The sequence below is a fragment of the Phacochoerus africanus genome, chromosome 1 (assembly GCF_016906955.1).
Source record: "Phacochoerus africanus isolate WHEZ1 chromosome 1, ROS_Pafr_v1, whole genome shotgun sequence".
In the NCBI taxonomy this organism is placed as follows: Eukaryota; Metazoa; Chordata; class Mammalia; order Artiodactyla; family Suidae; genus Phacochoerus; species Phacochoerus africanus.
The window spans coordinates 162478701-162622879 of record NC_062544.1 but is presented as its reverse complement, the minus strand read 5'-3'; the positions used below and the strand labels follow the sequence as shown (position 1 = coordinate 162622879).

Sequence of the window (144179 nt, the reverse complement as noted above, 5' to 3'; positions counted from 1 at the left end):
AATAAAACTCTTTTTTATTTCTCTTATAGATTGTTTATTGATTATTTTTACCAAAATTAGTTGGCATCATAGGTGGGTATCAGAAAAAACCTACCTGAGGTCACCTGGAATCTACCTTGGGCAGGTACTTATGACCAACCTGGGCCCTCAGAGCCCCTCTGGCTTCAAAGCAGCTCTGGTGCTTTGATGAATTCTTCCTCTCATCTGGATCTCTGTATTAAGTAAGAGTTCATGACTTTTATTTGAGTTGTTATCTTAAGACTTGGAGATTTAAGGGGGTACTGGTACATTTCCTAGGTGAAGAGGTTCTGGGGGGAAGGTCCCAGACAGAGAAACTGATATATTTCTAGTTGAGGGACCTAGGGGGAATTTCTAAGCAGGTAGGCATGGAAGAAAATTGGAGTGAACTGGGAAATAGTGCTTTTTTATAGTCTACCACCTCCTGGAGAGGCAGTCACCCACCAGAAATCCTGGTGACTTCTGCAACTGGTATGGAGCTGATATTTGCAAATACTTATCTAACTTCAAAATGGCCAGGATGAAACTCTTTTAACATTGCAAAACTGATACTTGCATGCATAATTAAAGAAATCTGGGAGTTTCTGTTGTGGCTCAGTGGTTAACGAATCTGACTAGGAACCATGAGGTTGAGGGTTCGATCCCTGGCCTCGCTCAGTGGGTTAAGGATCCGGCGTTGCCATGAGCTGTGGTGTAGTTCGCAGATGGCTCAGATCCTGCATTGCTGTGGCTGTGGTGTAGGCCAGCAGCTGTAGCTCCGGTTAGAGCCCTAGCCTGGGAACCTCCATATGCTGTGGGAGCGGCCCTAGAAAAGGCAAAAAGACAAAAAAAAAAAAAAGAAAAGAAAGAAAAAAAGAAAGAAATCTGGCTTGATAAACATCTTATCAAAATTCTGACCCTGTGAGAATAAAAGTACTCCTAGGAGAAAACTTGAAGTTATAACTTCATGTCCTTGAAATGCAGAGATAGCCCACATTACCTGAGACTATATATAGCCTTGGCTCAGTTAGTAGAATGAACAACCGAAGGGAATAAAAAGTTCTTTTAAAACTCACTTGGGAAAACACTGAGATCTCTGTGTCTGTCTGACGTGTGTGTCCGTGTGTATGTCATATAAGTATATGTTTCCACTTCCAGGTGATAGAATCAAAAGGAATTTGTAGAAGAGCTGTATTTAATTGGCTTTAAAATAAGCATGTACAAAGCAAATATTTCTCAATGTCACATAAAGCTAACCCAAATTTTTAGAGCTACATATGATCTAGGATTAATCTTCAGCAAATGAGACAAGTTTAAGTTGTTGGTTTGATCAATATGAACATGTCTTTAGAGTCATCAACATTCAGTGTAATACCTTTATTTGGTACCTAAGTTTACTAAAGTCTTTAAATTCATGTTATCTCTGTTACAAAATTTGTCAAGAAAATTAACTTAATATGATGGTATTTTCAAAAGTGATGAGGTTAAGATAAATAGGATGAGAGCTTATAGATGAACTCTCTAAAAATGATTATGGTGGAGTTCCCGTCTTGGTGCAGTGGAAACAAAGCTGACTAGGAACCATGAGGTTGCAAGTTCAATCCCTGGCCTCGCTCAGTGAGTTAAGGATCTGGTGTTGCCATGAGCTGTGGTGTAGGTCACAGACGTGGCTTGGATCTGGTGTTGCTATGCCTCTGGTGTAGGCCGGCAGCAACAGCTCTGATTCACGCCCTAGCCTGGGAACCTCCATATGCTGCAGGTGTGGCCCTAAAAAGACAAAAGACCCCCCAAAAAATTTTTAATTAAAAAAATAAAAATTATTTATATTTTATGGTATGTTTGCCTAAAAAGTGTTCCTCTGGATTTGGGGTCACTTGAAACTTCAGAGTTTTGCTAAATTAATTGATGGGAATTCACTGCCTATCCATTTCCAATTAAGATAGAAATACTGGAGTTCCCATTGTGGCTCAGAAGGTTAAGAACCTGACATAGTGTCCGTGAAGATGCGGGTTCAATCCCTGCCCTCACTGTGTGTTAAGGATCCGGCATTGCTGCAAGCTGCAGTGTAGGTTGCAGATGCAGCTCGCATCCAGCATTGCTGTGGCTGTGGCATAGGCTGGCAGCTGCAGCCCTGATTTGACCCCTAGCCTGGGAACTTCTGTATGCTGCCAGTGCACCCCCGAGAAAAAAGAAAAAAGGAAAAGAAAGATAAAAATACAGAAACATTCATTGCTAAGCATGTCTTAATTGGCCTATTTTGACTTTTCATTAGAGAAAAACTAAAGATGTTTGGATTTATTGGACACATGTCTTGTACCACCATTGAGAAAAGAAATCATGCTGTGATAAAATGAATGTTTCAAAAGGTTGTGGAATATGTTCATAAGCTTGCCAATGAGGATGTGCTGACATGACAAACAGTTCACAATGGATTGTTTCTAGGTTTTTTGTTAGGGCTTAAAGTTTTCAAGAGTTAGGAGTTCCTGCTGTGGCTCAGCTGGTTAAGGACTTGATGTTGTCTCTGAGAGGATGTGGGTTTGATCCCTGGCCCCGCTCAGGGGGTTAAGGATCCAGCATTGCTGCAAGCTGTGACACAGGTTGCAGATGTGGCTCAGATCTGGTGTTGCTGTGACTGTGGTGTAGGCCTGAGAACATCTATATGCCGCAGGTATAGCCATGAAAATAAAAGAAAGAGTCTGACCTACAATTTCTGATAATAGGGAAAAAAAGCAAAAATCCATGACAATAAATAAAAATTCTATCACTTGGAACTATAAGAAAATCTTTCTAAAAATGATGGTTTTTAAGTAATATTTAAATTTGAACTAAAATTTTTTTCTGGGCCACTAAAAAAGCTATATAGGCTTATCAATTTACTCATAATTCTTCTCACTATTTTGCCATAGATGAGCATTTGTTCTGGTAAACTGTCCATAAGTTGCTTATCTGATTTTAGATTATTTAACTCAAGTTCTCTTGTGTTTAAGTTTTCTAGTTAAATCATTATGCAAAAGGTAAGATAGATAAGTTTTGGTATTTTGTACTTTTAATGCTTCTATCCTCATTCCCATACAGTATTGTATCAAGAGCACCAAATTTAAATTTCTATCTCCTATGCTTTCAATGCTGAGTGAAAGTTTAATTTACTTATTTTTTTGTTTTGTTTTGCTTTTTGCCATTTCTAGGGCCACTCCCACAGCATATGGAGGTTCCCACACTAGGGGCCTAATCGGAGCTGTAGCTGCCGACCTAAGCCACAGCCACAGCAATGCAGGATTTGAGCTGCATCTGTGACCTACACCACAGATCATGGCAACGCTGGATCCTTAACCCACTGAGCAAGGCCAGGGATCAAACCTGCAACCTCATGGTTCCTAGTCGGATTCGTTAACCACTGAGCCACGACAGGAACTCCAAATTTAATTACTTATGATAGTTAAATTTGGTGGGAAGTTTGGGCTAGTTTTAATACAGTATTCATGCAGCATGAAATCTCCTGGGTGCAAACAGCATATTTTTTATCAATCTATACATTGATTCCTTTAAGCACCCTTTCCAGTATGCTCACCTCATTACAACTTATCTCCTCTTATATGTTTGGAACTTATTACTGGAAGATGAAGTTATTGATATTGGGGGGGGTGTGACCATCAGTGTGTGTGTGTGTGTGTGCATGCACACCTGCACAGGTGTGTATGTGTATGTGCACACACTTCATGGCCTGATTCAATTAAGCACTCTATTCTTAACTTACTACTAAATCCTCCTTTGGCTTTTTATTTCATACACACTTTCGTATAAATTATGTTATGCTCCTGAGGCACAAAATGTGGCACATTTCTTCTCCTCGTAAGTTACAACTTGACCTAACATTTTAATGTCTGATACTTATATTTATTTTATTGTTCTTTACCAAGGGTATCCTGAGGATGGCGATATTTAGGGCTGGTAAGGTTTATCAGAGTTTGAATTAAGAGAATAGTTTTCACTAGAGGAGTTTGCTGTGAATCACTGCCAAGTCCTTTGCTTTTTTTTTTTTTTTTTTTTTTGCCAAGATGTGCAGTGGCTTTGATGTAGGATCTCAGTTCCCAAACCAGGGATTGAACCTGGGCCACAGTGGTGAAAGCACTGAGCCCTAACCATTAGGTCACCAGGGAACTCCCTCCTTTTTTTTTTTTTTTTTTCAACTAGGCGTGTGGCATGTGGAAGTTCCCCAGGTCACGGATTGAACCCGTACCACAGCAGTGACCAGAGCCACTGCAGTGACAATGTCAGATCCTATATAATTGTATGCTTTGACTTGTTTGGGGGGTTTGGCAGGGTGATAATTATATATAAATTATGAGGATTAGCAGGGGCAGGGGTTTTGATTAAGCAAGCTGTTTACCTGATATGAGTGTGCATGTGAATGTAAGTAGGTAATTGCTCAATATCCTGTGACTATTGACTCCGTAATATATGATGGTAGGTGATGTTAGAAAGGAATATTCAATTCAAGCTCAGTTACAAGTTTTTTGACTGTGGGAAGGCCTCTGATGACTGTAACTGAGTCACAGCACCCCTCCCCAATTAAAAAATACCAAAATCATGAAGCCAGTGATGTGTGAGCATAAGTGGTTTAGTCATTAGTCCATCAAGGTGTATTAATGAAAGGGAAAGAGTGGGTGATTTTAGGTAAAAATCCTCATGCTCCGTGGGCCTAGAACAAGGAGAGAGGCACATTTGTGGGCAGGTTGATGGTTTACTGTAAAGCTCTGGTTGTTGGTTATAATAAGTGTGTTGACTGGAAATGATTTGATTTGATGTGGTATGTATGACTCATAAATATATGTCTTATGTGATATCAATCACCTCAGTTACCCCTGTGAATATCTGTGGGGACTGGAACCTTATGTGAATTGAAGTGTCTCATATGTTACGTAATATCCATAGGCTGATGTACGTGCTTATACACACACAGCAGATAATTAATTCATGGTTATACGTATGTGTTGTGTATGAGAAAGCATATGTACTTATATATGTGGAAGGGCGCATAATACGCAAAGTAAGTACATAGTAATGTTGTTTTTAAGATGTCTTTTTTTTTTCTTTTTAGGCTGTACCTGCAGCGTATGGAGGGTTCCAGGCTAGAGGGTGAATCGGTGCTGCAGCTGCTGGCCTACACCACAGCCACGGCAACACCAGATCCGAGCCGCATCTGCAACCTACACCACAGCTCACAGCAATGCCAGGTCCTTAACCCAATGATCGAGGCCAAGGATCGAACCTGCGTCCTCATACATACTAGTCAGGTTCTTAACCCACTAAACCACAATGGGAACTCCCATGATGTCATTTTAAAATACTTACACAGGAGTTCCCGTCATGGTGCAGTGGTTAACGAATCTGACTAGGAACCATGAAGTTGTGGGTCCAATCCCTGGCCTTGCCTGGATCCTGCATTGCTGTGGCTGTGGCATAGGCCGGCAGCTACAGCTCTGATTAGACCCCTAGCCTTGGAACCTCCATATGCCACAGGATTGGCCCTAGAAAAGGCAAAAAACAAAAAATAAATTAAAGAAAATACTTACACAGTACTTAGAGATAGTGTTACTGTCTCCTAAGCAGTTGTTCAGGGAATTACTTGGTTTGGATGCTGATGATGGAGCTGGGGCTTCTTCCTTGAGTCTTAGTTATGATGTTCTCCTTTTCTGGTTTAGAAGAGCAAACTGATACATATATTATAAAGACTCTTCATTTTAGGAGTTTATTGTCAATAATGCCTATTAGTGGTATAAGGACTAGAATTTGAAGAGAGTATAAAGAAATCCCATTTGTCCAATGCTAAATGGGTGATCAACAGTTTGCCTTCCAATTCATGTCAATGTTAATAGGCACCCTACAAATACTCAGAATAAACATTGGCTAAGAGGTATAACATTATACCTCATAATTTTTTTTTTCTTTTTATGGCTGCAACTGAAGCATGTGGAAGTTCCCATACTAGGGTTGAATCCCAGCTGCAGCTGCCCAGCCTACACCACAGGCACAGCAATGCTGGATCTGAGCCTCATCTGTACACTGCAGTTTGCAGCAATGCCAGATCCTTAACCTACAGGGCAAGGCCAGGTACTGACCTGCATCCTCACAGAGACTATGTTAGGTTCTTAAACCACTGAACCACATTGGGAACTCCTGTTGTTTGTCGTATGAAGTTCTGAGATAACTAATAAATTGAGGAATGAGATGGTCAATGCTAGTACATCTATTTGCTGTGAGTGGATCAAGAATTGTATATAAAATAAGAACTCTCATTCTCATTTGATGTGAGAGGGAGTATTGAGGAGGTGAAGGGTGTTGAGGTTAGGTGGAATATAACTAGGTCGCTTAGAAGGTCAGGTGAGAATAGTTGTAATATTAGTAAGATTAAAAGTAGAAACAATTCACCCAAGATATCTTTGATTGTCTAGTATGGATGAAGTGGGGTTTTGTCCATTTTGGATAAGATCCCTGTTGGACTATTAGAGTCTGCCTCATGCAACAGTAATAGATGAAGAACTGTTAAAGCAACAATAATGAATGGCAGGATAAAGTGGAAGGTGACGAATAGGGGAAGGGTGGCTTTATCCATTGAGAATCCAGATTCATTGGCTAGGTTAATGCCAATATAAGGAATTGCTGAAGGGAGATTTTTAATGACCACTGCTTCTCAAAGGATATTTAGCCTCATAGTAAGACATAACCTATAACTGCTGTGGCTGTTACATTAAATAGTGGGGAAATTCCAATTTTATTTCTATTTTATATATATATATATTTTAAAATTATAGTGATTTACAATGCTCTGTCAATTTCTGCTGTATAGCAAAGTGATACAAATATATATATTCCTTTTTCTCACATATCTTCCATCATGTTCCATTGCAAGTGATTAGATATAGTTTCCTGTGCTATATATATATCAGGATCTCATTACTTATCCACTCCAAATGCAACAGTTTGCATCTGCTAACCCCAAACTCCCAGTGCATCCAGCTCCCTCCCCCTTGAAAACCACAAGTCTGTTCTCCAAGTCCGTGCATTTCTTTTCTGTGGAAATGTTCATTTGCGCCGTATATTAGATTCCAGATATAAGTGAAATCATATGGTATTTATCTTTCTCTTTCTAACTTACTGCACTTAGCATGAGAATCTCTAGTTCCATCCATGTTGCTGCAAATGGCATTATTTTGTTCTTTTTTATGGCTGAGTAGCATTCCATTGTGTATATATACCACATCTTCTTAATCCATTCATCTGTTGATGGACATTAAGGTTGTTTCCATGTCTTGGCTATTTAGAATTGTGCTGCAATGAACATACAGGTGCATGTGTCTTTTTGAAGGAAAATTTCATCCAGATATATGCCCAGGAGTGGGATTGCTGGGTCATATGGTAGTTCTATATTTAGTTTTTTGAGGTACCTCCACACTGTTTTCCATAGTGGTTGTACCAATTTACATTCCCACCAACAGTGCAGAAGGGTTCCCTTTCCGCCACACCCTCTACAGCGTTTATTATTTGTGGACTTATTAATGATGGCCCTTCTGACTGGTGTGAGGTGGTACCTCAAGGTAGTTTTGATTTGCATTTCTCTAATAATCAGTGATGTTGAGCATTTTTTCCTGTGCTTTTTGGCCATCTGTATATCTTCTTTGGAGAAATGTCTATTCAGGTCTTTTGCCAATTTTTCAGTTGGGTTGTTGTTGTTTTCTGTTGATTTGTATAAGTTGTTTGTATATTTTAGAGATTAGGCCCTTGTCAGTTGCAATATTTGAAACTATTTTCTCCCATTCCATAGTATGTCTTTTTTTTATATGGTTTCCTTTGCTATGCAAAAACTTTTAAGTTTGATTAGGTCCCATCGGTTTATTTTTGCTTTTATTTTCTGCTGCCTTGGCAGACTGACCTGAGAAAACATTTGTAAGGCTGATGTCAGAGAATGTTTTGCCTATGTTCTCTTCTAGGAGTTTGATGGTGTCTTGTCTTACGTTTAAGGTCTTTTAAGTCATTTTGAGTTTATTTTCGTGCATGGTGTGAGGGTATGTTCCAGTTTCATTGATTTACCTGCAGCTGTCTAGTTTTCCCAGCACCATTTGCTGAAAAGACTGTCTTTTTCCCATTTTATATTCTTGCCTCCTTTGTCAAAGATGAATTGGCCATAGGTGTCCGGGTTTCTTTCTGGGTTCTCTATTCTGTTCCATTGGTCTGTATTTCTGTTTTGGTACCAGTACCACACTGTCTTGATGACTGTGGCCTTAAAGTATTGCCTAAAGTCTGGGAGAGTCATGCCTCCTGCTTGGTTTTTGTTTCTCAGGATTGCTTTGGAATTCTGGGTCTTTTATGGTTCCATATGAATTTTTGGATTGTTTGTTCCAGTTCTGTGAAAAATGTCATGGGTCATTTGATGGGGATTGCATTGAATCTGTAGAATGCTTTGGGTAGTATGGCCATTTTTACAATATTAATTTTTCCAACCCAGGAGCATGGACTATCTTTCCATTTCTTTGAATCCTCTTTAATTTCTTCGATTAACATTTTATAGATCTCAGCATGTAAGTCTTTCACCTCCTTGGTCAGGTTTATTTCCAGGTATTTAATTTTGGGGGTGTGATTTTAAAAGGTGTTGTATTTTTATATTCCTTTTGTAATATTTTATTGTTAGTATACAGACATACAACCGATTTCTGAATGTTAATCTTATATCCTGCTACCTTGCTGAATTCAATGATCAGTTTGAGTAGTTTTTTTTTCTTTTTCACGTTCCTTTTGTGTGGAGTCCTCAGGGTTTTCTATATATAGTATCATGTCATCTGCATACAGTGACAATTTTACTTCTCTTCCAATTTGGATATATTTTATTTCTTTTGTTTGTCTGATAGCTGTTGCTAAAACTTCTAATACTCTGTTGAATAAAAGTGGTGAGAGTGGGCATCCTTGTCTTGTTCCAGACTTTAGCTGGAAGGCTTTCAGCTTTTATGCATTAAGTGTTATATTGGTTTTGGGTTTGTCATAAATGGATTTTATTATGTTCCCTCTATACTAACTTTGGTAAGGGTTTTTATTGTGATGGATGTTGGACTTTGTCAAATGCTTTTTTCTGCATCTGTTGAGATGATCATGTGGTTTTTTACTTTGCTTTTGTTAATGTGGTGTATGACGTTGATTGATTTGCATATGTTGAACCATCTTTGTGAACCTGGGATTAATCCCACTTGGTCGTGGTGTGTGATCTTTTTTATATGTTGTTGGATTCGGTTGGCTAAAGTTTTGTTGAGCATTTTTGTGTCTATATTCATCAAAGATATTGGCCTACACTTTTCTTCTTTGGTGGTATCTTTGTCTGGTTTTGGAATGAGGGTGATGGCGGTGTCATAGAATGTCATTGGGAGTGTTCCTTCTTCCTCAACCTTTTGGAAAAGTTTAAGAAGGATGGGTTACAACTTCCTATTTGTATGTTTTTTTTAGAATTCAGCTGTGAAGCCATCTGGTCCTGGACTTTTATTTTAGGGAGTGTTTTTATTATATATTCAATTTCATTTCTACTTATCGGTCTGTTCAGTTGATCTATTTCTTCCTAGTTCAGTTTTGGCAGGCTGTTAAGTCTCTAGAAAGTTGTCCATTTCTTCTAGTTTGTCAAATTTGTTGGCATATAGTTGTTCATAGTGTTCCCTTATGGTTTTTTGTATTCTTGCAGTATCTGTTGATATTTCTCCTTTTGCATTTCTTAAATTGTTTATTTGGGTTTTTTCTCTCCTTTTCTTGGTGAGTTTGGCCAGAGGTTTGTCAATTTTGTTTACCCTTTCAAAGAACCAGCTCTTGGTTATATTGATTTTTTTTCTGTTGTTTTTTGAATCTTTACTTTATTGACTTCCTCTCTGATCTTTATGATTTCCTTTCTTCTGCTGACTTTAGGTTTTGTTTGTTCTCCTTTTTCTAATTCATTTAGGTGGTGGATTAAGTTGTCAATTTGAGATTTTTCCTCTTTTTTGAGGAAGGCCTATATCATTATGAACTTCCTTCTAAGGACAGCTTTTGCAGCTTCCCATAGATTTTGAATGGTTGTGTCTTCCTTATCATTTGTCTTGATGTATTATTTAATTTCTTTTTTAATTTCCTCACTGACCCATTGGCTTTTTAGTAGCGTGTTGTTTATTCTCCATGTAGTTGGTTTTTTCTCATCTCTTTTCCTGTGTTAGATTTCTAGGTTCATGCCATCATGGTCAGAGAAGTTATTTGAAATAATTTCTTTACTCTTAAATTTGTTGATGTTAGTTTTGTGCCCCAGTATGTGGTCAATCCTTGAGAATGTTCCAGGTGTACTTGAAAAGAATGTATATTCTGATTTTTTTCAATGTAATGTCCTGAAAATGTTAACTAAGTCCAACTTTTCTATTGTGTCCTTTAGGATCTCTGTTGCCTCATTGATTTTCTGTCCAGAGGATCTGTCCATTGATGTGAATGGGGTGTCAAAGTCTCATACTATGATTGTATTCCCATCAGTTTCTCCTTTTATGTCTGTTAGTATTTGCTGTATATAACTGGGTGCTCCTGTATTAGGAAGGAGCATATATGTTGAACATTGTAATATCCTCTTTTTGAATGGATCCTTTTATCATTAAATAGTGTTCTTCTTTGTCTTTCTTTATGGCCTTCCTTTTAAAGTCCAGTTGGTATTGCAACTCCTGCTTTCCTGTCTTTTCCATTGGCATGAAATATCTTTTTCCATCCCCGCACTTTCAATTTATATGTGTCCTTTGTCCTAAGGTAAGTTTCTTGAGGACAGAATATTGTAGGCTCCAATATTGTAGGAATATTGCAGACTTTTTTTTTTAATCCAGTCTGCCACTCTATGTCTTTTGATTGGAGCATTCAGTCTATTGACATTTAATGTAATTACTGATAAATACATATTCATTGCCATTTTAAACCTTGTTTTGCAGTTGATTTTATGTTTCTTCTTTGTTTCTTTTTTTTTGGTTGGATGGCTTCCTTTATTTTATGCTTGTGTCCTCTTCTTTCTAGTTTTTGTGAATGAGTTGTTTGGTTTTGATTTGTGGTTGCCCTGTTTTTCAAGTATGATAACCCCTTCCTATATCTGTTTGCTTAACTTGATAGTCATATAAGCTCAAACACATTTTTTAAAAAAGAGTCTAGATTTTCCTACTTTCCTTCCCCACATTTTTTTATTTTGATACTGTTCCTTTCTTTATCACTGCTTTATAATAGGGTTCCCCCCCCCCTTTTAGGTTTGTATACAGTCTTATTTAAGTGATTACTTTCCAGTTGTGATTTCCTCCATCTATTTCTTTTTACTTCGTTTTTTTTTAGAGGAGCCCTTTCAGTATTTCTTTTAGAATGTGTTTACTATTGCTATACTCCTTTAGTTTTTGTTTGTTGGAAAAATTGTTTATTTCTCTTTCTATTTTAAATGATATTCTTGCTGGGTAGAGTATTCTAGGCTACAAATTTTTCCCTTTTAGAATTTTGAATATATCTTGCCACTCTCTTCTGGCCTGTATCATTTCTTTAGAGAAATCAGCTGATAGCCTATGGGGGTTTCCTTATAATTAACTCCTTGTTTTTCTCTTGCTGCCTTTAGAATCCTCTCCTTACCTTTAAATTTTGCCATTTTTATTATAATATGTCTTGGTGTGAGCCTTTTGGGGTTCCACTTCTTTGGGGCCCTCTGTGCTTCCTGTATCTTGATATATGTTTCCTTTAGATTTGCAAAGTTTTCAGACATAATTTATTCAAATATATTTCAACCCCCTTTTATTTTTCTTCTTTTTCTGGAATCTCTATTATGTGTAGATTGGCCAGCTTTAGTTTTTCCCACAGATCTCTTATATTGCTTTCATGTTTATTCGTTTAGTTTTTCTGCCTGCTGTCCTGATTGGGTAATTTGCATTATTCTCTCTCCCATGTCACTAATTCATTCCTCTGCATTGTTCATTCTGCTCTTCAGTGCATTTAACTCAGCTCGCATCTCTGCAGATTAATTTTCTCATTTTTCTTTGTTCCTCCTTATATTTTCCAATTCCCTTTCTAAAGTAATCTGTGTTACTATTCATAGCCACTCTTAATTCCTTCATATTTGCTCTTATTCTCTTCAGTATTTTCACTATCTCCATTTTGAACTTGGTGTCTCTTAGACTTCGGAGGTCTGTTTCATTTTTTGCTCCTTAAAGGGAATTCTCCTATTCTTTTAACTGGGAATGGTTCCTGAGCTTCTTCACTTTATGTTTTTCTTATTGTGTGAGTTTAGGAAAAATAACAACTGTAGTCTTGGAGAGCTGTTTATATGTGAGAGCCCCCCTGGGTATTTTGTGAGGGCTTACTATTTATTTTTGGCATGGTGGCTACTTTTGTTTTGAATGCTTCCTGTCTCTTTCTCCAGTGTGTGCAGGCTGTTTATTGTCTTGATAGTGTGTTGCATGTGCTTCCAGGGAGATGGAGGCAATGGGCAGGGATAGTAGCCAGTGCCTGTTTGCTGGGCCCTTGACTGTGGCAATGACCCATAGGAAGATGGTGCAGGCTGCTCCTAGTTGCAGGTCCCTGGGAAGTGGTAGTGGCCCTCAGGCAGGTGTAGGCAGCACCCAGAGCACTTGACAGTGACAGTAGCAGGGTGTGTGCATTTCCAGAGGAGTAAGAGCAATAATGGGTGGTGCTCGGTTTCAGTGCCCTTCTCTCTGACAACCTCTGAGTGACTGGGGCCACAGGTGGTGCCTGCTCATGGACCCCTAGTGGTGATGGGCCACACCCCCTCTGGAGTCAGAGATAACTGTGTTGGTTTTCCCCCACCACCTGTAGACTGTTGACCATGCAAGAAGCTCCCCGTCATTCTTAGCTTGTGTAGGGGACACTACCACCTGTAGCCAGCACAAGAGGTCCATCACCCCTAGTTCCACCCTCTGAGAGTGTGCATGCACAGAGAAAAATATTCTATGGCAGTCCACCCCTCCTACTATTGCCCTTCCCAACAATGGCACCTTGCTACTCCTGTGGGCCCAGACCTCCTCCCGGGTTCCCTCGACTATGGCTCTCCACTCCCCAGCCCTTGGTGCACCACTGCCGAGATCCTTCAGGCTGTCTCCACACAGCCCCCTCGTCCGCTCCCTGGAACTGACCTCTGGAGCCTGAGTCTCAATACCCAGCCCCTGCCCAAGTGTCTCACGCTGTGGTGTCCAGGGGTGGTGGTACAGATGGTCTTTATGGCTCTCTCTCTGCTTTGCCCTCCTCAGTCCAGCTGCTGTACTTTTCTCTGCAGCTATGACATCACTCCTTCTTGGCCGAGCTCTGTCAGTTAGGTGGCTTCCCAGGATGTAGGTTCCTTTCTTCTTTCACAGCTCCCTCTCAGGTGTGCTAGTCCCATCCTCATTCCTTTCTCTCTCTCTCTCTCTTTTTATTTTGTTTTACCTAGTTATGTGGAGGGTTTCTTGCCCTCTTTGGAGGTTTAAGTTTCTGCCAGCATTCAGTAGATGTTCTGTGTGAATCATTCTACATGTAGATGTTTTGTGTGTGTGTGTGTTTGTGGGAGAAGGTGAGCACCACGTCTCACTTCTCTATCATATTTTTTTTTTTCTTTTAGGGCCACACCTGTGGCATATGGAAGTTCCTAGGCTATGGGTCAAATTGCAGCTGCAGCTGCTGGCCTACACCACAGCCACAGCAATGTGTCATCCGAGCCTTGTCTGTGACCTGCATCACAACTCATGACAGCAGTGGATTTCTGAACCACTGAGCAAGGCCAGGGATCAAACCCACATCCCCATGGATACTAGTTGGATTCATTTCCACTGAGCCACAACAGAAACTCTTACTCTTCCACCATCTTGATCTCACCCCCTCCTTTTCTTTTCTTTTCTTTCTTTTTTTTTTTCCTTTTTTTTTTTTGGCCATCCCACAGCATGTGGAATTCCTGGGCCAGGGATCAGACCCAAATTTTAATTGTGACCTAAGCCACATCTGCGGCAACACCAGATCCTTAACCCACTGTGCTGGGCCAGGGATCAAACCAGTGTCCCAATGCTCCCATTATGCTGCTGATCTCCTTGTGCCTTAACAGGAACTCCAATGTTACTTATATGTAGGTGTAAGGCCCCTCTTTACATGGATACAAAAGCAAAAAAAAAAAAAAAAAAGAAAAGGTCTCTTTGCATATAAAGATCAGAGATTCATCTGCAGTTTTTGCTTCAGTAGATATGCTTAACTGATGACAAGGCAGTTATTGTATCTGATATATGATGTATTGCTACAAATGACCCCTTTAAGATTTGTAAAATTAAAAAATTATCAAGCAGGGAATGAAACTTTCATCATGATGAGATTTGATGGGGCTGGTAGATCAATAAATGCATGGTTAATTTTGAGTAATGGGTGTGATTTCTTTCTTTTTGCTTGGGGGGGAGGAGAAAAAAATAGCTTTATTGCTTTGCCAGGCAAAGGGGTCCACAGCAGGCTAATGCTTTAAAGACTGTGCCCCCGCAATGGGTTTTGATTTTTAAATGTTGGTCATGAGTGTTCTTATAGTTGAAATACAGTGATGATTTTTAAAATCATTGGCCGTGGTTATATTCTGTGTAAGTATAATGATAACATAGTTGTATTTATTTTAAATACTATTTTGGTAGTTTCATTTTTTCCTTCAAATCTTCACAAATTTTTATGGGTTAATTGTGAGTGGCTGTGGTATCATAATGAATCTTGGTGGATTTAAAAAAATTATTATTATTGCTCAATGAATTTTATTGCATTTATAGTTATACAATGATTATCGCAACTCAGTTTTATAGCATTTCCATCCCAAACCCCCAGCGGATCCTCCTACCCCCCAACCTGTCTCATTTGGAAACAATAAGTTTTTCGAAGTCTGTGAGTCAGTATCTGTTCTCCAAAAAACTTCATTGTGTCCTTTTTTTAGATTCTACATGTAAGTTATAGCATATGATGTTGGTGTCTCACTGTCAGACTAACTTCACTTAGCATGATAATTTATAGGTCCGTTGGTGGATTGTTTTTGTGCTTAATGGTTTTTAAAATTTATTTAAGGAGAATATTAGTAGTTTTTGGTTACACAACAGCTGGGTCTATGAGCAGTATCCTGAGGTTTGAGATTCTAATAATATCCTCTTAGGTATATTTCTTTCATGATGGAAATGCAAATTAAAATCACAATGTGACATCTAGTCACAATACACAATAAATATATTCCATCCACAATACATAATGATCCCTTCACAATATGCAATAAATAGTTATAATCTAGAATAAACACATAAAAATGCTGGCAACAATGTAAAGAAATTGGAATCCACTGCTTGAGGAAATGTAAAATGGTGCAGACAATAGGTCCAATAGTTTGGCATTTCCTCCAAAAGATAAAAATATAATCAGAGCTCTGTTCAGGAACTCCACTCTAGATATATGCCTCAAAGTGTTGACGGCAGGTATTCAAATAAAACCTTGTACATGAATATTCATAGCGGCATTGCTGACATTGGCCCAATGCTAGAAACGATTCAAATATCCACTAGTGGATGAGTGGATAAGCAAAACAGGTAGACCTATAAACCCCCCTATCATTCTACCATATACAGAAATGGAGCGAAATGGTACAGTTGCTGTGGGTCATCCAAAACTTAAGCATAGATTAATACATGGTCATGTTTAAAATCCAACACAGAGGCCCACGTCAGCTCTCACCAGCAGTTTCAAATCTAGGGAAACGTGTTTCTTCATTATGGTCTTGTTATCTTCTTCCGGAACCATGACTGATATATTTTAGCAACTTCAAAACCTTAATGGGTTGAAAGTGCCCGGGACGAGTGTGGAGTGGGTGGCCTTTTCTTCATGGTAACATGGATCAGTACCTTCTTCTTTTTTAAATTGTAAGTAAAGTACATGCCATATCCAATTTAACCATTTTAAGCACACAGTTCTATGGCATTAACCACATTCGCGTTGTACAAATATCCTCACTACCCATGTTTAGAACTTTTCCATTTTTACTGGTGAATTTTTGTAGTCATTAGACACTAAATCCTCTCAGCCCCTGGCAACTACATTTTAACTACTTCCCTTGAGTTTGATTTCTCTGGATGCCTTGTATAAGTGGAATTATATCATTTTTGTCCTTTTGTGACAGGGCTTTTTCACCTCTGATGGCTTCAAGTTTCATGTATGTTGTCACATGTATCAGAGTGTCCCTAGTTTTTAAGGCTGGGTTTGTATGTATACCACATTCTCTGTATATCCATTCACCCATCAATGGACACTTGAGTCCCTTCTGCCTTTTGCTGTTGTGGTTAATGCTGCTGTGACTGTGGGTGTACCCTTATCTGTTCCAGTCTTTGCTTTCAATACTCTGGTGTAGAACTGATGGATTAAATGTTAATTTTCTGTTGAAGTTTTTGAGGAATTGCCATACTGTCTTCCACAGAGGCTGCACCATTTCTCTTGATTCCTTTTATGGCAAAATTACAATGCAGTTTGTGGATCAACTGCATTTTGTTTCTCCACTTACCCATTGGTGTCCATTTGCATTTTTCTTCCTTTTGACTACTTTGAATATTATTGCTATCAGTAGATGTGTAAACCTGTGTTCAATTCTTTGTTATACATCTAGGAGTGGAGTTGTTTTTCCATATAGTAATTGTATATTCATATTAAAAACATAGTTTGCACCCTTTTCCATGTCCACAATAATGATTAAAAGTTCCCGTATCTCCACATTTTTGTCAGTATTTTCTATTGTTAATTTTCTCAAATATAACCATTTTAGAATCTATGAAGGAGTTATTGCATTGTGAATATAATTTGCAGTTCCATCCTATCTTTCCATCTGCTTGTTGACCATCTGCATCTTCTGTGTGGATATGGGTCTACATAAATTTTTTTTAAAATATATTTAAAATAATTTATTTGTCTTTGTTGATGAATTATAAAAGTTCTTGCTATACACTGGATAAAGACTCATCAGATATATAATGTGAAATTATTTTCTTTCATTCTGTGAGCTGTCTTCATTTTACGGATTGCATTTTTTTCATGCACAGATGTTTTTCATTTTGAGAAAATCCAATCTTTTATTGTTGCTGTTGCTTGTCCTTTGCTGACAGATCTAAGAAATCTTTGATATATCCAAGTATATGAAGGTTATTCTCATGTTTTCTTGGAGATTTTACACGGTCTTCCCTTGGTATCTGTAGGGCATTAGTTCCAAATCACCCAGTGGTTACCGACATCCATGGAGGTGCATGCCCTTTATATAAAATGGTATAGTATTTGTAAATAACCTGTGTACTTTAAATCATCCCTAGATTACTTGTAAGAACTAATACAATATAAATGCTATATGAATATTGTAAATGCAATGTAAATGCTTTGTAAATAATTGCAGGCATGTGAGAAATTCAAGTTTTTCTTTTTAAAAATGTTTGGAGTTGGAATTTTTTCCCCTCATATTTCTGATCTGGAGTAGGTTGAATCCACGGATGTGGAACACATGGATATATGGGGCTGAGTGAAATTTTACGTTTTAACATTTAAGCCTCTTATGTATTTTGAAATATGTTTCATATGTGCTATGAGGTAAGGGTCCAGCTTCCTTCCTCTGTGTGTGGTTAGCCAATTGCCTAGCACCACAGGTTGAAAACATCATTTGCCCCCAATTCCATGCTTTGACTCTTGTCTAAAATCAGTTCATCCTAGATGGAGCGCTTTATTTCTGGGATCTCCATTCAATTCCATTCATCTCTATGGATAACTCATGCCCGTGTCACAGTGTGTTCTTTCCTGTTGCTGTAGACCAATGTTTGAAATTGGGACATATGAGCCTTCCACTCTGATTTTCTTTGTCAAAACTGTTTTAGTTGTTTCAGGGCTCTTGAAATTCCCTACTTTGGGGTGTCTTCTTCTGCTCCCTTTCACATGAATGTACCCCCATTTGATTACGCACTTGTCTTCTGAAGACACCCTGATTCCTGGAAGGTTTGGGCATTATGAGTAGAGCTTCTGTGCAGAATGGCATCCTTGTTTTCATTTGGATATAGCTTTTCAAAGCCGTTCCGTGAATACTGGAGGCATGATGGATGGATCTCAAGGTGTGAGACTCGTTTGGCTTTGGGAAATAGTGCCACACTGTTATCTCAAGCTGCCGAATGTGCATTCCGTCAGCAATGAGGCAGAGGTGCTGCTCTTCCCTGTTCTCCAGTAATGGGTACTGTCATTTGGGGAGGAGGTTAGCAGTTCTGATGTCTTTCTGCCTTATTGTTTTCATGTGTAACTCCTAATGGTATGCGATGTGGATCATATTTTTGTCCCCTTATCCTCTGAATATCCTCTTTGGCCAGGTGTCTGTTCAGATGTTTACCCATTTTAATGCAGCTGTTTGTTTTATAGTTCTTTGTATAAAGGGAGTACCAATTCTTTATAAGATATGTGTTTAGGAAATATTTTTCTTTCAGTTTGATGCTTGTCTTTTGGTTTTCTGAATAAAGACTTTCACCAGGTAGAGATTTTAATTCTATAGAAAACGTGCTATTAATATTTCCCCCTTTTGTGTGTGGGCTTTTTTGTGTTGTGTATGAAAAGTCAAAGCTCATGATCTATGTGGCCAAATGCATGGCCATGTTGATTTCCTTCTATAATGTTTAGAGTTTTATATTGTAAATGTGTCTGTGGACGTTTCTGAGTAGCTTTGGGTGTAAGTCATAAAGTTTATGTCTACATTCATTTTATTGTGTATGGTTTCTAACTGTTCTGTAACTCTTTTTCAAGAAGTTGTGAGATATTGGCCTCCATCCCTTTGAATTTCTAAAATATGATTAGTTCAACAGACCTGCCAGCAGGGGTCTTGGCCTCTGCTGAACTGAGTGGCTGCAGCCTGCATTTCACAGTTTGCCGGCAGAGGGCACCAAGCCTAGCTCTTTCACCAGTGCAGTGCCTGCCTGACCTGCCCACAGACTTGGCTCTGTGCACAGTTGACAAGAGCTAGGTCTCCTCAGGACATGCCAGGGATTTGGGTTCGGGCAATGCAGGGCTGCATCCACATTGTGTGGATTTCAGTTTCTTCAGAACCTGCTGCAAGGTGCCTTCATGGGAGGAAAAAGTGATGAAAAATTGGGGAGGATCTTTTGTGTGTGGCTGACTCCTGGGGGCCTATCATCAGAGGACCCAGCATGATGTACATAACTGTGACCTTTAGTGAGTTTTGTATGCAGAGCAGATGATGTCCTGTGTCCTTTGACTTGTGATCTATTTTCCAAGCAATTGAGGGACGTCCTTGGCTACTGTATGTCCTTGACAACTTTGTCATAAACTGACCACATATTTGTGGCTTTGTTCTTGGGCTATTCCTCTGACTTGTGTGCCTCTTTTTGTGCTCTTTCTACACTGTTTGGGTCACTGTAGCTTTGTAATATGGTTTGATGCCATGGGCCAAATTTCCTCCAGATGGTGCTCTCCTTTCTCAGCCTTGGCTGTTCAGAGTCCTCCAAGGGTCTCTACAAATGTCAGGACTGTTTAGTTTCTGTTAAAAATGCCATTGGGGTTTTGTTAGAAATTGCATTGGATGTGTACTCTTTGGGCCACAGGTGAGGATGCCTATGATGAATGAAAACCAAGGTCTCTGGACACAGGTCAGTTATTCTGAAGCATGTCATGTCTACTCAAGGCAGGCATTCTCTGAAAGGCCATATTGGCCTGGCCACTGATGTGGAGAAGTAGAGAAATGTACACCATTGACTGGAACATTGAAGACTCTGCTTGGCCTCAGGTGTCTCCCCATTTTGGAATCATGCGATATGAAAAGGCAAATCCAACAAAAGTACTGCTCCCTCTCTCTTTAAAGAATTGGCTTGTTACATCATAGAATAGAACCTTTATAGAACCCTTTGATGTTTCTCTTCTAAGGGCTACTCTAATACATGGGCTGGTATGAGTGGGATTCTGGTGTTTCAAAACAAGTAAGATGCTTAGAGATGCCGAACCCTATTCCTTCCTCTTTACTGACCTTCAATTCCTCTGGAATTGCAGGGACTAAATTTTATGGAGGTTTATTGAGGGATACTAGAAGGCTGCTGAGGCACTAATGGGGAAGATTTTGTTTTCTCATTGGGGTGCAACTTAGTGACCAGCCTGGTCTTTGGTGCTATCACTTCATATTCTCTAGACAGGTTAGCCAAATAGCACAGCATAGTCAAATCCTAACATCCCATAGAATGCACTAAAAGTCAAGCCACAAGGTAGATAACCTGCAGGACCTGAATGCATCAGAGGCTCTGATGTCAACATTCTTGAAAATAGTAGAATGTGGGATTCTTCAAAAAGCCCAACGTAGACTGAAAAACTCATCTCTAAACTATATACCCAGACAAGAGTAGAACATAGTCCCACACACCAGACGTGTGAGGCTCTGGGAATGACAGGACTCTTCATGGCACCTGCATGCTGTAGGTCTGCAGAACAAGTCTGCTGAATGAATAAGGACCACAGTCCATCACAAGTCAGCCTAGATAAATGCAAGAGAAGGCCACTGGATCCTTTCCAGACCCTCTGCTCTTCCCTGTTATCCTCACTTCTGCTATTCCTCTCCTAAAGGGGAGGTGTAATAATTTTAAATTAGGAGAAATTCTTACATCAGTGAGAAAGTAAGGTCACACAAAGAATGGACAGGATTCTTGTAATTTATTTGAGTTATTTCCAAGCGACAGTTACAAAAGTTTTTAATTTTTATAATACTCTTGATAAGAAAATAAAATTTAAATAAAAATACATTCTCAACAATACAACATGGTTACACAAATTCACTACATTAAGTTTTGATAACTTACATTTTCAAACTGGACACTGTAAAAACCAATATTTACTAACAACATATTAATTTCCTAGATAATAAAAATGAAAGCAGATAGTATCAATCAAGACTGGTAATTTAACTCTAGAATGAGTCTTGTATTTTTCACATACTGTAAAGGCTTTGTAGCATTTTGTCTTTACAGGATGTACCGTTAGGACAAATTAAAGGTGCTTTTACTTAAAAAAAAAAAATCTGCTTTCTAAAACCTTGCATGAATGAGCCTTTCTGATAAATGAATGAAATTAGGCTTCAGAAACAAACAAAAGCCATATCATTCATCACCTTTTTTTTTTGTAGAATAAGGAAAGCCGTGTTTTGACACTTAACAATTACCCGTGATATTATAAACAAATTTCTTTGGCAAATAAAATAGTTCAATTTGATAAATTATATTCCTGGGAGTAAAAAATGTTGCTATTGCCCATTATCTTATTAAATGAATGTTAAAAAAAAAGCGAAACAAAAAACGAAAAAAACAAACAGTAACAACAAAACAAGCCACAGATCATAATTTCAACTGATGGAAAAAGCTAAACTAAGAGCCAGAACTGGCATTTATGGCAAGAGTTTCTCCATATCATCCTTTTCTTTCCTTCTTGGGGTTTTCGGGGTTTTAAGGTGAAGTGAGCTGCCATGTATTTTTTCAAGTGTGGAAAAGGCAGAGAAAGCAGATTCAGTGGTAAAAATCAAAGTACTCATAAGTAACAGCAGAGGAATGAGGCCCTTGGAGGCAAGTACGTACCTAGACTACCTTGGGGGTCCCACTGACATGGTCTCTCATCTCAGAAGACTTTGAAAGAAAATTTCATTTCATATTACTTGTTTTTAGGCTGTGCCAAGATGGTTAATTCCAGTCAAACTGGCTGCTTAAAAGTGTCACGTGAAGAGAAGAATTAGTAACTGAACTCCTTTTCAAATTCTGAGTCACATATTCACACAGCCTTGGTCCCTTTGAGAATGCTGTGAACTTTAGAAATAATCCTAACTGAGGACTTGATATTAGAACTATTAGAAGAACATAACTAAAGAAGCCACTCCAGAGTAATGAGTGGTACCTGGAAATGTTTACATTCCTTTGCAGGCAGACATTCAGAGACTTAAAAGGGAATTTCCATCTGAATGAGATTCAACAATGAGAGATTTGTTAAATGGTAAAATTCTTCCACACTGATAAATCGGTATAGTTAATGGAATCTACAAGCTCCTAAAATTCAAAGGATTTTTTCAAACTTGTCTTTAAAAATGGGCCAGGAATAGCCTACCATAATGCACACTAGGATTAATTCTTAAACAAAACCAACCGATTTTTACAAGTCTTTTAGATAAATACATTGTTCAGTTGTAATCATTTATGGAACAACTCTGAGTGCCAATGGCCTTTAAAAATAATTACCTTAGTAACATTATAATTTAAAAACAGCAACTCGCCAATAACATAATTGGCAGAGTGTATCTTGAAATATAGCTTATGCTCAGGGAAACAAAAAAAGCACTACTAGCTAGACTTACATGAATAAGTCACAGTTTTAAACAGAAACATGTAAAATACTCCAAGGTTCAAAGTACCACATTTAGAAAATGTCTTGAATTTTAAAAGACAAAATAAGAGTACCATCGTTTTTAATACTGATGAAGCAAAGTGTATCCCTCTTCAAGGTGGCAACTCGCTTCGATTACTTATTTACAGTGATGATTGTTTGGGTAAAAGGAAATTACTAGGGAAAAAAACAAGATTCAAACAGTTGCTGGCCCAAATTCCATTTGGCTAGCAGGCAATAAGGAAACAGTAATGAAATATAAACATTTTTCAGGAAAGCACTATTTCTAGACTTAAACACTGATCATTCAACTGATCATAAAGATTAGATACCGCGGAGTATCTAGAGTGTAATCTGGGGTGGCCCGGATTACTAAAGTGCGCCAAGTGACTGTTGTTGAGTTAGCTCTCGCCTCACAGAGCAACAGGTGAAGTCAAGTGATTTTACTGCCACCTTTCCCCACTGTTGACTGTCTCTTCTTTTTCAGAAGAGAAGTCCTTAGAAGTCATGTTAACCTCAACTCTCAAATCAAGAAAATGAGTACCTGATGTTTAAAACAATGAAAAAAATTTAGTGGTCTCATTTTATTTCCTTTGCCAATCACTCATCCCAAATGTAAACAAGATGCACACAACAGTACCTGTTCCCTGATTCCTCCTTTCTGAGTTCTGTTTACATCTCTAAATAGGCAAAAGGATGCTCTGGCAGTTTTTGAACGTTTCTGTCACTGTCCGTAATGGAAACTGTAATGACCGTTGGACCAAAGGAAATCTTTTTTTTTTTTTTTTTTTCTTTTTTGAAGAGAGAGAGTCTAGATGAACTAAATGGAAAGCTCTGAATAGTCATGGATTAGGATTTCCTAGTAAAACACAATGTTGGCAGTACAGAGCAGGCACTAATGGTAGTGAAAAGTCCACAGAACACCGAGTGTTACAAGAAGAGATGGTTTCTTGCTATGGAGGGGCTTCTCCTTTTGTTACAAAGCTTCTTTTCTTTAGGAAGACTCTATTAAAAAGAAGTTGCAGAAACATGGCTTTCAACACATAAGATATGAAGGGAATCTTGGGTTTTAAATTCTCTAGGAATACATCAATACCAGGATTCCCAAGCAGTTAATTTCGATTATTAAATATTAAATACAACGTGGATGCAGGTGACATTGAAGTCAATGTTCATTCTTAAATACTTTGAACAAAGTATAAGATGAATTGAAAAACTCTGACAAAAATAATATTTTCCAGTTCTTCTGAATCAATTGGTCAAACACTTAAGTTGTTTTCCCACCAATTGGATTTTCCCTAGAAAATAATACAAAAAAAAATCAAAAGTTGAAAAACATAGCATTTTAAAAAGTGACAACTATCTCATAGTACCCAGTAAATGTTTGTAATTTTCCCTTGATGATCTCTCAGGCCAAGTCTTATTTCATTCAAGTTTTTACTGACCATCTATTAAATGTCAGGCACTATTTTAGAAACTATGGACACAGTAGTGAACAGAACAGATAAAACTTGTGTCCCCATGGAGCTTATATTCTGGAATAAAGAAAATAAGATAAACAAAATATTTAGAAAAAGAAAGACTGGTATTTAATAGAGAAAAATATACCTAGGAAGGGGTACGGTGTGTATGGGTATGAGGAGAAAAAAACTATTTAAGAAGGATGAGCAAGCACTGGCTAGGACCTCATTAGAAACTTGCTGGAGCTCCAAGAAAACTGGATTACCCCCACTGGAAAAGAACAAGTTATGCTAGTGTAGAAAAGACAGTATTAGGATGCTTATACAACCTTCCTAATACGCTGAGCCTTCTACCTAGCGAGAACATAAATATGCATACCTGTCAAGTTGATCTTTATTATTTACCAGACACAACTGTTAATCCACATAATTAAAAAAATATACTTAAAATGGTGGGACCCCTCACCCACCATTCACAGGCCCCTCACTAATTAGCTGTGACCTCGGGGAAGGCACTTAACTTCCCTGAGCCTCAGTTTCTCTAGCTGTGAAATGGGACTATAACCATGTTGGGCTGATGTGAGGATCAGTGAGAGAGTGTGCACTGTGGCAAACACTTATTTGCTGGTCCAAGAACCATCCCTCCCTATCTATCTTTGTGTAAATAGAAAACTGATATTCTAGTGCTAGTACTGGCAGCCTCGTGTTTCAGGGGAAGCTGGAGGTAACTTTAGACAAGGTTTCTTTCCTCTTGAGGAGGAAACAGCTCTTTCTGCCTCTGGACACTATAATTTAAAAATGTGGAGCTATGAACTATTGCAGCCCAGCTGAGACCATGAGGGACAAGCCTGAAGAGGATGGCTGAGTGGCTGTCACTGAGATGACAGGGTTGAGCTCAACTCACCGGCTATAGAAATTAGGACAGTTTGTGAGATTAAAAATTTTCCTATTGTTTAAAGAAGCCACTTCAATTGGGATTTTCTGTTACTTGCTGCTCAGAAGAAACTAATACAATGTAAAGTACTAGTCCCAGTGCCCAGTGGTGAGGAGTAAATTCCTTAATAAACATGAATTGTTGCTACTGTCACCCACCACCGTGTCCATCTACATCCCAGATGGAGCCAAAGCATCAACTATAAAATACTTCTAGCACTTTCAGAGCTGATTTTTTTAGTACTCATGTATAGTGTATATATAAAAGAACAGAGGAAGATATAAAGGAGGAGGAAGATCGGTAAAAATAACAAAAAAACTATCCAATGATTATATTGGAATGTAACACTAAAAGTGGTGACAAAAGTATAGCGCCACCATAATGAGTTGACACCCAAAATTGAAAAAATTGAAAAAGACAAAGATCCCTCTATGAGTGGCCTGCACAAGAGAAAGGTTCTGAGCTGGTCCGGAAAGCGGAAGGTAAGCAGGAGGCGTGCACGTCAGGTGTGAGCAGAGGGCAGCAGAGGCAATCTCCAACCCTGTTCGAAAATGTTTCACGTTATCTTACAAACACTCACTTGCTCCCATATTTTGCACTACTCGATCTTTTCTTCCTATACTTTTCATGAGGTTCATCCAGCTTCTCTATGATGCTTTTTATTTGCTGAATTGTCTTAAAGGTTGTTACAGAATCCTCGATTACAAAGTTAGAATAGTCATCTGGCTCTTTTTGTGGTCCTTGATAGACGGCTATAGTTCCACAAGCCTCTACAAGGAGCAATAAAATCTTTGATCAGACAACTAAATTCATTAAATGTAATTTATAGTATAAATAAGAACTTCTCAAGCTGGGAATATCTCCCTGGAAATGCACAGACAACCAGCATACATACATGTTATTCATTACGATCATTACATTTATACAAAAACAGTATTTTTACTTGATGAATATCTATGAAAAAGACTCCCTTTGGGAGTTTGTCAACTTTTATATAAGTAACATTTTGGCAAATCTGTGAGTACCTCTGATGTTAAGATAATGCCAAAACAACACTTCAGGAATTGGCATGAAGGATCATGGTTATAGAAAAGTACTTTAATTGCATAGTTACCTTCCATTTTCTGCAGCTTAAGTAAACTGAGAGTAAAAAGGGAATAAATTCTTTCTGTTTCTCTGTCTTCATCAATATCTATTTGGATGTCTGCAGGGACACCTCTATGGCAAAAATGAAATCAAAGACATTGGAAAAATTTCACTGTTAACATGCTAGAGACTTTTGATGATTCGAGACTAAAAACAGAACCACAGAATTTTGCAGATGGAACCTCAGAAATCTAGAATAATCTGATAATTAAATAAAATGGGGCCAAGAGAGGTCATTATGTGACTCTAATCAAAAGGGGGGGGGATTTTAAAGTGAAATCATTTTCACAACCTATGCTTCACCACAAAAGCAATATATTACTTTTTAAGCCTACAGGCTACCACAGCTGTTTCCTACAATTAGAAACAGAATGTAAAGCCCTTCTTCCCTGATATCTTGCTCAGGCTTGTGCATCTATTTAAATGTTGCCCCCCGCCTCCTTCTGACTTGTGCAACCACAATTTATTCGAGAACATTCTCATTACCCCTAGAAGGAAACCCCGCATTCATTAGCACACCCATTCTGCCTTCCCTCTAGTCCCTCACAACACTAACCTCATAACCACTAACAGAAAATACTTCTCTCTAAATTTACTTATTCTGAACACTTTATGTAAACATTATATACAGTATATGGCCTTTGTGTCTGGCTTCTTCCACTCAGCATGTCTTCTAGGTTCATCTGTGTTGTAGCATGTATCAGGACTCTGTTCCATTTTATGACTGAATAATATTCCATTACATGAATATAACACATCTAAAACAGAGCTTTTTTAATCAGAAAGAAACTTACGCAGTACATGGCTTGCAGCCGAGAGCATTTTCACTGGTCTCCAGACAGCAGAGCCAGTTTCCATTTAGATACGCAGAAGGATGGTAAAAAGTGAGCCTGTTCTGATTGCATCGGCTCACCCTGCACAGCACATCTATCCACTCGTTAGCTTCTACACAGTTATTTGCCTGGACATAGAGTGGTTTCTCCGTATGTATCACTTGGAACATCTTCGTAGGCAATTAAGACAAAAAGTTAGTAACAGAGTCTAAAAACCAAACATAGCACAAAACACAAAAAGGTATATAACAGAAATAAAGTTTGCTTGCCTATATAACGGTTACTTGTGTATCTTATGAACTGTTACTTTTCAAGCAAGTTAGTCCCCAGGACAGTCTGAGTCAGAGGGCACTAAAACAGTACAAGTCCACAGGAATGGACTATCGTGTAAGCAGGAATAAAAGGCCAGAATTTCAGATGGAGGAAAAAGTAGGAGTAAAGGTAGAGCAGTGGGAAAATCCAGAGAAACAGGGAAATCACCTTGATTAACTGAGTGTATTTGTATGTACTGAACAGCAGAAGGTAAGGTTGCACAGATTGGTTGGGGTATGTTATTAAAGACTTGAATGTCAAGCTGAGAAGTCTGATACCATGAAAATGTGGACAAAAGTACCTTTAACCTAATAGGTGAGGCAGACTATATACGGCATCAAGAGTAAGAGCTAGTTTTAAGACAGAGTCCTACCAGGCAATTATAAAATATTAGAGATTAATAACAAATATTAAAATAAACCTCTTTAAAACTTCCAGCTAAGTAATAAATGCAGTTGAAGAAGCTTTAAGTTATTTATGTAACTTACATTTTTCTTATTGAAAGAGCTCTCTTCCAGTTTTTCCACAGCAAGAATGTTTTTCACTGGAATGGTGTAAATTGCATCTTTGCCTAAATAATAAAAGAGGTAGGATAAAATTAAAATAATTTCCATCAGAAATATAAAGGTGAGGGGTTAACTCTATGAGGTTTGAGATCATTTTCCTGGAAGTTCCCATTTGGCACAGTGGGTAAAGGATCAAGCATTGCCTCAGCAGTGGCTCAGGTTCAATCTCTGACCTGGGAACTTCCACATGCTATGGGCACAGCCAAAATAAATTAAAAAAAAATATATATCATTTTCTTGATTGTAGGCATATAAATAACCTACAGATTTCCAACTGGTACAAATATAAGTAGTCTTTGTTTTATGTAACAAGTGAATTTTGATTATTTTCTATAATGTGATTCCCTCTATTTTTTGATATAAAGTTAAAATAGTTTCAGGGAAAAATGTGGGAATACATTTGATCTATGTAGAAAATTTAAATGTTCTATTTTGTAACATTAATTATATGGGAACTGAAAATATATATACATAGCAATAAAGGCCTACTCAAAACTTGCTGAAACATGGACTTTTCTTTCATACAGTTATTACATAAAGAGTGAATCTGACTATACCTAGGTGGATTTTTCTGTTTTCCAATCTGATATTTAAGTAAGGAATTAATCCTCAAAACAATGACTTGAAATTGAAAAACTGTTCATTACTGTCACTACTGGCTGGTCAGCTGACTAGAGCCACCATATTTACTCTAAGAGATAAAGGGAACAAAAAGTTTTATTTGGTAGAGTGAGTCAGCTAATTTACGAATTTGGAAATTTGAGTTTGCTAAAGGAGCTTCATAATAATATGGCACAATGATGTAATGCATTTCAATTAACAATTTACTTGAGAAAAAACTATATCCTATACAGTCATAGAAGTCATACACAGCTTATAAAAACTATAAGCACATATAATTATGACTTTTTCTGGTCATTTTGTAATGTTCTTAGAAAATCAAAGCTCTGCTTCCACCTTCCACCAATCTCTGCTTTTAATGACACGTGGATTGAAATGCTGGAGGTTTAAGACCTCTACATTTGTATCATCCACGGATTCATGCACAGCTTTTTTGGTCAAAGATGCTAATTTGGTTGATAAAGGTTTTCTTCCTGAGAGATTAACACAGAACATCTGCTAAGCATGGTTCCTGGTGTAAATCTAACATTTATGATACACAATTTTTTAAAAAGATAAAAATCACTCAATTCACTGTCATACATGGAGTGTCTTCTATATAACAGACACCGACCTAACCCACTTGGGATACAGCAGGAAACAGAACACATAAAGCTTCTAATAAAGTCTAGAAAAACCGACAAAAGACAAATATTAGGTGGAGATGAATGCTATAATGAAGATAACTCAAGGTAGTGATTTGATAGAAAGTAATTGAGAAGTTACTTTAAATTGAGTGGTTAGGAAAAACTTTTCTGAGTTAAATTCAACAAATACAAATCATACATACATGGGAAAATAAGAAAAGGCTACCAGCAGTCTCCCGGAATTAGACAAAGTCTAATTTATTAGGGGGTGCAGGGAGGTGGGATGGGAGTAAATTGAAGGAAGCCACAGCCTGAGCCACACATAGGAAAAGACAGCCGCAAAAGGAGGACTGGTTAGAAGAGCTTCAAGCCAGAGTCAATGGACATAGACAGTTGGGGGGTAGGGTGGGGGGCACACTTAGATATGTATCAAGATGATTAATTGGTGAGCTGCATCTGGAACAGCTGGGTCAATCAGGTCCTCACCCATCCCCCCACCAGCTTGTGCTAAGCAGCAAATCAACAGAGGCATCTGCCCCAGGCTTAAAGCATAAGGATGGTACTGAGCTGGAGAGCAGGGTTACTGTAGGTTGTTGAGAGCACCCATGCCAAGAGACAAGCATCAGCATCCTTGCCCCTCAGCCGCTTGTCCTGTCCCTCCCCCGCAATCACTGGTGGTAAGCTACTGAACACTCAAGCAGGTGGATGAACCTTTAACACAAAGATGAGCAAATCACCAAAAAAATCACTAAGCAGATGAGGAAAATCAACACTCTGAAGGAGACACACATACAATAAAGAGAACATCTGAGGAAATCAGAGTTGTATAATAAGGGGCAGAAGAGACATATTTTGGGTACCAATCTACACAGGGAACTACAGAGATTCCAGAGAACTTTTAAATTTTGCAGAAATTTTCTATCTTTAGATTTGTTGAATACACAAAGCATGCACATATCCTAGAATTGTGTCTTCATTTCTGGACAAATTACTATACAGCATATGTAGAGAAAGCACGGTGCTCTCAGGCACATATGATGCCATTAGAGTTAATTTCAGTTAACAGTGTTGATTGGAATGAATTGAAAGGTGAATTAGTAAAATGGAAGATTTTACTAGGGACTCTCCAGATATATAGTACAAAAGGAAAAAGATACAAAGTAACAATTAAGAACCACAGTGGATGAATTTAGAAGTTTGATGTCTAATAAGTATCCCAGAAACAGAATAGTCTGTTCAGAAGAAAATTACCAATGAAAATATCCCAGAGATAAAGGTAGAAATCTTCAGAATGAAAGGATCCACCACCAAACAGGATGGGAGAAAAAAAAAATACCTAGACACTGGGCAGTAAAAATATTAGAACCTGAGGGTTAAGAGAGTCTATGGAGAAGAACCAAGATTGAGAATCAGAATGACATCAAAATTCTCACCACCAACAAGAGAAACAACAAACCATGGAGTAATATCTTAAAAGTTCTGAGGGAAATGATTTAAAATCCAATCTAGCTTATCATTCAAGAGTAAGGGCTTTTTATAAGCAAGGACTCAGAAAATTTATGAGCCTTAAAGCCTATTTGAAATAATTCCTTGAGGACATACTTCTGGCAAAATAAACAAGAATCCAGGAAAAAGATAAGGTATGTTATACAAGAAACAGTGCCAGGTAAAGAAATCAGAAAACTTGATAAGCATGGATAGAAATCATTAAAACAAAAAAAGATAAAAGAAACAAAAGAACTTAGTACTAAAATTTCAGGTAACTTCATTAGACAGATGCCAGGAAAAACGTAAACTGAAAGCATGCTCATGTTCTTAGCTTGAACAGAGACTGTGATTAACTGCCAACATTAAGATAAACACATATGTTTAAACCTGTCTGTTATTAATTTAAAAGTAGAAATAGGATGGCCAAATCCTCTCACTAGATAAATAGAGCGAGCCTGTGTGAGATTGATTATTCCAGTTAAAAAAATGCAGGAAAAGAAAAACAAAGCCAATAAATAGAAAACCCTAATAAATAGAAAACACAAAGCAAAGTAGTAATTACAGTAATCACAATAAATGTGAGTGTATTAAAATTCCCTATTAAATGACTAAAATCCAGTTTGGGATAAAAATCACCATTACTTCCCTCAAAAGTTAAACACAGAATTAGTTACCATACAATTCACTGATTCCATTCCTAGGTATATACCCAAGAGAACTGAAAACACACATCCACACAAAAACTTGTACATGAATGTTCACAGCAGCATTATTCATTACAGTAAAAAACTGGCAACAATCTAAATGTATATCAACTGACGAACTGATAAAATTTGGAATATATCCAAATAGTGGAATATTTTTCAGCATAAAAGGAAAAAAATACTGATTCATGCCATACCATAGATGAAATCGGAAAACATTACGCTATGTGAAAGAAGCCAGTCACAAAAGCTTATATATTAAGTCCATTTATAGGAATAGGTAAATCCATAGAGACAGAAAGCAGATTTGTGCTTGTCAGGGGCTGGGAGAAGGTAGGGCTAAATGGTGACTGTTAATGGTCCAGGTTTTCTTTGGGGTGGAGGATGAAAATGTTCTGCAACTACTGGTGATTGCACAGCTTTGTGAATATACTCACAATGAACTGTACACTTGAAGTGGGTAAATTTTAATGTTATGTGAATTATATTACCATTAAAAAAACATTACCACCACAAGAAAAACAAGTCTAGCTGTATACTGCCCCCACGGAACACAGCTAAAATAAAATAACCTTGAATCTTTTTTTTTTTTTGTCTTTTGTCTTTTTAGGGCCAGTATATAAAGCATAAAAAACATAGGCCCAGGCTTAAAGCATAAGGCTGCTACTGGGCTGGAGAGCAGGGTTGCCTCAGGTTGCTGAAAGCACCCAAGCCAAAAGACAAGCACCAGCACCCATGCCCCTCAGAGGCATATGGAAGTCCCCAGGCTAGGAGTCGAATTGGAGCTGTAGCTGCCAGCCTACGCCACAGCCACAGCCACAGCCATGGCAACTTTGGATCCGAGCAGCATCTGTGATCTCTCTCCCACAGCTCATGGCAACGCCGGATCCTTAACCCATTGAGTGAGGCCAGGGATCAAACCCACGTCCTCACAGATACTAGTTGGGTTCGTTACCACAATGGGAACTCCATCATGAATCTATTTTTTGATAGTAGTATAAAGAGATGGAGTAATTCCATTCTTCAGGAAACAAGTATAAAACTGGGCAGATTATTAAAAACAACCACTCCAGGGCACTGGGAAGCAACCTAAGGCAAGCAAAAATCTGAGACATGTTTCCTCATCAATAATTGCTACTGCACAGGGTAGGAACTGTGGGTTTATGGTCTTCCTCCTTGGGGGTGTTTCCTTAATCCCCCGGCTCAGTGAAAATTCACAGATCTACTGGCTGGAGGTTACAGATACAGCTTAAGGGTGGGATTTTGGGTAACAAGAGAGCTATAGAAAGGCTGAGATAATAAACTCACCACATCCCTGGCTGACTGCTAAAGATATATGTATGTGGATTATCTTAGACAATCTGGCAAAAGATGAAAGCCTGCCAGAGGCTTGAGAATCTGCTGTGCCTCTGAATGTGTTTCAATTCACAGGAAACTCAGGTGGAAAGGGGTAGAAGACTTACTGGCTTCGCAGCTTTTTTTTTTTTTTAGTAGCTGCACCCATGGCATATGGAAGTTCCTAGGCCAGGGACTGAATCTGAGCTGCAGTTACAGCAATGCCAGATCCTTTAACCTGCTGTACCTCCGCAGTGATATAAGCTGCTGCAGTTGGATTCTTAACCCACTATGCCACAGTGAGACTCCTGGCTTCAGGTATTTGAGCTCAGTGCTTAAATCACTAGATGAGCACTCAACTAAGTAAACGCAGGTGAGACCCCTAGGGAGGTAGCTAGGATTAGAGGAAAAAACTAAATTTGAGCAAAGACAACAGCTGCTATACACTGACAGAAAAAAACAAAACAAAACACACGCACACATCGGTACACACACAAACAGAACACTTTGAGTCTAGATGGGAAGAACAAACAGAGTCCAGACACACTACAATGTGTTATCTACAATGTCCAATTTTTTTTTATTTTCAAAAATAAGGTGTGGAAAGGAACAGAAAAAATATGACCCATACTTGGGAAAGAAAGCAGCTAACTGAAACTGACCCTGAGAGGACTCAGATGTTGAATTCACTCTCTCAGCAAGCAAAGATTTCAAATCAGCTATTATAAATATGTTCAAATAATTCAAGGAAAATATGCTAAAAATGATTGAATATGGAGTCTAAATAGGAAAACAGAAACTATAAAAAGAGGCAGGAGTTACCACTGTGGCTCAGTAGGTTAAGAACCCAATATAGTCTCCATGAGGATGCAGGTTCAATTCCTGGCCCCTCCATAAGCTGCAGTGTGGTTGCAGATGTGGCTCAGAGCCAGTGTTGCTGTGGCAAAGGCCTCAGATGCAGCTCTGATTCAGCTTCTAGCCTGGGAACTTGCATATGCCACAGAAGCAGCTGTAAACTGTAAAAAGAAAAAGAAAAAAAAAGATGAGAGAGAAGTTCTAGAGCTGAGAAGAACAATTAATGGAATTACAAATTCAGTACATAAACTGAAGAGCAGGTTTGGGATAGCAAACAATCAATGAACTTAAATAGAAATTATCTAAAGAACAAAGATAAAAAAGAATAAAGACAAAGGAAATGAGTCTCAGAGAGATCTGTAAAACTATCAGGCATGCCTGCATAAGTATAATTGGATTCCTGGAGGGAGAGAAATGGGCTAAAAAAAAAAAATGTAAAAAATAAGTAAAAAAATTCCCAAATTTGGTGAAATACATTAGCTTATGGTTCAAAGAAACTCAAATCCCAACAACTTCTTGAAAAATTTCAACTGCCAAGTAATAAATTTATGCTCATTATCATAATTTTAAAAAAGGAAAAGGAATGATAATATAAAGACAAGGAAATGTGGAGTCTTACTTTAATGAAGAAAAGTAGAGTCTTACTTTAATGAAGTTCAGTTTATCTTAAAAAATGTTTAGTGCATTTAACATTCTAACAAATCTTTGCATACCCCATGGTTACAAGATTTTTTCTTACATTTTCACTGAGGCCTATGATCCTCTTACCTCAAATGAAATGTTGTGTGTAACATGAGATAAGGCGAAGTTCATTCTCTCTCCATGTTTATCCAGTTCTTCCAGTGATACTAGACTTTTTAAAAAAAATTTTTTGGCTGTGTCCACACCATGAGAAGTTCCTGGGCCGGGATCAAACCCAAGCCACAGCAGTGACAATGTCAGATTCTTAACCCACTGAGCCACCAGGGAACTCCTATTTGTTCAAAAGACTTTCCTAGTTGAATTGTCTTGACACTTTTGTCAAAATTAAATTGACAATATATGTGTGTGTCTATGTCTTTTAGCACTTTTGCCTTTTCACTGTTCTCTCCAGCTCTTATGCCAAACTTTCGGTCTTGAATACTGTAGATTTATAGTAAGTCTTGGTCCTCAAACTTTGTTCTACTTTTTCACTATTGTTTCAGCTACATTAAATCCTTTATTTTCCCACTGACATACATTTTAGAATCAACTTAATTTTTACCAAGAAATTTGTTGGGATTTGAAATGAGTTAAAATCAAAATGAATTTGAGATGTGACTTCTTAAAAAACACTGAATCTTTAAATCCACAAACATGATGTATGTCTCCTTTTATTTAGGTCTCCTTTACCTCAGCAATGTTTTATAGTTTTATAGTTTTCACTTATTTTTAAAAAATTATTCCTAAGAATTTTAGGTGGTTTTTGAAGGTGGAACTGCAATTATAAATGGCATTATTTTTAAAATTTCATTTCTAATAGTTTGATGTTAGTTTATACAAGTATAACTGATGTGTATATATGAATAGACTGGTTTGTATATATCCTAAGGCCTTGATAAATTCACTTATTAGTTCAAGTAATTGTTTTAAAGATTCCTTAGGATTTTTCATTTAACTCTGTATGTCCTTTTCTTTTTTGAGGGAAAGGGGGTCTTACTGCATTGTTTATGACCTCCAATACAATGATGAATAGACTGATGCAAGTGGACCACCCTTGCTTTGCTCCTGATCTTAGATATGTTACATTTATTCTAATTATTGATATAACTGGGCTTAAGCTATCATTTTGCTATTTGTTTTCTCTTTGTCCCATCTAGTTTTTCCTCCTCTGTTCTTCCTTTCCTGCCATATTTATCTTTTGGGTTGGGGAGAAGAGATGTGCTTATACTTTTTTTTAAGTTTTCTTCTAGAGATTATTTTATACAACTTTTAACACATGACAGTCTACTTAGAATTATTGTCATTTCACATAAAATATAAGATCCTTGCAATAATTTATTCCATCTCCTTCCTTTGTGCCACTATTGTCATATATTTTCCATCTAAATTTGTTACAAATTCTACAATTCAATGTTATTCATTATTAAACATCTACTTTTTAAAGAAATTAAGAAAAAGATATTACCTTTATGTACATATTTACTATTTTCAGTATTCTGACTTTTTATACTGATTTTCAGTGTTAGACTTTTTAATACTGCAACTCTCCTCACTGAGCCCCTCGTTTTCTATTCCCCTTCCCTGCTTTATTTTTTTGTGTATCTCATTTATAATCATACTATATTCTATAAACATTTTTTCTTGTTTTTTCTTGTTTATTATCACTTATAAATTATATTATTAAACTATAAGACCCATGAGGATAAGTATTTTGGTATATTTTGTTCTCTACTATTTTCTCCAGAGGTTGGAATAACATATGAAACACAGTAATAAGCATCCCACAAAATATCTACTAAATATAACACAATCAAATCAATGGCACTCTTTAGCTATTAAAAAAAAATACTGTAGCCTCTTGGGTGTGAAAATGAGCAGGTAAAAACCAAGTCAACCTAGATGTGCTGAAATTCATGTTTAAAACATCATGGAAACTTCTTTTATATTGTCCATAGGTCACATGAGCTAGAACATTGATATATGGAAGTTGTATAGGCTGTATGTATGTATTTGTGTATGATAGGTCATCCAAAAGTAGACAACATCTAATCAAGTTTGGAGAACACAAATGAAATTTCAGAGATGAATTTGTTAATAACTTAATAAGCATGGTGGAAATTTTAAAAATTGAGAGCAGTGGTTCCTAATGTAATTCAGATAACAGCATATCTGGATAACATGGTGTTCTATGAAGAATACCGTTTATTAAAAATATTTACTGGAGTTCCAGCTGTGGCGTAGCAGGGTTAAGGATCTGGTGTTGTCACTGTAGCGGCCTGGGTCACTGCTGTGGCGCAGGTTCCAACCCTGGACCAGGAATTTCCACGTGCAGCAGATGCAGCCAAAAAAACCAAACCAAACCAAACCAAAACAAAACACAATTACTAAATGTTTTACTGAAGGTAGTAAAAATACAGTCCTTACCACTGAGGATTTTAAAAGAGTAAGGAGAGAGACAGATAAAAGTAATGACCACACAGTGTGACAGAAGTTATCACTAATGTGCTCAAGAAACATAGTGAAAGAATACTCAACTAAGACGGGCAGAGGCTTTATGAAAATGACTTCCATAAAGAGCTGACACTTGATCTGAGGCTTAAAGACAAATTACACAGGTAAAGAAGGAAAGCAAGGGATTTCTAAGTAGAGCAAATGCAAAAGCGTGAATGTAAAAGAGCACAACTTAAAAGGAACTACAAGAGTTAGTTTGGTGAAACCAAGTATGGGGAATGCAAAAGATGAGGCTGATGGAGACAGGAAGAGGCTGGAGCCTCAAAAACTCATTTGATTCAGGCATACAACTAGAAGAACTTTTACTTTAGGAAGATGACCACATTAGAGTGTAGCAATATAAAACCATAATCACAAGCACGCAGATCTGTAAAAGACTGTCAAGGTAATCATCACTGATGGCTGACTGAATGCCCTATGATATTCATTTGCCACGTGTTAACTTATACTGAATATTATTAGCTGCTGCTTACTATTGCTTGGTAGCAATTACCTAAGAGGGTATCAAAATTAAATAACTTATTTGAGTAAAACCCTTAAAACTGAGAAAATTCTATGAATTGCTTTTCTAGTAAGTTGTAAAAAGACCATATTATTTGATTCTAAGTGGTAGAAATACTTGATTCAAAATACTAGTATCCAGTAGGAGGAAAGAGTGAAAGACTCAATGCTTTAAGTTACAGAATATCCGGGAGGCACTCTTTCAGACACCAAAGTCACAGAGTGTAATAAGAGGTTACTTAACTAGCAGTCTTAGCTGTCCAGAAAACTGCAAGGAAACAGGAAGTAAGTAAAACATTTGCTAAACAACCAAAGAAAGAATCTAAAGCATAGGTATTTTATTCACAGAGGAAAGTCATGGGATCTTTGATCGAAGCCTTTTAATCTTATGCACAATTTTAACAAACAGTACCTATATCCTCACTCACAGTATATGAGCAGTAAAAAATGGAAGCAGGTGATAGAGATGAAAGTGAGATGTTACATTATGGTTCACCGACAGCACAAGAAATTTAAGGTGACAGCCTTAACATGAAGGGTATAATGAAAAACTGTATAAAGCAAACACAGGAATACAAAACAAGCAAGGCAGTCCAAGGCATGTAGCTGGGAAGTGAACAGCTGCACACACCCATAAGCAGCCCTGAAAACATCACTAAATCAGAGTACTATATAATAATTATTATGATCAATGATAGCCCCAAGTCATCTAGAAAATATTAACTTACGTTCAATGAACTCTTTTTTAGAAGGCAGGGAAGCATGTAATATATTTTGGAAAAATCCAACAAAACAGTTAAAACAAAAAGCATGGATGCTTAAAACTGCAGGTTTTGGTAAATAATCTTCAAACTTCATATAATAAAGCTAATTCCTTCAATTCCATTCCAGCACGTTAAATTTCCTAAGGCCTGAAAATAATGTAACTTCTGATGTTGCCATTTTATACCTTAAAGCAAGCAAGTGATTTATAAGATCACTGGATATAAGTTCTCAAGAACTGTGGACGCACTCTGGGTCTATGAACTCCCTGAAATTAAATGCAAGATTTTGTGTCTATGTTGATACATATGTTTTTTTTGGAGTAAACGGGTCCAAAACTATCATCGGATTCTTAAAGTCTCAAACCGAAGAAGGCTTTAGAATATTTGTTCAGATTAGAAAATTCTTGAAGTGAGGAGAAAATGACTAGTTCATAGAGAATGACTAACTTACCTTAAATTTTATTTCAATGAGCTGTTAATGTAAACATAATTAGCATATTATGACATTTTTTTAATGTTGCTATATATGTGAGAACATTTATATAGTATTCAACATAAGCTCTAACTTCTAAAACATTCGAAATATGCTTAGCTTAAAGAATGCTGTCTGAAAGGGCAAGTATGTAGCCTATTAATCTTGTCATTTGACTATTTATATTCCACAACAAATTCTCAGGGTGCCTAAAAATATAGAGCATTTGGCTTCTCATTTCTTACTAATGCAATGGACATATGTAGTTATTCTGGCTAAAACATTCTAAGAAATTAGGAAACAAAAAATTTCATTTTCACTGAATTTGTACTCAAGCACTCTGCTTAACTGAGTATACAGTCTCTTGAAAGTATCCTTTGTCTGGTGTCTGTCTTATTTCAGAATTTATACCAGAAATTCCCTTAACAGATTTAACAGATTACCTAACAGATTTGATGGATTAACCAACACTCTCCATTTCCTCTATAAAACATACTGAATGATGCTCATGTGTTTTCTAGGGTACCATCTATTAAGCCTGTACCCTTCCATTTCCATTGGTTAGGCTGTTTTGATTACCAAGTTTACTGGGTTTGTTCCCAGACCTATTTATGATGTTTTTCCATGCTGTAATTATAATTTACCTCAACATATGTAAAGTGACAAAATAAGTGCTGCCTACCAAGAGGCATGTTATTTATTTGAAAATCAGGCAAATACTCTGAAAAAAAAAAAAAAAAAGCTTTTCAAGAAAGGAGACCAATGCCCCACACAAAGTTGGCTTATATGGGGGCGAGAGAGCTACAAAAGATCAGGGTGACTATTACAAAAATCTGTAACTGGAGTACTTTTCAAGTATTTTAAGATCTAGTTTCACTTTGGAGAAATCAACCTGAAAACTGATGCATTAGGGGTATTCTTCTACAAGAAAAGCAAAGGGGAAATCTAATCTATAGATCCATTTTCAAAGAAAAGACCTTGGCTCTCTATGAAAAGATTGGTAAGCAAACATATAACTATTTAAGATACATATGCATTCTTTTTGTTTGTTTTTAAGTGATCCTTACTTAAACTAACCGTTAAGTGAACATCTTTGGATTCTGTTCAATTTAAAGAGAAGGGATTTTACTGTATGTGATCTATGATCTAGATACTAAATTCTTGCCAAGATATCAGAAGCTAGTGCCTTCTACAGATAATGCTTTACCCGCAAAGGAATAAACTTAAAGGGTAGAGCTTCTAAGCATTCTGTCAGTCCACTGACGGATAAACTCCCTCTCTGAAGCCCTCAAATCACATTATAGACTTTTTTTTACCCAAAGAGATAGCTAATCCGTACCTTTTCAGGAGGCAAATTATTAAAATTTCCATCATGCAGTTAGCTTGGCTGATAGTTTAGAATTAATCTTTTAACTGAATAGGAATCAGTCTATAGTATGACTGTGGGAATTTGGGGCTGATGTTTTCCATCTAACCACTGAAATACTCTTTTATTAGATATTGATTCTTACCAATTTGACTCTGGGAGTTAAAGAAAACTTCCAAGTTCTAAAAGATCTAACTGTTGTTCCTTATATATTGATTGTAAAAACAGGGATTTACCAGGGATTTTTTAGAAAACAAAGCATACTGTAGGAACACCACTATTAGCAACAGCAGACATTCAATGTGAGAGAAAAAATGTAATTTGCAAGGTGTCACTTGTCAAACATTACATTTTTAGTGTGTGTGCATCACTGTGAGAATCTATAAACTACATTAACATTAGTAAAAAGGTTCACTAGTCACATTAGACAGTAGAAAAAGAAATAAATCCTCACTGGGAACCAGGAAAAGACCCCATAATAAAGCATAAACACAACTACCTGGCTGCTTGTGGTAGGTGAGCTCTCTGCTTGTTAAGCAGAACCACCGTTTCTTGAAATTCTTTTTTCCAATCCGAGTTCTTCCCTGAGCTCTTTTATACATCTCACTGCCAAAACAACAGATGTAAACATTTAGCTTCAAATATTAAAATAGTTAATCCGAAACAAAGAACTGTCCTGTAATTTTACACGATATGAACTGTTACGTAAGACTTTATTAAGTATATGAAAATGTCTTTGCTTGCATTTATTTTGGCCATACTAAGGGGAATAAAATCTTTGAACTGAAATGGGCCAAATGAATAATTTCCCCCTTTAAATTCCAATAGTAATACTACTTTATGACTGAATAGTGCTGTTACTTTTTGAAAGTACTCTTAACACCCAAATTTCATTATATTTGCAAAACAACCCTAGCACTGTATGGAAAGAAGTCAGGCCCACTTGCCATAAAGTTTATAGGATAGTGAGTTGACTTATCTGATTGATGTTACTTAGGCAGTTTTAGCACAGGACAAAACCCAGATTTTCTCACTCCCAGGCCCATATTCTTTGTACTTACTTAATGTCTATACTGAAATATGACCATAATATCTAATTTCATTCAATTACCCTTCTTTCAGGTGCACAGGCTCACTTGTACCACTGGACTCTTTAGTTTCAGTAGATGAAATTTCATCCAAGAACTAAATGGGGAAAGGGGCAAATATTACACTCAGTTTATCTTATTTTGTCACTCATAGATAATACTGTGAAGTTCTTTGTTATTAAGGAATACACATAATTGGTTTTCATCTATTTTTTAAAAAATTTTATTACAGTTGATTTACAATTTTATTATAGGTGATTTACAATTGATGTCTGTCAATTTCTGCTGTAAAGCAAAGTGACCCAGTTATACATAGATATACATTCTTTTTCTCACATTATCCTCCATCATGTTCCATCACAAGTAACTAGACATAGTTCCTTGTGCTATACAGCAGGATCTCATTGCTTATCCACTCCAAATGCAATAGTTTGCAACTACTAACCCCAACCTCCCACTCCATCCTATTCCCTCCCCATCCCCCTTGTCAACCACAAGTCTGTTCTCCATGTCCATGAGTTTGTCTCTTTTCTGTAGATAGGTTCATTTGTGCCATATTTTAGATTCCAGATATAAATGATATTATACGACATTTGTCTTTCTCCTTCTGACTTACTTCACCTAGTATGAAAATTTCTAGTTCCATCCATGTTGCTGCAAATGGCATTATTTTGTTCTTTTCATGGCTGAGTGGTATTCCATTGTGTATATATACCACATCTTCTTAATCCATTCATCTGTTGATGGACATTTGGATTGTTTCCATGTTTTGGCTATTGTAAATAGTGTTGCAACGAACATAGGGGTGCACGTACCTTTTTCAATGAAAGTTTTGTCTGGATATATGCCCAGGAGTGGGATTACTGGATCATATGGTAGTTCTATATTTAGTTTTCTGAGGTACCTCTATACTGTTTTCCATAGTGGTTGTACCAATTTACATTCCCACCAACAGTGTAGGAGGGTTCCCTTTTCTCCACACCCTCTCCAGAATTTTTTGTTTGTAGACTTACTAATGATGGCCATTCTGACCAGTATGTGAAGTGGTACCTCACAAAATTGTAATTTGTAAAGCAAAACACATATTTAATTGTAGAGGAAGTCCCTTATTTATGTATGATAGGTATTCTAAAAAGTTTCTTCTTAAGTTATTTATAACCCAGAATATATATCCCTATAGAAATAATTCAACCCACAATCCCTTAACTCTGAAATCTATAAAGCTCTCAGTACAAAAAGTTTTTGATTGGGTTTTGACTTATAGTAAAATTATTTACCGTAGCTTAGCCTGAACTGGCCTAAGGCTATTTATAGCCTGTATTTATCCTACTTAGTATGAATATTCATACACTGTGCTACATAAACATTAGTGTGTTTGACTATGGGGTGCCACCCCATTATGATCCATTGGGGGTATTATATAATATATAGCATACACCTATTATCTTTCAAAACTATGAAAAACTAAATTTGAAAATATTTCCAGTCCCCAAGACTTTTTTTTTTTTTTTTTGCTTTTAATGGCCACACCTGTGGCATATGAAAGTTCCCAGGCTAGAGGTCGAATCAGAGCTGCACCTGCTGGCTTATACCATAGGCACAGCAACACGGGATCCGAGCCATGTCTGAAACCTTTACCACAGTTCATGGCAACACTGATCCTTAACGCAGTGAGCAAGGCAAGAGATTGAACTTCCATCCTCATGGATATTGCTTGAGTTCATAACCCGCTGAGCCACAATGGGAACTCCCAGTCCCCAAAACTTTAGACACAGGATTGTGAAACTACTGGAGTGGGGATCATCAAATTATAGCTCAGCAGGCCAAATTCAACCTGCAGCCTATTTTTGTAAGGCCCACAAGTTAAGAAGAATTTTTAAATTTTTAAAGGGCTGTAAAAACAAAAACAATAGGTGGCAGCACCCTTACATGGCCCTCAAAGCCTCAAGTATTTACTCACTGGCCCGTTACAGAAAAGAGTTTTCTGATTTCTATTATATATAATTACAGTTATGACTAAAGTGTAACTGGGTTCTCTGGAATAACCTGGAAATATAATAACCATTTAGAAACTTCCTATGGAGAATGCGGGAATATGGTCGCTCAAGAAAATCTGGAGTGCCCAAATAAAGCAACAGCAAACGACCCAATGAAGAGCATGGCACCTCATGAGTATGCTACCTCAACTGGTCAAGACACTCCTGGCATGTGGCCTTCTTTTCATGGGAGAGGGAAATTAGTTCAGGAACAATACCTGTTCTTTTTTTTTTTTTTTTTAATTTTTAGGGAGTTCCCGTCACGGCTCAGCAGTTAACGAACCCAACTAGTATCCATGAGGATGTGGGTTTGATCCCTGGCCTTGTTCAGTGGGTTACAGATCCAGCATTGCCGTGAGCTGTGGTGTAGGTCGCAGATGCAGCTCAGATCCTGTGTTGCTGTGATTGTGGTGTAGGTTGGTGGCTATAGCTCCTATTCAACCCCTGGCCTGGGAACTTCCATATGCCATGGGTGCCACCTTAAAAAGACAAAAGATGAAAAAGAATTTTTTTTAGAGCCTTCAAAATGTTATTCACATTCACTTAATAATCAATACATGATCAGAAATGTAAACATGGATATATATTAACATTATATTAACAATTTGTCATACTTTATTGTTACTCTGTGTTTATCAGCTATCTTCCTCATTTACTCATTTTGATACCTCCAAAGCCTGGCACAGTGCCCGGCACAGGCTGCCTGACACATAAAAGGCATCTGAAAACAATCAGCTGAATGAACAAATAAATAAAGAGGAAGCAAGGCAGACAATTCCTGTTCTTAGAGAAGAATCCTATTTTGCCCATAAAAGAACTCTTTGTTTAGTCTTTGTTTCTTCCTCTATAATTTTCTATATTGTCCCACTTAGGGTTTAAAACAAAAACAAAGTACATTCCAATAAGGATGACACTGAGGCACCACTGAATAAAGTAGAATTTGCGAGGCAAAGTCATTTTCTCCTAAGCCTGGCTGTAGACTGCCCACCAGAACCTTCACTTGTGGGATTTTTCAGAGAAATGTTCACCTCTAGTTTGCTGGAAGAAATCTACGTAAGTAGAAGAACAAGAACGGAGTTTCTTTTGAATCATATGTGGATAATACAGAACAAGTATCCAAGGGAACTAAAGACATCTCTCCTACTACATTTTCATTTTCTCACAAATGGACCATCCATTAATGGAGTGTGAAAGAGTTATCTGAATATTTCATTTCTTAGTATTTTCCTGAGGGCATTGATTTTGTTATTTGACAAATATTTATTATTTATGATAATTATTAAATTTGTTATTTATTTGTTATATTGTTAAGGAACCATAAGGTAAATACAGTTATATAGGTGAAAGAAAACATAAGAAAGATGGACTACAGGCAGGGTGAATCTAGATCTTAGTTTTCTCAGGACCATCCTCGTCTACAACTTTGGTCCCAGCATAATCAAAGCACTCCTTTTCACTCCTGAAAACCTTATAGGTTTGGTCATTAAATTATATGGTCTCCCTGCTTATAGACCTATTCAGGTTACTCTTCCTAAACTTTGTGGAGACAGTATAGGGTTCAGAGTTAAACTATTTTCTTTTGGAGCGATGGTCAATATTATTAGTGTGAACACTATTAAATGAGAAATTTGGTTTCATAAGCTTTTGTAATTTCTAGCACTACACCTATCTAGATCTAGCCAATAAATAATTAAGAAAATTCACATATTGGGGCAAAATATCCCAAGCAAATCTGAGACAGAAGATGTGCTATGGTGACAGTGCCTGAGAATGTGAGTGGGTGACTCAGCAGATCAGGAACTAACTAAACTCCCGGTACCCTTAAATACATTCTCCACAGACATTATCAACTATACACATTTGGATTATATCAGGAAAAAGAAATCAGATGCTGCCATAGACTAGGTCATAAAAAATGGAAAAACAACTCAAAAACAAATGACAGTACATCATAATCATACCGATGAAAGTCTGCCTACACTGTCCTACAAACTGTTCCAACAATGTTCTAAAAATAAAGGGCAGCTTTTTCTTTGCCTATTTTTTTGAAACACTTTCTCAAAAGCTTTCAATGACTGCTTAAATTGGGGGGGGGGTGAATCTGCAGTATTTTGGATGAAAATATTCCAAATGGCTTTAATTTTTAAATCATTTTCGAGTCCTCGTAAGAATTTTAAAAGTACACACACAAAAAAAATACAAACAAAATATACTTCTGACAGTCAATTGTGAATCATTCTGTAGAAAGTGAATGCCAATCTTTAAAATCTGACCTTTAAAATCGAATCCCTTAAGTTAGAATTGTGATTTAAAAAAGATACAGTACTTTCTTCAAACTAAGTTAGATGTACTTCAAAATAACTTTTCTTTACACATATTTAGGATTTTATGACAATGCTACATTTTGTTTGGGATGATGCAGAAATCTTTTCAAAACATTCTCAAATTCTAAGTAGAGCAACTTTTGTTTGTTGTAAGCCTTGTGTTAGGATATTATATACTGTAGGCTTTTGCACAATTTTAAATTAAAGTACCTTTTCTCAGGTTACTACCATAAGCCTATATTGTTTACAAGATAATTGATAATTCATATATTTTCTTCCATGGCAATTAAGTGCCCACTTTACAGCAGGCACCACACTAAGCCTTTCCCTGGACCAGAGGTTCTCAATTAGAGGCAAATGTCTCAGGGGACATTTGACAATGTTTAAAGACATTTTCAGTTGTAAAAACTGAGAACATGCTACTGGTATCTAGTAGTAGAGGCCAGGACTGCTGCTAACCATTCTACAATGCATAAAAAAATCCCCTCATAGTCAAGAATTACCAAACCAAATTGTCAACAGTGCTGCTGTTAAGCAATCCTAACTCTAGATATTTGCAATTTGTGTTACTAAGACAATAACACTAGTAGCTCTTGCTAAAGCTCATTTACATATTTTTCACAGCTTAAAAACCCATAGTTATATATGGGAGGAGTAAGGAAGAAAAAGACAGGCTTTGTATTTGATGGACAGTAAAACCATATTTTTTTAAACTGTGGATTGATTCCTAGGAACAATATAAAATGTTATTTCCCTAATACTATACAAGAAGTTAATATTTCCAGAGTAAACCAATCATACCTTTTTCCCACTCCTAGGCATCTATCCAGAGAAAACCATGACTCGAAAAGATACATGCACCCCAGTGTTCACTACAGCACTATATACAATAGCCAAGACATGGAAACAACCTAAATGTCCATTGACAGAGGAGTGGATAAAGAAGAGGTGGTACATGTACATAATGGAATATTACTCAGCAATAAAAAAGAATGAAATAATGGCAACTGCAGCAACATGGATGGACCTAGAAATTATGCTAAGTGAAGTTAGTCAGACAGACACAAACATTACGTGCTATCACTTATATGTGGAATCTAAATAAAGGATACAATGAACTTACTTTCAGAACAGAAACTGATTTACAGATTGAAAAACTTAAGGTTACCAAAGGAGACAGGTTGTGGGGAGAAGGATGTGCTGAGGATTTGGGATGGAAATACTGTAAATTAGGTTGTGATAATGTCTGTATGACTACAAATATAATAAAATTTGTTGATTTAAAAAAATCATACCTTTTTAACTGCCATGATATATCCTTCCTCTTGAAACATTTTGAAAAATTCACACATGAATGTCTCTTTGAAACTTGACTAAGAGAAAAACACAGAGAATTTATATATGTTAAGCAAAGAACTAAGAATATAATGGACTATATTTTAAGTTTTAAGCTTAGGAATAGGCCTAAAGGGATTCAGTCATATACTTCAAGAGAATTATGGTCTTGGAGCTGAAGATATCTCTCAATACCTGCTGGATGATTATGGAACAAAAGATAGAAGGCTTTTGCACCTGTTAACTAGATTCTCTCCCCCATCTTAGATACAATTAAATTGTCTTCTTTAACAGGTGACTAAGACACAAAATTTAAAAAAGACAGTTACAGCGCGTGTGTGCGTGTGTGTGTGTGTGTGTGTGTGTGTGTGTGTGTTTTGTTTTGATTTAGAAGGGAGGGATGGAGAGAGAAGGGATTATAGGGTATAACAACATTTAGAAGTGTGAATACAAAGCAAAAAATATAAAGACTTACCTTGCTTTTGGACAGACTCCCCCAGCTTCCCAAAGTTTGAATGGTTTTTGAGATGAGAGTTAATGTCCTAATTGTCTGTGGATCCTAAAAATGTAGAAGACATAAAAGTCTTGTTAGGTTTTAATGAAATAGAATTTCTGTAAAAGTAGAATAGAGTAAATGAGCTACATTGCTCTACAACAGTGACTCAAAAATGTTCATTTAAACCAGTTAAAATCTAAGGATGAGCACAAGTCACAAGACTAAGGAATTAAGAGACTAAAGAAGCCACATGTAATTGCTAACTCCTCTCAAAGTAATTCTATCTAATGATATGTTACTTTTGAAAGCCAGAATTTAATAATGTTTGGGGGGGGTACAGTATGGCAGACAGGGTTACCTAACGAATTATATTCACTTTTGAAATGTCAATGGTATCTATTTTTTTCTACTTTATGACTTAAAATGGCTGTTTCCAAATTTTCTGTATTCAACCCATGGAGCATATCTAACCTGCTCAGAGCATAGTTAATAATTTTATGGCTTCTGCAATCAACTCTTTTCACTATGGAAGCAAAGACCTATGTATACCAGAAAGAACAGATATAAGTAAAATTAACTAAACAGTATTCCCTAATGAATCCTTGCAGTTTCCTTAAAAAAAAAAAAAAAGGTATAATTTACATAGAGTGAAATGAACAGATTTTAAATGTATATAGCCTGATGAGTTTTAAATGTATATAGTCTATACATCTCTATAACCAATTCCCTATTACATATAAAACAACTTTTTTTGGTTTTGGGAATTCAAATAAACAGTATCTGCCATCAAAAGACATATTCAAGAAAATTTAGATATAAAAATGCTTTAGCTTAGTGTTTGTTGACATTCCTTAATATTTTAGTATTCTCATACCAAAAATAGGCAGTGATTGTGAAGAAAAATGTAAGGCTATTCTCGAAAAGAAGGAATATCTGAGATACGATCATTACGATGTATTTATGAAACACTTATATACCTTAATTAAGGTTATTCAGAAAATATTTTAGCTACAATATCCAAGATTCCATTATGTCTTTAAAAGACCCCTCCAATTCTCTGTCTTTGAAGAATATAAAATTCTTAACAATGTGCTAACAACCTAAATTTGAACTGAATTTCATCAAGATTTTCCTATTCAATGTTGGTTTTAAAACTAGCGTTTTAGGTCATTATATCCTCGAACTAGAAAAAGTGAGTAAACGGCTTTTGTGTATGATTTCTTCATGTAAGAGGTTTGTTCAATAGGGCCCTCACCTCTATCTGATAATCATATAGTTTAGCTGCTGGCGATTCCCTGGTGCACTCTACATCTAAGCTGCTCTTTTCCCCCTGCTACCATCTGCCATCATAATTTTCCACAGATATTCAGAACTTTAGTTATACAGCATCTAGTACACAGCTTGGCACCTCAAACCAACACTATCCTTTTTTCCTTAGATAAAGTTGAACCATGTGAAACCGCTGTTGATTACTTCTGATCTACAAAAAAATAAAACAATTTCATATGGTTCACCGTAATACTGCTTTTTTTTCCCCTAAAAAAACCCGTTTTTTTTCTCCCCCTGAGATCCTTTCACTTTTTCTTTTAAAGACACTCTTTCTGAATCATCCAGGATATTGATCTGTTATCAATAAGCCCCCTTCTGTCTTTAGTTTCCCCCTTTCTGCGGTCTCTTCTCTATTCAAACCATACCAAGGTTTTCCTCTTTTGGAAAAGACTTATCATTTGATGTGCTCCCTCTCTGAGCTACCATCTTTCATTTATCAAACATTTACTGAGTATCTGCATGTCCTAGAAACTGTGCCATTTTCTTGGGTTACACAAATTTGAAAAATCTCCAGCCCCTGATGTTAAGGTATTGAAAAGTTCACAAGCAGAGGCGATAGATAGATAATGTCTGCCTTGGCCAAGTCTTGAAAAGGAGCTATCGATGAGAGAATAGGAGATAGGATGAGAAAGAAGGTTCAATCTTTTTTCTTCCCCACCTTAAACTCTGGAAAGAGTGTCTACGGTGTCAATGTTAACATACATAAGGCATATTTTTAGGTACTTATTTATTTTTAATTTTTTACAGCTACCACCTGCAGCAAATGGAAGTTCCCAGGCCAGGAAATGAACTGGAGCAGCAGTTGGGGCATATGCCACAGCAACGGTGAATCTGAGCTGCATCTGCAACCTACTGTGCAATTTGTGGCAATGCCAGATCCTTAAGCCACTGAGTGAGGTCAGGGATAGAACTTGCATCCTCAGAGAGACAATGTTGGGTCCTTAACCTGCTGAGCCATAGCAGAAACTCCCATAACCCAAAAATATACTTTAGGGCTGCACCTACAGCATATGGAGGTTCGCAGGCTAGGGGCTGAATTAGAGCTGCAGCTACTGGTCTATGCCACAGCCACAGCAACTTGGGTTCTGAGCCTCATCTACGACCTACACCACAGCTCACAGCAATGCCAGATCCTTAGCCCACTGAGTGAGGCCAGAGATCGAACCTGCATCCTCACGGAAACTAGTCAGGTTTGTTACCTCTGAGCCATGACAGCAATTCCCATATTTAATTAGTGTTTTTTTTTTTTTTTTTGGCTTTTTGTCTTTTTGTCTTTTGTCTTTTTTGTGTTGTTGTTGTTGCTATTTCTTGGGCCGCTCCCGCGGCATATGGAGGTTCCCAGGCTAGGGGTTGAATCGGAGCTGTAGCCACCGGCCTATGCCAGAGCCACAGCAACGCGGGATCCGAGCCGCGTCTGCAACCTACACCACAGCTCACGGTAACGCCGGATCGTTAACCCACTGAGCAAGCGCAGGGATCGAACCCGCAACCTCATGGTTCCTAGTCGGATTCGTTAACCACTGCGCCACAACGGGAACTCCTAATTAGTGTTTTTTTTAAAGCAGTATTTATTCATGTGTGTATGCACACACATGTACGTTACTGAATTTGCCCATGTCTTTTAGCAGCAGGGTAAGCTCACTTCTGATCTATTTCCTAGGTAAAACTGCATTCACTGACTTATTCCTTAATTTTCTGCAAGTGGATTTTCTTTCTAAACTGACTTCTCAAAATCCAAAAAACTTCTAAATGTTAAATCCAGTAACTTGTAATTAGTTCTCCACTCCAACCAATCTGTAACTTCCAAGGCTGGTGTTGACAGGTCATCGGGATCATTAGTTGCTCTCAATTTTTATAGCATGGATATACTCCTTACTTGATTAGTAAATCAGTGCTACTTTTAGATTTATGTATTTAGATTTATGTAGTCTTAGGTTATATATCTTATGTATTTGCTTTATTCCCCAATTAGAATGAAAAGTTCACTTAAAAGCAAAGTTATCAGTTTGAAGCAGCCCTTCTGGGAGACTGATTGGAAAGGTACACCTCAGCCACAGCAATGTAGGATCTGAGCCACGTCTTTGACCTACACCACAGCTCACGGCAACGCCGGATCCTTAACCCATTGAGCGAGGCCAGGGATTGAATCCTCAACCTCATGGTTCCTATTCAGATTCGTTTCTGCTGCGCCACTACAGGAACTCCAAGAAATTCTTGAACTGTGGTTTTCTTAGCTATAAATGGAGATGCTAATTGAATTTTACCCCACAGGGTTACTGGGAGGATTTAGTAAGTTTAGCAGAACATATAAAATACTTAGAATAAGACCTAATATAAGGTAAGCACTAAATAAATGTTGGCTTTTATTATTATTATTTGTTATAAAAATCTGCAACAGAAACAATTAGTAAGATTATAAAATATCTGGAACATAAAAGTTAAAAGAATTAGCAAAAGAAATAGAAACAGCAAAAATAAGTTTTAAAATTTGAAGAAACATGTAAATCTATGCAATGCAGATTCAGATTTAAGTAATTACATATGACTTCAGAACAAAAAGATTATATGCATTAAGTTTCAAATCTCACATATTTACAGTATTATCTCAGGTGAATAAAATGGTAAAAACATGGAGCTACTAAACAAATTTTGTTTCAATGAAAGTTTCTACATCTTTCAGAAATGAGCCACTTCACACTTCCATAAGATTTAAAAATATCTGCAGGATTAAACTAAACCTAGAACTAATGAAAGAAAAAAGCAACAACACCTGTATTATAGGAAATCTACAAATGAACACAACAGCAGAGGGGAAAGATGATGAATCCTCTTTGTACCCATCACCATGCTGCAACTATTACCAACATTTTATTACTCTTGTGTAGTGTATCTTTTAACAACAACAAATAGAATTTTCAGCCTTCTCTGAAAGACTGAAAATGGCTAAGAAAAATGCCCAGTAAATTTAAGTATCAGTTATAAGAAAACAGAGCCAAGTGAAGTTGGCTTGTTATTTTACCTTTTCTTTATTTTAATAAAAGTAAATAAAAATGGAATAAAGCTTTGAGAAGAACAACACTTACTGGATGATGAGGTCGCAAATGAAAAGTATGAGGTGATACTACTGCTACAGCAAAGAAACGAAGAAATACAAAGCTGCTCACTGCAGAATACTGAACATGAGGGTCATCTGCAGGAAAAAAAATGGTGAAATGTCATGCACAAAAACACCGAATTAAAAACCAAAGATGACAAAAGTAAAAAATACTGAAAAAAACATGTAAATTAAACAGATAAATATAATCTGTCTAGTTAAGAATAAGTTGATGAAATGATAGTAATGGTTATGACTAAACGAAAAAATCCTATGACTAAAAAAATTTTGAAAGAAATAAATAATAAAATGAAAGGCAAAGTTACTTAGGTTTTCAGAAATATTTTAATTTGGAAAAACTCTTCAGCTGTAAGAGACTTGAAATCACAGCAATAAAAATAAAAGTAGTATCCAGCACTGCTTACTGGTAATACTCTATAGGAGACTCTTCTAATTGCTAAGGAAATGCTTCCATTTAGGGTAAGCATCTTTCAATTTTTCCCTCAAAAATTTTGATAATATCAGAGGCAACTTTCAAGAGAAATTTTTACTTTTAAAAAGCTACCAATATTCCTTACAAAAAGGCAGATGAACTGAAGACAACTTGTGGCTTTGCTCAATCAGCTACAGCTTTTCAGACTGGGGTCAACAATCAATCAGATGGTAGTGGAGGCGGTGAGGAAAAGAATGTCTGTCTTTGACTGGAGTTTTTAACTTTCCTAATCACTCAGCAGGTGATCACCAACAGTCATTTAATTGGGAGTTCTTTAATAATACTTGCTTCCCATCATTGTCTCCTCCCCACCCCCACCATCTTCCCAGGATAGGAAGAACAAATGAGAAAACAGTGAAAATACTTTGACATCAAAACTACTGTCTACTGAGAATATGAAGACATATTAATACTTATGTCAACAAAAAGGAGTGTTAAGGAAATATGTTTGCATTCATTAAAAAACCATAAAATTATGCTGCAGGTGCAGCCCTAGAAAAGGCAAAAAGACAGGGGGGAAAAAAAAAAAAAGGAGTTCCCATCGTGGCACAGCGGTTAACGAATCTGACTAGGAACCATGAGGTTGCAGGTTCAATCCTGGCCTTACTTAGTGGGTTAAGGATCCGGCATTGCCATGAGCTGTGCTGTAGGTTGCAGACGCAGCTCAGATCTGGCGTTGCTGTGGCTCTGGTATAGGCCAGCGGCTATAGCTCCAATTAGACCCCTAGCCTGGGAACCTCCATATGCCACGGTGCGGCCCTAGAAAAGGCAAAAAGACAAAATAAAATAAAATAAAATGTTTTAGGTTACTCACATGCAGATTTGAGGCTAAGATTACTCAGTAGTGTAAAGTGCAGTGATTATTAACATGCTGTGGAGTGAGACCCTGCTTGATTGCAGGCCATGTCATGGACCTTGGGCAAATCATTTAACTTCTCTAAACCTCAATTTCATTAACGACTAAAGGCGGGCAATACCTACTTCGTGGTGTTGTGCAGGTAAGAGAGGAGATAATTCAAGCTACCAGTGTGCCTGCTCTCTAAGTCCTCACTGTGGTTATTATGATCTAGTTCACTATTTAAAAATATAATTTCAGTCAGAATTTCCTCTTTCCATATGTTAATGTCTCTGCTCCCCTTATTTTTGTTACAAAGTCTAGATTTAGAATACTTATTTCAAGTTAACTGTGTATATCTTGATTATAATTAGCAAAGATCTCTAGGTCTGAATTTACCTATATGTTGTTACCTCAATAACTTTGCCCTACCACTTTATACTTTAGGTAATTTCATGAAGAGGCAGATAACTGCACATACTTGCGGGCACATCCACACTTAATATGACAAAATAGCAAAATCTCTCCAGATGGTTACGGAAATAAATTTACAGTTCCACACAGCTAGGTAAGACTGATCATTTAAGTAGTTGCCTTATTCCTCACCCTCCCCCCTATTACAGGCAGATCTGGAAAGACAGCCCTAGTAAGTTTATTTACTTATCAGAGTGGCATATAATTAGAATGATTCCAAGTATTGACAATCAGAGATAGCAACTGTTAGTTTTATGAAATGTTTCTAAGCAAAGCCTTGACACAGCTGCCCTTGCAAAATTAGAGCATGCCAGTTATTGATATATGTACCTGAAAATTCTATGTATATTGTAACAGATGTTTCTAATGTCTAAAACCATTTATGCCAAAACCTCTCTCACCACCTAAATCTTAGCAGTCTCAAAACTGTCAAATCTAGTCAGTGGTATGGAACTAAAAATTCTCACTATCTGAATGCATGCAAGTGGAAAAGGTAGTGGGTAAAAGTGTTTTTTATCATATTTAACAGTCTTATGAGCACATGATGTATAAAGTTATGGTCCTCAATTTCTGCCTTTCTTAAAAACAGTGATGATTTTGATTTGCTTGCATAAAGTTGACATTACATTGAAAGAAACAGAATTATGTTTTGAGATTACAAGAAAATTAAATCAAGTGTTTCACTAAAAAGCTGTAACTATTCTGAAAAACAAAAGACTGTAATCACAAACTTTAAATGTTTCACAAAAAGCAAATACATAATAAATCTACAAAGAAATCAAATACAGAGAAAGAAATGGCGTATCTTAGTAAAACAAAGCACTTACTAGGAAATCTTTGAGTAGCCATTTGTCTCAGAGAATAAAAGATATCACACATTACAGTGGGGCAGCTCATACTTGACTTTACAATTGTACTGAATAACTTGTCTACATAGTAGCGCAGATTCTCCTGTAGGATTAAAAAAGGTAAATATTAAGGTTTAGACTTTTACACATCTTCAACAGCATTTATGGAAAAAAAAAAAGTAATGAAAACGAGGCATATCCAGCAGTCACTATCTAGTATTATAAAGCTTTACTTACCTTCTCTAACTCATTCAGTTAAAGGACAACTTGCATCCTGGCCTCATTTAATAAATTAGATTTAGACTAGTTAGATATATGCAGTGAATTTATGGAATAAACTTCATAAGAAACAAGAGAAAACAAAGTGATCAAAAGAGAAATCAGAGAGAAGTAACATTCTAAAAACTAGACATGGGAAATGCTGCACTGCTTCCCTCCATAAATCATGACGACAACATAAGTGGGAAATAGGTACACCATTAAGACCAACTGTAATGTAGTTACAAGGATAGCGAAAATTTACCTTATTATTTTCTACATTATCTCCCTCTTTCAATTTAATAGGATCAATTTCACAGGATTTTGAGGATTCACATATCTGGAAAATAAATTAATTTTTCATTTAATGCCCTTTTTAAAATAATTTGGCAAAATAAAAAGAATTACTATTTTCTGATCATACTAGTTAATTATAAAAATTAAAACTGTAACAAAGTTTGGAGTTCCCATCCTGGCTCAGTGGAAAGGAATCTGACTAGCATCCATGAGGATGCAGGTTTGATCCCTGGCCTCGCTATGTGGGTTAAGGATCCGGCGTTGCCGTGAGCTGTGATTTAGGTCACAGACTCGGCTCGGATCTGGCATTGCTGCTGGCTGTGGCACAGGCTGGCAGCTACAGCTCCAATAGGACCCCCTAGCCTGGGAACCTCCATATGCTGCAGGTGCGGCCCTAAAAAGAGACAAAACAAACAAAAAACTGTAACAAAGTTTAAAACCCCCCTATCCAGTGGTAACGTATATAATACACCAAAAGAACTATATTAGAAAGTATTGTTCATATATATGCAACTCTAGCTAAAATAAATCCTACAACATGCCTTTTAAATAAAAATCCACTGATGGAGATGTAAATCATTTATTTTGCTTCTAAAGTACTAAGCCTCATTCTTTCCATAATATGTGAATGGATATACTATTCCTATTAGTAGATCACTAATGAAAGAGATGTTATAATAAGGCCAAATCCTAGTTATTGGAGGTATATTCTGTACCTCATCTAGAATAGGTTTTAATGTTACTTTCAGGTAGTGCCCTCCCACTATTTTCATCATCTCATCCAGACATCGGGTAGCCAAGGAATTTCCTCTAAAAATTGTGTTTGCATCTCTGAAATACAAATAGAAATAAGGTGAAAACAAGAGTAATTAAACAAAGGCTGTAAAATCAATAACAAGAGATATCTGACTTTGGTCACATACAAAATTTTAGTAATTTTTACCAACCATTTAAAAGCTTGCTACAGAGTTTCTATCGTGGCTCAGCACTAAATGAACCTGACTAGCATCCATGAGGATGGGATTTGATCCCAGGCCTCACTCAATGGGTTAAGGATTCAGCGTTGCTATGAGCTGTGGTGTAGGTCACAGACACGGCTCAGATCCCACACTGCTGTGGCTGTGGCGTAGGCCAGCAGCTGTAGCTCCGATTCAACCCTTAGCCTGGGCACTTCCATATGTCATGGGTATGGCCCTAAAAAGACAAAATAAATAAATAAAAATTAAAAAATAAAAGCTTGCTATGATGGGAATTTTCAAACTTACCAAAACCACTTAACCAAAAATATTAAAAAAAGTAAGTTAACAACCAAAGAAAGCAAACTATATTTGAACCACAAAAGTAATGCGTGTTTAAAACAATACTGTTAGACTATGACAGGAACAGGAAGCCATCTGATTGCTTTTTATGTTACACGTGTGCATATAAGTGTGCTAAAGAATGGATAAGGGGAAAAAACTTGTGTTGTCCTGGTGTTTTATTTGTGATACCTGAATCATTACAATAAGAAGCAAAGATTAGGAATTCCTGCTGTGGCGCCACAGGATCAGCTGCATCTCTGGAGCACTAGGATGCAGGTTCAATCCCTGGCCCAGCACAGTGGGTTAAGGATCCTGAGTTGCTGTGGTTGTAGGTCACAACTGTCGTGGATCAGACCCCTGGCCAAGGAACTCCACATGTCTCGGGGAGGCCAAAAAAAAAAAAAAAAAAGAAAAGAAAAAGAAAAGAAACAAAGATTAGTAACAAAAATTTTTGACAGTGAATTAAAAAACCCCTCATTAATCATTAACTTTACTGTTGGTGGATACTGTTCAATAATTTAAAGAACTGCCTCTTATTACTTGCTAAGCAGTTCTCTTCAGACCTCCATACAATAAGGCTGGTCAATACTAAAGAACTGAGATCATAAAAACAACTTGGCAAATTAAGGTCCAATTTTAATAGCACATAACTGACATTTAGTAAAATATAACTCTTACTGTATATCCTTCAAGTCTAATTCAGCCACTGCAGTGGCAAAAGGAACAAGTTTATCATGGTGGAGCAGCAGTCGTACAAGGGGCAAAACAGCATCATTTTTATCTCGACATATTTCACCCAAAATGTAAGCAGCTGAGGCAGATATCGGCTAAAATACAGAAAGGTAGAAAAACAAGCACAAAATCAAGGAAGCATGATTAAACGATCAATCATTAGCCTTTAAAACTAATTCAAATATGTCCACTAACTGTAACTGTTGTATAGAATAATATTTAATCTTATAAATTTTTATCAGAAATGAAATTTCCACCATATATTGGTATATAGTACTCTGGTTCAGATAAAAAAAAATACATATATATATATATATATACACACACACACACACATGCACACACAGTGTATGTATGTATATGTGTGTATATATTTATATATGTATTTATATATATACATACACATACTGTTTCAATAAAACTTGATACTCTGAAATCTTTTTTTCATCATTTACAGAATTACTTTAGCCTTTTCATATTAGATCACACACTTAAGTTTTTTGAAGTACCTGAACATCTGGTGATTTTAGCAGCAGAGTTTTCAAAGGACCATAGTACTCTGAAGGAAGCACATAGTCTTCTGTATAACATATATTTAATCGAAGGGATCCCAGGTCATCCGTTTTAGATGACTTGTTTCCATTGTCTCTTGGTTGCAGCAAGTACCTAAAGTAAAAATACAATAAATTCTATGCAACAGTAATGGGCACTTAAGCCACTGAAGTAAATTAACAGCTAAGCTATTAAAAAAAAAAAAAAAAAAGTAAATCAGAGTTCCCATTGTGGCTCAGCGGTAACGAACCTGACTAGTATCCAGGAGGACTTGGGTTCGATCCCTGGCCCCACCCGGTGGGTTAAGGACCCCCTGTTGCTGTGAGCTGTGGTGTAGGCCAGCAGCTACAGCTCACATTTGACCCCTAGCTTGGGAACCTCCATATGCTGCAAGTGCAGCCCTAAAAAAAAAAAAGTAAATGAAAAAAGTCACCTTAATATTTATTTAAGTTAGGATACTTCATTAGCAGAGTATTACTCTTCGGAGGCTTAAAAAAAGACCAAAAAAAAGTAAATTAAAAAGTCTATTTAATAGTTATTTATGTTAAGTTAGGATACTTCATTAGCAGAGTATTACCCTTCAGAGGCTTAAAATTGGTAGTATATTGAACTAGAAAGCTAAAATAGATTTTTATCCAGGAAATAAAAAGTACAGATAATATAAAAAGCAAGATCTCAAAAGTGTTAAGAGTTAGATTAGCTTAAAGGTTAGGAAAAAATAATAAAAAGTAAAACATTTAAAACCCAACATGTAAAAAAATAACTTTCTACCAACTAAATTTCAGAAAGACACATTTAGTTGAAATAGATAAGACATGTTACAAGAAGGCGTGATTTCGTTTTAAAGTAAATCTTATATTGTGAAAATTTGAACTTATTTTTTAAAAGTTAATGATTAAAGGTTTATAATGAGATTTTTTAATATTAAAGGATTAAATGTGCAACTATATTGAAAATGCTTATTTGCAAAAAATCAGATTTACATGACTCTTTTTCAGGAAAGTAAAAGGCAACAAATATATATGTAAAAATAAAGGCTGCTTGAAGCATCCAACGAAAGAGAAATGTTTAGAAATCAAGAGAAGTTTGTAGGACCAAACCCAGAAAACTAAATTATTTTAAAAGACTTTTTATCATGGAAACTTAAAAATACATACAAAAGTAAAGAGTAACATACTGAATTTCTGTGTACCCATCACCTCAGCTTTAATAATTACCAACTTAAGGCTATTCTTGGAGTTCCCGTGGTGGCTCAGCAGAAACGAATCTGACTAGACATGAGGACACAGGTTTGATCCCTGGCCTCACTCAGTGGTTAAGGATCTGGCATTGCCCTGAGCTATGGTGTAGGTCACAGCTGCAGCTTGAATCTGGTGTTGCTGTGGCATAGGCCAGGGGCTACATCTCTGATTCAACCCCTAGCCTGGGAACCTCCGTAGCCCTAAAAAAGACCAAAAAAAAAAAAAAAGCTATTCTTGTTTCAGCTACATCTCTACTCATTCCACCTATCCCACTTCTGCATTATTTTAAAGCAATTTCCAAGTGTTTTAAAATTTCATCTATAAGTATTTCAGTACCTATAACTATATATATATTTAAACTCAAAAAAAAAATCATTATCCAGTCAGTATTTAATTTCTCCCAAACTTATAAACAGTTTTCTACAGTCTATTCAAATCTAAGGTTCACAGGTTGTAATTGGTCGGTAGCTTAAGTTTCTTGAATCTGTAGATTCCCTCTACCCACTAAGAAATCATGTAATTTAGCTATAGAATTGTCCACATCTAGGACTGTGTTAACTCTATTTCTACCTCCATGATGTCATTTAACATCTTTTTACCACCTCTGAATTTCCTGTATACTGGAGTTACACCTGGGGGCTTGGTTGGATTTAGATTTCATATTCTGGCAAGAACATTTCATTGACAGTGCTGTGTGGTTCCATCAAGAGGCATTAGTGTCTGTTTCTCTTTTTGTGATATTAGCAATCACTGGTAATCACTGCTGAGAGTCATTAATCTGCACAGGTGGCAAAGTGATAACTACAATTCTATCACTCCTTCATAAATTAGTTAGAATGTTTTTTATAAAGGAGTCAGTAGTTTTGATATTTACTATTGATATTTTCATTTACCTCCTCCCCTAACAGAATAACTTGTTTAAAAAATAGGAGTTCCCATTGTGGTGGCGCGGCAGAAACGAATCCAACTAGGAACCATGAGGTTGTGGGTTTGATCTCTGGTCTCGATCAGTGAGTCAAGGATCTGGCATTGCCGTGAGCTGTGGTGTAGGTCGCAGACGCAGCTCAGATCTGGTGTTGCTGTGGCTCTGGCATACACCGGCAGCTACAGCTCTGATTAGACCCCAGCCTGGAAACCTCCATATGCTGCAGGTGCGGCCCTGAAAAGACAAAAAGACAAAAAAAAATTAAAAATAGAAGGCAGGAGGATTTAACAGAATACTAGCTTTGAGAAAGATATGATGAAGACATAAAAGAGAACCAGAGAATTAACTAAGAAAAATTTAAAAGATGAAGGAATGGGAGTTCCCGTTGTGGCGCAGCAGAAAAGAATCCGACTAGTAACCAGGAGGTTGTGGGTTCGATCCCTGACCTCACTCAGTGGGTTAAGGATCTGGTGTGGCCGTGAACTGTAGTGCAGGTCACAGACGTAGCTAGGATCCTGCATTGCTGTGGTTGTGGCATAGGCTGGCAGCTGTAGCTCTGATTCAACTCCTAGCCTGGGAACCTTCATATGCCATGGCGCAACCCTAAAAAGCAAAAATTTAAAAAAAATTAAAAAAAATTAAAAAAAGGAAGATGAAGGAATGGCAATACAAGGAGAAGAAATTATACAGAAATTACATCACTACCCACAAGACAGGAATTTTGTCTCAGAAGACCAAACTTCAGAACTTCTACTCTCTGATCTGAGAAATAATGACCTAAAAGAATTTGCCTATGGAAATAACTAGAAAAAAAGCCTGTTGGCAAAGACAACTCTGAAATTCCTCTAAGAGAAGTCTAGTTGGCTGATTGCCAAGCACCCTGACATGGGCATTATGCTGGTCAATTTCCCATAATGCAGTGTACATTCTGTAGCCTTGGAAATTCAGATATCTAATTTTACAAGCATATCTAAAGGTGAACCTGAACTGCAGTGACTGAGCATGGAGTCTAATACATTTAAAGTAGAAGGCCAATGAAAATTATGAAAAGAAATACAGGTGACCCTTGAACAACATAGGCTTGAACTGCACAATTCCTGAATCAATGCCTTACAGATACTGAAGGAAGATGTGCAACAATCAAGTGACAGATACCTTCACTTTTTTATGATTAGTATATTTTATTATGGAAATGCTCACTCACAGAGGAGAAGAATGATAATATTAGTAATGAACATCCTCACCAGCACCCCTAAGCACATATCAATTAGCTTCAGCATTTCCCATTCCCCATAGTGTTTCATCTATATCTCTCACTTTGACTAATATGTTTTATATCTGTTAATACAATTTTTTGTTTGATCAATTCATTTTGTACCTGTTGGTAAGCTATTTGGAAAAGCCAAATTACCTATCAGAAGGTGCTGTGGGGGTGTATAGAGAAACAACATAAGAGATTTAGGGAGACTTAAGAATCTCTCAGCTAAGACATTGGTTTTGCCAAGGAAATAATTATGCTTTTAGAACGGAATCCCCTTGCCCCTTGACTGTGCTTGAATGGGCAGTACCCACCCGTGTTTGCCTCTTTAGGATTCTTTTTTATTGTTTTAGATTAATCTGCCCCTTCTATTTCAACCAGTGTTTCCTATATATGGCAGAATAAAACGACTTGTATTATAGTTAGAACCTGGTTCTGCCTCCCAGGGCTGCACCTGTCCAGCTCAGACAGTGTCCTCATACTCTAGTCATGGTCATGGACTCTGTTTTCTTTGTTCTATAAAAACTACACTCAGAGGACATCCCTAATTCCCTTATCTCCAAATTACTAGGGGAAGGAGTATGCCTTATCCCTCTGTACACTCATAAAACTACAAAATACCTGCAAAATAGGTCTACAGTCCTAATATGGTGCAGTCTCAGCAGAAGGATTAGGGCAGTGCTATGCCAGCTATTAGTTTTTATGCATACACTGTCTTAAGATGCTCAGAAACTCCAGAAGGGCTCGTTCTTGCTACTCTTTTTAAACTTGTCTGCTTGGGTTTCTCTGCAGAGTTAAAAAAATCCCTATGGACAAAATATCTCATCCATGTCTACCTGAACAAAATACAAAATCTCAAAACTGTTCTACCCATTCCTTACAAAAGATCATTTTTTTAAAAATGAGGAAGGACCTCTTGCTTTTCTTTTTAATAATATTTTATAAGCAAGGGACACTCAAATCTTCGCTGACAGGATATTTTTGAGTTTTAAGCATATTCAAAAGTATTTTTGCCAGGAGTTCCCATTGTGGTGTGGAAACGAATCTGACTAGGAACCATGAGGCTGCGGGTTTAATCCCTGGCCTCGCTCAGTGGGTTAAGGATCTGGCATTGCCGTAAGCTGTGGTGTAGGTCGCAGATGCCGCTCGGATCCCACGTTGCTGTGGCTGTGGTGTAGGCTGGCAGCTACAGGTCTGATTGGACCCCTAGCCTGGGAACCTCCATATGCCTCGGGTGCGGCCCTTAAAAAAAGGGGGGGGGGGTATTTATGCCAAGTGCAAATTTCTTATAGTACTTGGGTTAAGAGCACAAACTTTGGAGTCAAAGCGTTTGGTCCAAATCCCAGCTCTGTGACCCTGGGCAAATTTCTCAATCTCTCTGTGCTTGTTTCCTCATCTGTTAAATAAGAGGTAATAATGTCTAACAGATTTAATCCTTACAACTCTAAGAAGGCTATATAAGTAAAGCACTTAGAATATCGACTTATACACAGTATGTTATTTATAAAACATTTATATTCATAACACTGCTAACACTGAAATATATTAACTATAGATAAATGTATATATTTGTAAAATTATATAAATGTGACTTACTTAAAAACATTTCAAAAGGTTCAACTTAAACCATCTGAAGGAATCCTTATGAATTGAGCAATCTTGTATGAATTAGAGCTAAAGAGAAAAACCTCAAGATTTGTTAAGTAGAGGCTATCTGGTGTATCTCAGGTCTAGGGATGCAAAAAATCTCAAATATATTTTCTCCAGTTTTTAAATGAAGTGTTTCAATTCGAAAGAATGAGAAATAGGAAATAAAGTGGCATCCAGTTGCTCACACACATTTTTTTCATTCACACAGAGGTATAAAAGCAAGTCTAGTGCTCTCAAGAATCAGCTTTTTTGACAGCCCCTTAAAATGAAAAAACAAAAAACTAGTGTTTGAAAAATTTTAGCAAGGTTTATATTATTAAAATTGAGGTAGGCAGGCAAAAACCACAAGTGTTTGTGCATAAGGCTGCATGAGCTAGAAAACTGTTCAGAGGCAGTTCTAATAATATTTGAATATTATCTCTGGTTCCAGAAAGATAACCATTATCAGTGTATTTTTTTTCTAAAGATAAAAGAATAAAGATAGGTGCCAATGGAGTTCCCATTGTGGTGAAGCAGAAATGAATCCAACTAAGAACCAAGAGGTTTCGGGTTCAATCCCTGGCCTCACTCAGTGGGTTAAGGATCTGGCATTGCTGCGAGCCGTGCTGTAAGTCACAGATGCAGCTCGAATCTGGCATTGCTGTGGCTGTGGCGTAGGCTGGCAGCTGTAGCTCTGATTAGACCCCTACCCTGGGAACCTCCATATGCAGCAAGTCCAGCCCTAAAAAGCAAAAACAAAACAAAACAAACAAACAAAAACAAAAAACCACACACACACAAAAAAGATAGGTGCCAAAAATTGCAAAATAGAAAACCAACTCATCTCAAGTAAATATCAGTCTACTTTTAAATTTGTATGAGGTGCTTATGTTGAAAAAACTACAACCATCTGTTTTATTTACTATATGAATCTTCCTTTCAAAATTCAAAATTATAGCATGATGTTTTGTCTATTTTCTTAATGTCCATTTTGGATCATTTAGGGTGACATTATTGTACCAATTTCTACAATCACACAAAGGTTTCATTCACATTAAGTTCTCTGACATTGAAGTAAATGGTGACATGAGATTGAACTAGATCATCAATGAAGTTCTTCTGATTTATAACATTCCAATGGAACATGGATGCAAAAAAAAAAATGCAGAAATTCTAAATATGTTGATGCAGAATAATAGTGATGTCAGAAGCAACAACTATGATGAGAGCATGAGTTATACCTATGGTCAAAGCACTTGTGGCTTACTTTATGTGAATCCATTTCATCCTCACAATTTTGTATTATTCCATCTGATAGCCAAAGAAGGCAAAGGCACTCAGATGGAGTAACCTGTCCAAGGTCAGCCAGGTCGTTAATATCGAGATGGGATTTGAAGCAAGGCAGTTTAGTTCTAGAGTCTATACTCTTAACCACTACAAAAGTCAACAAATATTTATTGAAGTTCTACTGAACTGCTAAGTGAAAAAAAAGGTAAGGTACACCATACAACATGCGTTCATTTGTGTAAAAAAGAAATATATATATTTGCTGGTATTTACATAAAATGTTTCCAGAAACTCAAAGCAGTGGCTGCCCCGGAAGAGGGAAACTGGTTAGTTGGGTGACAGGGGCAGAAAACAGATTTTTAACCTTTTGAACTGTGAACCACATGAGTATATTACCTTTTCAAAAAAAATCAAATCAAATTCTATTATCTATATGTGTTAAAGTTAAAACTAGCCTGTATCAACACTAACAAGCTAATTCTACATTTGACAGAGGTTTCAGAATAAAGAATATACATCATTACTAAGGAACTTACTAGCCAAGAAAGGAAAGGAAAAGTAACTGAATCATGTTATAATTTGAGAATAAAATTAAATTGGAACCATTAAAAATCAGTTTTTCAGAAAGGACTAATTGACAAATACTAACTGGAAATTACATGAAAAGGTAAAGCAAACTGTCAAACAACAGAATTACATTACTGATAATTATTCTCTTTCCTAATATGAAGATTAGAAAGAATATACCTGAAATCTTGAAGGTAAATAAAGCTTGAGGGTTTTTTTTTGTTTTTTAATCTTTTTTCCTTTTCTAGGACCACTCCCTCGGCCATGGAGGTTCCCAGGCTAGGGGTCTAATTGGAGCTGTAGACGCAGGCCTATGCCAGAGCCACAGCAACTTGGGATCTGAGCCGAGTCTGTGACTTACACCACAGCCCATGGCAACTCGGGATCCTCAACCCACGGAGCAAGGCCTGGGATTGAACCTGCAACCTACTGGTTCCTAGTCAGATTCATTAACCACTGTGCCACAACAAGAACTCCCAAGCTTGAGTTTTCATGTAGTTACCACAAACCACACAAGGGGGAGCTGCAGCTCTGCAACTGACAAAGGAGGCTAAGAATTTTAACTCAACATAAAAGGAATGGGCATCCACAGTTTTCTATCTCCTTACATGTATAAATGAATTAGCAGATGTTTCTATCTCATGCTCTATACATTTTAGCACTTATAATTTACACAGGCTACTTTTAAAATATTATCGGCAAAAAAAAAAAAAAAATCTATAGGGAATAAAATAAATTTGTTAGTTTTCTTACATCCTATTCCGCCAAGGTAATTCAACAAAGTTTTGCCAAATTCGGAGGGTCTGTCTGTAGATGTCTTACTTAAAATTCAGACTATGTGGAACATTTCAAGTTCACTTTGAGAGGCCTTGGGAGGCACAACAGCTCACATTTTATTTTGTACCAAGTCGCATATAACTTTAAAGACTTCATGAACTGAGTTCAGAAGTTTTCATTTTAACATGAATGCTACTTTATGGAAGGTGTAAGATGATTTAGGGGTTGGGGTGGTGACAAGCCTCAAATGTTCAAGAATATTTCATAGGGACCATGTTTCCTTTTCTTTCCATCTACGGATACATTTTGGAAAATACAGCCTATAAAATACCACTATAAAGACCAATAAATCTGAGATTTGCATTAGTAAGAAGTAAAAATAAAAATTTTTGAGAGTCTAAATATCAGTCTACCAGGAAGAACTGCTTGAGGACAACAGAGTCCAAAGCGAAGATGGTCTCACAGCCACTTAGGAAATCCAAGCTCCTAAAGAAAAATACGACTGTTGCTCACAGTAAGAAGCATCTAAACACTCGGCTTCAACTCCTTTTCCAGGCAACCAAAACTGAGTTCTAAAAAGTGGGCCTTAAAAGGCAAATGAGAAAGGCATGTTTTTGATACTCAGCTGAAACCCAAGTCTAGCATGAGGGCTGCTGGGCAACCTACTGGAAGGGACAGGATAGACTTGCTTTGAAGTGCCTAAGACAGAAAAAAACAATAGTTTCACACTGATTCTATTAAAGGAACTGACATCAGCTTAATGTCTGGACATTAAGATGACTTTAGCGTCACCATCAGAAGTCATGAAGAAATAAAATAATATTGCAGCCAATATTGAGGCACCAGAGCTCCTGAAAAGTGTATTAACTGAATCAGGTAAGGCAACAACATCTAGATCCTAGACATTTAGAAAACAACATTGAAGCCATCCACAGTGCATTTCAGTTGGGTTTGGGGAAGGAAAATCACTGGTTAGATCAAATAAATAGCTGAATCCCTACAATAAACCCTTTGCCTTTCAAAATCCACAGCTCACCTGCCCATTAATAAAGTTTCTGAAGTGCAGATGTTGATCTGTGATCAAGCATCCTCTCACATAGTCAACTCTTATGTAATGTTTGAAATGTTTTCCATATTTTCTTTAGAGTTAAGATTAAGTTTTTTTTCTTTCTTTCTTGTCTTTTTTTGTCTTTTTGCCTTTTCTGGGGCTGCTCCTGCGGCATGTGGAGATTCCCAGGCTAGGGGTCTAATCAGAGCCACAGCAACCTGGGATCTGAGCAGCGTCTGCAACCTACACCACAGCTCACGGCAATGCTGGATCCTTAACCCACTGAGCAAGGCCAGGGATCAAACCTGCAACCTCATGGTTCCTAGTCAGATTCGTTAACCACTGCACCATGACGGGAACTCAAAGATTAAGTTTTCAGTGGAAAAAATATTCCTAGATAATTCAGTTCTTTTATCTCAGTACCAGAGAACAGGTCATAAAACTAATATAATTGTACTTATATTTCTGCAACAATAAATTAATGATCAAATCAATTAATGTTAATGACTTTGGGCTTATTCCATAAAAAATTTTAAATATGCTTATAGTAGTAAGCAGTTATGTGCATATACAGTGCATTAAAGAGGATGACCTGCCATGTAGTTCACTACAATGCTTGTCTTCTTACCAGGCTTGATGAGAGGAATCATTTCTTAACACGTTCACAGGGACCTTAATCTCACCTAGGAAAACATCTTGGACCAGGTTTCCATTGTTCCACAAGTCGATCCTGAAAATTTAAAACTGGTTTTACTTTTTGAAAACAATGTGTAGGAGAACACACACAGACAAATGGCTTCAAATTACTATGATTCTTATTATAGCACTAATTTTAGGGTTCTGGGTACTTTGACATAAGTGTCTTTGCCACAGACATCTTTGCCTCAAACATTTTTGCCACAAACATTTTCACCACATAACTAATTAGTCATAAGGCAATTTTTGTCATAAATGATAAAATAAAAAGTAAAAGACATTAAAAAAGACACAAGTACCTAAAACATGAAAAATGAATAATAATTAAAAAGACTTTATTGCAAAATACAAATGTTTGAATACATTCAAAATGTATGTAGATTCATGGCAATACGGTACAAATAAATGATTTTATTTTCTGGGCTATACCTATGCACTTGTCCTCCAAGTCTTTCATTCACAGTATTTAACACATTGTTTTTGCTTGTTGATTTGTCTCCTTATTCGGCATTGTACTTTTTTGCTATAATTTCTTCCTTCCTTAGGAGAGGTATAAGTTTCTAAACACTAGGATGCATATTTGTTTCTGAGCTTCGTATCGCTTCTTAGCATACTGTCACATGTCTATTGATAGATGTTTCAAAATTCTGTGGAAAACATGGGTTCAACTCTGTGCCTTTGTGGCCCTCAGACTATTTCTCCTCCAACATGGTGTATTTCAAAATAAGAAACTCTCAGGGAAAATCATCGTCATCTATCCGCTCGATAAAGCTATCGATAACGTCACCAACTGGAACAAATGCCAACACATTTCAACCAGTTGAAACCAAACTGTCAGACAGTTATTTTATCTTTCACAGCAAATTTGACTTATAGCCAATTAGTTCTGCAGCTAAAATGTTTGTGGCAGAAATATCTATAGCAAAGATGCTCATGGCAAAGACACTAAATGGCCTAAGTACCAGACACATAATCTTACATGCTTAAAAATAAGAGAGTTAGCACTGTCATATACCTCACTATCTAAAATAAGAAAGCAGAATACTGCAGTAGATTTTACTTAAAAGCACAGAAAGTACATAATTATCTTAATCTAAAAGAAAGCACTTAAGTTTCTTAGTTTCAAAGTCTAGGCTTTATTTTAACCTATAGCAATAAGGATTATAGAGTTACTTTTTTGAATTCGAGAAAAGAAACCAACACAAGACTACAGTTTCTTTCTCAATTAAAACCAGTTAATATGTAAAAACTGGTGATTTAGACAAATACATTACCTGATCATTCCAAACATGTGATTAATACATCCTTTAGATGAACACACTGTTAACACCACACCTATACATGCATTTACAAAACTTTCCCCCTCCCAAAAAGCATAGATATTTAAGACCTAGAAAATAACACAAACTTCAAACACATGCACCTGTTGAATTATCTTACAAGACTTCTTACCTCACTGAAATTTCTGTTAGACAGCAGATATGTTAAGAAGAATAAAAAAATTATTTCTAAATTGGCTAATATATACTTTTCTATATATACTTTGCATCCATTATGCTATGATTTCAAAATTTAAGAGCAATTAAATTTGGGGAAAACTGAAAATATAATAGGTGGAAATTAGATCATTTGTGGTTTTTTATGTTTTGTTTTTTTTCTCTTTGGGGCCACACCTGAGGCATATGGAAGTTCCCAGGCGTGGAATAGGAGCTGTAGCTGCCAGAGTATGCCACAGCCACAGCAGTGGCAGATCTGAGCCGCATCTGCAACCTATGCCATGGCTTGCAGCAATGCCGGACCCTTAACCCATGGAGCTAAGCCAATCAAACCTTCATCTTCATGGATACTAGTCAGGTTTTTAACCTGCTGAGCCACAATGGGAACTCCTGGTCATTTTGTTTTTAAAATAAATACACCTTGACTATTTCTGCAAAGAAATCAGAATTTGAAGATAATCTGGATTTAAATTAGATGCATGTTCCTCTAAGTTTGTTTTTTTCCCTTGTAAGTTTCATTGATCAACTTGCTAAAAAGAATTGTTATGCTTGATTCACCTTTTTCAGTTAAATTTAGGATTTTCTTTTGGCACAGAAAAATTTAATTCTGTAAAACCCCAAAACACATACCTAATCTCCAGCTTTTCAATGTCCTCCTCTTCTACCTGGAACTGGGACTTTCTGGTATAACTACTGGATCTTGTTACCTATAAACAAAATATTTTAATATAAGAATTTTAAAATATCTTTTCACTACCTGAACTTTACAAAAATACCAGTCCTAAAAGGTTCAACAGCGTTTATTAAAAACAAAGGAAAATGCCTAAGTAATATTTTACTCAAAAGCTAAATACAAGAATAGCTATGGAAGTAGCAGAGAGGTAAGGTGGCGTAAAACTATCAAAATCAACCTTGCCTCCATACCCTTATCAGTTTGATACACAGCAACACTGGGTTCTCTGGCTTGCATGTAATCTGTCGGTGACTCAGAGTAAAAGCATTCTATTTCAGTGAAGACTTTCCCACATTTCTTAAGATGCCAATGCCACCCTCACACTTCCTTCTCACATTTTTACTGAAAGTATCAAGGCCACCGCAGGAACTTCCTCAACTACTGTCCACCTGAGCACGTCTGTTCTCACCTAGCCCTGTCTACTTGATGAGTTTTCTCATCCTCTTCTGAACAAGAGCATGAGATGATCCTCCTCTTTTCTAAGACTGCTCCACCCACACACAGGATGCAGTAAGCATACAGTAAGCATTCAATCTATTTTAATTACAGCTTTCTTTACCAGACTGTTCACCTCACTCGAGTCTGAGAAAAATTCTCCCCCCTAAATTACGGTCTTCCTATCTCTTTCCTTTCACAGACAAATATCTCAAAACTGTTATCCATCCTTACAGCCTCCACTTCCTCACCACCCACTCACTACAGAAACTCCTTACAATCTGGCTTCCTCACACATCACCCTCCTAAAACCCTCTCTTAATCACCAAGTCTGATGATGAATTCTTAGTTCTCACCTTCCTTGACCCCTTTATCTGAATGAGTGACCACAGAGTCATACTCCCTTTTCCCCAAGATACCCTTTTCCTGCGTTTACAGAGCCACTATCCTGGCTACTTCCGCTCCCTTTGCTTCTTTCTCTGGTACCTCTTCTTCCTCGAAACTTACAGATATGGGTGTTCTCCAGGTTTTTATCTTTCATTTTGCTCTAAGAGCTGCACAGTGCTGTGTGCAGTTTACAAAGTGCTTTCACGTCCATTATCTCCTGTGTTCATCAGAACACTGCTCTGAAGCAGGCAGGGCTAGATTTATTACCCTCATCTTGAAAATGAGGAAGCTAAAGTACAGAAATTAAGAGACATACTCAAAGCTGAATACTTAATATGTGGCAAAACTGAGCTTCTTTACTTTTCTTCATTATATACCTCTGCTCCCTGGCTTTTTCTTGACTCTCTGCAAGCAATTCTTGATTCTTTATCTATAACCATCACCCATCCTAGTTATGAACTTCCTATGGGAAGACTTTACATGTCAAACCTCAAGCTCATTATGCCCCAAACTGAACCACTTATGTTTTCCTTCTTAACTTTTCTATTTTTCCAGATTTGAAATCATGAGAACATTTGACTTCTTTTACCTTTTCTGCTATAACTGATTTGTTACCTTGCCATTTGCAGTTTCTTTCTCATTCGTTTCTTCCTCTCTATTTCCATATTACTCTCTTGGATCAGACCCCTGCCTCCCTCTTGCTTTTTCCTTTCTTTTTACCCCCCCTTTTTAGGGCCATACTTGTGGCATATGGACGTTCCCAGGCTAGGGGTCAAATCAGAGCTGCAGCTGCCGGCCTACACCACAGCCATAGCAACAATGGATCCCAGCTGAGTTTGCAACCTACCACAGCTCACGGCAACGTCAGAGCCTTAATCCACCAAGTGAAGCCAGGATCAAACTTGAGTCCTCATGGATACTAGTCAGGTTTGTTACCGCTGAACCAAGACAGGAACTCCGCTTTTTCCTTTTTTTAAAAACACTTAAACTACAATATTCTCTTGATCTCTGTTCTCTCTCAGCCATCTAGCCCACATGGTTAATTCTTCCCAAAACACTGCATTACTCTTATTACCTCCCAGCTAAAAAACATTCAGTGGGTAACATGGCACGTCAGCTTGGCTTTCAAGGCCTTTCATTAGTTGGTCCTACTTCATCTTTTCAAGCTCAGTTCCATCACTCCTTTTTAGTCAAATCACTACTTGCTACTCTTTGGACATAACTGCTTTTCTGACTCTATGTCTCTGCTCAAAATGTTCCTTCTCTAATACTCTTTCCTTTGGCTCCACTCAGCAGGAGCAGAGCTCTCCAAAATCTACTACTGCGTTTTTCTGCTGCATGTATGTATGCATGTGCATGCACTGGGTCTCTTGCTCTAGCTAGAGGTCAGAGGTTGAACTTTATAATCAACTCAACAAAGGGCCCTTTGAATGAATGTTTCAAGGCCTAACAGGTATGCATGCATATAGCAAACAGGTCAGGCCTTGACTTTCAAAGGACCATCTGCTTGCTGCTGCAAGTTGTCCCTTTTCTGTTTTCTCCAGGTTAGATGTAACAGCCATTTTAAAATATAGAACAACTGAACTAAGTAAGTTCTTAGCCAGGAAATGGAAAGGTCTCACATTGGTACATTTTCCTTTGTTTTTCTTTCTCCCTTGCTTCCACCCCCAACAATTCTTCCTACTTCAATTTTGGCATTCTCAGCGGTGTTCCTTTATTAAATTACAGTAATCAGAAGTTCTGTCGTGCCACAGAGGAAACGAATCCAAATAGGATTCATAAGGATGTAGGTTCAATCCCTGGCCTCACTGAGTGGGTCATGGATCCGGCTTTGCTGTGAGTTGTGGTACTGGTCGCATATGCAGCTTGGATCCCGCGTTGCCATGGCTGTGATGCAGGCTGGCAGCTGTAGCTCCAATTTGACCCCTAGCCTGGGAACTGCCACTGCCATATGCCACAGATAGGGCCCTAAAAAGCAAAAAAAAAAAAAAAAAAGCGCAGTAATCAGGCATGGCTAGATGCGCCCTCACTCTCTTCACTTTGAAATATAAAGAAAAACATACAAGGAAAAACACGAAATGTAACTTTTTCAAATCTTCCCTACATGTCGAATCTCAAATGCAACATATTCTATGGTTAGAACACAATCTAGAATATAGCACTTGATTATTTTTGTTTTTTTCCTGTAGTTTTCAAATAATATGAAAAAGGATTTCTTTAACAAATGTTCCACATAAAGAACTCAAAAGCCCTATATCTGGAGCAACTTCAAGGCAGCTCAAGTTCTCTATGAAAACAAGCATGTATCCATCAAGCAATTTATCTAAAAAGAACTTAATAATAAGGCCTTAATCATACAGTACTTTATAGTCTCAAAGAACCGTCACATTCGAACCTCATTAAAACTCTATGAGTTAGGAAGGACTGCTACTGTTTTCTCTTACAAAATTTTCCTTTCACAGGATGAGAAATTTGAGTCTCCTATGTAGTGATTTGTTCAAACACAACTGGGACTAGAGCTCAGATCTACCAAGAGATAATGTACTTATTTCACTAGCGGTTTTCAAAGAGTATTTTGCAGAAGAGTCCTAGCGTCACTGCACATGCAGACAGGCTGGATCAGATGAGAGTGTATGTGAAAGGGTGTGATACTGACGATGAGTGAAGAGTAGATGTGGTCCTAGACCTCTCCATCCTGAAATCAATCAGAGCTCTGCCATTGTTTTATGCACTAGGCCTCCACTGTCTTAAACCATGATTCTATTGCTTTCGGGAGAGAGATGCTTAGTTGCATTAGATGATAAAATTATGACCATGGCCCAAATTTGAAAAAATAAGTAAATCAGCATTCAATATTTCATGTTAACATTTAAATAAAACAAAAAGTTACCTCAAAATAAAAGATTTCATTAAACTGCGGGTTGCTTGTTTTCTTCTTTACTTTTGTCTTCTTTTGGTCATTCCTGTTCCAATGTGGTAGAGTTTTACCTTGTAGAACTTAATAGTACACAATTATAAAACATGCTATTTCCAACCAGGGAGCTGACCTCTGTTTAACTGTTAAGACGACTCAGGGAAGACTGTAGCTTTCAATATTACTTGAGGAAAAAAATAACCTGAGTGCTCTAAACACTTAAACCAAAGAAAACAAGTTTTGTATATCTGATGTATGCCAAGATTTTATTATTCTTGCCACAGCTATACTGCCAAGTTTACACATTCCATTACATAAGCAACTTAAAATAAATGGTAAAAGGAAGACAATGAAATTCAGAGTACCTTTATCTATGTTGAAAAATGCCCAAGGAACACGAAAAGCATTCTTAACTCAGTTTACTTCTTGGGATTCGGCTATAATGTGGCTTTTTAAAAAAAACTTTTTATTTTGAAATAACTGCAGATGCAGAGGAGGATGCAAAGAAATGTACAGGGAAGTCCCATGTAGCCCTTCCTCAGCCTCCCCCAATGATAACATCCACACAGTACAATATCAAAACCAATGGTGACTTTTAAAAACTAATTCATACGCCAGATAGTTTCTATCTGTACATTACTAAATAATTACACTAAAGAATTGTCAGGTACAGCTTATATACAAGAACAAAAACCAAAAACAGCTCCACTGGATTAAACACTTTTAACATACAAAACTAAATCCATCTGATAGCATGTTATAGGACTGAGTATCTGCTTTTAAATTTAAAATCATCTATAATAATAATAGATACTATTGTTTTAGAACCCGGTAAGTATCAGGCATGGTGCTAGTACTTTACATAAACAGAGGAGACAAAAACATTTTTCAAAGTGACTTACTGGTGATTTTCTACAAAATAAGAATACATAGAGAGGATGGGGTTGGGAAGAAGCAGTGTCTGTGGGCGCGCGCGTGCGCGCGTGTGTGTGTGTGTGTGTGTGTGTGTATTTCTGTAGAGGGAACATACTCATTGTTTCCTGATTCTAAACCTTCAAGTTGTAGACCAATTTCAGACTAGTCAGACTCTGAAAGAAACTATAATGAAATTATAAAATAGAAAATACTACAAAGTACTATAGATTTTCCATAAATTATCATAAATAATTTAAATCAAAAGATACAGAGTACTTCACCATGTTCTGGTACTTTAGCAGTTTGTCTACAGCTTGGAAGTCTCTCTGTAGAACACAGATGTCATGAGCATAAAAGGTATTTTTAGTCCTGAGCTGCTTTCCAGATAAAAATATGGAAACTTCCTTGCTATTGTAAACTAGCATTTATTAAAACAGGATCTTACCTACAATAAAATCTAAGACATTTGAAAGTAGGAAGGCTGATGATGAATGAAGAAGGTCAAGTTTATGTTTTAAAGTAAACTTTAATTATTATAAAACTGAGGCTGCTCCCCACAGCCTAAAAGTACAGCAAATTTGAAATGGCACTCATTTTCTTTTATAAAAACAGGAGATGGCTGTTTGCAAGTATATAACAGAACTAACTGAAGAATTTTCTTTCAAAGCATTCATTACTTTTGTGTCTTAAATAGCTATTTGGCATGTGCTCTCAGAACCTTAGTTTTGTAATTCTTAAACTTAAAAATCTAATGATAAAAAACAGGTCAATAAAAATCTAATAATAATTCAATAAGCATTACCGAGAAGGGCCCACTAGAGAAACTGTTGCATAAGGGTCACAGCTTTGTCCGTTTATGAGAGGCAACCCATGGCATGCCTTGATGCTAAGAAACAATAAAGGAAAATCAACATATTATATTCAAGTCAAACAACATAAAACATTATCTTTAATTACTAATTAATACATTCAAAAGGTTAAAATTGTTTTCCACATGCCTGCAGCTGTATGCCTTAACCATCTACCCCAAACATATGTGTGTGTGCACTTATTTACTTATGTTGTATTTCCAAAATAAGGCTAGACCATCACAATCAGTATTGATTTAGCACACAAGGTACATCCATCAAGGTACACTCTGTGGTTTGATAACACATTAAAACTGCTGTGGCTTCTAAAAACGAAAGAAAGCGGTGTGAACCTTAAAGGAGAAACTACAAACCAAGTCAGATCTGTGGCATCATATCCTCTGCTAAAGCATGAATGAGAAACAAGGAAACAACTGTGGTTTCCACTTAAAATCTGATTCATAAATAGAGAGCAAGCCTCACATAGTTCTGCAGCCTTTGACTCTGACTCTCAGTAACAGTTCCTACACTATTCTGTAGAAAATGTTTTAGACCATAAAAACCAAGGTCATCTCATCCACTCCATGGGTATTTACAGAGAACACAGACTCTGCCTTAATAACCTCAAATTTTCTCACTAAATTACTGAGTTCACAAATTTAGCTTAGCATCTAAGGGTGTACATTTCCTAATGCCTAAAAGAAACTGAAGAGTGTTAGTTAAAAGTATTCTTTGTTAAAAGATGTGGGCTATTGAGCAACATCCTAATTTCTTTCCACAACCCATAGATAATATATGTGGGTGAAGTGCAAATGGTGTGCTGCCGAGTAAAGAAAGAAATTATATGACTCATTTCTATTAAATTGGGTATCAAAAATCAAATTTTAAAAATTTATGAAACTAACCAAAGAAAGCACAGGCCAAGATAACAATTCTGGTTATTAACATGCGGCTTAGATACAGTCACATTTTCCCACTGTATACACTGTTTGAAATTTATTTTTCTCATTCTAAACCTCAGAAGGATACCTGATTTTTATACAGTATCTGCAGTTTACTGTTTATTTCCACAAGATGCATCTAATTCTCACAACTGCCTCTGAGAAGAGTATCATCATGCCATTTAAAGATGAAAGTAAGGCTCAAAGTTTTTGTGAGAAAGTAACAACATAAAGCTAAAGAGGTAATGCAACTGATAGGAAGTGGACCAAGACTCAACTTCTACTTTCTTAACCCCATTTCTGAAGTCCAAAGCACTCCTACATTCCCACTGTGCCTGAATATATTGTACCAGTTTCCTTATAATAACAAATTTCTCATGTAAACACTAATTATGAGAAATCTTAAAGAAATTTACTATAATTTTATTAAGTATAAAAATACTGAAAAAACACTGTTCAGTATACAAAAAGACTTCTCTAAGAATACTCATGACCCCCCCAAAAAAAACCAAAAACAATGCCCCAAATCCAAAAATCCAAAAGTACTGAGACTACCAAATGATCAACTTAGTACACTAAATTATCTTGTACTTTATTTATATATGACATACAGAGCATTTTATATTGACACATTTTCTGGAAATTACAAAGGAAAATAGATTTAGTCCAAACTTGTTCATAATACAGAATGATCTTATCTCTTCCTTGGATTTTTTTTAAAACTAAAAGACCTATTAACTTCTACTCTAACTCTTTAAGAGTACATAGCACAGGGAGTAACAGGAAACAGATTTACCTTCCTACCTCAAACAATTTTTTTTTTAAATGGATAAAATCAGCAGCACACGACAGAGATCTCTTAGTGGGAAACAAACGAGGTGAGCCCGCCAACTGTCCTAGCCTATTGCTAGAAGGTCTCCTTGAGAGAAGAGAGCTGGCAGTGAAGAACTAGACTAGAGATCCCAGGGCAGATGACTGGAAGAGGAAAAGAAAGCTGAACACAGAGAAAGAAACCTCCAGAGAGCTACAAAAGTCCCCCAATGGAGATATAGATGTGAGGAAACGATCTGAGGCTGTGGAAAGAACCATTAGAAAAGAGCAGACAAACAATTCCTAAAGCTCATAAATGGCTAGCAAGATAACTCATGGGCCACAGCAGAAAAGCTGTTAATTCATGGGTACTGCCTCAGCAGTGGGAAAATATTAGCTCTAGACTAAAGGCTGCTCTTGTTCCATCTAACAAAGCTTAAAACAAACCACAAATGAATCAAATTGTTTCCAAGTAACTAAACTGAGTCTTCAAGTATATTAGTAGCAATACAAAAATATCCTGCAACTTCACAATTTCTTCACAACAGCGAACAACCAGGAACACAAAGAATCAAGAAAACATGACCTATGATGAAAAAGAAAAACAAATCAATAGTAACAGATCCAGAAAAGACAGTTGATAGGATTAGTATTTTCTATATCTTAAATAATGTAAATAATATGTATAAGATGATGTAAATAAATATGTTAAGTATTTACATAATGTTAGGGATTAAGATTTTCAATGTAAGAGAAAGAGGTACAAGTATAAAATCAAAGTTAAATTTAAAATCTTGCATTGCTCAGCCATAAAAAGAATGAAATAATGGATGGACCTAGAAATTATCATACTAAGTGAAGTGAGACAAAGACAAAAATCCTAAGACATCGCTAATATGCGGAATCTAATAAAAATGATACAAAGGAACTTACAAAACAGAAATAGACTCAAAGACTTTGAAACCAAACTTATGGTTACCAAAGAGGAAACATGGAGTTGTGGGTATAAATTAGGGGTTGGGACTAACATACAAACTACTGTATATAAAATAGATAGGTAACAAGGACCTACTATATAGCAGAGGGAAGTAGATTTTGCAACAAAGAACACTGCTAATATTAGAATGAAGAGGGTTATTTTATATTAATGGGCTCAATTTTATCAAGAGCACATTAAAAAAAAAATCCTAAAAATTAAGTTCCTATTATCAGAGCTGAAAAACAAATGAAGCAAAAACTCAGAACCGTAGGGAGAAATGGACAAATCCATAAAAAGCTGGCAATAAAGCAATTAAGAACGAAAGTTTAAATAATACTGTCAACAAAACGGACATAATTAACATTTATTAAAAACAATGTATCCACCAAAAGCAGAAAATGCTCTTTTCAAGTGCACCAAGATAAAGTATATTGGGAGGACAAAAAACAAGTCTTGGTAAATTTAAAAGCATTCAGATCATACAAAATATGTTGACAACAGTGGAATTAAATTAGAAATTATCAACAAAAAGATATTTGGAAAATCCTCAAATATTTGGAAACAAAATAACTTACCTCTAATTAACCCCTGAGTCAAATAATAAAGCAAAAGAAAAATAATGAAGTATTTTGAAATGAATGAAAATGAAAACTCAGTACATCAAAATCTGTGGGATTCAGCTAAAGTAGTACTTAGAAGAAAATTGCTAGCACTAACACCAACACTAAGAAAGAAGAAAGATTTCCAATTACTGACTTCAGCCTCAAGCATAAGAAACTTTAAAAAGGAAGAGCAAATTAAACCCAAAGTAAACAGAAATAATAAAAGAGAAAATCAGTAAAATAGAAAACTATATATATATAATAAAATAAAATCAAAAGCCATTAAAAAAGATCCTTAAAACTGATAAGCTTCTAGATATACTGATTAGGAAAAAAAAGAATGAGGATATAAATTACTAACATTAGAAGTAAGTAACGTGATAGATATTAACGAGATAAAAAGGAATAAATGAACAGCTTTAAACAAAGATTTGAACAACTTAGATTAAATGGTCAAATTCCTTGAAAGAGACAAACAACCAAAACTTAAAAAATTTTTTTGGAACAGCTATGTATCTAGTAAAGGAATTGAATTCTTGTTTAAAAACCTTTCCAACAAAAGATAATCAAAACAAAAACACTCCAGGCCCAGAATGGCTTAACTGGTGAATTCTTATAGTAATCATGTAAAAAATAAATTACATCAATTCTATAAAAACTCTGAAAATCAAAGAGGAGAAAATACTTGCTAATTCATTCAAGGAGGCCATGAATACCCTGATTCCAAAACCACGGACATTACAAGAACCAATATCCTTCATGAATTTAGATGCAAAAAATCCTTAACAAAATTTCAACAAATCAAAGCCAGCAATACATAACAATATTAATACAACATGACCAAGTGGATGTTGACTGAACATTCAAAAATCAATCAACAAAATTTACCATACTGACAGATGAAAACAGAAAAAGCATAGGGTCATTTGAATATTCATCCCTGATAAAAATTCTTAGCAAGTCAGAAACAAAGAGGAACATTTTCAGCCTGATTAAGGACATCTAACACTCTACTTAATGATAAAAAACCCTACGGTAAAGAGTAAGACAAGGATGTTTGCTCTCACAACTTCTATTCAACATTGTACTAGAGGTTCTGACCAGAGCAATAAGGCAAGAAACAGAAATAAAAGGTAGCCAGACTGAAAAGGAAGAAGTAAAACTGTCTATTCACAAATGACACAACTGTCTGTTTACAAAATCCAATGGAATCTATTTTTTAAAAGCTAGAACTAATATATGCAGGATCAAAACAATTTTTAAAATTTCTAAATACTAGCAACAACCATATATTCAATTTGTCTCAACTTTTTCTCTCTCCTGAGGTTCTTTTCTTTAGCCCATTTCTCTAACATAAAACTCACTGCCTGGAATTCATGTCACTCTGTGCCTATCTAATTATTCTGTTTGTCTCCAAATTTCTTGACTTCCCTTTCACTCCTTGCCCTACTGAAATTTAGTTTTCTCTACATTTGTCATTCTATGGAAACCTCCTCATTAAGGTCCCCTAAGTGTAAAATGCTATCCATGTACTTCACAGCTCAGCTCTTCTCTTGGATTTCTGGGCTGCAGGCAATATTTCTGACCATTCTCATCTTGAAATCCTCTCCTCTCTTGGTTTCCTTGACCTTCACTCTCCTAACTTCCCTCACATCACCTGTCTCCTTCATGTTTTTCTCACATGTTTTTCTCCCTTTAGTGCTGGATTTGCTCTCAGTCAACTGCTCTCTTTGTGCTACATAACCTCCATTAAGCCTACTTCTATGTATCACATCTATTCTTATGGCCACAACTATCATCAGTCATATATTTCTATATGAGAGCTCACCACAGGATTTAAAGATTTTAATATCTAAATGCCTGATGGAAATCCCTACCTAAGATGTTTAAAAGCAGCTAAAACTAACTCATTACCATCTCTTATTAAAGCAGCTCCTCCTCTAGTATTTTTTTCTTCATTGTACATACCCCCACCACTCAGTAACACAACCTAGAAATCTTGGACCCACTTAAGTGCCTCCTTCTTCCTAGCTTTCTTATCTAATCAATCAGTAAGCTGTAGTGATTCTACTCATTAATATTTCTTCCTCTAGCCTCTTTTCTCTTATCTGCAACTATTGCTCTGGCACAGAATCTATCGCCTCTCACTTGGATCACCCTAACACCCTTCAAATTCACCTCCCAGTTTCTATACTTACTGCTATGACAAGTCTAATCTTTCTAAAATGCAAATCTGTCCATACTCTATTGTCTAAAATCTTCCAATATTTCCACCAGCCCATGTGTAAGTCTTTTAAAGTTCATGTGATACACAGGGCCTCTAAGGTCTAGCTCCAGCATATTTCACCAATTACTGACCAATCTTTGACTCAAGATTCATACATTATGTAACACCAAACTGCTTTTAATTATACACACACACAGACACACAAACACCATGCTGTTTCCTGCTTCCATATTTTTGCTTATATTATTCTTTCCTTCTGGGGGGAAAAAAAAACTCACTTCTTCTAGGCTAGCTACTTTCTGTTCATCCTTTAAGAAGACAAATGTTATCTTTTTCATTTAGTTGTTTTAAAGATGTATTTAGTGCCTGTTAAGTGTCAGGTGCTAGGGTCATGAGATGAATAAGACAAACACAGTCCCTGCCTTCATGGAGCTTAGAGTCTATTTGAAGAAAGAAATGACAAGTAATAAACCAATAATAATAATAATTACAAATAGTGATAAGTGCTATGGAGGAAAAAGAATAGGGTATTCTATTTTGGAATAAGTGATATTTATGTTGAAACTTAAAGGATGAGAATGGACCAGCTAGAAGAAAAATGACATAAAGTCATTCTAGGCAAAAGGAAAAGCAGATGTAGATCTCTGAGCTGGCATAGTAATGTCACATTTGAAGAACTGAGAGAAGATTAGCAAGCATATGAATAAGAGGAAGACAGCCACAAAATGAAATCAAAGAGGCAGGTAGGGTTGCTGGATCTTATGGGCCATGATAAAGAAGCTTGGATTTTATTCTAAATGCACTGCGAAATCACTGTTTGAGCTGGGGACTGACATGATCTAATTTATGTTTCAAAAGACTGACTTGGGCTACTTACAAAGAGAATGGATTGCAAAGTGGAAGACCAGCTAAAAGATTATTGAAATAGTCAAGGTAAGAAATGGTTTGAGGAGTTCCTGTCACTGCGGCTCAGCAGTAACAAACTGAACTAGTATACATGAGGATACGGGTTCAATCCCTGGCCTTGCTCAGAGGGTTAAGGATCCAGCGTTGTTGTGAGCTGTGGTGTAGGTCACAGATGCAGCTCAGATCCCATGATGCTGTGGCTGTGCCATAAGCCGGCAGCTGCAGCTCCAATTTGACCCCCCACCAGCCCAGGGAACCTCCACATCACAGGTACGGCCCTAAAAAGCAAGAAAGTAAGCAAAAGAGAAAGCAAGAGTTCCCGTAATGGCACAGTGGAAACGAATCCGACTAGGAACCATGAGGTTGCAGGTTCGATCCCTGGCCTTGCTCAGTTGGTTAAGGATCCAGCATTGCCGTGAGCTGTGGTGTAGATTGCAGACGCAGCTCGGATCCCACGTTGCTGTGGCTCTGGTGTAGGCCAGCAGCAGCTATAGCTCTAATTCGACCCCTAGTCTGGGAACCTCCATATGCCGCAGAACGGCCCTAGAAAAGGCAAAAAGACAAAGAAAAAAAGAAAACAAGAAATAAATGGTCTGAAATGAGATATCAATAGATACTATTAAAAATTAGAAAATTCAAGAAATACTTTTATAGAACCAGTAAGAATTGGATTCAATGTGTGGGGAGAGAGAGGAGAAAAGATTTGAAATGACTCTCAGACTTTAGGCTTGAGCAATTAGGTAGATGGCAACACCATTTGCTAAGGAATATAAGAAACAACAGTGCAGTTTTAAATGTGTTAAACGTGCAATGTTATTAGATATCAAAGTAGAGGTACCAAAAAGGCAGGTGGACATATGAGAGTAGAGCTCACAGGAAGAAGATCTGGGTTGAATGCACAAGGTGTAGATAATTTTTCTTAACCTTTTATTTTGAAATGATTTCTGACTCTCAAAAAGCAGTGCAAAGAATATATGGAGTTTCCTGTATACCCATCACTCAGTATTAAAATTTTGTGAAACCAAAATAGAATTATAGAAACAGGAAACTAATATTGATATGATGTTTAGTAATAATATTAACTAATCTACAAATCTTACTTAAATTTCACTAATATCCTTTCTCTGGTCATGATGCAGTGTGGGATCTCAAACTGCATTTTTTTTTTGTCTTCTTTTTAGGGCCTCACCCACAGCATATGGAGGTTCCCAGGCTAGGGGTCGAATCAGAGCTGTAGCTGCTGGCCTATACCACAGCCACAGCAATGCAGGATCTGAGCTTCCTCTGTGACCTATCACAGCTCATGGCAAGGCCGGATCTTTAACCCACTGAGAAAGGCCAGGTATTGAACCTGCATCCTCATGGATACTAGTCCGGTTTGTTAAGTACTGAGCCATGATGGAAACTCCTTTTTTTAAAAAAAATTTTATTTAAAAGGCTATACCTGCAGTACATGTAAATTCCCAGGCCAGAGACTGAATACAAGCCGCAGCTGCAAACTATGCCACAACTGCAGCTATACCAAATCCTTTAACCCTTAGCACGGGGCTGGGAATCAAATGCGTACCATTTGATTCCCAAGCAACCCAAGCTGTTGAGTCAGATTTTTAACCCACTGCACCACAGCGGGGACTCCTCGAATTGTATTTAGTTGTCATGTCTTCCTAGTCTCCTCCATCCTAAAATAATTCTTCAGTTTTCCTTCTTTGCCCCATGATCTTACCAGTAGTATTACTGTGCAGAATATTCCTTAAATTGAAATTGTCTGATATTTGCTCATGATTAGATTGAAGTTATGCATCTCTGTGTCCTTCTCAATGCAATTTACCAAGAGGTACTGAATGTGCTAATGACATTAACTTTGATCACTCAGTGAAGGTGGTACTTATCAGACATCTTATGGAGTTAATACCGTGAGGCTATACAAATATGTTATTTGTCATTACATTTATTTAGCATCTATAGATGAAGTGTCCCTGCACTAATGATCACTGTACTGTTTTCTAGTGGTGATTTTGCTATTTCCATCATTTATCCTACATTCATCAATTAGAATTCTACTATAAGGAAAGGTAATCCTTTCTCTTCCATGTATTTATTTAATTGTTAAATCAGCAGTGGCTCATTGATATTTATTTTATTTTACAGGTTTTAATTCATTATTATCATTATTTATTTTGATGCTCACATTGTCCCAGATTTGGTTATTTGGAGCTCTTTCATATTGACTTCAACATTCTTTCTACATACTCTCATTATTTTTTAAGCAATTCCTTACTTTTTTTACTCCACTGATGCTCCAGAATCATCTTACGTTTTCTCTGCCCCGAACCTGAAATTAGCCACTGCTTTACAAAAAAGTCCGGGAGTTTCCACTGTGGTATAACAGGACCAGTAGTGTCTTAGGAGCCCTGAGACACAGGTTTGATCCCTAACCTGCAGAGTGGGTTAGGGTTCCAGCACTGCGGATCGAATCTGATCCCTGGCCCAGGAACTACATATGCTGTGGGATGGCTAAAACGAAAAAAATCTGTCCAGGTTCTTTTTACTGGAATAGCTTGAATACTGTAGCTATTAGTCACATGTGGCTATTTAAATTTTAATTAATTAAAATTAGATAAAATTTAAAATTTATTTAGTTGCTCTAGTCATATTTCAAGTTTTCAACAGGACACACAAGTGGCTATCACACTGGACTGTTAAAACAAGGCATTTTCGTCACCACAGAAAAATCTAGTGCACAGGGCTGATTGGAGAATGCTATTTAGAAATCAAGATACGGGTGCTCCGTATACTCATTGCTACTAAGATGACACTGCTTCCAGGCCTTCTCAGTAAACAGTATACACACACACACTTATATCTATTAGACAATGTTACTTTGGGAAGCCTGCCTTGAAAGGAGAGCAGGGAAATGGGGATGATAGCTTAGGGAGCGGGCCAGAGGTGAGGTCTGTGAAGGTGTGCCTCTTAGAAAGGGAAATCCTAGAACATGTTTATATCCTGGTGAGAACAATCTAAAGAACAGGTAAAGCCGATGAGACAAAAGAATGGATAACTGAAGGAGCAAAGTCCATGTGTAGCAGAAACAGAATCCACAGCTCATATGAAGAATTCACTCCCCAAAAGAAAAGGGGCGCCTCCTCTACTATAACATATAAGGACAAAAACATGGATGCCCATACAGGCTTGCAGATTTAGATTCATAAAGATGTGACCAATTTACAATCCACAGTGATGGAGAATCTCATAGGTGTATTAGAGAAGCACAGTAAAACTCTAGGGTAGTGGTAACTAACCACATGAGGTTTGTGACCACAAATTTAAAATAAAATCAATCTATGTGATTTCCTCCAGCAATATTCAGGCACACACTGAACACAGAGGAAGAGGTTGAGTTCATTCATATAAAAGGAATATAAATATAAAAGAGATGAAGAGAAGAGCAGGGTAGTTTAGGGAACCTCTAAGAAAATGACTACAGTGACAGATCATGGAAAATAACCTAGAGGGAAATAAAAACAGGAGCAGGTAAGAGTGTGGTAAAGATCAGTGGATCTTACTGAAGTTCAAGAAATGCTGCAGAGGGGAGCTTCCAGGTCTGGAGGATAATAGAAACTGCTGGGATATGAGCCTTTCCACACATTACTCCCCAAAACTGTAAGTTTAGCAAGGAACACAAAGAAAATAATACATAAAATCATGCTTTCAGCATTACTAAAAGACAGAGATTACCACAAACTTCACAATACCCCGAAAGTTGAAAAATCAGCAATAAAGTCCACAAAGCTACTACTGGAACTCTGTTGCTGTGAATATGGACAGTGAATATGGTCAACAGAAGCTTAGCTGAAAAAGAGAAGGACAAAAAGAATGCAGACCAGCATATGTCCACATATAGACCTGTTCGTGAACATTTATATCAGTTTTCTTTTAACAGCCTAAAACTGGAAGCAATTCAAATGTCCATCAACTGGTGAATGGATAAACAAATTCCATACAAAGGAATACTATTCGTGAATAAAAAGAAATGATCTGGTCTCCAGTTCAAGGACAAGATAGAGTAGATACCTATCTCCCTCTTCTTCCCATTAAGTATAGCTAAAAACCCTGGATGCTACATATAAAATAAACATAAGAAAATTGAAAGGTTGAAGAAGGCAAGCCAATTAGAGAACTTGGGACCCAGGGAAAAGTGTAGCAGTGAATTCCCTGGGCTTTCTTACACTTTATGTATCTCAGACCGAGTGCTAGAGAAACCACCAACCCAGAAACACCAATGAACATGGACAAAAAATACCCTAAGAAGAGCCAGCTTTCTCATGCCAAAGGAACAGGAACAGGGCAGCTTAGCAAGACAGAAACAATTTTAAGACAGTAACCACCTACTCCAAACAAACACCATGAGAAACACTGTGGCTCTACCCTCAACCCCATTAACAAAGGCCAAAAGTTAAGGGGAAAGCCTGAACTTCTATCTTGGACAAGTTGTAATAACCTCCTTCTTCCCATGGTGTCAGCGGAGACTACATGGGGAGCCTGGATTTCCATCACCACCTAGTAACGATGAGGCACCCCCCTCTCTGCATGCCAGAGTAGTGTCAGACAAGGCTGAGTGGGAAGGAAGACTTTCACCACTTTCTAGGGATAACTAACTCCTCCCAACCAGAGTGTCAGTGGAGGCCACACTGAACACTGTCCTCTTCATCCCAGCCAGAGTGGTAACAGGAAGGAACGAAGAGGAGCCTGAACTACCACTTTCATTGAGCAGTAACAGGAAATCTTTTCATTCTTCCCCCAGGGAGGTATCAATGCCAGCTGAGTCAAGGACCTGGACTTCTATCTCTGACAGTAATGAATAGGGTCTCTTCTTTCCCCACCAGTGGAGTGTCAGAGAAGCCTGGCTAAAACAGAAGATTTTAATAAGATCCAGAGTCTCATAACATAATACCCAAAATGTCCAGGATAGAACTGAAAACCATTCACTACAGGAAAAAAAAATCCATCTCCAACTTAAATGAAAAAAGACAATCAGGAGATGATAACACTGAGATAACATGGATGTTGGACTTATGTAACAAAAAATGTGAAAGCAGCTATTGTAAAAATGATTTAATGAGCAATTATGAACACATCTGAAATAAATGAAAAAAACAGAAAGTTTGGGCAAAAAAGTAGTAAGTCTCAAAAAAAAAAAAACCTATAAAGAAGAACCAAATGGAAATTTTAGAACTCAACAATGTAATAACCAAAATAAAAATAACTCAATTCATGAGCTTATCAGTAGAATGTATACATCAGAGGAAAGAATCAGTGAACTTGAAGACAGAACAATAGAAATAACCCAATATGAACAACAAAGGGAAAACAGACCAAGATGGGAAAAAAGGGGCAGAGCCTCAGGGATGTGTGGGATAATAACAGACCTAATATTCATGCCACTGGAATCTCAAAAGGAAAAGAGAGAAAATTCACGGGGTACAGAGGATCTCTCTGCACTTTGCAATTTCCTCTAAATCTATGATTATCTCAAAGGTAAAAAAAGAAAAGAAAAAATCAAACTATCAAAGTTCAAATCCAGGCTCTACTCTCCCTATATGAACATGGGCTTATTTAACCAATTTTTTGTCATCTGTAAAGCAAGAACAACAGCATCTACCAAGTTATGACAAGAAATATCTAAAAAAGGATGAACTACTGAATTTTTTTTTTTTTCAGGGACACACCTGTGGCACATGGAGGTTCCCAGGCTAGGGGTCCAATCAGAGCTGTTGCTGCCGGCCTATGCCAGAGCCACAGCAACGCCAGATCTGAGCTGCGTCTGCAACCTACACCACAGCTCATCTCACCACAGCTAGATCCTTAACCCACTGAGCGAGGCCAGGGATTAAACCCACAACCTCATGGTTCCTAGTTTGATTCAGTTCCTCTGCGCCACGACGGGAATTCCTGAAATATTAATATAAGTGAATCTCAAAAAGCATTATACTAAGTAAAAGACACAAGAGATTAAATGTTATATAAATGTGTTCATATGACATTTTGGAAAAGGCAAAAACTATATGGACAGAATTCAGATCATGGTTGCCTAGAGTTGGATATAGGGAGAGAGGAATGAATGCATCTCTAAGTAAGGCCTTTTGGTATAGTGCTGACTTTTGAAGTCATCCTGATATGATACATATTCAAAAAATAAAAGCAAACCAACAGGAATGGGGGAAAACAACATTAAACTAAAGGCAAACACGCCAAATCAATCCAACTAACTATTTCAAATGTACAACACTACAAGATTAGCTTCTGGGTGATAAAAAATAAGTTGGGAGCAAAAGAGGAAAAAGGGAATTCAAAGCAGGTGAGAATCAATACTGGTAATGTCAAGGCACACATTTAGTTTTAGCCCCAACCTCCCTTATGCTCTGCTGTATTGCATCTATCAGAGTTTCCAGAAGCCCTCTACTAAGAAGCCTTTCCAACTCCTTCCTGCTAGGGAGTTGGACACATTTATCTGTGATTCTAGAACAACAAAATATCCATCATTTAACACATGTGGTTAATGACTTAATGACATATGTAACCTGGGTAGGCAAGATGTGAGAAAATAAAATGGAAATCAACTTAATAAAGGAATGGCATAGCAGAGTTCATTTCTTAAGTATTTAAAATAAGGAGCTGGATTAAGATTCAAAAAATACAAAATAGAGAATTATTTCTAGCTGATTTTGATAAAAGGAATATGCTTACTGTACAACAAGCTGCTGGCACACAGTTCCATTTTCTGTTATCAGTTCATTCAGTTTTAATTCAAGGTGAACTTTACCCTATAACGAAAAAAGAACACAAAATAAGAATCTATTTTACTGACAAAATATTAATTAAAGGTATGTACTTTTTCAAATGGCAGCCATAATATTCAGTTATCCACTAACTAAATAGTAGTAATCCTTAGCACATGGCTTTGTTCACATTAAGTACTTGTTAAATGACTACTAATCAAAAATGTAGATCAAAATCTGAAAAATAAGCAGTCAACTGCCTATATCAAACATCATATTCAAATCTAGAATGTTTTGCCCTGTTCAACCAATATTTATTTATCTCAATTATCATGGATTGAAAAGAAAGACAATACTTATGTTTTAGGAAAGTCTGAATTCAGCAAATTACAAGATGTAGAATGCTTTTTCCAGAAAAGATAATCAATAAGTATAGAGGCAGTATCATTGAAAGACAGAGAAATCATATAATTCTGAAACAATAAAACTAAAACTAAGTTGAATCTAGTAAGATTCTATTTGTCAACACTTTTTTCAAATAATGCAAGAGTTATGGAATATCTGTTACATTCTAAGAGGCACTGTGGGAATGGGTAGGAATCCACAGAAGTACAAAACACAGACAGTCACGGCTTATAAGAACTTGCAGGAATTCCTTGGTGGCTCAGCAAGTTAAGGATCCAGCCCTGTCACCAGGGTGGTTCAGGTCATTGCTGAGACGTGGGTTTTCATCCCTGGCCTGGGAACTTCTGCATGCCATGGGCAGCACAGCCAAAAAAACAAAACAAAACAAAAAGGAACTTGTAATCTAGTTGAGGAGACAATACACTATACAGCCAAGAGCAATGATGGGAAAATGGGATACTAAAAATGAAAATAAAGGAGTATTTTCTTAAACAGGCATTAATAAATGATTTTTTCAAAAACTCAGTAGTGTAAGTTTAAAGCAAACTATCAATTTCTTTTTTCTTTCTTTCTTTTTTTTTTTTTCCCCTCTTTTTAAGGCCCCACTTGTGGCATATGGAAGTTCCCAGGCTAGGGGTCAAATAAAAGCTGCAGCTGCCAGCCTATGCCACAGCCACAGCAATGTGAGATCCAAGCCACATCTGAGACCTATACCACAGCTCACGACAATACCAGATCCTTCATCCACTGAGCAAGGCCAGGAGTAGAACCCACATCTTCACAGATACTAGTTGGATTCATTACTCCTGAGCCAGAATGGGAACTCCTCAAACTTCTCAAGAAACAAAGGGTTAGGGACAATACCTTCTAGAGCTTGATATTTCTAACCTGCCACTGGTGATAAGCAATCCTAAACTGGTTAAGAATCAATGCTGGATTATCTTCACCCAGCTGACAAGACAAATTCCCATATTGCCAAGTGGAGATTTCAGGGGTATGATATCTAGGGACTAACAACTTAAGTAATTCAGAGGTAGGAAATTCATTAGCGGTAGCAAAGTTTATTATCTAGTAGTCACCATTGCTCTTTGGAAGAATCCCTTTTAGACATACACAGAAATCTAACCTCAATCAGCCTAATTTTAACCAGGAATTTTATACAAGAGTGATGCTGAGGTCCACTAACTACAAAGTTAAAGGTTAGAGAGATGAGCAATAAACATGGATGGGTCACAAAACAGAAGTCTGCACGAGAAAGCTAAGCTCTAAAAAACAAAGGCATCAGTGTCATAAAATTAGCAGTTAGGGAGTTCCCGTCGTGGCGCAGTGGTTAGCGAATCTGACTAGGAACCATGAGGTTGCGGGTTCGGTCCCTGCCCTTGCTCAGTGGGTTAACGATCCGGCGTTACCGTGAGCTGTGGTGTAGGTTGCAGACGCAGCTCGGATCCCGCGTTGCTGTGGCTCTGGCGTAGGCCGGTGGCTACAGCTCCGGTTCAACCCCTAGCCTGGGAACCTCCATATGCTGCGGGAGCGGCTCAAGAAATAGCAACAACAACAACAAAAAAGACAAAAGACAAAAAATAAATAAATAAATAAATAAAAATAAAATTAGCAGTTAGATGGAACTGGAACTATATCTAGCAAACCTTCCACTAAAGATCTAGGCATGAATATTTTATTTAATCATATACAATTTAAAAAATAGGTTTTTCATTAGTGAGCATTTAATATTCCCAGCCCCTTGCATTCTCAAGAGTGATCCTGAGAAGGTCCATGATATGTAGTAATTTATAATATTGCTCAACTATAATTCTGAATCCACGATTGCCGTCACACCAGCATCTGCATCACTTGACTAGTTAGTGAGCCTAGCCAACTGCACCGACGTTTACATCTCAAAGCAGTTATGTATGTATTTTATGGTAGAAACTGTATGTTAACAGGTACTCCCAAATGCTTCTCAAGGGATGCCTAGGCTCTACTCTACTTTTATTTATTTGTTTGTTTTTATGGCTGCACCCACGACTTATAGAAGTTCCTGGGCCAGGGACTGAATCTGAGCCAGAGTTACTACCTACACTGCGGCAGAGTGGATGGATCCTTTAACTCACCACGCTGGGTCAGGAAGTGAACCCGCACCTCCTGCTGCAGTCAGATTCTTAGCCCACTGAGCTATAGTACGAACTCCTACTCTACTTTTAAAATGATAAAAAAAAACTGTTACTATAGAGTAGAAAAAAAGTATAATTTTATTCACAACTAAAAATGATAGCACATACCAAGAAAAGACTAGAAATAAAAAAATATTTAATGGGGTTCTACCAGAAATCATTATCATTGAGTCAGAACCTACTGAGTATGCTCATCACTCCCACTGGCAGTTAAACCGAACATTCCTTTGGTGTTACTCCACAGTAATATAATTATGTTTTAAACTGGTCAAGAAAAGAGTAGGGACAGAACAAGCAGACACAAGACACATGCCAATAGGGTGGAACATTAAAATTAAAAAGCATTATGAATTAAATTAAGGAAACTATAATTTCTAAACTATAAATGCTACTTCATTATATGCTTTACCATAGAAATATGTACCTGATACTTAGTAAAAGAAACAAGTCACAAAATAGGGTGTGTAATACAATGCGAATTTGTAAAAAGAAAACACACTCTATTTATTACTACGTAAGATTACTACAAGGCCATCTACCAAAACACTGATATGACATTATCTTCAGTTGGTAGGATTTAAAAATGTTTTCTTTTTGTTCATCTAGATTTTTTAAGTTTCTACTACCAATGCATTTTGCTTTTTAGTAAATAAAAATAAGCAAACATTTTTTAAATTACTTAAAGCTACTTTTTAATTTTAGAAATGCCAATTTGTAAACATTTTAGAAAAATTATGTAGTATTCCTTACTATATTCACACTTATTTATGTAAGTAAAAGTTTAGTTTTACTTACATCTGTCGCATTTTATAAATTTAGACTGTAGCAAAACTTGTTTATTGGGAGAGGGGAGAGAAGAATATTTATGAGTTCAGCAAAGCATTTCCTAGTTTCCCCTGAACCCAGGGAAAGTGGCTAAGGATAGCCATAGATACAGTTCTGGCCAATGAGATGCAAACAGAAATTGATGGTAGGGCATCCAAAGAAGCTTGTTGAAAGGAATTCCCTAAATTCAGCAGTGGCCTGAAAGGCTAAGAAGCTTCCTCAAAACCTTCTAGAGTCTTGTGCAGGGCATGATAAAAATGGGAATCCAGGCCACCAAGATAGACTGGCCCTAGTAACACCCAGGCTTTCTGCTGGAAACTTTAAAGGCCTATGCCTGGGTAGTAAGGGTTAACAGATAGACCAGCCTTTACAAACACTGAAATCTAGCCTGGAATCAGCCAAATTCCTAATTGGATTAAAGTGATCTGCCTTTAACCTAACCACAAAATAAATCTTTTCTGGAGGAAGAAAAAAAGTACATTCCAGAACTTTAAATTATCCATAAAATATTTTATATTTCAATGTCCAACACACCATCAAAACTTACAAAGTATGTCATAAGACCAAAAAACAAAACAAAACGAAAAAAGAAACAAAAAACCTCCCCCAAAACAAAAACTGACAAAGAGCAGCAGATTCATAGGAGATGCACATGTTGGAGTTAACTGACAAGAGATTTGGGGGGGGGGGGGAGGGACAGAAAACAAAATGAGAAACTTATACCTCGAAACTATAAAATATGCCAAATGTAAAAATTAGAATCAAGCAATAAAATAACCAAAACGAACATGTATTTAACAGCAGATCTGCCACAGCTGAAAAAGGATTGGTGAAAATGGAGATACATGAGTCAGAGAAGGAGCGAGCATAAAAGACATATGAGACATGGTAAAAGGTTCTATTATTTATGTAATTGAAGTCCCAGAAAAGAGGAGAAAAGAAAGAACAAGGTGAGGGAAAAGATGAAGAGATAACTGTCTGGAATTTTCTTCAACTGAAGAAAGACATAAATGCACCTTAATGAATCGCCCTTAGGGACACCCACGTAGGATGAATATAAAGAAAACCACACAGTAAAACTGCTGAAACAGAAAATAAAGAGAAAATCCTAAGGGCAACTAGGAAAAACAAAACAAACAAACAAAAAAAACAGGCATTACTTACAAAGAAGTAACTGTTAAGATGCTGATAAGACATTATAATTTATGATAAAACAGCAAGGTAATCATGTTGGTCTACAACAGCTTTTTTATTACCCAACCTCCTAAGGAAGGTTCAGTAACAAAATAGTGTACCATTTATAAACATAAAAAAATAATGGAAGATCTGAACTAATATTCTATACTTTATTTGAAAATAAACCAAATTCTTGGAGGGCATTATTCTATATATATTTCATAGCATTAATTAGGTTGATATACACAATTATATCACATTAATTTATACTGGCAGGATATTTAGAAACTTATATTACTCTGGTACTGTTTGAAGGTTTATATGCTAACTTTATTTCAGTTAACTTTTATAAAAATTCACATAGAAAAATATGCGATTAATTTTCTAGTATGTATATTCTTGGTACCACATAGAAGACTAACACATCAATTTCTGCATACAGTTTGGGAAATTCAAGTGAATATAGGTATTTGGGCAAAACATAATGCACGTACTTAAAAACTTCATGAGTCTATTTTTTTTTTTAGTTTTTATCATAGAACATTAAATTTTAACAACCATTCCACATAGAAGAACTCAGTATGTTTCAAATGTTGAAAATTTGTCCTCATATGTAGGAAATTTCTAGATTTCTGACAGATTTTTTTAAATACAATAATTAACTCTAAATTACTTTGGACACATCTGCCTATCAGATGAAAAAATAAAGGTTTTACTTAATATCTCCTATTTATGGATGGATTTGTTCTTTCAAGAAGTATTTATTGTGATCTAGAATGGCTCATTCCTTTATTATTTCCTTTGTGTGTGTGTGTGTTTGTGTGTCTTTTTGTCTTTTTAGGGCTGCACCTGTGGCATTTAGAGATTCCCAAGCTAGGGGTCTAATCAGAGCTACAGCTGCCGGCCTACGCCACAGCCACAGCAACGCGGGATCCAAGCTGTGTCTGTGACCTACACCACAGCTCACAGCAACGCCAGATCCTTAATCCACTGAGCGAGGCCAGGGATTGAACCTGCAACCTCATGGTTACTAGTAGGATTCGTTAACCACTAAGCCACAACAGAAACTTCCCTTTATTATTTCATATTTACAAATTTACAAATGACATTTTTAAAATCAATCTGTAACCTTCACACTCATTATGTCTTCACTGGGCATGTAAAAAAACACCCTTACTTATGTATTATTAGTTATAATCACTGCATTTTTTAATGGTTGTTTTAAATAGGTAGGGCAGAAGCCATATTACCCCCAGCCAATAAAAAATACTTATAGGAGTTCCTGCAGTGGCACAATGGGTTAAGAATTCGACTGCACAGACTCAGGTTGCTGCTGAGGCAAAGGTATGATCCCCAGCCCAGCACAGAGGGTAAAAGGATCTGGTGTTGCCACAGCTGCTGTGTAGGTAGCTGCTGCAGCTCAGAGTCAGTCCCTGGCCTGGGCACTTCCATATGCCACAGGTGCAGGCATTTAAAAAAAAAATTATAAAACAATTGATAACTCATGGCATGATCCAGAAATTTAAGATACTCTTGTTGGTAAAGAGCTATTAACTAAGTAATTACATCAAAAGAATGTGATTGATGGTGCATCTGGATTTACTACTTGTACAAGTTGTGTGAGACAAACACCCTTAATTAGAGCACCAACTTCTCCATACGAGAGATTTGGTTTAATCACTCTTATGTAAAGGCATGCTTTTTATTGTTGCACCTAAAAAATAAGAAAAAATAAAGTCTGCTGTGAGTTCCAGGACCAAATAGCTAAAAGCATGGCTGCAGATCACCTAAGCCAAAAAATTTATAGGAAGGGGCACCAACACAACCCATATTATCTTCACTTACATAGCAAATAAAATGGAGAAAAAATATCAAGTGAAGTAGGATGATAACCAGGAGCAGAAACCAAAGAAGAGAATGCTTCAAAAAAGAGGGAGTGGTCAGTAATATCAAAGCCGCTGAGAGATCATGCAAGGAGGACTAAAAAATGTCCACTAGATTTAGGAACATGGTATTATGGTACATTAGCGAGAGGTGTCTGTGCTCCCCCTCCAACCCACTATGGGATTTGAAGGCGGATTAGAGTGGGTTGAGAAAAGAATAGTTCAAACCACACTGCAAAACAAAGAAAAAAAAGAAGAAAAACAAAAGTGTAGAAAAATGCACTCATGAAATACTATCTTCTTGAATGTTTAAAAAGAAAACTAAAAATAATTAACAGTAACAGCAACAAAAAAGCATCTGGGAAACAATTCAAGGTAAGAAGTTACTCTTTGTAACAATTTTTGAACTATTTTGGTATAAACCCCATCTTACTACTACTATGGAATCTTTTCATTTGAGGGCTAAATTATGTTTCTGCACGTTACTTGCCTAGAACTTCAGAACTGAAGGGAATCCTACATGCTAAAATTCTTGTGTCACAGTTGAAAATCTTCAGACAGTAACAGGCTAGCAACACTTTTGGGTCCAAATGCCAATTAGAGCTGGGAAATCAAACATCTTACCCTCTGAAGTAGGGATACCAATCGTTTCCTCTACCCAAACCCCTTTCTTAGGGGGAATGCCTACACAAAGCCCCAGAACTTTACTACTCAATCATATCAAAGTAGACTGCAGTGGGCATGTGACCCAAGTTTGGCCAAATTTTCTCTCTAAAATGTGGCAAAGAAGCGAGTAGACCTTAGAGGCTGAGGGGGTCTTATGGTCAAGTAGGCTCAAAGACTCATGCAGCATTTTTTTTTGGCTGTCAACAAGAGAGTAGATTTATAGAGAGAAGCAGAGGGAGACATGTAGTCTCATCAGACACACAAAAAGAATACAATGGCATCTCATCATTAAACAATGTCTTTTTCTTTTCCTTTCTTTCTGCAAAGTGAAATTATTAAAACTAGAGGGAAAGAGAAAATATTAACTATTCATTTTACAGAATAAAAGGGAAATAAAAAAATTATTTAAACAGTGAGCATTTATACTCAATGAGCACGTAAGTAGGCAGAAATGAATGAATGGGTCTCAGTTTCTATGTGCCTCCTGCACTCCTGCAGTATCTACAACCCTACTGAATAGAAGTATGTACACACACACACACACACATATTTTTTTGGTCTTTTTAGAGCCGCACTTGAGGCATATGGACGTTCCCAGGCAACACCAGATCTGAGCCACGTCTGCGACCTACACCACAGCTCACGGCAACACCAGATCCTTAATCCACTGATGCAAGGCCAGGGACCGAACCTGCATCCTCATGGATGGTAGTCAGATTCATTTCCATTGAGCCATGACAAGAACTCCTGAAAGTCTAAAGATACAGTGTATGTGTTTTTCATTCACCATGGCACCAAATGCAAGCCAGCTATTTTATGTAGTGGTCAAGCAAAACCAAACAAACCACCTAATATTTTAGTGTACTTTTAAAAAATTATTTTGACTATGTGAGCTATTATCTAGTCTATTATAGTAAGAACCTGACCTCCGCTTAAGATGCAGCTTTGCCATAAATGCCTGACAACTTTCTCACTCTCACTGCCCAGAATGAAGTTCCTGTAATTATACTCCAACAAACTACCTGGGAACTTTCTAATGTCCCTCTCTTTTTCTTCGAGTTAATCTGGGTATGTTTCTGTGTCTTATACTCAAGATGTTTCCTAAGTGATTCTCCTAATAATTGATGTTGAAGCCTTTTTATGACCAACAGTGCAGAATAGTGAAAGGCAGTATAGTATGGTGGTTAGGAGTTGTAGAATCAGACAAGCTCTCAACATTTAAGAGTTTATCATTTAACAGTCTTGTGACTTTGCCTATGTCATTTAACCGACAAATGCAGAAACCCATTTTCTACATTTGTACCTACATCTCATAATGCTAATCTGAACATTAAGTGAGATAATGTATATTAAGTACTTAGTACTGTGCTTGGTATATACTGTTATAATTACTCAAAGTAATTACTAGATTAAATTCCTGCTGAACTCAATCTCAGAGCTTTCTCCTATTGCTCCATTAATTGCTCTTATTTCCATGATATTTTGTAAAGTTTTATAAAACTTATGCAACTAATTTATTAACAAAGCAGGATTTGTATGAATCAGACTGCTTTTCTATCTTTTTTTAAACTCATAAGGTTAATATAATATTTCAAGATCAGTTTTGTGGCCAAACAACAATATTCCCAATGGTACCATATTAATGTGAAAAGTATGCACCCCACCCACCCTCTAAAGTACTCTTCCTTCTAAAATTTATTTTAAAATAGTAATGGATTTTACAAGTTAAGTATAATTTTTTTTTTTTTTTTGCTTTTTAGGGCTGCACTTGTGGCATATAGAGGTTCCCAGGCTAGGGGTCGAATCAGAGCTACAACTGCCGGCCACAGCTACAGCCACAGCAATGCGGAATGGAGCTGCATCTGTGACCTACACCACAGCTCATTGGAATGATGGATCCTTAACCCACTGAGCGAGGTCAGGGATCGAACCAACATCCTCATGAATACTAGTCAGATTCATTTCTGTTGCATCACAAGAGGAATTCCCAAAAGTTAAGTATAATTTAAGACAAAAGTAACTGTAAAGGTTAGTAATTCATGGTCATGAAAATAACTTGTGGCAAATAAAAACTATTATCATAACTAACAGTTAAATGCTGTTTATAGATTTTCATGTTTCAGACATAAGTTTCACAAATACCATCAAATAAAAAGCCTGTTACCCAGTACTGATCTCCAATAATTACATAAAGAGTATTCTAGGAGTTCCCTGGTAGCCTCATGGGTTAAGGACCTGATGTTGTCACTGTTGTGGTCTGGATTTGATTCCCAGCCTGGGAACTTCCACATGTCATGGACATGGCAAAAAAAAAAAAAAAAAAAAGAGTATGGCAATTTCTACCTTTGGAAAACAAGTCCCTTAAATCCTTTAGCAAATTACACTGGCCATAAGAAAAAGAATGGACTTTAATAAACTACATCTTCGAATCCTCAAATTTCACTTTAGACAAAATTCTCAAAAGCCTTTTCTTATCTTCCTTTTTTATTACAACTATTAAAAGAAAAACTAGCACTTCAAACTTTGTCTACATTTTGGAAAAAGCATATTAGGGAAATACAAACCTGAGTGCCTGGTGGTAAACAGATAGTACAGCTATTAAAAGCTTTAAAAATACTCTTGAAGGTATTTCTCTTAATTTACACAATCGCCTGAGTCAACATCGCAACTTTCATTCCCATTTTATAGAAATAAAATTTAAGGTTATAAAAATAACTACATATGAAAATTAGGACCTAAATTTTTAGATTTCTAGTTTAAAATCTTTTCCACTTCATCACATTATCTCTCACCTCGATCATTCACCATACAGTATAACTGAGATAGGAATAAGAGTTATCATCAAAAGGAAAGAAAAGAACATTAAAATGGGGTAGAGTGAAAAAAAAGGATAAGTTTTAATTATATTTTGTACTTAAAAGAAGTGGTTTTTGCAAACAAATAATTTTTTTGAGAATTTAATCAAACAATGCTTGAGAGATTATGAGGAAATAGAAACACAGGCACTTTATTTGCAAATATCTGTGGGTGGGTGTGCAGTGCTTTTTTCTTGTCTTAAACTTCTGTTTGAGTCACAGTGGCAAATTATAACTTCTTTTAGAGAGGAAGAATTCTGCTTGCAGTTATGCCCTCGGGAAATGGTTTCACAATCCTTAACATATTATATAAATAAATAGAGTTACAAAAAAAGGATTCCTTTTAGATAGAAATAACAATTTCTAAGAGCAACTCAGACTTTTCAGAATCAAGTTAGCTACTCGCACACGGATTCGTTAAGACTTCTTATTTTGGCAAATGGAAAGAAGAGCTTTAAGCAAGAGTAATGATACCCTTTCAAATAAAAACAAAGGTGAACAACAGGAAGGGTGGGTGGGTATGGGAATGAAGGCTCTGCATGGTGGGCTCAAGCATGGCTGGAACAAATAACATCTTCCCAAGTTTAGTTTATTAGAGGGTAAAGAGAGCATCCTTGTCAGAGCAGACAAAATCATAGACTTCTAAGGCTCCTCCTTAAAGTCAGAGTTAAAAAGCATATCTTTTCCCTTAAAATTTTTTCCCCAACTTAAGAAAATGAGTAATTTACTACTGCGACTCAAACAAAAGAACTAAGGCAGGGGGAAAAAAATGTCTTTCAAATACCCACAGGTGCACATACACGTGCATTCTTCTTCTTTTTTTTTTTTTTTAACTCTTGATCACAGAGTCTTTATTTTATTTTTATGGCTGCACCTGCAGCATATGGAAGTTCCCAGGCCAGGGACTGAATCTACACCTCCACAGTGACCTGAGCTATTGCAGTCAGATTCTTAACCCACTGCACCACAGTGGGAACTCCATGGAGTCTTTATATTTATGTTATGTTATTTTTGGCCATGCCCGTGGCATGCAAAAGTTCCCGGGCCAGGGATGAAACCCACACCACAGCAGTGACAACACCAGATCCTTTACCCACTGAGTCACCAGGGAACTCCACACATGCATTATTCTTGATTTCACGTGGTAAGGCATTTCCTTCCAGACATATATATATGTCTATATCTATATCTATATAGATATAGCCAGATCTATATCTACATCTATAAATATATCATCTAGAGGTCTATAATACTCGGTGTCAGAATTTAAAATAAGCTATGATAAGCTCTCCCTATAGTAACTTGTATAATCAATTCATTTTTCACTCATTTTCTGTGTGTGATAATCTCTTCCACCACTTAGGCCTTAATATTTACCTGAACCTCTGAATTGGAATCAATAGGCTGTAGTGAAAACCAAGTTTCTTTACCACTGTGGTTACACAGGTCTTCTTTTTTGATGGCTACTTTTCCTATAAGAAATAAGTAAAATAATATGAGGAAACATACTCTGCATAATCATTAGCACTGTTACATATAATACTTTCTAGGAAACATTTTAATAAGATTATTTGTATCTGTGGATATTAAAAAATCAGTTTTTATAAAGCATTTTTCCATATCTCAAAGAATGAAAAAGTGCTTCATTTCCCTATACCCCTTGGCAGACCCTTCTCTGGGCCATTTTGAATCAGGACATTAGACCAAAACTCAGTTGTATTTACATGCAACGGTGTTTTTAGTACTTACTCAGGTTCATGTTTTCACCCAGAGTACATTCAGTATGAAAAGCAATGTACAATGATAGTATAAACTAGTCCTCCCAATTCTTTAATGCTCCATGAATAAACCATATGTTCCATGTGAGCAGACATATCTGCATTTAATCAGAATTTTATAAGCTCCAATTAACAGAAAATAAAAACAATATATCACTAGTAATATTGAAAACTGACTTGAAATTATAAGATTAAAATAAGTTTATTAAAAAATCTGCTTTAAAACAAAACATTGTAAACACTGCTTACGCTGCTTTAATGCATACCAAAAAGAAAAACCACAAAGCAGTTCCCTAAAGAGTTTCCACCTCTCAGAGAAAGATACAGTACAATGAACAAAGTAGTATGAGAGGAAGAAACAGAAATGTTCTTATTATAATGAAGTATTTGCCATGTTGGTACAAAGCATTTCCTTCCTCAATTCAAGTTTTAAGAAGTAGACATAGTTTTGCATATGACCAACAATTTACTCCAAGATTCAACACAAACGCTTCGACAAAGGATAAAGTAAAAAATAGTTTGCTATTTTATCAAATAAGAACTTTCATTTTAAGTGTCCTAATTAAACTTTGTACCCTCTCATTTATGGCTCACTTTGGTCTTTTAGTTCAACATTTGAAAACTTTTAGAAAACAGTTTTAAAAAAAAATTGGTTAAGATACATCAATTTTTGTGTTTCAGGTAAAAAAAAAAAAAAAAGGCATAACAGGAAAACAAACAGAAATAACGTCTTTAAAATTCTACTCTGGGGGAGTTCCCATCGTGGCGCAGTGGTTAACGAATCCGACTAGGAACCATGAGGTTGCGGGTTCGATCCCTGCCCTTGCTCAGTGGGTTAACGATCCGGCGTTGCCGTGAGCTATGGTGTAGGTTGCAGATGCAACTCGGATCCTGAGTTGCTGTGGTTCTGGCGTAAGCCTGTGTCTACAGCTCCGATTCGACTCCTAGCCTGGGAACCTCCATATGCCACAGGAGCGGCCCAAGAAATGGCAAAAAGACAAAAAATAAAATAAAATAAAATTTTACTCTGGAATTAAGATAGTGGTAATGGCAGTATAACTCTGTGAATATACTAAACGCCCCTGCATGGTCCACTTTAAGAGAGATTTGCAACATGTGAATCACATAGCAATAAAGCTGTTATTTAAAAGTTTAATCATAAGACCCTTATTCTAATATTTCTAGGAGTTTTAGTTTTATACATAATTAATAAATATGTGTGTATAAGACATATACATAATGTACAGTACACACCAATCACTAAAGCAAGCCCCAACTTAAGAAAGGGTTTTTTTTAGGAGTTCCCATTGTGGCTCAGCAGTAACAAACCCAGCTGGTACCCATGAGGATGGAGGCTCAATCCCTGGCATTGCTCAGATAAGGATCTGGCATTGCCAAGAGTTGTGGTGTAGGTCACAGATACAACTCGGATCCTGCATTGCTGTGGCTATGGTGTAGGCTGGCAGTGACAGTTTTGACTGGACCACTAGCCTGGGAACTTCCATATGCTGCAGGTGCAGCCCTAAAAAGACCAAAAAAAAAAGTTTTTTTAAAAAAAGTTTATTTGGGAGTTCCCGTCGTGGCTCAGTGGTTACTGAATCCGACTAGGAACCATGAGGTTGCGGGTTCCATCCCTGGCCTTGCTCAGTGGGTTAAGGATCCGGCATTGCCGTGAGCTGTGGTGTAGGTCACAGACTCGGCTGGGATCCCACATTGCTGTGGCTTCGGCGTAGGCTGGCGGCTACAGCTCCAATTAGACCCCCAGCCTGGGGACCTCCATGTGCCACAGGTGCAGCCCTAAAAGGACAAAAAGAGAAAAAAAATAGTAATAAATAAATAAATAGTTTATTTGGAAGCTTACTGGTTTGATTTATTTACTCATTCAACAAATAATCACAGTGGCATTGTATTTTAAATAGTGAATTAATTTCCAGGCTTTCTTAACCAAAGTCTATTTAACCATAATGCTTCTAAAAACTAAAGTAGGCATCTACCTGTTCTACTTTATGACTCAACTCGGATCACTGGAAATACATCTTTGTCACAAGTGCCTTCTCAAACGAGAATCCTCTTAGTTCACATGTTAAAAAAAAAAAAATCCAGGGAGTTCCCTTCTTGGCTCAGTGGTTAACAAATCCAACTAGGAACCACGAGATTGTGGGTTTGATCCCTGGCCTCGCTCAATGGGTTAAGGATCCAGCGCTGTCATGAGCTGTGGTGTAGGTTGCAGACACGGCTCAGATCCCACGTTGCTATAGCTCTGGCATAGGCCGGTGGCTACAGCTCCAATTAGACTCCTAGCCTGGGAACCTCCATATGCCATGGGTGTGGCCCTAGAAAAGATTAAAAAAAAAAAAAAGAAAGAAAAAATCCCAAAAGCAAGGACCCTCTTCCTCCTATTTCATGTTTTATATATCCATTGTACTCACTGTCACAAAGAATTTGAATGGTTTTTATTCTCTGAGAGGGAAACCCTTTTCTGACTAGCTGCATAAATAAGCCATTTGTAAATTGAGAAAAACCTGCAACTTTATTTCTTATTTTATTTATTTCTTATCAAGTTCTTTTACAATGCCAGTTTCTAAAATGTAAAGATTTAGCTGCATGAGACTAATCAGGCTGCAGAAGCAGGGAAAAGCAAAGGATCTCAAGAAGTCAGAGAAACTGACAAAGAACGACAGAGAAAAATGAAAAATGTTTGAAGTCATTAGGTATTAGGATACCTGCAACATGTTCAGTACTTCATTCAGCAATACAATATATGAAAAAGCAATATATGTCACCTGCTCTAGGCAATCAGCCCTAGAAAGGGGGAAGAAGGAAGGGAAAATTAATAATGAATGAATGAGAAAGGTGGGAGGGTAAAGGGGAAGGGAACTCAGAGGAGGAAGAGAGGAACAGGGAAGGAAGGAACAAGTTTCTGGAATACAAATAAGACTAAAAATATTGTTCATCAGTTTTATTCATTGTGAACTATCCTTAGTTAAACAGGTTAGATGGCAGCTATCAAATATAAAAGGTAGGCAGCCTGATACAGTGTGAAGAGAACTGAACTGAAAATCCAGCATTTACTGAACATTTACCAAGTAGTACACATTCTTACACATTTTGTTTAATCTTCACAACAATCTTGGGGGTAGAGAGTATATTACAGATGAAAAAAGCTTAATAATATATAAAAACTCACCCACCAACAAGTGCCAAAGCCAGATTTCAAAACCAAGTTACATCTGTTTGTGTTTCTTCCAACACAGACTAATTCCACAGCCTAGTGTCAATTCTATTACTTATTAGCTGTGTGATCTTGGGAGATTTATTTAAACTCTACATGTCATTTACTTCCTGTGTATTTAAAACAACTCTCAGCCCTAAGGAAAACCTATTCTTGCCTCTAATCGTCTCTAAAATTGTTTTAGTTTAATGTTCACTATTTTAAACACATTTAACTCATTGTTTTATTAGCTATGAGATTACCAACATCAAAAATAAACAAACAAATAAATACACAATCAACCAGCCAACCCAGAAAGATACACCCATTATTTAAAGTTTCCATTTCATTTCCCCACTGTCCTGACAAACTCAGAGACAGAAAAAGCTTAGACCACATATATACACATAAACACACCAAATACTATATTAGTTCCTTAAAATGAGACAAGGAGAGGAATACAAAAGGAAATGAAGGAACTGTGGACCAAGAAAACATCTCTGTTGGTCTCTAAGTTAAAAAAAAAAAACTATTCTTAGCTTTCCAGTACCACTCCTAAGCAGCATTTTCTTACCATCTGTAAATAACACATTATATTAGGGCCCCATTTTTAGACACAACATAATCTTAGAAATTCCACGCTGATACAGATCATCACCTAGCAAACTCTTGATGGCCCTGTTCCTACTTGGCCACTGGTAGAAACAGCTCAAAGGGTAGATAAAGGTAGTAGTAAGTGTGACTGCCTATACAACATGAAATAGAGACAGGGACTGAACAAATCCTGGCAGATATCAACAACAGCAGTTCAGTCAATGAATACACTTAGATACTTTAATGTAGAAGGTTCTGGTCTTTGTGGTAGATTGGTATATTAATGGCTTCCAATAAATCATACTTCCTTGGTCTATGCCATTGTGTGGTCCCCTCCAGCACTGACTCTGGCTTTAGCCATGCCATTTCCTTCTGCCAATTAGACATCAGCAAATGTAATGCAAGTGGTCTTAATAAGCACATATGCAAGTAGGGCTTAACCTCCTTTCCACCAACACCATGTGGAAAGGAAGGCCCAGATAATAGCACCAGCTGTCAGACACATGGGTCAGACCGTTCAGCTCAATCTCCCAGGTAACTGAACATTAGTGACCCCTGGTGAAACTAGCAGAAGAATCAGTTTGTTGAGCTTGGTAAAATGACAACCCGCAGGATCATGAGCAAATATATGACTGATGAATTAAGCCACTCAATATGGGAATGGTTTGTTAGGTAGCAATAGATAACCGATACAGTCCCTGTGCAAACAGACATCAAAGTGTAGTCTTAGGCAATTTTTAAACAATAGGTTTTACTTTAGAGGTAAATGCCAGGAGAAATTACAATTCAAAGGGTGGAAAAACACCTTAGCTACATCAAACCCAAACTTATTTTATAGGTGAACAAGGCCTAAGAAGGTAGAGTGACTTGTTTAAGGTCACAAAGCCAGTTAGGGATAGAGCCATGAATGGAATTCAGGTCTCTGATATCCTAGTGAAATTCTCTTATCTCATCACAAGTAAGAAGGAAGAAAAACAAGTTAACCATTCTACATAGTTTAATTGTTTGAGCCTAGATTCCTCTGAAAATTAAAATAACTAGAAAATACACTTTAGGAAATTAAATATATATATGTCTTAATTTTAATATTATTAGAATCCTCACTGGAAATGGAATTTTATTCTTTTTTTTGTTTTGTTTTATCTCGTTTTTGTCTCTTTAGGGTCCCACCCACTGCATATGGAAGTTCCCAGGCTAGGGGTTGAATGGGAACTGTAGCCACCAGCCTACACCACAGCCACAGTAACATGGGATCTGAGCCACATATGCCACATGGCAAAGCTGTGGGTTAAGGAACCCACTGAGCAAGGCCAGGGATCGAACCTGCATCCTCAAGTATACTCGTTGGGTTCGTTACCATTAAGTCACAACAGGAACTCCCTGGAATTTTATTCTTACATCAAGTTTTTCTCACTTAAAATTTCTCATTTTCTCTCATTTTTTTCTTTGTCTTCATTTTAAAAGTCATTATACCTTAGGACAATATATTAAACAGTAAAAGACTTTTAGACTTTTAGAGACTTAATTTTACAGTTTCCTATCTTTTTATAGCATGGTTCCTATGTCTCAAGTTTTTAATTAATCCACAATTAAACTTCATACTAACTGTTCCTAGCATATAAAGATGTCTAATATGAAAAATTATGCGCCATATTAATAACATATTAATACTTCCAGGAAGGGGACTGGGAGGGAGTCAGTGACCAAGATTACTTATTGGTAATACCATAACTTTAAAATTTTTAACAAAATGAAAAATATCCATATATTACTTATACAATTAAAAATAAAAACCGGGAGTTCCCACTGTGGCTCAGCGGAAATGTATTAGCCTAGTATCCATGAGGATGCAGGTTCAATCCCCAGCCTCACTTAGTGGGTTGGCGATCCAGCGTTGCTATGAGCTGCAGTGTAGGTCACAGATGTAGCTCAGAGCCTATGTTACTGTGGCTGTGGCGTAGGCTGGAAGCTGTAGCTCCAACTGGACCCCAAGCCTGGGAATTTCCATATGGTACGGGCACAGTCCTAAAAATACAAAAATTAAAAAAAATTTTTTAATTTAAAAACATTTTAAAAATAAAAATAAAAACCAAAGAAGCTCTTAAAAGCTATTCAACCAGTACATGTTCTTAGATCTTCTTAAGTTTCAACAATGGCTCTCTCAACTGAAATTCCATTCCCCGAAAATCCTATGGCACTGTTTAACCTATAACTGGCCAAGTCAGAATGATAAAATAGTTGAGGGAACTCAATTTCTATAACTCAAAAATTTTTTTAAAAACCTAACTTTATGAGTTAATGAAAATATGATAATCTACAAAGTGTAAAAACTTATAAATGAAAATACCAAGACTTTTTCCAACTTTAAAGACTACATACATATTGTGTTTAATAATAACTCCTCTCTGTAAAAAGGAAAAACAATTTCTACTAAATGTAGAAATTTTATTTCTTAATAAGAATAAACTTTTTTTTAAGTTCCCATGCCAAGTTACTGCCTTCTAATACCACTCCACAAAGGATTGATTTTTACTTAAATTAATTTTTACTTTAAAAAACAAAACTTTTGGAAATCATAGTTACAACCTCAACTAAAGGCCTTTTCAAGAAAAACTATATATGAAGTTCCAGTTGTGGCTCAGTGGGTTAAAGACCCAACATTGCCTCTGTGAGGATGTGGGTTTGATTCTAGACCTCACTCAGAGGGTTAAGGATCCAGCACTGCCAAGAGTTGTGGTATAGATCACAGATGTGGCTCAGATCTGGTGTTGCCATGGCTATGGCGTAGGCCTCGTCTGTAGCTCCAATTAAACCTCTAGCCCAGGAACTCCCATATGCTGCAGATGCAGCCATTAAAAGGAAAAAAAAAGGAATACTATATGATGACTATGGGTAAATATACAATGAAAATTACAAAACATTTTCTTAAAAAGTCATGATAGTCAATCAAAGATACATACTCTCAAGGGTATCTCAAGGGTATTAGTATCACTAATACTCACAAAGAGCCTCTATCTAATCTTTACCCTACTCTGCCTCTCTCTAGTTTTGCCATTAAAAGAGCTCCTTGGAGTTCCCTGGTATCTCAGCAGTTTAAGGATCCAGCATTGTCACTGCTGTGGCAAGGGTTCAATCCCTGGCCCAGGGAATTTTTGTATGCTGCAGGAGCAGAAAAAAAAAAAAAAAAAATTTCCTTGCCTTCTGAGATATTCATCTCTCCTACCTCTCTTCCAACCTTCCTGACAAACTTCATCAATCGTCCTGGAAGCCTCATGTTCCCTGCAACCCTCTCGTAACTGTTCCCGAGATAATTTCATTCACCCCATCAAAGGCTTCATGTATCACTTAATACTAACAACTCTCAAATCTACATTTCCACATCAAATGCAGATCTTTTCTCTGAGCTTCAGTTCTGTATTTCCAATAGTGAACCAACAGGTCTACCAAGATACTCCCCAGGTAATACAAGTTTATTAGCAACACACTCTAACCAACTGAGCTAACCGGCCATCTAGGTAATACAAGTTTAACCTGTCTGAAATCAGTCACCCTCTCCCTTTCCATCCTCCACTCAAAACTGAATGCTCCTTATCTCAGTGACAGCCATAGAAACAATACCATTTTCAACTCATTCCTTTCTTACATCCCCTTTATTCCTTAGTCCCTAAATCCTATCAGAAGCTACTCCTCTGTAGTACATTCCCTCATTTGCATTTCTACTGCCATTGCCCTATTCATTTCATTTGATAATTGTCTCCTTGCTTCTAATCTCTCTTGATTCTAAACCATAAACTGTAGACGGCACATTTAAAATATATGTATATACGGAGTTCCCGTCATGGCTTAGAGCAAACGAATCTGACTAGTATCCATGAAGATGCAGGTTTGATCCCTGACCTCACTCAGTGGGTTAAGGACCCAGGGTTGCAATGAGCTGTGATGTAGGTTGCAGAAATGGCTCAGATCTAGCGTTGCTGTAGCTGTGGCTGTGACCTGGGCCAGGAGCTACAGCTCTGATTTGACCCCTAGCCTGGGAACCACCATATGCCACAGGTGTGGCCCTAAAACGACTATATATATATAAGTGTATATCTATATATGTGTATATACTTCAAAAATAAATGTGTGTGTATATATATATAGTTATATAGTACATGTGTACTATTGTATACTACAGTACTATTATACTAGTATAATAGAGTATGTGTATATATATTCTATATACTATATAAACTATATAGTTATATGTTATATAATATCTATATTATATACTATATAGTTATGTGCTATATTTGCATACACTATATAGTGTGTGTGTATATATATATATACTTTAAATATGTAATCTATAGACACTGAATTTGTAGTTTGAAAGTTACTGTTTAGACCACAAGAAGTTATTAAACTACCAAAGTATTTTGTATATATAGTTATATATAATTTTTAAAAGGTTGCTCATTCCTAAAAGGCTCAAAACTACTGTCTACAGGATAAAGTCCAAATTCCTCAGCACAGCTTTTAGAGCCCACCACAATTTGGCCCAATTTATATTCCCGGATTCACCTTCTACCACCCTCTTCCTAACTAATTTATATATTCCAGCAGATATACCACAAACATGACTCACTTTTTCTTCTCTGCTTCTGCTAATCTCTATTATCTTGAAACTTCTTCCTTTTCCTACCTCTGTTAATCCTCCACCACACAAAATTTATTCTTCTTTCCTCTGTGCTCCCAAGTACTTTGTTCCTACCTCCAGCACAGACCCTTTTAATATGTGAGTATTAGAGTACACATCTGCCTAATGACCTGGGAGCAACCTGAATCTCACTCATCTTATTATTCCCATCTTTTGTATGCCACACAGAAGTGTTTGCTTAACCAAACTGAGGATGGAGCCTCGGGGGTACTCCCTGATTAAGGGTTTGCTAGAAAAAGAAAAGACTAAAAGAGGAAGTCAGAAGACAACTAGGAAAATACAATGTCATTAAACTGCCTTTTCTTGACTTTCAACAAGCTGAAATGGCAATCCAAAGAGTGTAATGTGACATAGAAGTAGATGAGGTGGAAAACTATGAAAATGCCTTTTGTAACAGAGAAAAAGTATTTGTTATGCATTTAACTGACAAAAGTTAACATATTTATCAAACATGGATGCATAGAATAAATAAAAAAAGTCCATCTAAAAGAAAAATAGGCAAAAGAATTAACAATTCATAGAAAAAAATGTAAAAGACCAATAAATATATGAAAAGTTCTCCAAATTCACTAATAATCAGAAAATACAAGTTGATAAAATGCTACTTTTACCTATTGAATTGAAAAAAATTTTTCAATGATAATATCCAAGAATGACCAGTGTATGGTGAAATGATTATGCCCATGCCATATTTGGGGGACTGTAAATTAGTACAATGTCTTTGGGAGCTGATATAAGAAAACATATGTAGAGAGAAAAAAAACTTAAAAATATGCAGACCCAAAGCTCCCACTGTAGCACAACAGGATCAGCAGTGTCTTGGGAGAGCTGGTATGCAGGTCTGATCCCAGCCCCAGCACAGTGGGTTAATAAGGATCCATGTTGCCACAGCTGCAGTTTAGTTCATGGCTATGGCTCGTAGCTGATTCTCAACCCTGAAGCTCCATATGCCATGGGGCAGCCAAAAAAAAAAAAAAATGCAGACCCTTTGGCTCAGTATTTTCACTTCTAAGTATTTATACTAGAAAAAAAGACACACAAAAATTTATGCAGAAGGATGTTCAGAGCAACACTATTTAGAGTAACAAAAATCAGGAACCATAAATATCCAACAAGAAAAGAGTGGTTAAAATAATACATTCCTATAGGGATGGGTTATTTAAAAAAAAAAATGCGACTTTTAAAAAATGTATGTAATGTCATGGGAAAAGTATCATTAAGTGATATTAGGTGAAAAAGTCAAAAAACTGAATAAAATGCATCAAATAAAGACAAGGAAGAAACATACACATTATTAACTGCAGCTATTCTTATGCAGGGTCACTACCAGTCCCCAAGAACACAGTAATTTTGTAATTAAGGAAAAAAATTATTGTTTTCAAAAGGTTACTTTTTCTGTTCTTTTTTTAAAATGATTTTTATTTTTTTCATCATAGCTGGTTTACACTGTTCTGTCAATTTTCTACTGTAGAGCAAGGTGACCCAGTCACACATACATATTTACAATCTTTTTCTCATATTATCATGCTCCATCATAAGTGACTAGATATAGTTCCCAGTGCTACTTTTTCTGTTCTAAAATGATTTTGGCAAATGTCAGAAAAAGTTTGTCAGAAAAATGAAGAAGCCAGATTCGAGATTTAAAAAGAAATGACCAGTAAGCAGAAAAATACAGACCATTTGTTAAGGCATTCAATAATGAAAGCAGAAACAAGTTAGATGGTAGTTAGGAGGTCAAAGTCAAATGAAGCTTAATCATTTAAACCATGGGAAACAAGCATTTTCCAAATCAGAAAAGAGAGACAGAGATGATGAAATTTAGGACACAAAAAAGGGAGAATATACATGTAAATTACAGGCCTCTACCTATTATTAAAATTCAAAGACAGTAGTGCAAAGACCATGAATGTGACACATGTGTAGTTTTGTCCTACTCCATGCCCACAGATCACACCTCAGACAATTATTTAAGAAACAGTGTTACTGGTCACCAAGATAGCCAGAGAGAAAACATATGACTACATTACAAAGGCAGCAAGAATATATACAAAGAAGGAAAGACAGTCTCTTTAATAAGTGGTGCTGGCAAAACTGGACAGCTACATGTAAAAGAATAAAATTAGAACACTCCCTAACACCACACGCAAAAATATTCAAAATGGATTAAAGACCTAAACGTAAGACCAGATACTATAAAACTCTTATTAGAGGAAAATAATAGGCCAAACACTCTGTGACATAAACTGCAGCAATATCTTCTCAGATCCACCTCCTAGAGTAATAAAAATAAAAACAAAAATAAACAAATGGGACCTAATTAAACTTAAAGGTTTTTTGCACAGCAAAGGAAAACATAAATAATACAAAAAGACAAGCCACAGAAATGGGAGAAAATATTTCCAAATGAAACGACTAACAAGGGATCAACCTCCAAAATAATACAAACACCTCCTGTAGCTCAATATCAAAAAACAAATAAACCCATCAAAAAATGGGCAGATCTAAACAGACATTTCTCCAAAACATATAGATGGCCAAAAAACATGAAAAGATGCTCAACATCACTAATTATTAGAGAAATGTAAATCAAAGCTACTATGAGGTATCACCTTACACCAGCCAGAATGGCCATCATCAAAAGGCTACAAACAATAAATACTGGAAAGGGTGCAGAGAAAAGGGAGCCTTCTTATGCTGTTGGTGGGAACATAAACATTATGGAGGTTCCTCAGAACACTAAAAACAGAACCACCATATGATCCAGCAATCCCACTCTTGGGCATCTATCCAAAGAAAACCATGGCTCAAAAAGATATATGTACCCCAATGTTCATTGCAGCACTATATACAAAAGCTAAGACAAGGAAGCAACCCAAATGTCCATCAACAGAGGAACAGACAAAGAAGATGTGGTATACATATACAATGGAATATTACTCAGCCATAAAAAAGAATGGACTAATGGCATTTGCAGCAACATGATAGACCTAGAAATTATCGTACTAAGTGAAGTTAATCAGACAGTGAGGAGAAACATCATATGATATCATTTATATATGGAACCTCAAAAAGGATACAAATGACCTTATTTGCAGAACAGAAAAAGACTCACACACTTTGAAAAAGCTATGGTTATCAAAGGAGACAGGTGATGGGGGCAGGGATGGACTGGGGATTTGGGACTGGCACATGTACACTGAGGTATATGGAATGATTGGCCAAAGGGGACCTGCACAGAGATTTCTACACAATATTCTGTGACAATCTATGTGGAAAAAGAATCTGAAAGGAAAAGGATGTATGTACATGCATAACTGAATCACTTTGTTGTAAAGTAGAAATAATCACAACCTTGTAAATCAACTATAATTCAATAAAACTTTAAAAAAAGAAAACTTATGACTAAAGTGATTAATTACTTCCATTAGAAAAACTTCAAATACTGTGTTCTTCGTATAAAAACTTTTTTTTTTTTTTTTGTCTTTCGTCTTTTGAGGGCTGCACCCACGACATACAGAGGTTCCCAGGCTAGGGGTATAATCAGAGATATAGCTGCCAGCCTAGGCCAGAGCCACATCAATGCCAGATCTGAGCTGCATCTTCGACCTAACCACAGCTCACGGCAACACCAGATCCTTAACCCACTGAGCAAGGCCAAGTATTGAACCCTCGACCTCATGATTCCTAATTGGATTCATTTCCTTTGCATCACGACGGGAACTCCTAAAAACATTTTTTGAACCATTCAACAAACACCTACCAAGCATTTACTAAATGATAGCACTCTGTGAATGACAGTCTCTGCCTTCATCAACATCTGTTCAACTACAACATCCAGACATTAAACAACAAACCTATGAACAAATATAATGAATACTATAGATTTAGTATTATGGTATAATGGAAACACATAGCACCATGACTAGGGGGCCTCAGTCATGTCACTTCCCTAAGGAATATCACCCAAGCTGAACATACAAATTAAAATCAGATCCAGAAGTGAACATGAAGTCTAAAGAAATGGATTAAAAATGTTGAGTATATACTATTCTGTTGTGTTCAACACTTTATACTTAGAGAACAAATGAATACAAACACCAATGTTGTGATTAAAAAAAATTATGAATAGTACATACCTATACGAAGGTCCCTTTGTAAAACATTCTTATCATAAACATAGAAAGACAAATACTGGAAAGTTCTTGGAATCTCAAAGTAAAATTCTTCACTGAAAAATGGGCTAGAGAGAAAAGGGAGAATGTTTATTAAATTTAAATTCAAGTGTCCTCAATATTTTCAATAAAATAAAATTACAGATTAAACAACACAAAGAAAAGCTTTAAGGAATTCCTCTCGTGGCTCAGGGGAAACAATTCTGACATCCATGAGGAAGCAGGTTCGATCTCTGGCCTCTCTCAGTGGGTTAAGGATCCAGCATTGCCATGAGCTGTGGTGTAGGTCACAGACTCAGCTCAGATCTGGAGGATCTGGCGTTGCTTTGGCTGTGGCGTGGGCCAGCAGCTGTAGCTCAGATTCAACCCCTAGCCTGGGAACCTCCATATGCCGTGAATACGGCCCTAAAAAGACAAAAAAAAAAGAAAAAAAGAAAAGAAAAGCTTTAAGAGTTCCAAAATAACTCTCTATGCTAAGTTTCAACTAAAGCCTGTATAAACTAAGTTGAATTCTGAAAGGACCTCAATTGCCAGTCTGGGCTCTGAACAAACAGATTTTCTTAAGTCCTGAGGCCATGCTCACCTAAAGTGGACACAAATGAGAGATGAGTACAGTGTCATTCACACCATCATACACCATCACAATCATCTCAAAAATATGTAAAGATACATTAATAACAATAATACCTAACACCTAAAATGGATAACATTATGTAAAAATTATTTTAAAATAATTTTAAAATATCAAAATAGGCTATTTTTAATCAAATTTATTGAGGTATGAATTACATACAATAAAATCCAATTTAAAGTACAGAGGTTAACAACTTTTGATAAATTTATAAACCTGTGTAGCATCCATCCCAGTCAAGATATAACATTTCTATCTCCCCACACAGTTCACTTTTGTTTCTCTGCCGTTACTCTATCATACCTGCCACAGGCAACCAGTGATCTGATTTCTGTCACTATAGATCTGTTGTAGGATTTCATATAAATGGAATCAAATAGTATGAAAGCTTGTGTCCAGCTTCTTTTACTCAGCTTAATGTCTGTAAGGCTTTTTTCATTTTGCTACTGTGTATCACTAGTTCATTTGTCTTAACTGCTGGATAATATTCCATGTATGAAAATTACACAATCCATTCTCCTAGTGATGTCATTTGCGTTGTTTCCAGTTTGAGCTATTAAAAATAAGGCTGCTATGAACATTTTTATACAAAGTTCCTTTATGCTTTCAGTTCTTTAGAGCTGCTGAATTAACGCAGTTTAAGTTATTTTATTTTTGCCGCACTCGCAGCATATGGAAGTTCCCAAGCCAGGGATCCAATGTGAGCCACAGATGCAGCCAACACCAGATCCTTAACCCACAGCAGCCAGGCTGGGGATTGAACTTGCGCCTCTGCAGTTACCAAGCTGCAGCAGAGACAACGTTGGCACCTTAACCTGCTGCACAACAGCAGGAACTCCAATAAATTATTAATTTATGAGAAACCATCATACTGTTTCCAACCTGGTCATAATATTTTTACACTGCTACTAGCAATGTATGAGAGCTCCAGTTGCTCCATTTCACTGTCAACTTCTGCTACTGAAAGTTTTTTAATATTAGCTATTCTACAACATTGCAAATCACCTTATTTCAATAAAAAGTTGTTTTGAAAAAAATTAGCTATTCTAGTGAATGTGACATGATAAATAAACTTGTGTAATCTCTACCCCAATCAAGATAAAGAACATTTCTATCTCCCTAGAAAGTTCCCTTGTGCAATCACTCTCTCTATACTGTCCTGGAACCCAGCGATCTGATTTCTACCATGACATATTATGTTCAAGAATCTGCAGTGACAGAAATGATTTTAAACTGCATTTCCCTGATGACTAACGATGTTGAATATCTTTTCATGTGCTTTTTGCCCATTTGTATATCTTATTTTAGGAACTATCTGTTTGAGTTTTCTCTACACATTTTAAATGGCTGATCTGTCTTCTTATTGGGTTTTTTACCTTTTTTGGGGGGGGATGACTTTTTAAATAAATTCTGGGAAGAAGTACTTTGTTGGAATATTTTCTCTCAAGCGTGACTTGCCATTTTATTTTCTTTTGCTTTTTTTGCTTTTTTGCTTTTTAGGGCCACACATGCAACATATGGAAGTTCCCAGGCTAGGGGTCGAATCAGAGCTAGAGCTGCTGGCCACAGCCACAGCAATGTGGGATCCAAGCCTTATCTGCGACCTACACCACAGCTCACGGTGACGCCAAATCTTTAACCCACTGAGCGAGGCCAGGGATCAAACCCACATCCTCATGGATCCTAGTCATGTTCATTAACTACTGAGCCATGAAATGAACTCCCCATTTCATTTTCTTGACAGTGTCTATTGAAGAGTAAAAGGCTCTGATTTTAATCCTTTGATAAATCCAGATTTTCCTTTTTTTTTTTTAATTGGCCACATTCACACATTCACTTGGAAGTTCCCGGGCCAGGGATCGAATCTGAGCCACAGCTGTGACCTACACCATGGCTGGGGAAACACTGGATCCTTTAACCTCTTGCACTGGACCAGGGAGTAAATCTGAGGCTTCACAGAGACCCAAGTCACTATAGTTGGATTCTTAACCCACTGAGCCACAGCGGAATTCCAATTTTCCTCTTTTATAATTGGTGCTTTTGGCATCCTAAGTAAAAAAGTATTTGCCTACCCACAAGTTTCAAAAATTTTCTCCCATGAAACAGTTTACTTTTCCAAGTTCATTATAAGAATGCTATTTTGATATTTAAATTCTGCTATGGAAACATGAATATCAAACATTGTTTAATATCTTTTGTCAAGGGTATCTCTTTCCTGAGAATGTTTAAAGAACAAAAAGATACTTTTAAAATGTCACCATAAAATGCAATCTCTTCAGGATGTCACAACTTGAAAAGAAGCTGCTGAAATGCAAAGTAAATTATTCAAGTCATTTCTGACCCTGTCCAGAAAACAGCTGACTCAGCTCTTAATGCCTGGTCAATTTTTGTCAATATAGTTTTCACTTCAAATTTAGCCAAAATAAACTTTTAAAAGTAGGTCTGAAAATAACTAGTTTTGTAATTAGTCTCCACATAGAAGTCAATACAAAATAATTATTAGGCAAAAACATTACATATTTAAGTATTTTTCTCCTTGGCATCATTTTATAAATAATTATAAAATTGAGACTTCCTTTATATGTCATACATCCACATCCAAATATTATTTTATTATTTTAAAACACAGTCTAAAGCCAAATAAGAACAAGGTGAGAAACAGTCACTAAGTTACCTGTATCACTGCATGATCACAATCTCAACAACCTAATCCCCATATCTGGGTGCCCACTCCTTTATTTTATAAATAAATGAATTGATCAATTCATTCGGAAAAAAAAAAACTATTCAATAAAGTGAATAAAGAGGAATAACTAGACTTATAGAGCTTATAGTATTAACCAATACTCTATTTTATCCACCAAATGTTCATTCTGGCAACTCTTCATCCGTTATTTTAACTCATCTCTCAATAAGACTGCATTCTTCCAGCACAGCTCTGCACTAGATTTACGTCCACAAACACTATTACGGGAAAGAGATGGCACATTTCAATTTTATTAATTAGAATTTATTATGGTACTCTCAAAGTGCTGTTACACTTTTAAAAAATGAGAACTCTACCCTACAGTTCATTCCCTTACAAGGTCCTACTTAGTTAAGTGAATTGTATAAACATTAAGGGGTAATTTAGTCTCAAGAAAAATAAAATAATGATGTATTGTCAGAAGAGTTCAAATGAGTGGCAAAATTTAGCCAAGAGAAAAAAATGAGGTATATGGTATTTGTTTTCAAAAACATGAAAGACTGGCATATGAAAGACAGATTAAACTGTTCTCCAGAAATCTAAGGGACAAAATTAGGAACAATTAAGAGGAAGATACATTTTGAGGCAATGAAAAGCCACAAGAAAGCAAGCACTGCGTCTATCTCGTTGTCTTGGATGTATGCATAAAAAGCACCCAGCAAGTTCTTGGCATACAGTAGGTTCTCCTTTTGCTAGACAATAATCAACCAACTATAAGAGCTTTTCAAGAGGCAGAATAGTTCTAAGACCTAACAGGCTGTTTAGGAGGCAGTGAAGTACTTGGTCACTGGAACATTGTTAAGCAAATGCCAAATGACCACTTGTCAAAAATAATTGTTAATGGGAACTAAGCATAAAGCATTTAGTCCAACTCAATGAACATTAAAGCTTCTTCAAATTGAGATACTGTAATTCTAAAAAATGAACTCAAAACCTAAAAGAAAAATAAAACTTTCAGGTGAAGAAAGTCTTTTTGATGATTACAGTCTGGAAAAATGTCTAAAATCAACATATTTCATATTAATAATTTACTAATTTTTTTTACCAACCTTAAAGATTTCTCAACAACTTGGGTACGATAAACTTCTTCCTGGTCCAAATTTATGGTGCAGAAACAATCTCTCATCTTGTTGGGTCCAAGATATGGCAATAAATTTTTCGCTTCACCTGTTGGCACAAAAATTAAAACTGGTGTTAAATATCATCAGTTACTTCATGATAAGCCTTATATAGGATAAATTAAATAGAACATATAAGATATAGCAGAGAACATATAAGATGTAGCACAGAAAAAAAATCTGTATTTGAGAAAAGATGATCAATTTGGTCTAAAGGAGAATGGTGAGGTGGAAGGGAAGAGCTGTGTGAAAAGGAGCATGTGAGGTCATATAATATACCATGTACATCTGGGATCCTAGAAAAGAGCAATGTCCCCACTTGTACTCTCCATCCCTACCAAGCAGCGCCACCCCCAAGGACTTGTCTCCACAATTAACCCCCCTTTCCTGTATCATCATTAATTTTCCCCTCTACTGGATCATTCCCATCAGCCCATAAACAAGCTTTGGTATTTCCCAATTTAAAAAAAAACAACACACACACACAGGAGTTCCTGTTGTGGCTCAGAGGGTTAGAAACCTGACTAGTATCCATGCAGATTCACGTTTGGTCCCTGGCCTCCCTCAGTGGGTTGAGGATCTGGCGTTGCCATGAGCTGTGGTGTAGGTCACAGACGCGGCTCAGATTTGGCATTGCTGTGGCTGTGGTGTAGGCAGTCAGCTGCAGCTCCAATTTGACCCCTAGCCTGGGAACCTCTGTATGGCACAAGTGTGGCCCTAAAACACACACACAAATCAAATCTCCCTTTACTCTGCCTCCTCTCTCATTATATCATTCCATTTCTAGATTCCCTTCACAGCAGAACTTCACCAAAGAAATCACCTCTAGTCATTGTCTCTAATTCCTTCTTCAACCCCATGATGACAGTAAAACTGCTCTGACCAGGGTTACTAATGCCTTCCATGTCGCCAAATCCAATGGCATTTTTCTGTCCTCATCGCACCTAATCTGGAAACACTATTTAACATAAGTGAATGCTAACATCCCTCCTTAAAACTCACTCTTTTCTTGGTTTCCACAACACAATATTGCTGGTGTTCCTCCTGTATCATTGGCCCGCTGCTGACCTCTCTTCCTCTTCATCTCTAAATGTTGCAAAGCTTCAGAGCTCAGTTCTGAACCATCTTCTCTTTTTTTTTTTTTCTATGCAAATTCCCTCAGCGCATGGTATTAATGCTAATGCCTCCTAGATTTCAGGGCTGACTTCCAGGCTCAATTTTTCCTCAACAATAGACGTAAACATTCAACTGCATTCTTAGATATCTGATAGGCTTCTCAAATTTAACAAGTCCCAATCAATGATCAGATTTCCTCCCCTAAAACACACTCTTCACCCAATCTACCACCCTCTTCCTCTATTTTTCTCACTATGCTCCCCCAATCTCCCACCCTCACATCCAGTCCATCAGTAAATCCAGCAGAACTCCAAATACCAAATCCAATGACTTTCCCTTGCCTTCATAAGCATCACCTACTCTCCATCAAGCAGTGTGATCATTTAAACATACTATTCAGGTCAATCATTCCCCTACTCCAATACCATTCCATTTCACTTAGAACACAATTCCATTTCTAAATTCCCATTTTCACGGTCTACAACAGCCCTACTGAATTATCCTCTCCTCCCTAACTTCTCCCACTGTCCTCAGTGTTCACCATCTCTCCATTCATCAACCATATCAAGCTAGTTCACTTAGGGCTCCTGCCTGGGATACTCTAACCCTAATTCTTCCCTAGATGGCTGCCTCTTTTGATCATTCAAGTCTCAGCTCAAATGTCACTTCCTCAAAGAAACCTTTCCTGACCATTCTATCTAAAGAAGACAACCCTGGAGTTCCCCGTTGTGGCGCAGCAGGATAAGATCCCTACTAGTATCCATGAGGATGTGGGTTTGATCTCTGGCCTTACTCAGTGGGTTAAGGGCCCGCCATTTCCATAAGCTGTGGTGCAGGTTGCAGATGCAGCTCTGATCCCGTGTTGCTATGGCTGTGGTGTAGGCCAGCAGCTACAGCTCTGATTTGACCCCTAGCCTGGGAACTTCCATATGCTGCAGGAGCGGCCCTTAAAAAAAAAACAAAACAAACAAACAAAAAAAAAAACAGACAATCCTGCTACCATATTCTATTTCTCTGTCTGTTTTCTTGATAGCATTTACAACTACCTCAATCTCTTTCATTTTTACTTAAGTGTTTATTTCTGGTTCCCACATTCTTGAGTTCTTGATTCCCTCATTCAAGGCCTGAGAACTTGTTGATCCCCAAGATCTAAAATAGTGACTGTCATACAGTTGGCATTTGACAAATATTTGCTGAATGAATATTGAAGAATCAGGTAAATCTAGTTTGAAAGGTCTTGAGAGATGCTCATGGGCTAAAAGGGACACAAAAAATTGTGGATGCTGAAATCAGATATCAGTGTACTAATTAGGAAAGCAAGGTAGTTGGCAAAAGAGAAAGAACATGTCCCTGAGAATCATGAAACTCATGTTCCTGTATTACCCCTGCTACTAATCAGCCAAATGATTTTAGATAAATCTCTGAAGAACAGTTTTCCTGATGAAAATCTGGGCTAGATAAACTAAGGTCTCTTCCTACTTACCAACTTTAAAGCTAAAGACCATTTAAACCAATATATTTTAAAGAAGTCTATTAGATAAACTTAAGAAGCACCTATGAAAAATTCAGTAAGCAAATGATTTTTTAAATTAAAATTAGAAAAAAGTCAATGGAAAGGCACCAGTAAGATATGCATGGTTATTAAGTTTGTCATTGAGAGATTAAAAAAAAAAATCAAATTCCACTTCACCAAATAAACATACTTATTATATTCATCTCAAGATAAAATAAAGGAATCCAATCTTTTAAATGATACCCAAACTGCCTATTATGGGTTGGCCTGTCCAAATTCACTAGTTTCCTAACAGGAAAAATGATATATATTTGAATTTGTATAACTTGTATCCATTTGCTCTCCTCTTCCTCAAAAGACTAGATGTCCCTCCTCTTATCTGAAGCTCCTCCACAGCTCATCCATCTACCTATGCTCTCTACCTCAATCCCCTGGAATGAAAACAAATTTGGAATTAAATCATAACAAACACGCTCCATATCTAATGAAGGATTCTGGAATACTAAATCACTGCCCTTAAACATGGTGCTGTTTCATTCACACAAGTACAATTTGAGAAAATTATCCCATATTAATGTACACATATTCCACCACCCACCTAAACTTGACATTATCAGATACTTACTTAGAATAAATAAAAATCCAAGTCCTCTGTAATATACAAAATGCACTCACTTTCTAGAAAAGCAGTTGGCATAATCTTTGAATATCTGTCACTAATGTTCAAAATAAACTACACTAGAAATAAATTCATCAAATCAATGCTAAATCACCCATGCTAATATGTTCAGTCAGCTATCAAGACTTTAAAACTGTAACTTCAAACTATAGTAGTAATTAATTGGCACTTCATAAAAACATAATAATTAACTGTCACTTTATTTTAAAAAATCAAAAGTGAAGTGACTAATGGTTAGAGAAGTAATAAAAATAGCATTGTACTCTATATCTCTAAGCAGAAAAAGATCATTTTAACAGCACGCATTTTATATCATGCTACACAAAAAGACAACATATGAAGAATTTTATATGGTATTCGTAGTGCTTCCTGGATTTGAAAGAGTGATTCTGTTCCCATGTTAGCAAAGTTTTCAGCTATTATCTCTTCAAATATTTTCTCTGGCCCTTTCTCTCTCTCTCTTCTTCTGGCACGCCTATAATATGGCTGTTGGTGCGTTTAACATTGTTCCAGAGTTCTCTTAGACTGTCTTCATTTCTTTTTCATCTTTTTCTCTTTTCTGTTCCACATCAGTGATTATGAAGAATTTTATATTTTATAAGATTACACTTGTCCTGTGTGTGATATTTTCATAGGGCCTCTCTAGCTCTAGCTAATTATTGTATATATATATAAGCAAGTGCATTAGACAAAAAACAAATAACTGCTGCGTAAAAGGCAAGCTTCCAGCAAACTTATTCTATAATCTCTGCTCCAATCCTTCCCCTCCCACTCAAAGCCTGAATCTACAATTTGGCTTCCGATCCTGTTTGTTTACTAGAACTTTCAAGAACACTAATTCTCTTAAGGGCTACTGATTCAAATGATTGCTTTTCTGGTCTTATTTAACCACACTTCAGTATTTGATAACACTAAACTTTCCTCAGTTTAGGTAACCCATTCTAACAGTTTTTCTTTTATTCCCTCTTTCAGGCTTTTCATCCAGTACCCACACTTTTAAGTGTCAGGAAACAGTCAGCATCCACAGACCACTAAATTCATCACATAGGTGGAAAAAAAATTTTCAGATTTTTTTTTTTTTTTTTTTTGGCTGCCCCCACGACACATTGAGTTCCCAAGCTGGGGATCAGATTTGAGTCAAAGTTGTGACTTATGCCACAGCTGTGGCAACACCATATCCTTAACACATTGTGCCTGGGGGGGACCAAACCATAACTCCAGAGATGCCACTAATGCTATTGCAGCACAGTGGAAACTCCTCAGATTTTTTTAATATGTCAGTATAAAACAATAAAAATACACTAAAATACAAATAGTTGTAAAGCTTCTCAATATTATTTGATGGTATTATTTGAAATCTTTCTCAATTTATCTATAGCTCATTTGATGATGGCTAGCCTTCAGGAGGATCAGGGTCTATATCTGTGGCAGATATGGGGCTCAGTGTTTATCATCCACTTCAACATCCTCCGGTGTATAACTTCCCGTACTGCACAGACTAGAAAGCTAAAAATTAAATTTCTCAGCATCACGTGCAGTTAGGGTTGTGAATGTGATTTAAATTCTATCAATTAGGAGTTTCCATTGTAGCTTAGAAGGTTAAGAACCTGACGTAGTCTCCATGAAGATGTGGGTTCAACCCCTGGCCTCACTCAGTGGGTTAAGGATCTGGTGTTGCCACAAGGTGCAGAGAAGGTAGCAGATGCAACTTGAATCTGGTGTTCCTATAGCTATGGTGTAGGCCTGCAGCTGCAGCTCCAATTTGACCCCTAGCCTAGGAACTTCCATATGCCACAGATGTGGCCATAAAAAGCATACATACATACATACATACATAAATCCAACAATTAGATGCACTCGCTAGAAACTTAAAGGGAGGTTTGCATTTAGGTTGCTTCTACTAGCAAGTACATCATCATTGAGATGACCAAGTTTTCTGCAGTAGCACTTGCTGCAGTCCTTATATCCTGTCACAGGTTTCATAGATACAAAGAAGAAAGGTACAAGACATCCATTCTGTCACCCAGGTTGTGACCAGTGTGGCTTGGCTCTAGAGCCAGTTGCAGTGACAACAATTTACTGATGAAGATGGCTGCTTGTCAATGGGTGTTTCATAATAGTGCCAGATTCCTGATCATGGCAGAGGTGGCAAAGTTCTAAGACCAACAGCTAAAAGTTACAGCTTCCAAATTTCACAGGCATATTTCTGATCCCAAAAGAGGTGATAATTCCCTTTGTGGCCCAGATGCAATGTGGCTTTTGACAGCCATTCCTAAAAGTTTGACCAGAGTCTGTTTCTTTAGTCTTTCCAACACTTCTATAAGCCACTTAAAATCTTTTATTAAATCTCCTTCTGCTTACACTAGCTAGAGCTGATTCTGTAATCGAAGGCTGACTAATTTCTTTTCTTATCCTTTCTACCTTCTCTAACAAATTCAAAAACCCTGGCTCACATTACTGGTCATCAGAGTTTGGTAAATCTTTCGGCTAGATGTGGCTGTCTGGATCAAACATGGACTCGGACATTATGAAGCAGTATCTCACTGACAACTACTTTTATTACTCCATTGGAGAATGACTTGACTAGTATAGTAAAAGTAAATGCTTCAACTTGGGAAATGAAGGCAAATAGATCTTAATTCTCTGCATGGTTGTATCTGCCTTTGGAAAACATTTCTTCATTTCTTACTGCAGCATTTGGATGTGGTTTTTAAAACATGCTCAATAATATAGTATCATGAATTTGGGAGTGCCAAATTCTCAACACTCAAACCACGTGCACCACTCTGGGTACCTCCATCTTATCCTTAAATTTGCATATCCTATTTTGACTCTAAAGTAGTAAGATTAAAGTATTCAAGACAGTCAATATATTGCTAAGGCATGACACTTGAGCAAGACAGCTGAAATAATGGAAATGGTTTTTACTTGCTTTTGAATTAAAGAAAGAAATATTTTTAGCTTATTCTTCATTTTAAAAGTTCTGTACATGCCAAGGTACTAAAATATGCAGAGGTAGATACTTGTCCTACAAAGGCAGATGTATTATTGGCCTTACAACAAATAGTATGGATCTGATTACATTTAAAACTATCACTATTTCCTTTCACAATCTATAAAGATCAGAATGCATACCACTGACAAAACAACTGTTCCTCTACAAAGAAAGGAGGCTGCCCTTCAAGCACAACATCTTTTATTCTGTAACACTATTTTTGTTGAATTCATAACTAGTACACTTAAAAACTTTTCTAGTCTACATGACTAACAACATAATTGTTAACCAAAATTTTTTTCTTAATTGTCTCTCTTACAGAGTACCCAACATAGTATCCATGAGAATACAGGTTCAATCCCTGGCCTCACTCAGTGGGTTAAGGATACAGGGTTGCTGCAAGCTGAAATGTAGGTTACAGATGTAGCTGGGATTTGGTGTTGCAGTGGCTGTGGCATAGGCTGGCAGCTACAGTTCTAATCAACCCTTAGCCCAGGAACTTCCACATGCTGCAGGTGCAGCTGTAAAACAAGAGAGAAAAAAAGTGTCTCCCCTAAAGCATGGATTTTTAGAGATGAACTAATCCTCCACCAGGCATTTCTTCTCTGTCACAGATGTACTGTAAGTTTGCCAAGAACCCCTTCACACTACACATCACTGGTTTTGTCCAACCATAAAAGGAAATTGCCACCTGCCAATTTATGTGATAGTAATTGTTTCAATACATCATACATATCTTGCATCATATGCAGAGAATACAATAAAATACTATATTTAGCTTTGGTCCCCATCCTTCATACTATTGCCAGTTACTTTTTAAATATATAAACACGTACATCACTTCTCACTCAAAAACCTTCAATGACTCTACCCTATCCAGCACTGCCCACCTTGGGCAAGATGGATGGCTAGATAGATACGCAGATAAGCAGACAGACAGACAGACGGATTTAAGGGTAAAATCTAAAATTCCGTAGTCTGGCATAAAAAACCCTTCATGATCTGGCACAACCTACTACTTAATCTTTATCCCCACAAGCTATCTTCCAACAGTACTATACCTCTGGTTCCTTGTACTTCAAACTGTACTTCAATATAGTTTGAAAATACTGTATTCTCTCATGCCTCTGTACATCTGCAATATGATTTTCATTGTATGGGATGCTCTCACTGATGTTCCCCCCCAAAAAGCTCTGCTTTAGGGCATCTTTGTAAAGTCTTTCCTCAACTCTTAGGTAGTCATGTAACCCTTTCCTCTACTTCCTACTGCTTCTTACATGGACTTCTACCACAAGGATCATATCGTACTGACTTGTACTTCATGCGACAAATATTTATTAAGTTCCTACAGCAGGCCCGGCACCTTTCTAAATGCTGGGACTATAACACTGAGTAAAAATAATTCTCTGCCCACATGGTACTGCTGTACAATCTAGACAGAGGGAATAAACATCATAAACTATTAAACAAGTAGGTATAGAATACTTACTGCCATGGAAGAAAACAATACAAAGTAAGAAAGTTTGGGAGTGCCAGACCCAGAGGGCAGAGAAAGGGAGGAGAGTAATGTTATTTTATACAGGGAATCAAGGAAGGCCTTTCTACGAAGATATGTGAGAAGATACTTGAAGAAGATGAAGAGGGAATGAGCCTTATATAAATCTGGAGAAAAAATGGACAAGCAGAAAGAATAAAATACGCAAAGGCCCTGAGATAGGATAGATTGGCACACTTAAGGAAAAGCAAGGAGGCCAGTATGGCTGTAAAACAATAAGCAAAGTAGGAAGAGGGAAAAACCAGTAAGAGATGAGGTAGGAGTGAGGTTGAGTAGGGTCTTGTAGGCCAGTGGAAAGTCTTGGGCTTTTTTCAATGAGATGGGAAGCTACTAAAGGATTATGGGCAGAAGAATGTCATGATCTAACTTTTCTTCTAAAGAATCACTGAAGAAGGAGATGGGGGGAAGCAGGAAACTAGATAGGAGGCTATTGTAATGATCTTGACGATAGATAACTGAGACTGGGGGACAGTCCTAGAATGAAAAGAAGGGGTCAGCTGGGCTTATGTTTTGAAGAGAGCCCACAGGATTTTGGATGTGTGTATAAGAAGAAAGGGGATCAAGGATCACTTCTTCTTCTTCTCTTTTTTTTTTTTTTTTTTTTTTGCTTTTACTTATTTATTTATTTTAGGGCCGCAGGTGCAGCAAAGAAAGTTCCCAGGCTAGAGGTCAAATCAGAGCTACAGCTGCCACCCTATGCCACAGCCACAGACACAGCCACACGAGATCTGAGCCGCATCTGCAACCTACACCAGAACTCACAGCAACTCCAGATCCTTGACCCACTAAATGGAGGCCAGGGATGGAATCCGCATCCTCATGGATACTAGTCAGATTCGTTTCCGCTGCGCCACAATGGGCACTCCAAGGATCACTCCTTAAAGAATTTCAGACAGAGTAGCTGGATGAATAAAGATGCCATTTCCAGAGGAAAAAAGCCTCCTGTTGGGAAAGAGGGATCGAGAATTTGTACTGGGTGTATTAAGTCTGAGATGCCTATTAGATAACTAAGTGTGAATGTCAAGCAGGCAAAGAAGTCCTGGCTAGAGGTAAAATTTGAGAATCATTAGATGTCCACAATATTTACAAAATCCATAAGACCATACAGGATCATAAGGACAGTAAATGTGGAGAAAAGAAAAGGATTTGAAAACTGAGCCTCAGAGCTCTCCATCATTTTGAGTTAGCAGAGTTAAGAAGGACCCAGCAAAGGAGACTGCTACATGTCTCTGCTGAATATAAACTTAAGGGATGGGACCAACTCTTAGCACCATGCTTAGCTTGTAATAGGTAATTAAATATTACTGAATAATAATAGTATGTTTATAACTTTAGCATGGGCAAAAAGAGGTTCTAATATCACAAGTTATAAAACTGCATATAAATGTCTTTTTATATAAGTTTGATATAAAGTGATCCATGTCAACTGCTCCAAAGCTTTAAAAAGAAAATGTCTCCTGCATACAGTTACCAAAAGCAATAAATTTAAGAATCTACACTGTGTTAATAGAGAGATATCACCCTGAAAATAAATCAATCCTGAAATGCGCAGCTTCCAACATTTACTTAGTGCCTACTAAGATGCTAGGAATACACTGGTGAGAAAAATAGACAAAACACATCTTCACTGAACTAACACAGATGGACAGACAGATAATAAATAAGATAAATAAAATGGTATGTTAGTATTAAGCAGGAATGAGCACCACACAAAACAGCAGAGGGAGGGGAGCCAAGGAAGGCTCCACCTATAAGGTAACTTCTGCATAAATACACAAAGAAAGAAGGGAGACAAGTAAACATTTTAGAGAAAGTAGCTTTTAGTCATTGGCAAAAAGTAAACAATTTAAACCGAGAAGATAAACACCACTGGGAATCAAAACTGATAACTTAGATTAACAGAAATAGAAAGATGGCCAACTCCCTGTGTACAAGATCAATGATTCTGTGCAAAGGTCATGAGTAATAAATCCAGATCCTATCATATAAATTTTACCTAGGACTGGAACTCCAAATATAAGGCTATTGGGTAGAGATTCTGATATATATGCTTCTGGACATGTATGCAAGTATGTACATTTGAGGGGGAACTGTGTACATGCATTTATATCTATAGGTCTTATGTGTTTCTATGTGTCCTAGAGGGGGGACACTACTGGGATGAATAAGAAAAAAAGATAAATATTTATTAAGCAGCTGCACATGCCAAGACAATGCTTAATATTTTCTCAAATACTTCATTTAGTCTATATGATAACCTGTGATGTAAGCACTTACTGTTCTCTTTCACAAATTTTTTTTTAAAAAATCACAGTTACAACATAGCTGGTACAGTGACTTGACAAGAAATCAAATTCCAAAGCCTAGTCTATCCATCACTATTAATGTCTTTCTGAATACAGCAGTGCTGAGAAGAATAGATAACCATTCTCTCTGATATTATCTTAAGAGACCCTATAGGATCTCCAATCTATTTCAAAGGATATCTTAAGCACAGAAATAAGAGAGAACACAGACCCCAGTGTGATTAACGCTCAAGAGAAATTGCAAAGGGCCAGGGTCAAGGTCCTAGACAAGATGATCCTAAGAAAAAGATTATTTGGAGTTGGAGGAAAGCTAAATCATAGTAATAGCTGTCATTTATCAAATAAATACATACATTACACATAAGAGATGTTTTTTAGGGACTTCATAAATATATTTCACCTAATCATCACAATAACTTCTTCTAAGTAATTTTTTTTCTTTAAATACAGCGATCAGAGAGAGGAATAACATTCCAGGAGTAAGGCACAACATGAAGAGGTCTGAGAGGTAGAAACAAGAAGAGCATCTTCAAGAAGGCTAAGGCATAGAGAGATGAAAGAGGAACAAGAAGAGATAAGACTGTAAAGGAAAGGCAGCTTCAGAAAGTATCTAGAATGCCAAGCCAAGGAGTTTTAACTTTATTCAGTAAGCAACAAGAGTCACTAAAAGTTTCTGTGTGGTCAAAACTATGCTACAGGAAAATTACTGACAGCTACAGGGCCTAAACTAAGGAAATGAAAAGGCAATGGGGAAGGGAGCGTGATGGACTGGGAGTCTGAGGTTAGTAGACAGCAAACTATCACATTTGGAGTGGATAAGCAATGAGGTCCTGCTACATGGCATGAAGAACTATATCCAGTCACTTGTGATGGAACATGATGGAGGATAATGTGAGAAAAAGAATGTATGTATGTGTACAACTGGGTCATTTTGCTGTGCAGCAGAAATTGATAGAACATTTACTGAGCCACTGCATTGATAATGCCAGATCCTTAACCTGCTGAGCCACATTAGAACTGCTATTTCTTAAATTTTTACTGAAATATAGTTGATTTACAGTGTTGTGTTAATCTCAGGTATACAGTAAAGTGATTCGGTTATACATACACACACATACACACAAACACATTTTAAAATTATCTTCCATTATAGGTTATTATAAGATATTGAGTAGAGTTCTCTGTGCTATAAGGTAGGTCTCTGTTGGTTATCCATTTTATATATAGTAGTGTGTTTATTTTAATCCCAAACTCATCATTTATTCCTCTCCCTCAGTTTAATTTTAATTTCTGCTATAGGATAAAAGACGCACATATTTCTGAAAACATACAGTACTGGTGTAGTAAACCAAGTTGAACAAATTCACTTTGGAGACAGATCTGAGTTTCAACACAAGTTTTGTACTTAATGATCTGCATGTCCTTAGTCTTAACCAACTGCTTGCATAAAAAGAAGTAATTATAATACTTCAGGGACTACTATGAGAATTAACTGAGGTAAAGCACTTACCACAATGCCTAGAACAGAGTAACCACTCAGTAAATGGTAACTAGTAGCACCCTTCCTTGGTTAGGGATTGCTAAAAATTAGCATCTGTCCACAAATTCCTTCACCCTAGCCATTAGGTCCTGACCAAAAATAATCTGTAGTTTAACAACTGGATACATTGGAGGAGCTCATTTTTTTCTAAATGAGACTTTTAAAATTTCTATTAGAGGAAAACATATGGAAAACCACCTCCTTTTCTATACCTTATGCTCCACATCTCTAAAACGAAGGGTTTTAGAGAACTATTTCAAATTGGGGGTTTACAAACTAGGAGTCAGCTAGTCAAAGACTTACCTTGTTTGGATTGCATAATATTAGGAAAAATGTGGCCAACACCTATAAACGGGGAGAGTTAATAATAAATATGTATTTCTGGTTTCTCTTTTAAGAATCCAAGACCTAGAAGTTCCCTTGTGGCACTGGGTTAAGGATCCAGCATTGTCCCTGCAGCAGCTGGGGTCACTACTATGGTGCAGGTTCAATCCCTGGCCTGGGAACTTCCACTGGCCATGGGTGTGGCCAAAAATACAAAGGAATCAAAGATCTGGTAACATGGTTCTGAGTAGAAACTGCAGAAGCATCTTCTTTTTAAATCCTAACAATCTCCATACCTGGCTTTACTTCACTATGCCTGGTCTCTGTAGATTGGAGTTTACAACCCCTTAATGAGTTAATCTTCTAGGTTCCCATAGCTTTAAGACCCTGAGAGATAACACATGAATTTTTTTTTTTTTTTTTTTTTGGCCGCCCCATGGCATATGTTGTTCCCAGGACAGGGATCAGATTTGAGACGCAGTTGCAACCTAACCCGCAGCTGCAGCAATGCTGGATACTTAATTCGCTCTGTTCGTCCAAGGATTGAACCTGTGTCCCAGCACTTCCAAGACACTGCTGATTCCACTGCGCCACCAGCAGGAACCCAACACGTGACATTTTTTGAAAAGGCACATGGCAACACTGATTTCAATTGTTTTTAGATAGTGCTACCTATGGCCAGTTTGATAAATACTATAAGAACTAGATATACATTTATATGAAGTAAATTGTTTATCAAGAAAACTATGGACATATACTTTACCGATTATCACCACTGCTTATGTTATAGCCCATACTTAACTGAGTACACAGTGTACCAGGCAGTGTACCAAGTCATCCAATCTTTCTACAACCACTCTGTAAGATCAGAGTAACTACTATTATCAAATTATACAAAAGGAAACTGAGGTTCAGAGAGATTAGATGATTACTAGAAAAGTAGCAGAAAATCATGCTTTCAACATGCAAATTTTCCCTTATCATTCAATTTCTATATACCTAATATAATAAATATTCTGTACAGAATAAAGAAATCTTACAGAAGATTAGAGCACTCTCTTGCTCATTTGTCTTTAAAATTCTCAGTAGAGAAAGGGAGAGAAAAACTGTCATAATCACACATGACCTTCCAAAGAGTTTCATATTCACCCTCTTCAGAATTATGTTAGATTGCCCCAAGTGTACAGTTGCAAAAAAAGGAGTGGGGGTGCCTACAAACTGTTGAAGAGAAAAAAGTTATGCAGCTGTTATTTCCTTCTTTAGTAGTCACCCTGAAAGCACCACTGGAAAACTAACTATACATTTGTGATGTTATTCAGGCGGAGAACAAGTCACCAATAAGCATATGGTGACTGCTGGAATACTCACTAACTAGTAAGTACGGTTTTCCAATGCATAAATTAACATGATCAGATAAGTGGACTGTCAAGCAACTTTTCTCACTCCCAGTAAATGATAAATTATCTTTAAAAATAAAATCCGAGGAGTTCCTATTGTGACTCAGCAGTAATGAACCTGACTGGTATCCATGAGGATGCAGGTTCAATCCCTGGCCCTGCTAAGTGTGTTAAGAATCCGGTATTGCCGTGAGTTGTGGTGTGGGCTGCAGATGCAGCTTGCATCTGGTCTTGTGGCTGTGGCACAGGCTGGCAGCTATAGCTCTGATTTGATACCTAGCCTGGGAACTTTCATATGCCACAGATGCGGCCCTGAAAAAAAAAAAATATATATATATATATAATCTGAGATTCTATAATCTCACTCAACTGGTAATCTTAAAAAAATCAACATATTATATAATTCCTATCAGAAATCTGGTTCTACCTAAGAACAAGCACTATGATATTAACCTGGTACCTGGAGGTTAATATCATATGGCGAATAAAGTTTCACTAACTCCATCATGGAAATAAGGTAATGTGCAATCACCAGTAAAACAAAAGCTAGGTAACAGCACTGAGCAAGCACTTGAGCACACAAACGACTCCAGAAATCCAGCATAGTTTAGGTGGTCAGCCTGGACTCAGTGAGCAAAGCACAGTTTTGTAGTTTTAAAACCTGAACAATACATAAGTAAAATTCTTGACAAGACAAAAAGTCAAGGTTAAAGCATGAATTCCACAGCAACTGCTCAAAAAAGCCCTACTAGCTAAGATGCTGCTCTTCAATGGGAAAGTCTACAGAATATAATTAGGGGCCAATCATTTTTACAGAAGTCATGTGCATTATAATTACCATACAGTTATCTATATTGCTATCATATTAATCACCTCTGACTGAAGCTTAGTCCAGAACAAGAAGTTAGGAAACTACTGCACATGAAAAGGCAAGTTTCGCAAGGTATTGCCAGGAAATGTCCATGGGTTATAGAGAGACGTCACCAAGTTGCAGGCAGGATCTTTCTGTGGTTTGCCTTGCCCACTTCTGGTTTCAGTTTTGAACGTGTACTGATCCCTAAGCTCCCCACAGCCCCATTCTCAAGTAGAAAACCAAACTCTGAAGCACATATGGTAGAAATCTCTCAAGGATAGGCCAATAGTTTCTATAGCTTAAAGGCTCCTAAGCTGACCAAGACAGCAAGCGAATGAAAGGCCCAAAGCCAGGCAGTGGCAGAACTAAGGGCTACATGGACAGGCCATTTATGGGATAAGGCTGCAATTTCTGGTAACAGCATCCAGGAAGCCCAAATAGGACTCATTATGATCTAGTGCTTCGCCACCCCCTCAAAAAAGTGCCACCTGGATATAAAGAAGTTGCATCCACACAGGTGAATACAAGTATATGCATATATGTGTCCTAACAGCAACACTAACATGCACAGACAAACCCACATGAGTATAGTCAAGCAGAGAGAAGGGCAAAAATTTTGTGAATCCCCAAAACAGTACTAAATTTTTACAGTATTCCAACATTCTAATTTTATTGAATATCCATTATATTAACCCATGGCCAATTTACGGATAACTATCAACAATAGAAATGTACCGGAGTTCCCGTCGTGGCGCAGTGGTTAACGAATCCAACTAGGAACCATGAGGTTGCGGATTCGATCCCTGGCCTTGCTCAGTAGGTTAAGGATCAGGCATTGGCATGAGCTGTGGTGTAGATTGCAGACGTGGCTAGGATCCCACATTGCTCTGGCTCTGGCGTAGGCCGGTGGCTACAGCTCCGATTAGAACCCTAGGCCTGGGAACCTCCATATGCCGTTGGAGCGGCCCTAGAAAAGGCAAAAAGACAAAAAAAAAGAAAGAAAGAAAAAAAAGAAATGTACTGATCACTTCTTCCCATATATCATATGATGAGCAACTTGGTGGAAAAAAAGACATGGATTTTGATATCTTAAAGACCCTCTGAACACCTGCCTCTGCCCTTTTCAATCCAGAGCAAATAACCTTTCTGTCTGCTTCTTTCCTAAAACAGGAATGACAACAAATTTCTTCATGAAATGGGATGAAATGAAATAATTTACAAAGTATCCTAACACAGTATCTGGAAAAGAGTAAATAATAAATTTTAGCTCATCCCCCCATCCACCAAGAAAAAATTTTTTTTTCATTTTTAGCCACCTTGCAGCATATGGAGTTCCTGGGCCAGGGATCAGATCCAAGCCTCAGGCGTGCCCTAAGCCACAACTGTGGCAACGCCAGATCCTTAACCCACTGTGCCGGGCAAGGGGTCGAACCTGTGTCCCAGCGCTCCTAAGATGCTGCTGATCCCGTTGTGCCATAGCAGGAATTCCAAGAAAATTTTTTAATAAAAATAAAACAGGGAGTTCTCATTGCGGCTCAATAGTAACAAACCCAACTAGTATCCATGAGGACTCAGGTCTGATCCCTGGCTTTGCTCAGTGGGTTAAGGATCCAGCACTGCTGTGAGCTGTGGTGTAGGTCACAGACACAGCTTGGATCCTGTATTGCTGTGGCTGTGGCATAGGCCAGCTACTGCAGCTCCAATTCAACCCCTCAGCCTGCAAACTTCCACATGTCGTGGGTACAGCCCTAAAAAGACAAAAAATAAAAAAAAGTAAAAAAGCCCAAATACAAACAAAGAAGTTCTGTAACACGCAAATGGTACAATATTTTAAGGGATCAAAATTATTATTTTTACTACATTCCTCTGAACCAAAACACTAACATTTTTAAAGGTCAACTTTGTGAATACAAATAGCTGGTGAAAAGAAGCAGAGCATATAGGAATTCGCTATATTATCTCATACTTTTGTGTGTGTGAAGTTATATCAAAATTAAAAGTTACCTAAAAAATTGACAGAAAAGTTGACTTTATTTTTATGTGTACTCAAAATGTTACCAAACTCACCATTTGGTTACCTTATTTTTGTAGATAAAAGAATCCTCAACAGTCACAGAAAGAGAGGCTCTCACATCATAAGACTAATATTATGCCAAATTCATTTATACAAATAGTCATTTTTGATAACATAGCTCATACATAAATACACTCTCCAGAAAAGTTAATCATAAGGCTAATTCCCTTTGTCCATCCTGGACATAACCAATGTTGTTCATCCTTTCAAACCTTTTTCTGTGCTCCTTGCCATGTATACATAGAGAAAATGACATACATAACTACACATAGCACCCTAACAACTGACTTTTTTCTTTTCTTCTTTTTTTTTTTTTTTTTGCTCTTTAGGGCTGCACGTGCATTCCCAGGCTAGGGGTCCCAGGCTAGGGGTCAAATTGGAGCTAGAACTGCCATTCTACACCACAGTCACAGCAACATGGGATCCAAGCCACAGCTGCAATGTACGCCACAGCTCACCAGAACACCGGATCCTTAACCCACTGAGCAAGGCCAGGGATCAAACCTGCATCCTTATGGATACTAGTCGGATTTGTTTCCACTGCACCACAAGAGGAACTCCCTGACTTTTGCTCAACAATACCTTTTAAGGTTCTTTCCCTTCCTATTATAGATACATTTCGTTCTTTTTAGCTGTTGTAGAACATGTGTATGAACATACTATTTAGCTATTATCCTACCAATAGACACTTAAGTTGCCTCTAATTGCTTTGTTTTACCAACAAGGTAACACTAAACATCTCCGTATAGGCCTCTTCTGTAAATATATACATGTTTCTGAAGGGCAGATACATAGAAGTAGAAATGTATAGGGTATATACATTTAAATTTTTAACAGATATTGCCAAAATGCTCTCCAACATTACTTTCCAATTTAAACTCAAGCAGCAGTGGAGAAAGTATCCATTTCCCTAAATGCTCGCCAAATCCTGAATTAACAAGCTTTTCTTTTTTCACAAACCAATGACTTTTTAAATTTGTATTTCTCTGATTAATTTTTGTTAAACCATACCAAATGTAATAGCCAAACTATTACATTTACTGGCCTTTTGTATCTTCTTTTCTGTTAGAATGCCTATTCATATTCTTTATTTTTCTAATGGCCTTTTCCTATTTAAAATTTGGATTTTTTTTTTTTTGGTCTTTTTTTATGGCTGCACTCCTGGCATATGGAAGTTCCCAGGCTGTTACTGTTAGGGGCCGAATCTGAGCTATAGCTGGTAGCCTACACCACAGCCACAGCAATGTGGGATCCGAAAGTCACACCTGTGACCTACACCCTCCTTGCAGCAACACTGGATCCTTAATCCACTGAGCAAGGCCAGGGATTGAACCCACGTCCTCATGGTTACTAGTCAGGTTTGTTACTACTGAGCCACAACGGGAACTCCCTGGATGAACTTTTTATATATTCTGGACAAACAGGTAAACAGCAGAGTAGGTTAAGAGTAACAGAGCTAGCCTGCCTATGGCCCACTAGCTGTCTGATCTTGGCAAGTTACTTAGTTTAGCTACTTCATGCCACAGTTTCCTCATCTGTAAAAAAGTGGATAACAACTGTACTAATAGAGTCACCATGAGGATTAAGTTAGTTAATAAACTTGAAGTGCATTAAAGCAGTGCCTGGAAGAGCACAAGTGTTATTTAAGTGTTTTCTTTCTGTCTGGAGGATTTGCTGTAAATATCTTTTCTCACTTTATTATCTTTTAGCTCATGTTTATAATAACTCTTCACTTACTTTTTCTCAAACAGTTCTTTTTCCATCTCTAGTCTAATAACTGAAATTATATAAGTAGATGAAACCAACAAGACTGCCCTCACTGAATCTCACAACCAACTTCTCCTCAAGAATAACTACAGGCATCAGCCAAACCATATAAATTAAAAAAAAAAAAAAATCTTTCCACTACAAAAATAGCTAACTTCCCTATGAATAAAGCATTTCCAAAATCAGTAAGAAGACTGATAATCCAGAAGGCAAAAAAAGGCAAAGCAAATAAACAAATTCAACAAAAAATGGAAATAAAAATGGTTCTTAAAAATATGAAGAGATCCCTGAGCTCATTTAAAAGTGCAAATAAAAGCACACATCCTACAGATCAGTAAAGATCAAGAAGTTTTAAAATATACACTGTGTGGGTGTAAAGAAATAGGCATTCATACATTTCTGGTGGGAGCGTAAAATGCTATAGTTTCTATGAAAAGCAATTTGGCATTGTCTTTCCAAAATAAAAATGCACATACCATTCAGTTAATTTAACATCGGGGAATTTATCCTATAGAAACATGCATTTGTATTAAAAATAACATATCTGGAATTCCCCTTGTGGTGCAGCAGAAATGAATCTGACTAGTAACCATGAGGTTGCAGGTTCGATCCCTGGCCTTGCTCAATGGGTTAAGTACCCAGTGTTACCATGAGCTGTGGTGTAGGTCACAGACATGGCACAGATCACACGCTGCTGTGGTGTGGCGTAGGCCAGCAGCTGCAGCTTCAATTCGACCCCTAGCCTGGGAACCTCCATATGCCGTGGGTATGGCCCTAAAAAGCAAAAAAAAAAAAAAAAAAAAAAAAAACAAACCTACAAATTTTTTATTGTGGTAATGTTTGTAACAGCAAAGATTGGAAACTATCTAAATGTCCACCATAGAGGACTAGCTAAATAAACTGTGGTAAATACAGACAATGAAATTTTATGCAGCTGTTTAAAAAATGAAGCAGCTCCTCCTCTCTCCCTCCCTCTCTCTCTCTCTCCTCCCCACACATATGTACATATATACATATACATAAATATAGACACACATACAGCTATATGTATATATGTACACAGATATTATATGTATATATTTATATGTATATTTATATGTATATACAGATATTTATATGTATATATGTATACAGATATTTATAAAAAAAATTTCAAACTACTGTTGTTAAATATAAAAAAGCAAAATGCAACCAATGTGTACATTTTGTTGTGATACGTATCCTAGTGAAAGAGAGAGATTAATATTCATACATTTAAGTGCAAACACTTAAATAATCTCTAAGGATACACAAGAAACTGGTAATGCTTGCTTCTAGAGAGGGAATGGCTAGGGATAAAAGAAAGGGAGAAAACCTAATTTTTTAACGTATACCCTTATTTACCTTTTGAATTTTGTACCAAGTATTTGTACTACCTAAACAAATTAACCTAAAAAAATAATCAAATTAAAACCTCCCTGTGATTACACCACTTTCTACTGGTACCCTTCAAATGATCATCATGCACAGTAAGTTGCTACTATTCAGGTAGTTGGTGGCTGGTCTGTCCAATAGGTAAAAGCAGGAGTTCCCGTCGTGGTGCAGTGGTTAATGAATCCGACTAGGAACCATGAGGTTGTGGGTTCGATCCCTGCCCTTGCTCAGTGGGTTAACGATCCGGCGTTGCCGTGAGCTGTGGTGTAGGTTGCAGACGCGGCTCAGATCCCGAGTTGCTGTGGCTCTGGCGTAGGCCGGTGGCTACAGCTCCGATTCGACCCCTAGCCTGGGAACCTTCATATGCCGCCCGATTCGACCCCTAGCCTGGGAACCTCCATATGCCGCGGGAGTGGCCCAAGAAATAGCAAAAAGACAAAAAAAAAAAAAAGGTAAAAGCAGAGGTTCACCATCCTAGCTGCCCATTATCAACCTCCGTGGAACATTTTAAACCTACAGATGTCCAGGTATCACCCCTGAAATTCTATTTAGTAGATCTGGAGTAGAGCTTGGGTATCAGAATTTTTTTAATTCACAGGTGACACTGATGGGCGGTCAGGTCTGAAAACAGCTGAGTTAGAGCATGACACAAATAGATAAACATCTAGGCTCAATCTCCACCTAGGTTACAACCATTGCTTCATCACTAATCCTTACCACTTCACGAAGCTCTTAAAATGAACAGATGAGAGTGTGTAGATGGCTCAATGAAAACCTATCGCTTCTGGAGTTCCCACTGTGGTGTATGAGAATCTGCAGGATCTGTGACATCTTGGGAGTGCTAGGATTCAGGATCAACCCCCAACCCAGCACATTGGGTTAAGGATTCAGCATTGCTGCAGTTGTGGCTTAGGTCACAACTGTGGACTGGATCTGATCCCTGGCCCGAGAACTCCATATGCCACAGGGTGGCCAAAAAAAAGAAAAATCTATTACTTTTGGGTATATCATTAGATAGACAGTGTAATCTTCACATATTCGACGAAGTACATTTGCAACATTCATACTACTGAGTTCATCCTACATAGCATTTAGGCAAAAACTTTGATAGTGGTGGACTAGTGCCCAACAGGCCATTAACTATGTGATACTGGAGTATCAACTTCTTCATTTGTAAAATGAGGGGAATGAAAAAGATATGTTCTCCACCTTCTAGCTCTAAACTTCTATAATTCTCTAAGAAAACAGGTGTCTAAAAGTAACTATTGTTTTAGGATAAACTGGGACGACTTTTTTTTCATCTCAGCCACCACTTAGGCCCAATTCACAGTCCAGGGATAGAACCCGCATTCTCATGGATGCTAGTCAGGTTCATTAACTGCTGAGCCACGACAGGAACTCCAGGATTCAAACAATCTTATCTAATAAATATTAGATAAGTAGTATTTTTAAAATAGTACACATTACACAAAATAGGTATACTAAATATATTTAAGCATTAAAATAAAAGCATCCAGGAGTTCCCGTCGTGGCACAGCAGAAACGAATCTGACTAGGAACCATCAGGTTTCGGGTTTGATCCCTAGCCTTGCTCAGGAGGTTAAGGACCCAGCGTTGTGGTGAACTGTGGCATAGGTCACAGACGTGGCTTGGATCTGGCGTTGCTGTGGCTGTGGTGTAGGCCAGCAGCAACAGCTCCAATTAAACCCCTGGCCTGGGAACCTCCATATGCTGTGGGTGAGGCCCTAAAAAGACAAAAGATAAAAAAAAAGTTTTAATTTAAAAAATAAATAAAAGCATCAATGTACTGCCTTAAAGCAAATGGTTCAAGTTAAAAGTCAACAATCCAAGACTCAGTGCTGGAAGGGATGTTAAAGACCACAGCTCACAGTAACAAATCTGTCAATTACTTTTCACTGATGTTTACATGTGAACTGGTATAACCTCATAAGATATACTATTTTAGCTAGAGATTTTCGATGACAATAACATACAAAGCTAAAGCTGTATCAAAAATTTCTTAATATACATGTTTTTTAAGTTTATATGATTTTTATTTTTTCCATTATAGTGGATTTACAGTGTTCTGTCAATTTCTACTGTACAGCAAACTGACCCAGTCATACCATAAAAAGTTTTTTAATATGCATTAATTGATAACTATACAAAAACTGTTAGCAGATCTCAAAAGAGCATAGAATTTCATTAGTAGATGAAACATGTAATCTGATATTGTCAAATAATTTCATAAAGCATATTAGTAAGAAATAGGATTAGCATCTACAATTAAAGGATAAAATGACAGTTTTATTTCAGCTACATTAGTTCCACAGTCTCTTAGAGTCTATTCAAAGAATTCTAAGTTAAAAAGAAAAATTCTATGAACTCATTGAGGTTTACCTCTTGTCTTCCTCAGAGCAAATGATTAGCAAACTGTTCTGTGAACTTTCACAAAGAACCCTTTTCTCTCATTTCTATCCATCTGAAAGATGGATTCTTCCTCCATCCTAAATAACTCATCATCTCATTTCAAATTTCTGACAATAGTGAGTTCTTAGCATGAACAAGCCCTTTTTAAATCTCTCCCTCTTTCTATTAATTTATTAAGTAACTCATTTCAAATATCTAATAATAATGAATTCTTAGCATGAATAAACTTTTTAATCTCACTCTCTCAATGCTACTGCATGGTCAATAAAATGTTTTGGTTTATATTTTATTACCAAGAAATTCAAACCTACCATGACAAATAAAAACATTTAATATGTATGGTGTGATTATGAGATTTTTCTTTTACAGGCTCAGAACCAATTAGTAGCAATATTCATGGAATATAGTCAGGTAACAATATTCAAATCTCCTAATAATAAGCAATCAGAGCATTTAGAAAAATTTAATCCTTTTCCTAATGAGGCAACTTTGGCATCAGTTCAAACCTAAGCTCAGTTGGCACTGTAATTTTGAAAAGGATGAACTTCCTGCCACAGACTCAAGTAGTTTTCTCTTAATAATACTATCATCAGAATTCTAGTTTGTTTAGCTGTAAAATTTACAGAACACTTTCCTATCTAATATGTATATAATATGTATCTCAAATCCTCCTCATGATATCATAGTAAGAAGTAAGGCATTTTTCTAAAGGCCTATTTTGTTCCAGGCACTGAGCTAACACCTGGATAGTTTAAAAAAAGGAGGGGGGGATAAAGAATGAATTCAACCTCAGAAGAACCCCCAAAGAAGGCTTTGGTCAGGAGATCACATGGAGTAGGGTTTTGAAGGATGAGCATGAGTTCCCTGACATAAATATGGGCTGGGGGGAAGGAGAAGACTCTCAAGCAGAGGGAACAACATGTACAAAATGGCTAGTAATGAGGCATTATTCCCATTTAAAGATGAGGAAGAAAAATGAAAGGTATGAGTGAGTTGCCTAAAGTCACATGAATAATAATTAACAATGTGCAAAAGAGAATTCAAGTCTTCTGATTTTAATCAGCTTTGTACACCAGGAAATGCTAGCACATGCTGGACAGAACCTAGATAAACATTAGTTTTATCTCCTACTTTACTCCCTCTTAAGATATGGTCCATGACTGATTCAGTTGCTGGGCTGGGGGACTGGAGAAGGGGATTTATTCAATTCTCAAATCAATCTTGTAGGATAGAAATATTTTTACTACCCCCACTTACACATGAGAATACAGAGACACACACGAGTTAGCAAAAGTTAAAAATTAAGTGAAAAATCAAACCCAGGTGACTAACCTGATCAAGTCTCTCAAACACTTAACCATACCGCTTAGATCCTATTTTGTCAAACAGCCCTAGATCATTCTTCATCTGAAGAGATCAGGAGACCAAGTAAGTCCTGGGACACATCATGGTCCCACGCATCTCATACTGTACCACACATCTCAATATTCACACAAATCCTCACCGGGCTCCCTTATCAATCTGCTCTCCCTTGAGCAGATAAACCTGTACATAAGGTGGTGTGGACTCTTTAAGCATCATTTTTACAACCTGACTTAACTGGAGAAGTACAAACTTAACAAAAAGCAGTAACCAAAAAAGAGGACATCATAAAATAGTAGCATGAACCCTGAAATTATGAAGGAGAAAGCTCCAATCCCCATCTTTCACATGGGTGTTTTAGGGGGAGGGGGCCAATGCCAAAGTGCTTCAGGAGGACTAGCATACTCACCACTCAGGCACTGTTCAGAACAAAGGATGGAGTCTGGAATGCAACCTTACTTTCCTTTATCAAAGGTTCACATGACAATTCTAGAACATCAACAACCCGAGCTGCCCTTGAATATTATTATCTGGAGCTACCATGGTTTCCTACCATACTAATACGACTTCAAGGAATTGGGGATCAGCATATAAACTCAAATATTATAGCAACACCGGATTTGCTAATGTCAGCTGATTATTTAAAAGTGACCACAAAATGGTTTTCAATGTCATTTCACCTTGTGAAATATATGGGAAAATTAATAAAGATATTAAAACAAAATGCCTACAGAAGGTTGTGGATGACTATTCTAGAACTTTAGAGATATAAATCAATCCTTCCTTACTTTCTGCTGATATGATTTGGAGTTGGAGGGTTCTACCCAAGTCCAGGAAAAGGATGTTTCCTTTCAGCTTAACTTTCAACCCTATGGACCTCTAATTCTCCAAGTCAGAGGGTCTCAATCAAGTTTGGAATCTGCCAGCACATCTCCGGGGTAGTGGGCACCTCAGGCCTTCCTCTGAGGTCTCCCAGCTTGGTGAAAAGGAAAACTGACATGGTACCCCTGTCCCCAAGGTTCTTAATAGCTGCATGGTCAGAACCGCTATCATCCCATTTCTGTGACTTTAGCACCTGCTAATAATGACTCTTCCAGCCCCCCAGCCCCCAACCTGCAAAACCCACATGTCAGTTTCAGGGAAACAGAAAACAGCATCTCTTCACAGCGTTCTGAAGGTCAACCAACTCTAGATACACCAGTTAAAAGGAGGATGCAGAAATGGAGAGGGAGGTGGGGAGAAGCTTCCTATATAAGTATTCTAACTTTTTTTTTTTTAATTAAACAGACACTCCATGACTTGAGCTATAAGCTGAGCAATTCAAAAAGCAAGAAACTGAGATGACAGATACAATACTTCCACTCTATGATTAAAGAGGTAGTATCATTCCCAGCAACTGGATGTTCAATCTCCAAGTCTGGGCAGTGAGGTTGCTCTAAGCCACAGAAACAAAGCTCTTTTTTTATTTGTAGGCCCAAGTTTCACTCAGTGATATCACTTACTGTGCTATCTTTGCTACGGAGTAGGTTAAAGTGCAGGGTAGCTAAGTCCTTCTGGAAAGAACCCAACCCTAAATCTCAACTCCAAGATATGTATATATCTAGTTCCACAGCATAACCTGCAGCTATGTAAATCAGTGAGGCTCCAATGGACACTGCCTAGCATTAAGTGGTGACTAACAAATAAAGTAGTAAAAAGTTGGAAAATTAGATTGGGAGGGTGCTTTGGCCCATTCATGTATAGTTTTCCGAAATATTAAATTAGATATATGCAAATATTAAGCATAAGACTTAATTTGAATACTGAAAAGATTTTATACCCTAGAAGGTTGTGTTGGGAACTTTAATATAGACAAGATCTTCTTCTCTGGTGTCATTTTTCCAGGTTTTAAGAACTGTACCTCTCTTAAGAACCCCAGGACTATTTCTGGGAATAAAAAGGTGAGAGAATTTAACAGTCTGCTTCTGAGGTTTAACAAAATCCCAAATATTTGAAAGGAGGAGTAACTTGAAAGAGGAAAGTGGGAAAATCCAAGCTCAATTAATAATACCACTATTCGGGAAGAGGAAATTTTTACATCCTGTACAAGAAAGAGCATTGTTAACCATTTTAATGCAATTCGATTTTCATCATACAGAGTAAAAAGTACTCCTCATAACTAAGGGTTATTTACATGAAACATGAAGCATGTTTCCAATCTGAGGATATTGAATCAAGAAAGCAAATTTAATTTTCCACAAACGCGAAAATAAGTTCTATCGATATATTTTACAAACAACATAAAGGGGAAAAAAAGTGTTTCCTCTGAATAAACGACTGGGGAAAAAAAAAAAAAGCCATCTGACGCCAAAGGATCATTTAAAAAAATAAATGTCCAAATGACTGAACTCAAATGGTCTATAGTAATGCTCAGGGCCTCTGAGCAAAAATTCGAAGGCAACTAGGCTGGTCACTCACAAAAGTAACAATCACATGCATGAGAAAGAAAGGAATTAAGTGGGTTAAGTGCGGGCTGGATGACTGTGTTTTGAGACCTGCTCACAGGAAGCCACTACATCCTGCCTGAAGTCCCCGTCAGTCACGCTGTCTCTCGATTCAAGTCCCCGCCGCAGCGAGGTGGGGCGAGTACAGGTGTCCGGCCCAGCCCCTCCCATCGCGCTCACTCGCGAGCACCCTTGCTGAGGCCACTCGAGTCCTAGGGCAGCCCTTTTCCTCCACTCTGGGCGCCTTTTCCAATGTCGCCCCGGCTCTGGAGCCCAGAAAACAGGCAGCCCCCTCCCCTCGGGCCACCCCACTCCCGGCCCTCCTCCTCCGGCCGCGCCTCCTGGTAATTACCGCCCGGCTCCCACCACCCGGCCGCTCCCGACGCCCGCAGCCGCCCGGAGGCCTGCGTCGGAGGGCAGCCGGAAGCGCCTCACGCCCCCAGCCCGCGCCCCCGGCCGCACCCCGCGTCGGGGCGTCCCCGCGCCCAGGCCGCGCCCCAAAGGCGAGCCCACCCCCACCCCGTCAAATCCCCGGCTTTCCACTCCCTCACGAGAGGGGTAGCCCCCAGCCCACGCCGCCCCGTCCGGGCGACGCCTCCCCCAACACACACCCCCCTTCCAGCCTCCCTGTGCCGGCCCTCCCCGCGCGCCCTGCCCAGCCCCGGCCCCCGCCCGGGCCCCTCTCCGCCCAGTGATCCCAGCGCGGCTCGGCGCCGCCACCCCCGCGCGCCTGCCGCCCACTCAGCCCGCCGCCGCCGCCGCCGCCGCCGCCGCCGGGTGGGTTCCCTCAGTCCGGCCGCGCTTACAGATCTTGCCCCGCAGGCTCTGCAGCACTCGGACCTCGCGACTGTCCTCGTCCCCGGCCTCTGGCTCTGCCGTCGCAGTCGCCGCCGGCGCCTCGGAAGAAGCCGCAGCAGCAGCAGCAGCAGCAGGCGCCGCCGCCGCCATGGTGCCGCCCGGCCTGTGCCGCAGCCCCGCCGCCTGCGTAGCCGGGCGAGGCGGAGCCCAGTCGCGGCCTCCGCCAAGGCGAGCCGCGCGCCTGGCCCCGCCCCCCCGGGCCTCTGCCTGGTTCGCCCCGCCCCGCCCCACCGCCGCCCCGCCCCCGCCCCACCCGAGCCTAGTGGTCGCCATCCCCACTCCACCGAACCCCGGCAGCTCTGCTCGAACTCATCTCTAGACATTCCTCTTCTCGGCCCCATAAAAGGTTCTAGCACAAGTGCGACTCCAAGTCGTGACTCTGAGCAGCCTCAAAATTCCACTGAGGGAAAACCCTGCCCTTTCGAGGTTCTCCAAATCCCCCTGGGAATTAGCCTTTCCGCGCCACACCCCCACCACTAGCAGATTTCCACATCTAACGCTCAAGGGAACTCCAAGTGGGAAGAAAATAGAATGGAATTTGACAGTTGCGTGGACCTCAAAACTACCTTATTCAAAAGGAACTAAGAGGCGCCTTAGAGACTCCCCCCTCAAGCCACACGCCCCCCCCCCCCCACAAATTCTTACTTTTAAGTAAGAACACTCTTTTGCAAAAGGTAATTCAAAAACAAGTCCATACTCCCAATCACAACTTGAGTACAGCGCCTGAGACCCTCCCACAGAGAAACTTTGAAGTCTTTCCCACCACTTGTGTGTTTTGGAAACTGAGAGCAAGAAAGGTCAGACTCCATTCCCCCCCCGCCCCCCGCAGCCCTAAGCGAGCTTGATAAAAGTTGATTGACACTAGGAAATTCATAAATCTTTGACTAGCTGTTAGCTTTACTTCAAGGGAACTTTTTGCAGTGAGTAAACTGCATGAATAATACCCTGGTATGTGAGGAGGAAGATGATTTCCTAGTCTTGAGGTTAACTACACTGCCCTAAGAAGGAAGAAACTGTGACTTAATAGGGCAGGGTAGTCGTTTTCTAGGGCAACAGTAGGACTCAATCTGACAACAAATATTTTATGAGGGTCAGACTTAACAA

At 37.4% G+C, this 144179-nt stretch overlaps 1 protein-coding gene across 4 annotated transcripts; it reads right to left on the bottom strand.

Moving 5' to 3' along the window:
* Positions 1-22980: 22980 nt before the first annotated feature.
* Positions 22981-143194, bottom strand: RASA2 (RAS p21 protein activator 2). 4 transcript variants are annotated; one of them, XM_047783628.1, is made up of 24 exons: positions 143024-143194; positions 116342-116459; positions 111880-111983; positions 98839-98933; positions 87449-87525; positions 74194-74277; positions 72453-72525; positions 68638-68714; positions 66444-66545; positions 57041-57197; positions 56478-56626; positions 55215-55329; positions 54467-54541; positions 53923-54046; positions 51283-51389; positions 46850-46933; positions 46335-46412; positions 40703-40776; positions 40088-40197; positions 27590-27672; positions 26751-26959; positions 25925-26028; positions 25391-25580; positions 22981-23714 (listed from the first exon to the last, which is right to left on the bottom strand). In XM_047783628.1, exons 1-24 carry the CDS (start codon positions 143163-143165, stop codon positions 23684-23686), a joined length of 2562 nt encoding a protein of 853 aa, XP_047639584.1. In that variant the 5' UTR covers positions 143166-143194; the 3' UTR covers positions 22981-23683. The 4 variants fall into 4 exon arrangements, with proteins under 4 accessions (XP_047639584.1, XP_047639592.1, XP_047639602.1 ...); XM_047783636.1 differs by having other exon boundaries at positions 40091-40197; positions 143024-143185; XM_047783646.1 differs by having other exon boundaries at positions 143058-143167.
* Between the last annotated feature and the right edge of the window lie 985 nt (positions 143195-144179).

Coding starts and splice junctions, on each gene's coding strand:
- RASA2 (XM_047783628.1), bottom strand. CDS start 143,165: ATGGCGGCGGCGGCGCCTGCTGCTGCTGCTGCTGCTGCGGCTTCTTCC. Junction 87,526..98,838: donor ATTCCAATTCAGAGGTTCAG/GTAAATATTAAG, acceptor TTTTCGTTATAG/GGTAAAGTTCACCTTGAATT. Junction 26,960..27,589: donor GCTCTTTCAATAAGAAAAAT/GTAAGTTACATA, acceptor TTGCCTACGAAG/ATGTTCCAAGTGATACATAC.